At 45.7% G+C, this 144,179-nt stretch overlaps 2 protein-coding genes across 4 annotated transcripts in view; both read left to right on the top strand.

Annotated features, from left to right (window-relative positions):
* PRKAG3 (protein kinase AMP-activated non-catalytic subunit gamma 3) overlaps positions 1-32,981 on the top strand; it is a 90,351-nt gene extending 57,370 nt beyond the window's left edge. For 2 of the 3 annotated variants that reach the window (XM_082261958.1, XM_082261960.1), the window contains 4 exons: positions 10,621-10,658; positions 11,686-11,832; positions 17,719-17,812; positions 32,895-32,981. In XM_082261958.1, coding sequence (XP_082118084.1) covers positions 10,621-10,658; positions 11,686-11,832; positions 17,719-17,812; positions 32,895-32,917 — 302 coding nt within the window. In that variant the 3' untranslated portion in view covers positions 32,918-32,981. Of the gene's footprint in view, positions 1-10,620; positions 10,659-11,685; positions 11,833-17,718; positions 17,879-32,894 lie in introns of those variants that run through there. The other variant, XM_082261959.1, reaches the window with a different exon arrangement.
* A 32,125-nt stretch (positions 32,982-65,106) lies between these two features.
* On the top strand, positions 65,107-133,926 carry SLC23A3 (solute carrier family 23 member 3). Its single transcript, XM_082262108.1, has 12 exons — positions 65,107-65,273; positions 73,868-74,019; positions 92,847-92,941; positions 96,896-96,969; positions 99,830-100,011; positions 113,707-113,827; positions 113,919-114,111; positions 117,611-117,864; positions 121,675-121,780; positions 124,806-124,973; positions 127,240-127,335; positions 133,477-133,926. The coding sequence occupies exons 1-12, from the start codon at positions 65,175-65,177 to the stop codon at positions 133,779-133,781; spliced, it is 1,845 nt and encodes a 614-aa protein (XP_082118234.1). The 5' UTR covers positions 65,107-65,174; the 3' UTR covers positions 133,782-133,926.
* Positions 133,927-144,179: the final 10,253 nt, after the last annotated feature.

Here is a 144,179-nt window from a genome sequence, read left to right as displayed (position 1 = left end):
ATGTAAAAATCTAAATTTTTTATCATTTTAGGCCACTTTGTTTTCTGCTACATATTTTTGGTAAAAAAAATCGCAATAAGTGTATTTTGATTGGTTTGCGCAAAAGTTATCGCGTTTACTAACTAAGGGAAAGATTTCTGTCATTTTTGGTGTTTTTTTTTTTTTAACGAGTAATGGCGGCGATCTGCGATTTTTTTTTTGCGGGACTGCGACATTTCGGTGGACAGATCGGACCCCTGACTGACATTTTTGACACTTTTGGGGGTACCAGTGACATTACTACAGTAATCAGTGCTATATATATGCACTGTTACTGTAAAAATGACACTGGCAGGGAAGGGGTTAATTTTTATTGGTGATCAAGCGGTTAATGTATGCCTGGTGCTTACTGACGTGTGTGGGGGGAGGTGACTGAGTGACACAGGGACAGATCGGATGTTCAGCTATGCTGAACCCTGCAATCTGACCCTGCCTGTCACTTAGGAGATCCCCCCGCTTTGTTTACACAAGCGGGCGGATCTCCAAACTCGATTCCCCGACGATCGGGGAAGAGCAGCGATGATCGCCGCCGCTCCTCCCCTGGCCCGACTCCCGCTGTGACTGAATGCAGCGGGAGCAAGCCACCGGCGGCGCATGCGCGCCGCCGAGAGAGGGGAATGTCTGGCCATGTAGGTCTACGTCGCCAGACATTATCGAGCCACTTTGCCGCAGTAGAGCTCTAGTGAGCAGTGGCAAATTGGTTAAACGGGAGAACTTCTATTGTACTCTAAATGGAGTGCCATCATAAATGATCTGTGATGCATTACATAGAACAGGGGTGTCAAACTCAATTTTATTGTGGCCTGCATCAGCATTATTGTTGTCCCCAAAGGGCCGGTTGTATCTGTAAGACTATATAAATTTATCACATTAACCCTTCGTCACTGACCTAATGCAAATATGCAGCCTACAAGAGGGTTGTAGTGGGATGATATGCAGCTGCAGGCATCACCCCGGTACAGTTTTTTAGAGCCGATGGTCTGCTTTCTTGTAATAACAACCAATGAGGCTAATCAACCACTCGACTGTTATTAAAAGCAGTGGAAGGGGACGTTCCTTCCCCTCCTGCTGCCTTTCACAGTTTGCCCGGGCTCTCCCATCCCACCAGGAGGCCTGGCTGGCTGGAGACCCGAACGAAGCTGGAATTGGCTTTGATCGGGTCTCGGATCTAGTAATCTGGAAGCATAGTCATGAGATCACTTTCGGTTAACTGAAGCCTTAAAGCGGAGTTCCACCCTCATTTCTTCTTTTCGGATTCCTGTAGGGAAAGGCATGTTAAAAAAGAATTGGACATTTTTTTTTTGGGGTCACTTACCTTATTTTAGGGGAATCCTTGTCCGACTTCCTCCTTCTGTGTCCGTGGCCCTGGACGTCACTTCCGGTTTCGCATTGCGTCCTGGGAGATGTGTGTCATCCATCCCAGGATGCAATGGGAATGGCCGGCCGCTACTCTGATTGCCGATCGCAATCTACAGCGCATGCGCAAGATTACGATTGGCATTCTGGGTAGACAGAAACCAGGAAGAGGGACACAGCGGGGGACACAGCGGCTTTAGACGCCCACACCGGAGATGGCCGTGCTCTGCAACCAATTTTAAAGGTAAGAATTTATCTATATTCAATTACTGTACTGTACTGTAATGTGGGGTTAGGGTAATTGGCGATAGCTTAGGATTAGGGGGGTATTTTTATCTCAAAAAATATTTTTGTGGCCGGAACTCCGCTTTAAATGCAGCAGATTTAAAAAAAAAAAAATAAAGTCAGTATTCAAAACAGCCGATCTTTTAACCACTTAAGCCCCGGAAGATTTTACCCCCATTCCGACCAGGGGGTATTTTGCGATTCGGCACTGCGTGAATTTAACGCACAATTGCGCGGTCGTGCGACGCTGTACCTAAACGAATTTGACGTCCTTTTTTTCCCACAAACAGAGCTTTCTTTTGGTGGTATTTGATCACCTGTGCGATTTTTTGATCACGCGCTATAAACAAAAAAAGAGCGTCAATTTTGCAAAAATAGCAATATTTTTCACATTTTTTTATATGAAATTCCCCCCAAAAAAAATGTAAAATTCAAAATTTTTAAAAATTTTCGGCCAATTTATTTTATGCTACCTATGTTTGGTAAAAAAAATCGCAAAAAGCGTATTTTGATTGGTTTGCGCAAAAGTTATCGCGTTTACTAACAAAGGGAAAGATTTTTGTCATTTTTGTTGTTTTTTTTTTTAACGCGTAATGGCGGCGATCTGCGATTTTTTTTGCGGTACTGCGACATTGCGGCGGACAGATCGGACCCTTGACTGACATTTTTGACACTTTTGGGGTTACCAGTGACATTTCTACAGTAATCAGTGCTATACATATGCACTGTTACTGTAAAAATACACTGGTAGTGAAGGGGTTAACTTTATTTGGAAGGGAGGGGCTGTGTGTGTCCCTAGGGGCGTGGTTTCTACTGTGATTGGCTGTGGCTCTAGCTGTAAGGACACTGATCAACGGATCTACATACTAGATCCGTTTTATCAGTGTCTTTGCAGCGAGGAGAATGACAGGTGGTTTGTTTACACAAGCTGCCTGACATTCTCCCTCTCCCCCGCCGATCGCCGAGTGACCGGCGGACATCGGGTCCGCTGGTCACACGCGCGGGGGGGTCCGTGACCACGCGGGAGCGGGAGCGCGCCCCGGGGGGCGCGCGCTCGCTCCCTAGACCCTCACAAGCAAGCAACGTAGCCCTACGTTAGTTTGCCTGTGAGGGGCTGACCGCCGACGTAGATAGTCGTGCGGCGGTCGGCAAGTGGTTAAGTGCAAAGGACTATAGACCTCAGATCCCTCCAAAAAACTACCGTATATACTCGAGTATAAGCTGAGATTTTCAGCATGTTTTTTCATGCTGAAAATGCCCCCCTCAGCTTATACTCGAGTCACTGTCTTTTTAAAAATGGCGCTGTTACGAACCTCAGCGTAAAAAGGAATGAAACCGCCGTTTAGTGGATGTACCACCTTTGCAGCATGTACGAATTACCCCTGTAGCACACCAGCATACGGATAATCATCCAAAGTGAGCCCCAAATAATCGAACGGCTTTCTGTATAATAATTTCCAAAAACACATGACTCACCAGACAGCAGCAGTCTGGGTCATTATATATATCACCTGAAGAGGCCCCTATCCTACATTTAAATCATTGGATATGGAAAGGTTGGGAGACAAGGATTTCGGGCACTAAATTTTCATAAAATTGCTTTTTATTAAACAAACACATTAAAAACATCTAGTGATACAAGCAGATGAGAAAAATCTACATTGAACATAAGACCAGAAAACGGTCGACAATATGAGATATAATATTACATGAGGTACTAGACCTTCATATAGTATGGGAACAGTTGTGTACAGAACAAGTTGTATTATGCATACATCCAATGTGATATACTTCAAAGCAGACAGAGCCTGCCGGCGGACACCTCGATGCTCAGGGTGCCAGTCAGCAGGGTCGGCTGAAGTTTACAGTAAACACATGGTATACATTACTCATGACAGTTTGCTCAACATGTTTCGCCTTCTCGGTGAAAGCTTCGTCTGGAGCTTAATAATTGTTTTGTCTGTATAAAAACATAAGTAATTTTGAGGAGACAAAATGTATTATTTAATACATATTCCATAAATGAGAATAATGCATTTTATATGTGATATACAATGTCAATGTAAAAGAAAACGCATTTAACACATATGATATTACTGTTCTAGCCAGCAGGGGGGGGGCCCGGTGGGAAGGCAAGAGGACAGCCATTGGGACACATGTGGGGACACACACCGTATGAAATAGGTAACACTATTTTTTAGGCATCAGTATATATAAATGATAAAGAAAACATATCTGTATAGGATATGAACATACCTGTACAGTGTATATTCTGAACTTTTTTGGTACTGTAACGAGGAGGACTAAAAGACGGTCACTGAGCTCATAAATGGGGGAGCCGATGTTCACAAGGAGTATAAATACAAACGTTCCTGTATGTTTGTATCTGGGTTGGATATAGAAAGTGCGCTAGTTATAATATGTCAAACCATTATCGGTAGGAAATAGCCACACCCGGTGCATGTTGATACACAGATAGGTGTTTGTTTAATAAAAAGCAATTTTATGAAAATTTAGTGCCCGAAATCCTTGTCTCCCAACCTTTCCATATCCAATTTCTGTATAATAAATCCCCCTCAAAAAACGAGACAAAGCTCCGAGTTGAGGGTAAAACAGGAACAACTTTTATTGGAAGAACACAGCACACTTTTATACAGAATTTGGAACATCCTTCCCCCAACAACCGCTTTCCCATTGGTCAATTGCACAGTACCTGCAGTTCCCCATAAGGTCCTCTCCAGCCATGCAAATGAGGGCTTGAAAATGAGTCAGCAGTGATTGGTCAGATAGCTTGACCAGAAGGACTGCCATGTGCAAGGAGACAGAAGCCCCCAGGGGGCAATCAATGTACACAACAGCCAGACACAGAACAATGGTTCCCTAACGAGCCCTCAATACACATTACTCTGAGTGTCAATACATCTCTTAGCAGACAGCAGGCAAGTTCATTAGCACACCCGACAATAGGTAAATGGAGAGCCACCTTAGACAGTCCGTCTCCTTATTTAACTTCCTGGAATGACCATATTAGGAGTGCACTTCCTGTGCCTTACAGTGTATAGGAATAAAATAGATCTCCATATTTCCTGAGAGATATTGGTAATGCATATACGGTCCCATTTTAAATAGTCCAAACCATATTCTCAGTGTACACCACCCTCCCGGTCACCCTGCATCCATAAAAGATGCAGGGTGACTTAAACATAAGAAAGCCACACAAGGCTGGACATGGGGCCTCCCAACCTCTTTAAAGGAATGTGGGGTCTACAACCCCCATGCCCAAAGTGACTGCTGTCACACCCAGTGGCGAGATTGGTCTCGTCACAGGCGCCACCCGGCGCCGACGTGTCACCGCGCATGTGCCGCATGCCCAGGAATAGCCGAACATGTACGGGCTTTCCCGAGCATCGGCGGCGCATTCGCGGTGACGTTTTGGCGCCGGGCGGCGCGATTTTTAAATCAAAGGCGCCTCACCGAAAGGTAAGTGAGACTCCTCCGCAGCCCCTGCATTTCCTCATGCAATACTGCAAGCATGGTACAGGACATTCTCCTGTACCATGCCCGCAGCACTGCATCTCCTGTGCCATGCCTGTACATACTGTGCCATGCCTATACCTACTGTGCCATGCCTGTACATACTGTGCCATGCTGGTACATACTGTGCCATGCCTATACCATCACCTGTGCTATGCCTATACCATCTCCTGTACCATGACCTGTGCCATGCCTGTACCATGACCTGTGCAATGCCTGTACCATGACCTGTACCGTGCCTGTACCATCACCTGTGCCATGCCTGTAGCATGACCTGTGCCATGCCTATACCATGACCTGCGCCATCTCCTGTACCATGCCCGCAGCCCCTGTTTTGTGTCTCGTGGACCAGTTGGGTCCAGTAGCTGCTGCATTTCCCACCCTAGGCTTATACTCGAGTCAATAAGTTTTCCCACTTTTTTGTGGTAAAATTAGGGGCCTCGGCTTATATTCGGGTCGACTTATACTCGAGTATATACGGTACCTGACACGTGACTATTGCTGTCACAAGGGATGTTTACATTCCTTGTGACAGCAATAAAAGTGATAAAAAAAAAATGAAAGGGACAGTGATAAAAGGAAAAAAAAAATATATAAGAAAAAAAAAAGTAAAGCGCCCCATCCCTCCGTGCTAGCACGCAGAAACAAACGTATACGTAAATCACGCCTGCAAATGTAAACCGTGTTCAAACCACACATGTGAGGTATTGCCGCAATGGTTAGAGCGAGAGCAATAATTCTAGCACTAGTCCTCCTCTGAAAGTCTAAGCTGGTAACCGTTAAAAATTTTTAAAGCGTCACCTATGAAGATTGTTTTGGTATCGTAGTTTGTCGCCATTTCACAAGTGTGCACAATTTTAAAGCATGACATAGAACAGGAAGCGGCCATCCCCAAACTGTTCCCACAAAGATGGGAGCATGAAATTGTCCAAAATATCTTGGTATGCTGACGCCTTAAGTGGAACTAAGGGGCCAAGCCCAACCCCTGAAAAAGAACCCCACACTATAATCCCCCTCCACCAAATGATTTGGACCAGTGCACAAAGCAAAGTCCATAAATACATGGATGAGTGAGTTTGGGGTGGAGGAGTCCTGACCTCAAGACGATAGAACACCTTTGCGATGAATTAGTGCAGAGACTGGGAGCCAAGCCTTCTCTCCAACATCAGTGCCTGACCTCACAAATGCACTTCTAAATTAGAAGAATGCCCAAACATTCCCATAGACACACTCCTAAACCTTGTGGACAGCCTTCCCAGAAGAGTTGAAGCTGTTATAGCTGCAAAGGGTGGGCCAACTCAATATTGAACCCTATGGACTATGACTGGGGTGCCATTAAAGTTCATAAGCACATAAAGGCAAGTGTCCCAATACTTTTGGCAAATACTTTTGTATATATTTATTTACATTTTTTTAAATTTTTTAGCTATCTTGGAGAAAGGAACAGGACCTGCTGGGACTTGTAGTTCCTTGTCAGCTGCAGGGGTGGTTTACAAAGTAAGGCAGCCTCATCTTGTGCCTTGTGTGGTTAAACATCGAAAGTCAAACGGAAAGCTAAATCATGACGGCAGCAAAAATGAGAAGAAGCCCTTTGTACTGTCTTCTTGGTAATCTTACTTAATACTGTGCCTTTAGTGCCGAGCCGGTGACCCTGGTCTGAGTCCAAACACCCTGTTTAGGGACCGGAGCAATGTCCACCTCTTCACTCCACGAGGACACAGCTGCTGCCTGGGAACGTGGCATTGCTGGATATTAATAGCTCTGCCTGTTCATAGTCAATGACAAACATGGCACATGGTAACCAGGATTTAGGCCCCTTTCACATCTGTGCGACCTGAAAGTCGCACGACTGACGTAACTTGCAGCAAAGCCTGTGTAATATTGAGGTCTATGGACCTCAAGTCGCATCAATGTTGGACCAAAGTAGTGCAGGGACTAGTTTGAAGTCACTGCGACTTGAAGTCGCACAGATATGAACGGTACTCATTGGAAATCATGGAGTACGACTTGTCATTCGACTTTACAATTTCAATTTGCAGGATAAGTGTGAAAGGGGCCTTAAAGCTATTATTATGATTATTATTAGTAAAGGATTTAAAGGCATTGTTTAACCTCCCTGGGGGTAATCCTAAGTGTGACTCGGGGGTTAATTTTCAGTGCCAAAAGCTGTAACCCACGAGCCACATTCGGGGTTACCCTGTAGTGAAACTTACCTTGTCCCTGCGATCCCCTGATGTCCTCCCGCTGTGTCCTCCGGTCGATGCCGTCATCCGTCTTCCAGGTCCCCTTCCCTGCGAGCACCTTTGGGGTGAATTAGAACAGAGACTGCAAGCCAGGCCTTCTCATCCAACATCAGCGCCTGACCTTACAAATGCACTTCTGGAAGAATGGTCAAACATTCCCATACATAGACACACTCCTAAACCTTGTGGACGGCCTTCCCAGAAGAGTTGAAGCTGTTATAGCTGCAAAGGGTGGGCCAACTCAATATTAAACCTTACAGACTAAGACTGGGATGCCATTAGGGTTCCGTTCACATGTCAGCGTAGAGATATCGTGGGCAGAATCACCGCGATTCTGCCCGCGATCCGGAAATCATTGCAAATCGCAGGACGTCTGTGCGTTGCCCATGATTTGCAATAGCACCCCAAACGCTGTGCGATGTTGCCGCGGTTTCCGCCTGCCAAATCACTGTAACATTGCGCAAAAAAAAAATCACGGGACGCATGACACCCAAAAAAGGTACAAGAGCTTCTTTGGGGTGCCATGCGCCCCGCGATTTTTTTTGCGCGATGGTACCGCGATTCGGCAGGCGGAAACCGCGGCAACATCGCATAGTGTTTGGGGTGCCATTGCAAATCACGGGCAACGCACAGGCGTCCCGCGATTTGCAATGATTTCCGGATCGTGGGCAGAACCGCGGTGATTCTGCCCGCGATATCTACGCTGACATGTGAACGGAGCCTAAAGTTCATGTGTGTGTAAAGGCAGGCGTCCCAATACTTTTTTAAGTAAAAAAAGGTGCCTGCTATCAAATTGTTGCCTTTGTAAGGTGTGACTCCATATAAAAAAGCTTTAACCACTTCTGGACCGGAAGGATTTTCCCCCTTAATGACCAGGTCCTATTTTGCAATTCTGCACTGTGTTACTTTAACGGACAATTGCGCGGTCATGCGACGCTGTACCCAAACAAAATTGACGTCCTTTTTTCCCCACAAATAGAGCTTTCTTTTGGTATTTGATCACCTGTGCGATTTTTATTTTATACGCTATAAACAAAAAAAGAAGAGCGTCAATTTTGAAACAAAAACAATATTTTTCACATTCTGCTATATAACATTCTCCCAAAAAAAATATTTAGAAATCAAAATTTTTTAACATTTTAGGCCAATTTGTTTTCTGCTACATATTTTTGATAAAATCGCAATTAGAGTATTTTAAATTGGTTTGCGCAAAAGTTATCGCGTCTACAAACTACGGGAAAGATTTATGTCATTTTTATTTTTTTTTACTAATAATGGTAGCGATCTGCGATTTTTTGCTGGACTGCGACATTGCGGTGGATAGATCGGACCCCTAACTGACATTTTTGACACTTTTGGGGGGACCAGTGACATTACTACAGTAATCAGTGCTAAAAATATGCACTGTTACTGTAATAATGACACTGGCAGGGAAGGGGTTAACCCTATGCGTGATTAATGGGTTAAATGTGAGCCTAGCGGAGTGATTCTAACTGTGGGGGGGCGTGGCTTGTGAAATGACCATAGAGACATGTGATCCTATATAGAAGAATCACATGAGCTCTGTGATCATTTCAGGGAGAATGACGGTCGGCTGTGTTTACAACAGCTGACCGTTCTTCTCTCTCAGCGGGGAACGATCGCGGGTGTCAGGCGGCACCCAGAGCCTCCTGACCCGTGCATTGGCCTCCCCGCTGCCGGGTGGGGGCGGGAGCGCGCCGCCGGTGGCGCACGCTCGCCCCCTAGCTTTCCATGCCTTTCCTACGTCGGTTTGCGCAGGAGAGCCACAATGCCGCGGTAAATGGGCGGCGGGTGGTCAGGAAGTGGTTAAAGATGAACTCCAGGCAAAACCGTTTTTTTTCTTATATTTAAACAGGGGGAAGGGTTTTTACTGCTAACTGCTCTTGCTCAGAGATTTCCCTGTTTCAGAGACAGAAGAGGAATAAAATCCCTGTCTGCTGAGAAATCACTTTGAAAAACACACCCCTAGCATTTCTGGCCCTGCCCATCTTGAGTAAGGGCAGATGATTCATGTAGCATTTACTTCCTGTAATCCATCTGCCCTTAGCTCAGGCATGCATGCAGGAGGGTGTGCTTGGCTGAGAAAACTCCTCCTGAGGACTCCTGGAATGTATGACATCATGTGCCTAGGCCTAGAAACCAGGAAATAACTGAAGTAATGTAAAAAAATAAAAAAAGTAAATATAAAATACCTTCCTATTTATTTATTAACATTAGCAGCATAACGATTAAAAATAGTCAATGTTGATTGAGTGAAGTTCCACTTTAAGGCCCCATTCACACAGGGGAGTGTGTCGGTGGACTCCATTTTTCTCAGCGGGGGATCAGTCCGCCAATCCCCGCTGAGCAGGCGGATGGCAGCTGTGTGCGTAGACGGAGCTGTCAGGTCCCCATTCTTCTCTATGGGGGAATCGGATGAGAACGGACCGTCTGTCCGTTCTCATCCGATCCGATCCGCCAGACGAATGGAAAATAGGGTTTCCATCCGTCCGGATTTGACGGATCGGATGTCACCAGACATGTTTCCGCTGGCATCCGATGCCCCATAGAAATGCATGGGGTGACCGTTCAGATCCGCCTGAAAAAAGGACAGGCAGATCTGAACGGTCCGCTTGTGTGAAAGGGGCATAAAATGGAAGTAATGTCTATTTTTGCACTTTTACCCACAGGTAAGCCTATAATAAGGCTTACCTGTAGGGACCCTGAATATCTCCTAAGCCTGCACTGTTTAGGAAATATTCACACTACATGCAGCCAGTGATGTCATCGGCGCAAGCGCTCTGAAGGGACGGCATACCCATGACATCCCGTCAAGGCCTCGTGCTGGGGTCCGCGACTCCCGGGCGCATGCGCAGGAGTGACGTCATTGCAGCACAGCCAGTCAGAGGGCCAGAGCACGTGAACCCGGATGAAGATGGAATCCCTGTCAGTGGTGACAGCGCTCTGCGGGAGAGCTTTGTTCTAAGGTTAGCATTTCATAATGTGCTAGTATGTGATGCATTTACCTTGCATGGTTAAAAAAAAAAGAAGAAGTGTAGTTTACTACGAATTTAAACTCTCAACTTTCTGTAATGTCCTTTTTATATTGTTTGTTTTCTCTGTGTTTCTTGGGTTTTTAACTCTTTTTTATTTTACTTTTCAGGGCAAGTCGTTGGTTTGTACTCCAGATTCGACGTCATAGTGAGTATTATAAATTCAGTAATTTAAAGTGTTTCACGAAAAAAGAGTGTGAGTTAAAGTGGTTGTAAAGCCCCACATATACCCAGTAAAGTGACTGTCCTCAGAAGATACACAGAGATAATACAAATCCTCCTACATACGTTGTACCTGTTTATCTGCAGTCTTCTCTTCTCTACATCCGTTCAAAGTACTGAATTTATAAAGCTTGTCTCAGAGTTCCGAAAAAAGGGGGAGGAGAGCTGAAGTTACACTCTGCAGAGCTTGGTGAGGAGTAGGGATGCACCGATCTGATATTCGGATCGGATATCGGCGCCGATATGGCCATTTTAGATGGATCGGGGGATCGGTAACATTGACCGATCCACGGGCCGATCCGGGTTTTGCTTAGTAACGGCTCAGCCATCCCTTACTAGGTGCAGTAGTAGTATGGGATGGGAGCCGCTACTTCCTGTATAGGTCCGGCTCACAGGCGGAGTGATATCAGATGCACTCCGCCTGTGAATGGAGGAGCCATACACATAAAGCAGCGGCTTTGCTCTGTACTGCAGCCGCTTTCTTTGTGTGTAAGTCCGGATCGGTTCCGGTATCGGTATCGGCGATTTCACAACGCCCGATATCGGGTCCAAAAAAGCCGGATTGGTGCATCCCTAGTGAGGAGAGCTCTGAGAGCTGATTGGAGGGAAGAGACCCCCCCCCCCCCCCCCAATCGGCAATCAGCCAGAGGTACCTCTCCTGTCACCTTTTTATCTCTTGGTGTCAGGAAAACTTGTGAGAAGCGATTCCTGTTTTTAGCAAAGGAACAAAGCAGCAGACAGAAATGACACTTTGTGCTCTGGATTGAGACAAGTACACAATGTAGAGGGATATGCTTTGTTCATATTCCATATCTGACTTTAAGTTAATGAAAACTGTAGCATATTCATCTCTGAGACAGATGTAGAGCTCTGCCGCCAGTGTTAACAATATCACCAAGCATTGGATGGTGATTGTTATTTTTTTTCAATCAATGATTTGTTTTATATTGCAGCACTTGGCAGCACAAAAGATCTATAACAACTTGGACATAACAGTGGGCGAGGCTTTACGGCGGCGTAGCTTGTGCCTGGAAGGTGTCCTGATGTGTTACCCCCATGAGTCCCTGGAGACAGTGATAGACCGCATAGTAAAGGAGCAGGTACTGAATGTAATCCTGAGTGGAATGTGGTTTCTCTGCAGACAATGCTTCTTCAGGGAATGTAGAGAGTGTATCTTTGGGAATTTATGTCTATTAAGCCCAAAAAATTATTGTATGGTCAGGTACTGACCTCACAAAGACACCTGGCTTGCCACCGGTGTTTCAGTTCATCCCGAAATGGATCCGTAGGGTTTTGGTCAGGGCTTTGTGCAGGCCACTCTAGTTCCTCCACACCAAACTCGTCAAACCATGTATTTATATAGATGATGGTTGAGAAGAAGTTGTTTGTTCCTTTTCTTCCCAAAGGTGTTTAGTAATGGCACTTTTCCACTGCAAGTACCGGCTCGGCTCTATTGGGCTCTACTCGGCTCTGCTCGGCCCTGCTTGGCCCGGTTTGCTTTTCCACTGCTGGTACCGCATGGTACGTTGTTGGAACGGTTCGGTACGGTATGGTTTGCTTTTCCACTAAAGTAGTACTAAAGTTAAGTGGGTGGGATGTGGGTGGGATAACAATGATTATCTGACCAATCAGTGGCTAGTAGTAACTGCATGCAAAGGATTGTGGGATATGGTACCGGGTATGGTACCTCTTGGAACCAAAATCGAGGTGGTACTGTTTTTGAGAGCCGTACCGTCCGGTTCCATGCAGTGGAAAAGCACCGCCGTACCGTACCGAACCGTTCCTACACCGTACCATGCGGTACCAGCAGTGGAAAAGCACAAAAGTGAGCCGAACCGTTTGGATCCATGCAGTGGAAAAGCGCCATAAGGTTAAGGTCAGTGCTTTGTGAAAGCCACTCAATTTCCTCTACACCAAACTCATCAAACCATGTTTTTATGGAGCTGGCCACTCGAGTTCCTCCACACCAAACTTGTTGGACATCCCAATTCAAAACCATGAGCATTCATTTAAGTTATCCACTCGGTTGCAGCTATAAGGCTCCATGTGCACGGGACGTTGTTAAAAGTCCCTTTGAATGCTGGAATTTTTAGGACGTTTGAAACGTCCGTTCGGTCGCGTTTGTACCCGCGTTTAGCGGGCGTTTAGCGGCGTTTGCGGGTGTTTGCGTTTAGAAGCGTTCCTAGAGGTCAAAAAAATTATTCCCCTTTAAAATGGAAAAACGTGAACGCTAAACGCGGGTCATCGCGTTCAGATGCGTTCGGACGTGTTCAGACGCGTTCAGACGCGTTTGTGCGTTTGAAACGCCGGGAAACACACGTTCGAACGCAAATAATTGCGTTCTAAAAACAGTCCCTGAACGCAACTGCCTGCAAATGACTGTAAACGACCTGGTGTACATGGACAGATAAGATAAAATGTAGATGGGTTCAGGGGCTTCTGAAAAAAACGCCCAACTGCTCCTAAACGGCCATTTCCAGCGTCCCGTGTACATGGAGCCTAACAGTCCCCACTCTTCTAGGAAGGCTTTCAACAAGATTTTGGAGTGTTTATAGGGGGATTTGTGCTCATTCTGCCAAAGGAGCATTTGTGAGGTCAGGTAGTGATGTTGGATTGGGACACAAGCAATGTTCCAGTTCACCCAAAGGTGTCCACTGTCCAGTAGAATTGAGGTCAGACCACTCAAGTTCCTCCGCACCAAACACGTCAAACCATGTCATTATGGAGTTGGCTTTGTACACTGGAGGCCCAGTCATGCTCAAACAGAAAAGAGCCTTCCCCAAACAATTCTGCACAATTTTGTAAAATGTCTTTGTATGCGGTTGCCTTACCTTTTAGGGTTGTCCACAAGCTTTTGACTATATAGTATAAGTTCTAAAGTGTTTTTTTTTTAATCCTTTTTTAATTTGCCTGGCTGGTGATCCTGCTATGAAGGTCATTGTTCAGGCTCCTCCTGACATGGGGTGACAACTGATTCCCAGTTGTGCTGTTGTTTTGCCCCACCCTGTTACATAGACCCCTAAAAGTTAAACCCCTGACAGGTTCTCTTTCCTCTCAGAGACTCATCACTCTCCAGTGTGCCTATTATAACCGGCTCCTACCAGAGGCTTAACTAGAACCTTCAGGGCCCCCGATGCAAGAAACCACGAAGGGCCCTCCAGACCCCTGGCCGGGGCCCTTCCCTTCAAGCCCGGGGCTCTTCCCACTAATCCTGGGGCTCTTTAATCTCATTGCATGGCCTTTTATTATGGTCCCGCATCAGGATCCTTTCACAAGTTCTGCAGTGGGCCCCCTTCCTGCAATCTTGGGGCCTCCCCACAGTGGTGAAATGCCAGGGCCCGGTCGCAAGTGTGACCTTTGAGATCCTAGAAGTTCACCCACTGGTTTGCTACCGGGCCCCCTGGAGCATGGGGCCCGGTAGCGATTGCAACCCCTGTAGTTACGCCCCTGGCTCCTACCATCCCTGATAAATGTGTATTTATTTTATATTACAGAAATTAGAACAGGAGGAACTGGAACACCTAAAGATTGTCAGGAACACCCAAAACACTTAGATGGACAGGAATCAGGAATTGTGTCAGGGAGTATTCAACCCACCATATAACTAAAAAAAAAAAAAAATATATATATATATATATATAAACATAAAATAGATCTAAATATAAAAATAAAAACATAAACCTGATAAATAGACCAAATAATAATTTGTGGGTTGCTGCATGCACAAAATTCACACAATTTATAAATTATAATAAAAGTGTTCCGCACTAATACCTTATAGTGCATTTGTGTAATTAAAAGGAATCTGCAGAACAAGGAGGGAACAATCTCAGCCACTACAAGCCCAGTGTGTAATAGGTGTAGCCTGGAGTTGGGCTGAGGCTGTTATCACCCATTACATGCTGGGCTTTTATATTGTGCGGTGGCTGAGATTTTTCCCTCCTTGTTCTGCGGATTACATGGAGTCAGTGGGGACTCCTAGCCTGACCTGCACCCTCAGTGGTATACACCAAATGGGGGCATAGGTGTGTGCAGCCTATTTCATTAGGGTGTGCACCCCAAAGCCCAAACACAAATCCGTGTGTGTCTATACTGATGGTGCCAGTAGGGTAGAGATTGGTGTCTGTAGTTTTATTGTTACTTTTTATTCTTTTTTCCAACTTTTTTTTGTTGTTAGCCTAGTTAGAGAGCTTTGGTGAAATATCAGGGGTCTAAACAGGGGGAATCTGCACCACAAGGGGTGATTAGGGTGTGCCCAGGCACACCTGGCACACCCTGTGCGCACGCCTATGAATGGGGGACATAGATGCCCGAGGGGAGACCATAAAGTCAGGACTTCTGCTAAATCAGAAGTAGTGTTATTTTTTTTATCTCGATAATTCCAGAAATAATCTCGCTCCAGGCAGACTTCTGGATATCTTCTACCAACCACAGAAAAAGGCTTCCCCAGAAGATCAATCAGTGCAAGACAGTGGCACATCCTGTTGTTTTTCTTTGCCAATCAACTTTTGGTGGCTGTACGATACATCAAGCATACTGCCTCACCACTGAACCCTTACTCCCTTTTTTGTTTTTTGCATATCACCACCAGCAGACCCTCACCACCAAAACCAAAACCCTACTAGTATCAGTATTGTACGGTTCTACATACACTCACCGGCCAAGGTACACCTGTTCAATCGCTTGGTAACACAAATTGCTAATTAGCCAATCACAACTCAATGCATTTAGGCATCTAGACATAGTGAAGACAACTTGCTGAAGTTCAAACCAAGCATCAGAATAGGGAAGAACAGGGGGGGGGGGGACTGGGCCAGGGAGCAGGGTGGCAATTGCCCTCCGGGCCACTCTGATGCTCTGTAAAAATGCTGCACCACTTCTGCCACAGACATGCCTAAAGGATTCCTTGTGAAGAGAAGTAAAAAGTCTCTGCCACTGACCTACTGAGTGTGGGATAAAGACAAGGACAGAGCGCAGGCCTCCCCCCAGCATGGATGGTGTAAGCTGTGTCTGAGCAGAGGCCGGTTCCATGCCCCACTGGAGACTCTCCTCTGGCCAGCCCCAACCGAGCTGCCCCAGCGACCCCCCCCCCAACCGCCCCTGCTGGCCAGGTCGGGAAACCGGATTTGGCCGGTGAGTAGAGAGTACCCGGAGCGGAGCTTCAGCCTGAATTGGGGGCTAGGAGGAGGCCTGGAAGAGAGAGAGTGGGAGGGGGACAGAGTCGCTGCATCATGGGCCTTTGGATTGTACTTGCCCCCTGGGTTGAAAGTTGCCAGTCTGCCCCTGGGGAAGAAAGGGGATTTAAGTGACTTTGAATGTGGCATGGTTGTTGGTGCCAAACGAGCTAGTGTGAGTATTTAAAAAACTGCTGCTCTACTGGTCATCTCTCGGGTTTACAGAGAACCGTCCAAAAAAGAGGAAATATTCGGTGAGCAATGGTTGTGTGAAGGAAAATTACTTGTTGATGTCAGAGGAGAATGGGCAGACAAGATGATAGAAGGGAAACGATAACTCAAATAACCACTTTTTACAACCAAGGTATGCAGAATACCATCTCTGAATGCACAACACATTGAACTTTGATGGGCTACAGCAGCAGAAGACCACACCGGGTGCCACTCCTGTCAGCTAAGAACAGGAAACTGAGGCTACAATTCACACAGGATCACCAAAATTGGACAAAAGGAGATTGGAAAACGTTGCCTAGTCTGATGAGTCTCGATTTCAGCTGCAACATTCAGATGGTAGGGTCAGAATTTGGCGTTAACAACATGAAAGCATGGATCCATCCTGCCTTGTATCAATGGTTCAGGCTGGTGGTGTAATTTTTTTTTTTTTACATAGTAGGTGAGGTTGAATAAAGACAATAGTTCATCCAGTTCAACCTGTGTAGGTGTGTGTGGCTGTAATCATCTCACATACCCCTGAATGTTCTGATCCTTGAGATGTAAGTCTAAGAGTCTTTTGAAAGCCACCATACTACCCGCAGAAACCACCTCTTGTGGTAGAGAATTCCACAATCTTGTTGCCCTAATAGTAAAGAACCCCCCGCGTTGCCTGAGGTTAAAAGGCTTCTCCTCTAATCGCATTGTATGCCCTCGAGTCCTCATGCAATCCCTTCGAATGAACAGCTTTTTTTCTAAGCTGGGATCCCCATTAAGATATTTATAAATTGCTATCATGTCTCCCCTCAGACGTCTCTTCTCCAGGGAGAATAAATCGAGCGATTGCAGACGCTCTTCATAGTCAAGGTCCTCCAATCCCCTAATTAGTTTAGTTGCCCTTCTCTGGACTCTCTCCAGCTCCAACACATCCCTCCTGAGGACTGGCGACAAGTAATGGTGTGGGGGATATTTTCTTGGCACACTTTGGGCCCCTTCGTACCAACTGAGCATCGTTTAAACACCACGGCCTACCTGAGTATTGTTGCTGACCATGTCCATCCCTTTATGACTACAGTGTCCCCATCTTCTGATGGCTCCTTCCAGCAGGATAATGCACCATGTCACAAAGCTCCAATCATCTCACCACTGGTTTCTTCAACATGACAATGAGGTCACTGTACTCTAATGGCCTCCACACTCACCAGATCTCAATCCAGGTCACTGTACTCCAATGGCTTCCACACTCACCAGATCTCAATCCGATAGAGCACCTTTGGAATGTGGTGGAGATTGGCATCATGGATGTGCAGCCGACAAATCTGCAGCAAATGCGTGATCCTATCATGTCACTATGGACCAAAATCTCTGAGGAATGTTTCCAGCAAAAGGGGGTCCAACCTGCTACTAGCAAGGTGTACCTAATAAAGTGGCCGGTGTGCATATACTGTATACCCATTTACTTTCCATGTACAGAGTTTTCTGTGGAGATGACGGTAGCTGTTCGGTGTCCACAGAATTTAGCTGAACGTTGTATCAGGTTGGGTGAGTTTAATAACCGTTTTCCATTTTACGTGTCTATCTAACTCTTGTATTTCCTTACAGGTTCATCGGTTTGTACTGGTGGATGAAGAACGCCGACCCCGTGGGATTGTGTCCCTGTCGGACATCCTTCAGGCCCTGGTTTTAACCCCCGCAGGTATTGATGCCCTTAATTCCTAACCCTGGGAAGGCTCTTTTCTACCTTCACCCTGCACCTCCTCCTCCTCTCTAAGGCTCAGGTATGCAGGAGAACAGTGTGAGAAATGTCTGCACAGCTGAAACCTGCACTTTGTACCCAGACCTTTTCTGCTGCCTCCGAGAGTTTTTTTGTGCCTTGCCTACGTTTTTGCTTTCCTCTGCTGCTCTCTGAGGTGCCCTGGGTTCAACTGCTCCCCTACCACAAACACGCAACTGTCTTGTTTTACTTTTCTGTCTATTGTAAACTTTATCTTACAAATAGACATTGGGCAGAATGTGTGAGTAATGCATGCCCTGTATTGTCTCCCTTTAAAGAAGTCTATATAAATGCCCAAGGCTTGACCGGGGAATAAAAGTAGCCTGGGCATATATAGAGAAGCCGCCATGTTTGTTCCCCCTGCCAGCTCAACATTGCAAAGTCAGCAAATATTTCAGCAGGACAGATTGTAACAATGTATCTCCATTGCTTCTGATAAATGATAGGCCAAGTGAAGGCTTTGCAGGACTAATACATACTAACATAGAAGCTCAAATAAGCTCCCGAAGCTCTGGTATGGTGGAAAGAAGAGAGTGCCAGTCTGTGACGATTGGTCCAGTTTTGGCACTTTTCCACTGCAAGTACCGGTTCGGCCCTGCTTGGCCCAGTTTGCTTTTCCACTGCTGGTACCGCATGGTACGGTGTTGGAACGGTTCGGTACGGTACGGTATGGTTTGCTTTTCCACTAAAGTAGTACTAAAGTTGAGTGGGTGGGATAACAACGGGGTGGGTGGGATTCTCTGACCAATCAGTGGCTAGTAGTGACTGCATGCAAATGCAGGGGATATGGTACCGGGTATGGTACCTCTTGGAACCACAATCGAGGTGGTACTGTTTTTGAGAGCTGTACCGTTCGGTTCCATGCAGTGGAAAAGCGCCGCCGTACCGTACCGAACCGAACCGTTCCTACACCATACCATGCGGTACCAGCAGTGGAAAAGCACAAAAGCGAGCCGAACCGTTCGGTTCCATGCAGTGGAAAAGCGCCATTAGATTTTTATTGGGGTTGCACAGATAATGATATTGGTATCTATCAGAATACCGCTATCAGATTCTGCAACCGGAAGTGACGTTCAAACGTTCCAATAGGTTTCCCAATGTGACAGAACACGAAGCAAAGGCGGACATCTTCTTACACCCACGCAAGTCTTGAATTTTACACAGCTGTCTTCCCCGCATTTCCAGCAGCTCTCTCCCCCTAGCCTCCAGCAGTTCATGCCATCCACTATTTGGTTGAACTAGATGGACTTGTGTCTTTTTTCAACCTGACTAACTATGAAACCAGCCAGTGCTTATGGACTCATCTGATCATGACATGCCTTTTGTAAGTGTAGTACTATTTGTATTAATAAACCGACTTACTACACTATATTGGGCTCCCTGGCACCTTTCTCCTCCTTTTCCATTTGTTTCAGATTGCGGTGTGGGAAAGCCAATGCAATTCGGACAGGAATCGCACCACATTCCTGTTCAAATAACATGCAATTTTTTTGCAGTGCAATTTGAGCCCATTCAATTTTGTATGGGCTGAAGTCGCTAATGCAAAGGTATCGATATTTGTTATTGGCGAGTACTTGACCAAAATTATTGGTACTCGTACTTGGCAGTAAAAAAAAAAAAAAAGTATCGGTGCAACCGTAATTTTTATTCGTCAACAGGATATAGAGCCATAGGCAACGCGTTTCAGTCTTTAAAGCCCCTCTTCTTCAAGGCTTTTAAGAGTTGACACTGGATAGGTGATTAGATGAAATGGTGGAACACAGAGGTTCTACTTGTAAACTTCAGAAACAATAAAGATCACCAATTTATGCGCTGATCCAAAATTCACATCACAGTGGGCTGATAATCCTATAAGGACAAAGCTACCACTGCCAGGACGTTGCAGCTCTCCTATATCTCCACATAGAGACATAGGAGAGCTGTGGACATAGGAGAGCCGTGGGAATAGGAGAGCTGTGGACATAAGAGAGTCACTGCTGGCAGGAGGGAGCAGGGGGAGCTAGGCTTCTGAGTACCTCTGCTGTGTCAGCATTGGTCATCAGATGATGGGAGTAAAACCCATTTTCGCTATTGGCATTTAGCATTTATTGATTGATTCATCATACCTGATAAAATGACTACATTCAGGGTAGTTTTGAATCAGACACAAAACTCAGAAACATTGTTATCTTTCGCTGCACTGCATGCAATGTTTAGTGTTGGCGCACTGTGTAAACTCTGCATCCCTCAGTGATGACATCACTTCTTTATGTCACACTGAAATGTCTTTGCTTTCTGGAATTACTTCCTGGCTTCTGAGAGTTTTTAATAGGAATGTATAGTTGTTGTGTATATATATATATATATATTTTTTTTTTTTCTTTCTTTATTATAGTTAGGACTGAAAAAAGCAAAAACATTTTTTAGTCACAAAAAAAATGTTAATTGTCACGTTAATATTACATAATCTTCTATTCATCCACCAGGTGGAGCTCTGGTCTTCTTTTCACACTATTATCATGATTACTTTTTTGCTGTGCTGAAGACCATAGTTTTCAGAACTTAATCCGAGCAGTGACTCTTCTCTTATCGAGGGCTCTGTTTGAGGGTTTAATCAGACAAAGGGAGCTGCAAAGCAAGCTTTATTACTGTACGATTTAGTTAACACATAATGGTATGGGAACCTTTTTCGACATACTGTGTGTTTTTTTTTTTTGCCACACAAAGATTGTACACAAAAAGTAAAAAAGATATAAAACGGCTTAAAACATACACACTTTAGGCTTCTTTCACACTGATCCGCGTTGCATATGCGCTTTTGCCGTGATTTTACAGCATTTGCAGTGCGGTTTTTAAAGTACATGTGACTCAAAAACTGCACCAAAAATGCATCGTGGGTGCAGTTTTTCATTGCTTTCAATTGGAAGGTGCGGTTTTCTTAACTCCCCAAAAATGCTGCAAGCACCGCCCCAGAGTGAACACATTTAATGATTTTAAAGCATTTTTCGTGAGCTTTTCAGGAGCTTTTTGTAATTGCAAAAGCGCTTGAAAAACTCAGTGTGAAAGCAGCCTAAGGGTCTTTTCACATGAGCAGTCGGCTCGGCGGACTCGCTCCGCTGATTCCCGCTGAGCAGGCGGATGACAGGTCACAGTCCTGCTCTCCCCTATGGGGAAATCGGGTGAAAACGGACCACCTGTCCGTTTTCGCCCGATCTTTCCGATCCGATCCTCCAGATGGATGAAAAATAGGGTCACCATCCGCCTGGATTTGGCGGACAGGATCGGATTGGATAGCAGCGGGTTTCAGTAGACATGTCTCCGCTGACATCCGCCGCTCCATAGGGCTGCATGGAGGGTCTGATCAGATCTGCCTGACAAACTGACAGGTGGACCTGATCGGAAAGCCCGTATGAAAGGGGCCTTAAGCCTCGTACACACGTACCGAATGTCGGCCGAACGATCGGCCGTCTTTTGTCCGGTGCTGTCCTGTCGGCTGAAAAGTGCTAAAGACTGCACACGAATTTTGTCGGCCAACAACAGCCGACTGCAGAAGTGATGTCATGTGATGGTTAACTTTCCGTGTGTTTTTTCTTCTCTGAGCATGCCCAGTCTTGCTCATCTGCTGTTTGTCGGGCGAATTCTGTACTGACTGGCGAACAATCGGCCGTTCTGGTGACGGCCAACAAAAATTTTAATGCCTGCACGATCGTACTAACAAGCCTACAATCGGCCGATCAGTCGGCGGCCGAATATTTACGGCCGACAATCGGTACGTGTGTACGGGGCTTTAAAGTAAACTTGTTAGTAACTTCACAGACAGGAATACATTCTTTACATATCACAATGTTCAGCATCAGTTTTTCAAAAAGTTCCACTTCATCATTAAAAAGCTGTCAGTGGGCTCCAATCCAGTGGTTTTCCTTGGGTTGAGATGTTCCCATCAATCTGCTGCAGGGGGGGGTTCCTCAGTCGCTCCTCCCCCAGTTATCTGACTGCAACATAGTAACATTGTTGCAAGTCACAAGCTGAGATGCTGCAGCAGGGGCTGATTTGTGTCAGACATTTATGAAGACAGACAAGCACTTTACAGGCACCAGCATTGACATAATTTTGTCAACTTAGTCCAGGAAGTAGATGGTGACCCTGGATGATGCCTAAACAAGGACGCCCTGTTCCTTCTGAAGAGAAAATGAGCTGAAGGTATTGTCGAGGGGGGGGGGGGGTGTTCTGTGATCTCTGTGAGAGGTAATTCATAATCGGAAGTGTTAGATTTACACATCAGTTTAGGGCGCTTACAAATTCGTTTTAACCCCTTGCCAAATGCATAACTTAGTTATATGGCGGCAGAGCGGCTCTCCTGTGCCAGATCATATACTGATTTGTCAAAGCAGGAGCCGATCAGCAGGTGCCGGTCAATGGATGTCCACCGGCACCCACCGGTCATCAGGAAGACACACAGGGCGGAGCTCTGTCTACGTAAACAAGGCAGAGCTCTATCCTGTCAGCAGGGATGTGATGGATTTTGTTTGTCTGCAAAGCAGGGAATAAAATCCATCACATCCCCCAGTAAAAGCAGCGCACACACAAACACAGGCTAAGCACACATTTAACCCTTTAACCCTTCCCAGCCAGTGTTATTAATACAGTGACAGTGCATGTTTTTAGCACTGGTCACTGTATTAGTGTCACTGGTTCCCACAAAGTGTTAGTGTCCGATTGTCCGCCGCAATATCGCAGTCCCGCTATAAGTCACTGATGTCTGCCATTACTAGTATTAAAAAAAAAACAGTTCCAGTATATATCCTAAAGTTTGTGAATGCTACAACTTTTGTGCATTACTTGTGAGGCGCAATTACAAACAATAGTGATCTCCAAATATACACAATTTTGAATTAAACACAATTTCAAATTAATATATTAACATTGTCCATATTTTCCTGTGTTCTTCCAATCGCCACGTGAAATAAGTGATCAAAATTCTTCCTAGTAGAAACAATAAGTGCTCATAAATAGCGTTCCGCCACCTAGGTGTGAATGGGCCACTCACCAGATAGCTACAGCCCACCAGGACCAAAATCGCTTAGAATAATTTTCCTTGTATCCCAAGTTTAATTCAAAGATCTTCCAATCTAGATCTGCAGAGACCATTGCAACAGCTCCCTGGGGGTAATATCAGTAAAAGGATATGGCGTAACGCATAGAGGTCCCAAGAGGTGGACAGGTTTGACGTTACAGTAAACCCCCCTCCATTGCGGGGGTTACGTTCCGGACCCAGCCGCGAAAAGTGAAATTCCGCTAAATAGAAAAACCCTATTAAAATGCATTGTAGGCATGTTTATTTTACTGTCACTGTACGTGTAGAAGCATTTTAAGGTCTTTAAACACACTTTTAAAACAATAGAAACTCATTTAAACACATAAAAGATACTGAGAGACATAGCAAGAGCTATGGAAAACACGAAAATATTTAATTTTTAATGATTTATATAGTAAAATAACATTACAAAAAAACTGCGAATTACTGGGACCGCAAAAACTGAACCGCGATGGAGCGGGGGTTTACTGTACATATGTGATCATCTTGGATTTGTAAATTTTAAGCAGTTTTTTAATATAATAAATGTGAGTTTAATATTTGAAGCTGGGGTATGTCTTATTGCTTCATAAACGTTTAGGTACTGCACCATTGGGGATTCTCTTTTCTTTATCTCTACATGTGTTTATTTGGAGCAACATCTAGTATTGTGGAGTGATTTAACCACTTAGCCTCGGTTTCCACTAGTGCGGCTACAAAGTCGTGCTACTTCTAGCACGACTTCGTAGCGAAAGTAAACTGCGGCTTCAGTGAGACTTGTCCCTCATATATATAGAGGGAAGTCACACTGAAGGCGGCTCAAAAGTAGTGCGCGATCTACTTTTGAAGTCGCCGCAACTGAAGCCGCGGCAGTGGAAACGGGCCCCATTGAAAACAATGGGTTTTGACTTGCTGTGCGACTTGACATGTGTCAAGTCGCACCGCAAGTCGCACTAGTGGAAACCGAGCCTTAAGCCCCGGAAGATTTTACCCCCTTCCTGACCAGGGGGGTTTTTGCGATTTTTTTTACTGCATGACTTTAACGGACAATTGCGCGGTTGTGCGACGCTGTACCTAAACAAATTTGACGTCCTTTTTTTTCCACAAACAGAGCTTTCTTTTGGTGGTATTTGATCACCTGTGCGATTTTTACTTTTTGCACTATAAAGAAAAAAAGCGCGTAAATTTTGCAAAAACAACAATATTTTCCCAATTTTTTTATATGAAATTCACCCCAAAAAAATGTAAAAATCAAAATTTTTTAACATTATTGGCCAATTTGTTTTCTGCTACCTATGTTTGGTAAAAAAAAAATCGCAAAAAGCGTATTTTGATTGGTTTGCGCAAACGTTATTGCGTTTAATAAGGGAAAGATTTCTGTCATTTTTGGTGTTTTTTTTTTAACGCGTAATGGCGGCGATCTGCGATTTTTTTGCGGTACTGCGACATTGCGGCGGACAGATCGAACCCTTGACTGACATTTTTGACACTTTTAAGGGGTACCAGTGACATTACTGCAGTAATCAGTGCTATATATATGCACTGTTACTGCAAAATGACACTGGTAGTGAAGGGGTTAACTTTATTTGAGAGGGAGGGGTTAAGTGTGTCCCTAGGGGCGTGATTCTAACTGTGATTGGCTGTGGCTTGAAGTGTAGGAACAGTGATCAACGGTCCTACATAGTAGAAACGTATGATCACTGTTTCTACACAGGGGAGAATGACAGGCGGCTTGTTTACATCAGCCACCTGACTTTCTCCCTCTGCACCGACGATCGGCGAGTGACCGGTGGACATCGGGTCCGCCGGTCACACGCACGGACTTGCTGGGGAGCGCTCGCCCGCTATTGGCTGTCAAGCAAGTGACAGGCTAGTGACATATATATACGCCACTTTGCCTGGCCGGGGCTGACTGCCGACGTATATCGTCGTGCGGCGGTCAGCAACCGGCTAGAGAGCGGACGTGTCTTATAATTGCCTGAGACCCCTAGTGGGTTAATCGGGGAGGTGAGCAGACACTTAAGCCTCGTACACACGCAACGAATTTCCGCTGACCGCTCGTCCGTCTTTTGTCCAGAGTGGTGTCTGTTGGTTGGAATGTGCTCTAGACTGCACACGAATTTTCCCGTACGACAGAATTCTTCTTCAGAAGTGATGTCATGTGTTGGATTGCTTTCTATGTGTTCTTTAATCTCTGAGCATGCCTAGTCTTGCTCATAAGATTTTTCCCCATCGAAATCCCCATGTACTAATAAGACGAAAATTGGATGGGTTTTGATGGTCGACAAAAATTTTATAGTCTGCACACCAGCATTTTTTTCGGCCGAAAAGTCGGAGTCGGTTGTCGGAAGCACCATACTAACAATCCGAAAATCGGCAGATCGGTCGTCGGACGAAAATTCCCGGACGAATTTCTTCTCGTGTGTACGGGGCTTTAACCTGGTGATTGCAGCACAAAATTTAAAGAGTGGACACATGGAGTGATTTACAGATTGCACTTCTAAGGCCCCTTTCACATGAACGGTTAGAATTCAGCTTTTAGCTGCAGAAAGAGGAACTTACAGTATTTACCTCTACGCGTTACGCCATATCCATCATGGCTTCTACTGATATTACACCCAGGGAGCTGGTGCAACGGTCTTTGCAGATCTAGATTGGAAAATCTTTGAATTAAACTTGGGAAACAAGGAAAATTATTCTAAGCGATTTTGGTCCTGGTGGGCTGTAGCTATCTGGTGAGTGGCCCATTCACACCTAGGTGGCGGAACGCTATTTATGAGCACTTATTGTTTCTACTAAGAAGAATTTTGATCATTTATTTCACGTGGTGATTGAAAGAACACAGGAAAATATGGACAATGTTAATATATCAATTTAAAATAGTGTTTGATTCAAAATTATGTTTCCTGACAGACTCCATGGCAGCACACGTATGGGTAGGCTCCGCCTCCTCTCCTACCCTATAGGACCCCACTCCCATAAATTTTTGCTCCAAGCCAGGAGCCGTGTTCCTTTTTTGTCCTCCTTCCGCAAGAGAAGTCTTACCTTATAGGATGCGTTTTCTTACATACCTGGTGGCGTGTGGCTTTCCTGGATGATGCCTTTCTACCTTAGTCCAGCAATCTCAGTACTACTGGGTGGACCCGGGCAATTTGAAATGATGCCGGAAGATGCCATAAATCCTGAATGAGAGGTGGGCTGCATCGCTTGGCCAAACGTCCTTGCTACTAGCGGGAGGCCCTTATGCCCTGACGCACACGCTAGTCTCCGGTTGAGGAGCGTTCCAGGTCCTTCTGTCGGTATTGGTGGTAATGTATTGCTTACTTTATACTTTATATCGTTTTGCTTCCTGGTTAGTATGGCGGCTGGAGCGCTCCTGCGTTCCAGGCCGTCGCTCTCGGCTCCTCCCCCTGCCTCCTGATTCCCAGTTGGGTGTTCATTGCGAGGCTTGGTTCCTAAGTGGTCTGCGCTTGTGCGCACGCCACTTCCGGTCCTCCATGACGCGGTGGCGTCGGGGGGGGCGTGGCTTTACGGCTCCCGGGAAATTTAAACAGCTGATGGAGCTGTCATTCTTGGGATGTCTGTGGGCTTTTGCGGCGGCCTCCCCACGCTGTGTCTCTGCCTGTGTTTGGTAAGTCCTGTGCTGGGTCAGTCCTGCTTGAATGGGGGAGGGGAAAGGCGGCTATGGGAAGGTAAGATTGAGTTCTTACATCCTTCCTATTGCAGGTTATCTCGCTGTGATTTGCAATGGATGCCTCACCGCCCCCCGGTGGCCAGTCCCTGCGCAACAGGTGAGCTTTAGCTTTTAACTCTCGCTTGTCTGCCAGCTGGCTTACTGTAGCCTGAGCTTTTCTTTCCTTTGTTTTCAGCCCTTTTAGGTCTGACCAACGTCCTGCATCGGGATCAAAGGATAGATCACCTTCAGGCCATCACCATGCATCATCCAAATCCAGGCACCATAGATCCAGATCTAGGTCTAGGCGCCATGATGATTGTCCAACCCGGTCTTCCCGACATGCTGACCGCCCCGCACACAAATCTTGCTGGGGTTGTAGGGCTGTAGTCCCTGAGGATAGATCCTTGTGTGATGCCTGCTATTCTCGGGCAATCAAGGAAAAACAAGTCCCAGATCCACCAGTGGAAACCCTGGTCAGGCGGATCGTGCAAGAATCCTTAAGGGATTGGGATTCCAACCGGCTGTCTGGGCATACAACTGATACTCCAGTTCTCCCTCAGAGGGAAGACGTAGAGCCAGGCACTTCCCAGCCGAGTCGCTTCTCGGATTCCTCTGAAAGTGAGGATGACCTAGAAGACCAAAGTTCAGGTTTTGATTTTGCCATGATCTCTCCGCTAGTAAGAGCGGTAAAAGAGGCGTTAAAATGGGAAGAGCCAGCAGACTCCCCAGCAAAACAGAAGAAATACTTTAAACATCTCAAGAAAGAACGGGATCATTTCCCTTTTCTGAATGAGCTGGGGGAAATCATTACAGACGAATGGCATGGAGTTGAAAGAAAGAATTCCTTATCGTCCAAATTTTCCAGGTTATATCCTTTTAAGACCGACAAAGTGAAGCATCTTGATTCTGCACCTACAATAGACGCAGCCTTGATGAGGCTAGTCAAACACGTTACCCTACCTTTGGAAGATTCCGTCTCATTTAAAGATGGTCTGGATAGACGAATTGATACGGATCTCAAAAAGATCTATCTGTTAGCTGGTATGACCTGCAAGCCAGCCCTAGCCCTTGCAGCCACATCCAAAGCTATGGAGGCTTGGGTAGATAACGTGGAGACCACACTGAAAGGTGTCTCAGAAGAAGCAGCCAGAAGCTCGGCTGTGTATGAACTAAGGTTAGCAACGGCCTTTTTGGGAGAGGCTTCCATTGATATCATTCGCCTGGTGGCGCGGGTCATGCTCTCTTCTGTCACGGCCAAACGTGCTTTATGGTTACGTCCCTGGCTGGCCGATCCTGCTTCCAAACAAGCCTGGTGCAGGATTCCGTTTGAGGGTGCGTCCCTTTTTGGCAACAAGCTGGACAGTGCCATTACCCGTGCCACTGGTGGTAAATCAGGTTTCCTCCCTCAGGATCGCCGTTTGTTTGACCGCAGAAGATTTCAGCACAAACCAAGTTCGGATCGATCCAGAGAAGCTCGATCTTACAGGCCTGGACGTGAGTTCAGAAAGAATTGGAAAAGATCTCAACCTACAGGTCAGAAGTTCAACAAGGGAACACCTTCTAGTGGTCGGGAGACCACAAAGTCTTTTTGATATCAGGCCTGCTCAAGCGTTGCGAGTAGGCGCTCGTCTACGTCAGTTTGCGCACGTTTGGGCAGCCTCGATTACGGACCAGTGGACCGTCAAGACTGTGTCTCATGGTCACGTTTGGTCTTTCAAAGAAACTCCAATTCTGCGGTTCATCCCTACGGCTCTACCTCGCGTGGAAGAAAAGAAGTCAATTCTTCTGTCATACGTAGATTCCCTGATCTCTCAAGGTGCTGTCATCCCAGTTCCGGCCGAAGAAAGGTTTCAAGGCCTTTATTCACCTCTATTCATGGTGCTAAAGAAAAACGGTTCTTGGAGACCGGTCATAGACCTGACTCATCTGAACTCTTTCATAAAGAAAGAGAGGTTCAGGATGGAGACACTCTTCACTATCCGCCAAGTGGTGCAACCAGAAGATTGGATGATCTCCATAGATCTAAAAGATGCCTATTTCCATGTCCCAGTGGCAGCAGAACTACAAAAGTTTCTTCGCTTTGCCGTGGGTCAAGTGCATCTCCAGTTTACCTGTCTCCCTTTCGGGCTTACCACCTCACCTCGAGTCTTTTCAAAGGTCTTACTGGCTATTGTAGCTCTGATCAGATCGAAAGGGATCCGACTGTTTCACTACTTAGACGATCTGCTTCTTCTTTCTCAAGACCAAGCACAGATTCTGCAACACAGATCTCAGGTAATCTCCACCCTTCAAGAATTCGGGTGGCTCTTGAATCTGGAGAAAAGCCATCTGGATCCGTCAAAATCCTTGATCTTCCTGGGGGCACTCTTCAACACCTCCAGAGGCACCATCTCTCTTCCAGTGGAGAAGATTCCGGTGATCCGCAGCAGAATACAACCGGCAATGTCAACTCCTTATCTTCGGGCATCACAGTGTCTGAAAATAATAGGGACCATGGTCTCCACGGCCCCCATGGTCAAGTGGGCACAGTGGAGGATGAGGCCCTTTCAAATCGGTTTCCTCCGCCAATGGAGCTCTGGGAATCCAGACACTCCTGTACGGATAACATCCTCTATGAGGGCGAGTCTGTCTTGGTGGCTACAACGGGAAAATCTCCTGAATTGTCATTCGATCGTTCCCGTTCCTTGGATCGTTGTGACATCGGATGCCAGCCAGACGGGCTGGGGTGCGCACTGCCTGTCAGAGGTGGCCCAGGGCAGGTGGGACTTTCCCACCCTCGGGTTGGTCTCAAATGTCCTGGAGCTTCGGGCAGCTTTTCGTGCCATCATGGCTTTCCGTCACTTGGTGAAAGGGTCCTCGGTCCTTCTACGGCTAGACAATACGACGGCAGTCGCATATATCAAGAGGCAAGGGGGCACCCGCAGTTCCTCCCTTCTGGAAGAAGTGAAACCGATCATGGCATGGGCCCAACGGAATCTTGCCAATCTATCAGCTGCTTATCTTCCAGGAGTCCAGAACGTTCAGGCAGATTTTCTGTCAAGAACCAATCTAGACAACAACGAATGGTCTCTTCATCCAGAAACCTTCAAGTGGGTCATCTCTCTGGGGATTCTTCCGGAAGTAGACCTGTTTGCCTCTCCAAACAATGCCAAACTGACGAAATTCTACTCGAGATGGCGTTACCCCCAAGCCTACGGGGTAGATGCTCTGACGGACCACTGGAAGTTCCACAAAGCATATGCTTTTCCCCCGGTCCCAGTGATATTCAAGTTCCTGCAGAGACTCAGGAGAGAGAGGGTAGAAATCATAGCAATTCTTCCGTTTTGGCCAAGGAGGCCCTGGTTTCCTCTGCTGCTCCAACTGAGCTTTCGGGATCCTGTTCCCCTGCCATTCAGGTCGGACCTTCTATCTCAGGGTCCAGTGCTGCATCCATGCCCAGCGCAGTTACATCTCATGGCATGGTCCTTGAGAGGGAAAGACTAAAAGCTCTTGGCTGTCCAAGTGCGGCAATGTCCACAATGATGAGTGCCAGGAGACCGGGCACCAACAAAGTCTACGAGAGGATCTGGTCTAAGTTTGAGGATTACATGTCTAATGAGTCCGATTTCATCACTAATCCTAAGATCCATCACATTCTGGGGTTCCTCCAGACAGGCTTAGACCTATCTCTGGCTGTTGGCTCTCTCAGAGTACAGATCTCAGCAATCTCTGCCTTCACGGGGACCTCATGGGCAAAACATCCTCTGGTCCGGCAGTTTTTCAGAGGTGCGTCAAGAATGAGACCTCCCAGGAAACCCAGGTTCCCCAAATGGGACCTTCCACTAGTCCTTGAGTTTCTCTCAACAACAGTTTTGGAACATGGAGATTCCTTCTTCCTTAAGAATCTGTCTATGAAGACGGCCTTTTTAGTAGCCATCACATCGGCTAAACGTGTCTCTGAAATTAGTGATCTAGGTTGCAAAGAACCTTTTCTGACATTTTTTCCTGATCGGGTTGTCCTGGTCCCTATGCTAGGGTCCAATCCGAAGGTAAATTCAGTTTTTCATGTCAACCAAGAGATTGTTTTACCTACATTCAAGTCTCAAGATGACCAGAGTACCCATCCGTTGGATGTGGGCGAAGTCCTTCAAACATACTTGAAGTTCACAGCTTCCTTTCGCAAGTCAGACTATCTATTTGTTCTCTTTTATGGAAAGAACAGAGGCAAGAGGGCTTCTTCCAGAACAATTTCTAGCTGGATAGTTCAGACCATCCAGTGGGCATATAGAGCCAAGGGACTGGCTCCTCCGGAAGTGGTGACGGCTCATTCCACCAGAGGGATTTCTACGTCTTGGGCGGCTTCCCTTCATGTTGCACCAGATGTCATTTGCAGAGCGGCCTCATGGTCCTCAATTAACACTTTCATGTCACACTATTGTGTTGAACCTGCTTCTTTATCCTCAGTTGATTTTGGTTTAAAGATTTTGTCTGTTGACGGTGCAAATTAAACCTATTTCTGTTTGACCAGCAGTTGCCCACCCGGGTGTGTATGGCTAGTTATTTCCCATACGTGTGCTGCCATGGAGTCTGTCAGGAAAACGGAAAATTTATATCAATACTTACCGTAATTTTCCTTTCCTGATAGAACTCCATGGCAGCAGGAGTTCCCTCCCATCTGCTGGAGTAGTCTATATATGGAACACGGCTCCTGGCTTGGAGCAAAAATTTATGGGAGTGGGGTCCTATAGGGTAGGAGAGGAGGCGGAGCCTACCCATACGTGTGCTGCCATGGAGTTCTATCAGGAAAGGAAAATTACGGTAAGTATTGAAATAAATTTTCCGTTATATTTGGATCACTATTGTTTGTAATAGCGCCTCACAAATAATGCGCATTTATTGTTTGGTAATCACCAAATTTGACGGCAGCCGTACTTATGGTTATATTTTACCTCACCATTTTTAAATAATTAGCCATAGCTATAGTTTTTCTGCAGACCAATTATTATACACTTTTTGGGATTTTTTTTAACCAAAAATTTGTAGCAGAGTAATTATCAGCCTAAATTTATGAATTTAATTTTTATATTTTTTTTTATTGGATATACATGCCGACATTTTCACGGCCATGCAACACTGTACATTTATGTCCCCCCCCCCCCCCCCCCCAAAAAAAAAATAGAGCTTTCTTTTGGTGGGATTTGATCATTGGATATACATACTGCAGAAAGTAAAAACGTTTTTTTTTCTTTTTAAATTGTTGGATATTTTTTTGTTTATAGCGCAAAAAAAAACCCAAAAAAAAAAACCGCAGAGGGGATCAAATAGCACCAAAAGAAAGCTCTATTTATGGGGGGAAAAAGGACATAAATGTACAGCATTGCATGGCTGTGCAAATGTCAGCTACTGTAGCGCAGTGCCGTATCACAAAAAATGGCCTGGTCATAAAAGGGGGGTAAACCTTCCGGAGGTCAAGAAGTTAATGAAACAATTTTCACATTTATCTGTTCACCAAAACTGATGGTACAGTAAACCCCCGTTATATAGCGGTTCAGTTTTCGCGGTCCCGGTATTTTGCGTTTTTTTTTTCTGTAAGACCTATTAATATTATTATATTAATTCATTATTAATTAAATATTTTTGTGTTTTCCATAGCTCTTGCTCTCTCTCTCAATATCTTCTATGTGTTTTTATGTGTTTCTATTGTTTTAAAGTGCGTTTAAAGACCTTAAAATGCTTTTAAAAGTACCGTAAAAGTTATAAAAACATGCCTAGGGTGTATTTATATAGGGTATTTCTATTTCGTGGATTTTCACTTATCGCGGGTGGGTCTGGAACGCGACCCCCCGCGATGGACGGGGGTTTACTGTATATCCTGCATTATGGCCACAAGGTGGAGCTAGGGGTTATAGGAAATAAATGTTATTATATGATATAATATATATAATATTATTTCCTATGATCTAGTGGCGATAATGCAGTATTTTCCCAAACTACTCTATTCCTATGAATAAATAACATTCGACCTGTAGAGGAAATAGCTTGAAATAGCTGGAAATAGCTTAAGAACTATTGATTTTGCCCCATTCGCACAGAACAAATTAAGTTTTGCTGGGCTAATAACAAATAGATATTTTTTTTAAATAAGTATGCATGCACTTAGCATAAAAATATGCAGTATGCGATGCTAATTCCACTTTAGGCAAAAAAAAAAAAAAAACCTAAAATGAAATTGGCCAAAAACAACACCAGGCTCCCATGACTGTGCATCACACTCCTTTTTTTTTTTTCTTTTCCAGGTTTAGACCGCAATACCTTGTGACAGATTGGCCAGAGCAGCGATCGGACATTTTTCTCTCGGCTAGTTTAATAGGATTTCTGTGGCTTCGGGGGAAATGTGAAATTCCCTGGAGAGGCTGAGGTGGTCAAGTCCCAAATCGGAAACACTTGGAAGGAAGATTTCAAGTTGATGGCCCTGAGATGCCTCCTTATTTATTTAAATCAAGGTTATTAACTTGAGCTTCTTCAAAACCATCAAGCCAATCCGTGACTTCGAACCAAGTTTTGGAACGTGGAGGAGATGGGATTATGATAAACACTGTGAACATTGAGAAATGGACTTTGGTAGTTATTTAAATCTAGGCCTTGTGGAGTGTTGTCCATACCCCTGTCCTGTGGATTATGTCCCCGGAGCGGGACTCGTCACTGTGAGAGAACTCTTCATGGATGTCTGTCTACAGATGCCGCATACGTTGTTTACATTGGGGGCACCCATGTGGCTTATTTACTGTTTTTAAGAATTTATATTTTGAAGGGGTTTTCACTTTCAGAAAACTTTTATGTTTAAAAAAGAAGCTGACCCTCATGCAGGTGACCATTTAGAAGTTTTAGAAGAGGGGGGAGCGGTAAACACAGGCCGCGTTTATACTGCCAACCGAAAGAGGGTGCACCAAGTTTTAAACACTATTTTTTGATTCATAAAAGTAATTATTTATTACAGGTTCTTGTATAGCGCCCTCAATTTACGCAGTACTTCACATATGTATTATACATTCACATCAGTTCCTGCCCTCAAGGAGCTTACAATGTAAGTTCCCGATTTCACATTGATACATATACATACAAGGACCAATTTACCTACCAGCATGTCTTTGGAGTGTGGGAGGAAACCGGAGTACCCGAAGGAAACCCACGCAGGCACAGGGAAAACATGCAAACTCCAGGCAGGAGAAATAAAGACCCTAGTGCTGCTAGGCAGAAGTGCTAACCACTTAGCCACTGGGCTGGTTGTTATATTCACAAACATGAGTTTACAAGCACATCAATATATCAATATATTTAAAGTCACAGAAGCCAAATCTGTAGCACTTGCTCGTCAGCATAGGAAGAAGCCATCCAGGTCCAATATGGCTGACATGTTTCAAGGAGTAACCTCTCTTCATCAGAGCCATCAGAGTGGCTCTGATGAAGAGGGGTTACCCTTCGAGATATGTCAGCCATATTGGACCTGGATCGCTTCTTCCCATGCTTTGGAGCAAGTGCTACAGATTTTGCTTTGGTGAAGCGGGGTTACCACTTGAAACATGTCAGCCATATTGGACCTGGATGGCTTCTTCCAATGCTGAGGAGCAAGTGCTAAAGATTTCAAGTGAGCAATCAGAGCCAAATCTGTAGCACTTGCTCCTCAGCATAGGAAGAAGCCATCCAGGTCCAATATGGCTGACGTTTTTCAAGGAGTAACCTCTCTTCATCAGAGCCATCAGATTGGCTCTGATGAAGAGGGGTTACCCTTCGAGATAAGTCAGCCATATTGGACCTGGATCGCTTCTTCCCATGCTTTGGAGCAAGTGTTACAGATTTGGCTCTGATGAAGAAGGGTTACTCCTTGAAACACGTCAGCCATATTGGAACTGGATGGCTTATTCCCATGAGGATGGGCAAGTGCTACAGATTTTGCTCTGGTGAAACGGGGGTTTACCCTTTGTAACATGTCAGCCATATTGGACCCAGATGGCTTCTTTCCATGCTGAGAAGCAAGTGCTAAAGATTTCAAGTGAGCAATCAGAGCCAAATCTGTAGTTCTTGCCCCTCAGCACAGGAAGAAGCCATCCAGGTCCAATATGGCTGACGTGTTTCAAGGAGTAACCTCTCTTCATCAGAGTGGCTCTGATGAAGAGGGGTTACCCCTCGAGATATGTCAGCCATATTGGATCTGAATGGCTTCTTTTCATGCTTCGGAGAAAGTGCTACAGATTTGGCTCTGATGAAGAAGGGTTACCCCTTGAAACGCATCAGAAATATTGGACCTGGATGGCTTATTCCCATGATGATCAGCAGGTGCTACAGATTCCGCTCTGCTGAAGCGGGGTTACCCCTTGTAACACGTCAGCCATATTGGACCTGGATGGCTTCTTCCCATGCTGAGAGGCAAATGCTACAGATTTGGCTCTGACGAAGAGGGGTTACCCCTTGAAACGCATCAGCCATATTGGACCTAGATGGCTTCTTCTCATGCTGAGAAGCAAGTGAGCAATCAGAGCCAAATCTGTAGCACTTGCTTCTTCACATAGGAAGAAGCCATCCAGGTCCAATATGGCTGACGTGTTTTAAGGAGTATTCTCTCTTCATCGGAATGGCTCTGATGAAGTGGGGATACCCCTTGAGATATGTCAGCCATATTGGAACTTGGTGACTTTTTCCCATGCTGAGGAGCAAGTGCTACAGATTTGGCTCTGACGAAGAGAGGTTAACCCTTTAAACATGCCACCCATATTGGATCTAGATGGATTCTTCCCATGCTGAGGAGCAAGTGAGCAATCAGAGCCAAATCTGTAGCACTTGCTTCTTTGCATAGGAAAAAGCCATCCAGGTCCAATAGGAGTAACCTCTCTTCATCAGAGCCGTTAGAGTGGCTCTGATAAGGAGGGGTTACCCCTCATGATATGTCAGCTATATTGAACCTAGATGGCTTCTTCCCATGCTTTGGAACCAGTGCTACAGATTTGGCTCTGATGAAGAGGGGTTACCCCTTGAAACACGTCAGCCATATTGGACCTGGATGGCTTCTTCCCATGCTTTGGAACCAGTGCTACAAATTTGGCTCTGATGAAGAGGGGTTACCCCTTGAAACACGTCAGCCATATTGGACCTAGATGGCTTCTTCCCATGCTGAGGAGCAAGTGAGCAAAATCTGTAGCACGTGCTCCTTAGTATAGAAAGGAGCCATCCAGGTCCAATATTGCTGACGTGTTGTAAGGAGTAATCTCTCTTCATCAGAGTGGCTCTGATGAAGAGGGGCTACCCCTGGAGATATTGGACCTAGGTGGCTTCTTCCCATGCTTCGGAGCAAGTGCTACAGATTTGGCTCTGAGGAAGAGGGGGTTACCCCTTGAAACACGTCAGCCATATTGGACCTGGATGGCTTCTTCCTATGCTGAGGAGTAAGTGTTACAGATTTGACGTCTGTGACTCTGAATATATTGATGCGCTTGTGAACTAATTTGCTTGTGAGTATAACTGCTTTAACCAGTTCTGGAGCAGAAGGATTTGCCCCCCTTAATGTCCCAATACTTTTGGTAATATAGTGTGTATACAGGCCAATGCAGTTATCTGAAGGTGGAAACCCCCTTTAACAGTTTACAGAGCTGGTGTTGTAGAATATATAGGAAGGTATATATAGAGAGATGATGTCATATCATAGTCTGTGGATAGCAATGCAGAGATTGTATTAGGATTTAGTCTTCCATTGTATAGATGTGTATATCCAGTGCTGAATAGATTAGGGGTTATGTGTATAACAATCAGTGCACTGATACCCTCCCCCGACCCTACAGACTGGGGGGGGGGGGGTGACTTTATTTTTTTAATCTCTGGATCATATTGCTGATATTTAGGTATTTTTTTTTCTTTTATTTCTTTTTTTTTGCCAACAGCGTGCCACCAGCAGAAGTAGAAGCTGTCTGTCATTTTGTTGTTATATACGGATCTATTTTTTTTTTTTAATGCTTGGAGAAGTATTAAACCCCAATCGTTACATGTGGTGGCTGCATTAGTTTTCTTTTTTCTTTTAACCACCGGAAGGATTTGCCCCCTTAATGACCAGGCGCTATTTTGCGATTTGGCACTGCGTTACTTTAACAGACAATTGCGCGGTCGTGCAACGCTGTACCCAAATAACATTGATGTCTTATTTTTCCCCACAAATATTGGACCTGGATGGCTTTTTCCTATGCTGTGGAGCAAGTGTTACAGATTTGGCTCTGATGAAGAGGGGTTACCCCTTGAAACACGTCAGCCATATTGGACCTGGATGGCTTCTTCCTATGCTGAGGAGTAAGTGTTACAGATTTGATCTCTGTGACTTTGAATATATTGATGCGCTTGTGAACTAATTTGCTTGTGAATATAACTGCTTTAACCACTTCTAGACCGGAAGGATTTGCCCCCTTAATGACCAGGCCCTATTTTGCGATTTTGCACTGCTTAAATTTAATGGACCATTGTGCGGTCGTACCCAAATAAAATAAAATGGTTGTCCTTTTTTTCCCACAAACAGAGCTTTCTTTTGGTGGTATTTGATCACCTGTGCGATTTTTATTTTTTGCACTATAAACAAAAAAAGAGCGACAATTTTGAAAAAAAATTAATATTTTTCACATTCTGCTATATAACATCCCCAAAAAAATTTTAAAATAAAAAAATCAACATTTTTTAACATTTTAGATCAATTTGTTTTCTGCTACATATTTTTGGTATAAAAAAAATCGCAATAAGCGTATTTTGATTGGTTTGCGCAAAAGTTATCGCGTCTACTAACTACGGGAAAGACTTATGTAATTTTTATTGGTTTTTTTTTTTACTAGTAATGGCGGCGATCTGCGATTTTTTTTTTGTGGGACTGCGACATTGAGGCGGACAGATCGGACCCCTAACTGTAATTTCTGACACTTTTGGGGGGGACCAGTGACATTACTACAGTAATCAGTGCTAAAAATATGCACTGTTACTGTAATAATGACACTGGCAGGGAAGGGGTTAACCCTATGGGTGATCAAAGGGTTAAATGTGAGCCTAGGGAAGTGATTCTAACTGTGGGGGGGGGGGGGCAACTGAAATTATCATAGAGACATGTGAATCCTATATAGAAGGATTGCATGATCTCTATGATCCTCCCAGAGAGAAGAACGGTCAGGTGTGTTTACAACAGCCGACCGTCCTCACTCAGCGGGGAACGATCGCGGGTGTCAGGCGGCAATCGGAGCCGTCTGACCAGTGCCTTAGCTTCCCCGCTGATGAGTGGCGGCGCTCGCCCCCTAGCTTCCCGCGCGCGACCGACGTAGATTTACGTTGGTTTTGCGCAGGAGAGCCACCCTGCCGCAGTAAATCTGCAGTGGGTGGTCAGGAAATGGTTAAAGCTTTTTTCCTGCTGTTTTCACCTGGTGATCTGACCAGTAAAAAATCTCCTGTATTAGAGCCCAGGGGGGGCACCTTTGGACAGTAGCATTGTCAGTCCTGGGGGAGGGGAGTGATAGATGTACTAGCACATTTTAGGCTCCATTCACACCTGAGCGTATCGTTTTCAGGCATTTTTTCTGGCTTTTTTCAGACGTTTTTCCGGGCGTTTGAAGGCAGGCATTAACATCTAACAAAAACACTTGTAACCTGCCAAAAAAGAAGCTTATGTACTTTTTTTTTGAGCTTCAGGTGACAAAACGTTCAGGCTTCATTCACACCTGAGCATATTGTTTTCAGGTGTTTTTTTTTGGGGCTTTTTACATGCGTTTTTTTTGGGGCTTTTTTCGGGCGTTTTTTGCAGGTGTTTGGAGGAACTCATTGATCTAACAAAAACGCTTGTAATCAGCCAAAAAAGGAGCTCATGTACTTTTTTGAGCTTCAGGCGTTTTTCTTCTGGAGACAAAACGCTCGTATGTGAACAGGGGCCATTGACATGAATGGGATTTTGCTTGTGGGGCGTTTTGAGACTTCAGAGATGAGCGTTTTACGAACTGAAATACACTCAGATGTGAACAGGGGCCATTGAAATGAATGGGATTTTGCTTGTTTTGAGACTTCAGAGATTAAAGCCCCGTACACATGTACCAATTGTCGGCCGTAAATATTCGGCCGACGACCGATCGGCCGATTGTAGGCTTGTTAGTATGATGCTTCCGACAGCGCATTTTCGGCCGAACAGAATCTGTCGTGCAGGCATTAAAATTTTTGTAGGCCATCACCAGAACGGCCGATTGTTCGCCAGTCAGTACAGATTTCGGCCGACAGACAGCAGATTAGCAAGACTGGGCATGCTCAGAAAAGAAAAAAGACAAGGAAAGTTAACCATCACATGACATCACTTCTGCAGTCGGCTGTTGTTGGCCGACAAAATTCGTGTGCAGTCTTTTGCAGTTTTCAACAGACACGACAGCCCTGGACAAAAGACAGCCGATCGTTCGGCCGATGATCGGTACGTGTGTACGGGGCTTAAGAATTTACGAGCTGAAAAATGCTCAGGTGTGAACAGGGCCTTAGGCTCCATTCACACCTGAGCATCTAGTTTTCAGGCTTTTTTTCCTTTTTTTTTTGTGCTTTTTGCAGGCTTTTTTTTTTTTGTGCTTTTTTCCGGGGTTTTTTTTTTTTTTTTGGGGGGGGGGGGCTTTTTCAGGCTTTTTTTTTTTTTTTTGCAGGTGTTTGGAGGCAGGCATTAAAATCTAACAAAAATGCTTGTAATCTGCCAAAAAAGAAGCTCATGTACTTAACAGGCCCTGTTCACATCTGAGCGTAGTTCAGCTCGTAAAACGCTCATCTCTGAAGTCTCATAACGCCCAACAAGCAAAATCCCATTCATTTTTAATGGCCCCCTGTTCACATCTGAGCGTTTTGTAGCCTGAAGCTCAAAAGAGTACATGAGCCTTTTTTGTTAGATGTCAATGCCTTCCTCCAAACACCTGCAAAAAACGCCCGAAAATGGCTGAAAGGCGCTCGAAAAAACGTCCAAATAAATGCCTGAAAGTGATACGCTCAGGTGTGAATGGAGCCTTAGAGCATTGAGAAAAGCCATTTAACACTGACAGAGGTGCTTACAATGATCAGCTATTAATCACTTACATTCTTTCACAAAAGTTGGAAAACTTCTTATTAAGAGTGAGCTGACGTTTGGCTTCAGTTTGTTAGGCCCTGTTCACACCTGAGCGTATTAGGTGTGAAAACCCATGTGATCTGATTCTGGTGCCGCAAAAAAAGGGTCCTGCCTGATATTGGTGCGGATGAGGTTCAGTTTAAACCATACAAACTGAATGGCTCAAATCGCACTGCTGCAGAATCGGATGTGATTTGAACAGATATGCGGTGTGATTCCTGTTCAAATCACATGCGTTTCCCGCACCGCATCCGGTGTGAACCGGCACTAAAAGAGAAAGTTAATGCAGCCATCAAGAATTAGTAAGCTGCAATATAATAAATGTTTTCTTACATAGGTGATAAGGTTGAATAAAGACACCAGTCTATCCAGTTCACCGGTGTGTGTGTGTGTTTATGTCAATACCAATTCCCATATCCCTGTATATTGCGCCTGCTAAGATGCCCATCTAAGAGTTTTTTTTTTTTTAAATAGTTCTTTAAACTATCGACCCTTCCCGCTGACACCATGATTGTGGAAGGGAGTTCCACATCCTTACCGCTCTGACAATAAAGAACCCCCTACTCTTTTGAGTTTAATACTGCTTTAAAGTGGAGTTCCACCCATTTTAATAAGTTTAGATGTATGTAATCCCCTTTAAAAATGTTTTACCAATGGAAACTATTTTTATTTTTTTTTGCAAGGAAATACCTTTTTTTCTTCTTTATTCATCCGCACTTCCGGGTCCGACCGCCTATAGGCGATTAGGTCACTCGGTGATTCGCAAGGGCTGCTGGGATGTATCCGAGCAGCCCTTGCGAATCGCCTAGTGACGAAATCTTGCATTATTACATCGGCACCAGCTGTACTCAGATGTATTGCATTGAGTCCGTGCTCTGCCCTGCCTCCACCCCGCCTCCTCTCAGTGAGTTCTACGGTATGTATTGCTTTGAGTGGGCACTCTGCTCCGCCCCGCCTCCTCTCAGTGAGCTCTACGGTATGTATTGCTTTGAGTGGGCACTCTGCTCCGCCCCGCCTCCTCTCAGTGAGCTCTACGGGATGTATTGCTTTGAGTGGGCACTCTGCTCCGCCTCCGCCTCCTCTCAGTGAGCTCTACGGGATGTATTGCTTTGAGTGGGCGCTCTGCTCCGCCTCCGCCCCGCCTCCTCTCAGGGAGCTCTACGGGATGTATTGCTTTGAGTGGGCACTCTGCTCCGCCCCGCCTCCTCTCAGTGAGCTCTACGGGATGTATTGCTTTGAGTGGGCACTCTGCTCCGCCCCGCCTCCTCTCAGTGAGCTCTACGGGATGTATTGCTTTGAGTGGGCGCTCCGCTCCACCCCGCCTCCTCTCAGGGAGCTCTACAGGATGTATTGCTTTGAGTGGGCACTCTGCTCTGCCCCGCCTCCTCTCAGTGAGCTCTACGGGATGTATTGCTTTGAGTGGGCGCTCCGCTCTGCCTCCGCCCCGCTCTCCTCTCAGTGAGCTCTACGGGATGTATTGCTTTGAGTGTGCACTCCACCCCGCCTCCTCTCAGTGAGCTCTATGGGATGTATTGCTTTGAGTGGGCACTCCGCTCCGCCTCCGCCCCGCCTCCTCTCAGTGAGCTCTACGGGATGTAATGCTTTCAGTCCGCGCTCACTGAGAGGAGGCGGGGCGGAGGTGGAGCGGAGTGCCCACTCAAAGCAATACATCCAATAGAGCTCACTGAGAGGAGGTGGGGTGGAGCACGGACTCAATGCAATACATCGCTGAGTACAGCTGGTGCCGCTGTAATAATGCGAGATTTCTTCACTAGGCGATTTGCAAGGGCTGCCTATGTAACGTAATCGCCTATAGGCAGCCGGACCTGGAAGTTCAGATGAATAAAGAAGAAAAAAAGGTATTTCCTTGCAAATAAAAATAGTTTCCATTGGTAAAAGTATTTTTAAAGGGGATTACGTTACGTACATCTAAACTTATTAAAATGGGTGGAACTCCGCTTAAAAGATAAACTCTAGCGTTGCTGTCACTTTAAACAGTTTGTTTGGACCAAGCTGGCCCAAGTGAACTAATTCCTTTACTATCAGATGCACCTGCCATTGGCGCTGTGTGAATTGTGTTAGCATCAGCCACATATGATATACAGCATTGTGTTCTGGCGACGGCACAGTGACTTCCCATTCTATTCACACAATAAAATTTGGTTGGGTTGAGCGCTTGCTCATTCATTCACAGGTAGCCTTCTATTCATTCATAAAATGGGAAATGCCTTGTACTGTAGCTGATACGCCGTACAGTTTATACAGCGCCCACAGCCAATACATCAGTTAGCAAAATAAAGTTTGTTTGGGCCAGCTTGGCCCAAACTATTTTATGTCATAGTATTCCTTGAGTTAGGCTTTAAAGAAGATCTATCATTATTAGTGGTGCACCGAAATGAAAATTTCAGTGCCGAAACTGAAAATTCAGGATGCACTTGGCCGAAATCGAAATGGACAGTTTTTTTTTTCTTTAAATTTAATTAATGTGGCTGGCATTTTTGCATTAAGGTCAAGGGGACGTAATTTTGCATTGAAGTCAATGGAACGCGATTTTGAATTGAAGTCACTAGGGGGCGATTTTGCATTGATGTCAATAGACGCGATTATGCATTGAAGCCAAAAGGACGAGTGAGGGTGCTCAGCGTCATATCCAGAGTTGTCTTTGGGAAATAGATGTATGAGTGCTGCCAGCATTGCTGCAGAGGTTGAAGGGGTGGGGGTAAGCCTGTCAGTGCTCAGACCATACACCGCACACTGCATCAAATTGGTCTGCATGGCTGTCGTCCCAGAAGGAAGCCTCTTCTAAAGATGATGCACAAGAAAGCCCGCAAACAGTTTGCTGAAGACAAGCAGACTAAGGACATGGATTACTGGAACCATGTCCTGTGATCTGATGAGACCAAGATAAACTTTTTTGGTTCAGATGGTGTCAAGCATGTGTGGTGGCATCCAGGTGAGGAGTACAAAGACAAAGACAAGTGTGTCTTGCCTACAGTCAAGCATGGTGGTGGCAGTGTCATGGTCTGTGGCTGCATGAGTGCTGCTGGCACTGGGGAGCTACAGTTCATTGAGGGAACCATGAATGCCAACATGTACTGTGACATACTGAAGCAGAGCATGATCCCCTCCCTTCAGAGACTGGGCCGCAGGGCAGTATTCCAACATGATAACGACCCCAAACACACCTCCAAGATGACCACTGCCTTGCTACAGAAGATGAGGGTATAGGTGATGGACTGGCCAAGCATGTCTCCAGAACTAAACCCTATTGAGCATCTGTGGGGCATCCTCAAACGCAAGGTGGAGGAGCGCAAGGTCTCTAACATCCACCAGCTCTGTGATGTCGTCATGGAGGAGTGGAAGAGGACTCCAGTGGCAACCACTGAAGCTCTGGTGAACTCCATACCCAAGAGGGTTAAGGCAGTGCTGGAAAATAATGGTGGCCACACAAAATATTGACACTTTGGGCCCAATGTGGACATTGTCACTTAGGGGTGTACTGAATTTTGTTGCCAGCGGTTTAGACATTAATGGCTGTGTGTTGAGTTATTTTGAGGGGACAGCAAATTTACACTGTGTGACAGGAAGTCAGGTAAATCTGTGGATGTAGTCACAGACAGGAGATACATTTCCACCTGATTTAGAAAGTTCACCTATTACTATAGGGTGTCAGCTGCAGAGATAGCCAGCAGGAAGTTGAAAACCATTCAGCTGTTCAGAATGAGGAAATGAAGGCCTCTATAATTTGTCCAAAGGAAGTCTAAGGATTGCTGCCTCCTGTCGCCGTGTGGGCTGGGAGAGGAGGACAGTCAGATGTGTGCCCCCTGAAAGCTGTGTGAGCATGGGGAAGACCTCCTGAAGCGATGTGAAGCTGAGGAGGGTAACAAGGGTGAAGACTACTCGAGGTGAGGTCTTGGATCGTTTCTGTGTGGAAAGAAACCAATGGACATTTCCTGTGTGAAGGGGAAATTAATTAAGAGTGAAGACTTCTCAAGGTGAGAAAATGAACTATTTCTATGTGGAAGAAATAAATGAACTGTTTGCTATGTGAAGAGACAAACAAAGGGACAGCTTAAATGAACATGTGCTGTGTGAAGAGATAAAACATGGACTATTGAGAGTCCGCTGTATGATCAGCCAAGTCTGCCCAACAGTAGGTTGGAGACAGAATTCATTAGATAGGTTCCAGTGTGTGTGAAGGTAGCCGCCCACAGTGGCAAGGATTTATTTTGTGTTTTATTTTATTTTGGCTGTTTTGAGGCTTGCAATTGTGTGAAGTAAACTGCAAGAATAAACCAAAGAGTTGTTTGCAACCACTTCTCGGTTGTCTCCCTGTGTAACGAACCCCCAAGGGGTCATCCACGCCCGCCACCGAGCTAATCAACCCCACAACTGTTATACAAGCTGTACACTCACTACTTTACATTGTAGCAAAGTGTCATTTCTTCAGTGTTGTCACATGAAAAGATAGAATAAAATATTTACAAAAATGTGAGGGATGTACTCACCTTTGTGATATACTATATATACTGTGTATTTATATATATATATATATATATATATATATATATATATATATATATATATATATATATATATATATATGCAGTGCAGGATCACCTATGTATACGTGAGTCTGCATTTCTGGGTATCGGGCGTGAGTGCGTGCCGCCGGAGGCTCGCTCCCACTGATCGTTCTGTACACAGGCAGATTGCAGTTCTGTCAGTAAGGAAGGCATGGATCCTGTGTTCCTGCAGGTACATGGATCTATGCCTTCCTCTAGTAAAAGTACCTCCCCCCACTACACTGAAACATCGGCTAGGCACACAGTTAACCCTTTGATCGCCCCTTATGTTAACCCCTTCCCAGCCAGTGTCATTAGTACAGTGACCGTGCATATTTTTAGCACTGATCACTGTAATAAGGTCACTGGTCCCCAAAAAAGTGTCAGTGAGTGTCCAATTTGTCCGCCGAAATATCACAGTCACTGATCGCCACTGTTACTAGTAAAAAAATAAAAATAAATTGTATAACAATATCCCATAGTTTGTAGATGCTATACACAAACCAATCAATATACGCTTATTGGGATTTTTTTTTTACCAAAAATATGTAGCAGAATACTTATTGGCATAAATTTTTGAAGCCATTTGATTTTTTTTTTAGTTTTTTTATTGGATGTGTTTTATAGTAGAAAGAAAAACATTTACACAGAGGTAATCAAATACCACCAAAAGAAAGCTCTATTTGTGGGAAAAAAAGACATAAATGTTATTTGGGTACAGCATCGCACAACCGCGCAATTGTCAATTAACCACTTAAGCCCCGGAAGATTTTACCCCCTTCCTGACCAGGCCCTATTTTGTGATTCGGCACTGCATGAATTTAACGGACAATTACGCGGACGTGCGACGCTGTACCTAAACGAATTTGACGTCCTTTTTTCCCACAAACAGAGCTTTTTTTTGGTGGTATTTGATCACCTGTGCGATTTTTTTTGATCATGCGCCATAAACAAAAAAAGAGCGACAATTTTGCAAAAATAACAATATTTTTCACATTTTTTTATATGAAATTCCCCCCAAAAAATGTAAAAATCTAAATTTTTTAACATTTTTTGCCCAATTTGTTTTCTGCTACATATGTTTGGTAAAAAAAAAATCACAATAAGCGTATTTTGATTGGTTTGCGCAAAAGTTATTGCGTTTACTAACTAAGGGAAAGATTTTTGTCATTTTTGTTGGTTTTTTTTTTTAACGAGTAATGGCGGGACTGCGACATTGCGGCGGACAGATCGGACCCTTGACTGACATTTTTGACACTTTTGGGGGTACCAGTGACATTACTACAGTAATCAGTGCTATACATATGCACTGTTACTGTAAAAATCACACTGGCAGGGAAGGGGTTAACTTTATTGGAGAGGGAGGGGTTAAATGTGTCCCTAGGGGTGTGCTTCTAACTGTGCAGGGATGTGGCCTATGTGTGTAACAGCACAGATCAATGGTCCTACATAGCAGGACCGTTAGATCAGTGCAGTTACACAGGGAAGAATGACAGGCGGCTTTGTTTACATCACCCGCCTGCCTTTCTCCCTTCACAGCGGATGATCGCGAGTGACCGGCGGACATCGGGTCCGCCGGTCACACGCACGGAGGTGTCCGTGAACGAGCTGGGGCGGGAGCCCGTCTCCGGCAGCGCGCGCTCGCCCCCTATTGGCTCAAAGGCTAGTGACGTACCCATACGTCACTTTGCCTGGCCGGGGATGACCGCCGCAGTATATGTACTTGCGGCGGTCGGCAAGCGGTTAAAGTAACGCAGTGCCGTATAGCAAACACTGGCCTGATCAAGGAGGGTAAATCTTCCAGAGGTCAAGTAGATAATCACAATTTCTATCATAATATAGGTGTTTATTATGTATTTTGGAGGAAAAGTTTACCTTGGAATATACAGTAAAGTAACTTATGTAACCAATGTATTCCCACTACTTGTTCAAATGGCATAGGCTGTTATGTATAAAACATTTGAAAGAAGGACTGTCTCTGTTCCTAAATGCAGTCGTCTGGTTGTTTTGTTCTTTCCTCAGCCTGCAGAAGGTTGTAGAGAAGACAGCGGGGCTGGTGGGGTGACTTTTTGGTTCCAGTGAGTGGCAGGAGACATGTGCTGCAATACTCCGCACCCCTCCCCCTTCTCTGACTCTACAGAAAATACAACAACCCATGCACTTTTAGAAATGCACTGCGATGCTTATTTTCCTGGTCTTCTCAGAAAACCTTTATTTACCAATGTGAATAAAATCAATGTGCCAACTGTAAAAGTACAACTAGAAAATTGCGAAAACACCACGCTAATCTAAGAATAAAATAATAAAAAAAAATATAAAAGTATACCTGTTGTTTCGGTTGAAATAGTAGACTGTGAGTCTAGAAGGAAGGTCTCCTCCTTTTCCCCTCTTACTGTTGTGAAGATAATTCGGGTATTGCATTAACGTGCATTTCTTGGCAAAACCTTTTTTGGCTGAGTTCACACGTATGCGATGTCTGTGCGATGCCAATTTAGCCATACAGATTGTATGGCTGAATTTGCATCGCATTCGGACCAAAATGGTGTAGGATCTTTTTTTGGTCCGCACTGGAATCGGATCGCATGGGTGTTCCCATCTATGTGATCTGATTCCTGCACCATTTCACAGTTCGCACTGCGATCTACAAACCAATCTGGGGGTGTCAGTAATTTTGTATTGACACCTGCAGCGGTTCACATAGGGCAGTGTGAACCGCCTGCGAGAGACATGCGATGCAGAAACCCGCACATGAATTGCACTGTGAACCCAGCCTTTTAGTTTTGAATAGAGTAGGGAAACAGTGTTGCTAACCTACCAGATTGAAATTTACTGACACGACAGCAAAAATTTATAGGCCAAGTTTTTACTGACATTTCCAGAAGTTGCAAAATTACAGATTTAAGTGCAAATTTCAGTTTTTAGGCTACAAATAAAGTACAATATGCAATTAGCAATGTGATTTGCGCATGGGCATCTGCAGGTAGGGGCAGGGGGGGGCAAATCCCCCCCCCCCTGGAATCTCAACCACGTGCCCGTGTATGTGTTTTTAAAAAATGAAGCCGTTCTTTACCAGTTTTCAGAGGACCGAGCACCGCTCACGTGACCCGTCCACTCTCTCCTCTCCCCGTCTGACAGCTGCCTGGTGGGGCAAAGGATTCCTCACTGATGTCACTCGGGAGGGGAGGAGGAGAGAGGCAGTGGGTCACGTGAGGGGCGAGTGGCGCTCTGAAAACTTGTAAAGAACAGCTTATTTTTATAAAACACAGACACAGGGGCACACAGGATTAATAAACAGATTGCAGACAGGATATGAAACTTTAAATAAAACTACAGCAGCAGGAGGGGAGGGGATGGTGGGCACTGACACAGGAGCAGAAAGGCAGGGAGGGAGGGGGGAGAGAGGACAGAGGAGGACAGGAGGGCTGCAGATGATGGAGGCACTTAAACTGACCACAGTGTCAGGGCTCAGCAGCCATGGTATACAGTGGTCAGTTTACAGAGGGGAGGACATAGCCAGGCAGGATCAGCCAGGTATTTTAGGTGATAGAAGGGACCAAATTACACAGCAAAGCACTGTGCTGTATAACATGCTTTAAGGGAACTGGATCAAATTTTTTTTTTTTTTTTAGGTTAACAAATGCTTTAAAAATAAATGCTGCTGTTTGATCTTTAAAATAAATACTCAAAATAAGTATAATGACTAAGCCCCTCCCCTTCATGACATTGTTGAAAAGGGACGTAGCACGGGTGATCTTAAAATGAAATTAGTTTTTGTAGGTTGGGATGTTTGGAAACAGGCCTTAAAATTTTGGCTGATTCATGCTGGCACGGCTCAGCTCAACCAACTTCAACTGAAAAATGGAAGAAACTGGGTGGACATTTTTTTGGCAGAGCAGTGACTCTAGCCAAGTAGCTGCATTCACTGTTTGGGCATTCTCAAAGCCGCAGCAGCTGATTTAGTGTGGATGGATCTACTGAAAATCCCTTAGAATCACTTTAACATCCAAAATGCCATTGTTTTCATTTATGCCTTTTCACACATGAGCGTAGTGTCCGCTTGTAGCTTGAAAAAAGTACATAAGCTTCTTTTTTTTTTAAATCAGAAAAAAAAAACTTTTTATTGAGAAATGGCATAGAACATAAAATACACCGTACAGAAGATAAAAAAGTCAGTGCAAATGTACATACAACCATAGGGGATCACAGAAGACAATGCTGTCCAGTTCAAAGAGCATAACCACAAGGGAAGAACAATGCCATGTCATATGCATTAAAGAGAAAGAAAACTAAAAAACAAAACAAAAGAAAAACAGTTTCATAACAACAAACCTAACATAATGTGCTGCAATCGTCTCAACTGCCAACAATTCTCCACCACCTACATAAGTAATCGGTTCAAGACGAGTTGAGGGGGAGCTACACCAGGAGAGGCTAACCAGGAACCCCATATGCTCTCGAATTTTGAAGGAGTTTTCCTATGGTAATTGGTGTGTTTCTCACGTGTCAAAATAGAGTTAACAGAATGGATCCACTGCGCACCAGTGGGGGGGCTAGAACACATCCACAATCTAGCAATAAGCTTCTTAGCCAAATATAACAGTCGAAGTAAAGCCACAAGTACATGTGGATGATAAAGCGTCTCATACAACCCCCCCAGTAGCCACACCAGCGGATCCAACCGAAGTTGAACCTGATAAACGTCATTGATAGTGGATATTACAAATCGCCAATAGCGTACCAATTTAGGGCATTTCCAGAGCATGTGGATAAAATCACTGGTGTGCAGTTTACATTTAGGACACAGCGGCGAAGAGCATCTGCCCCTTGCGTGAAGCTGTCTCGGGGTTCTATATATATACGATGTAGCACGAACAAGTGGGACAATTTATGGCTAGCAGAAACAGAAACCAGGGTGCCGCCTCAAGGATTTGTTCCCATTTATCACCATTAATGGGGCCCAGATCCCTTTCCCACTTAGCCCTACAGGGGAGCAGGGAAGAGTCCTGGAGGGTGGCCAGGAGAGTGGTATATATTCTAGAGATAATACCCTTTTTCTCACTATCCCGAAAGATGGATTCTAAAAATGGAGATTCAACCAGCCGTAGGGGCGTATGACGACTCTGGCTTCGAAGTGCATGAGACAAACGTAAATATTGGTAGCGGCAATTCCCAAGCTGCGTGTATTCCGCTTGCAATTGGGCCAGAGGCTTAAGAATACGGTCATACAGCTGGGAAAAATATTTAATCCCTGCCCAGACCCACCCAGGGAAGGCTCCCAAGCTAGCAATCTCCCCGTATAGACGGTTATTCCACAGGGGGGTACGAGCAAAGAAGCCAGAGAGACCCAAGTTTAATTTAACCGCCTTTCATAATCGAGTAAAAAGGTATGCGGTGGGGGAGTGCAGGGGCAGAGCAGGGAACCTCATCTCCATCAAAGAGAAGGAAGTAAAGAGAAGGAAGAAGGAAGACAGTGCAAGCAAAGCCCGGGAGGGGTCCCCGCAGTCAGGGAGGTCCCATCCCGTGAAGTGCTGCAAATGCGACGCACATAAGCTTCTTTTGATCTTAGGTTTGTGATTCCGGAGGCAAAAACCATGCATACACAGTGGGCTAAGAATTACCCTATCCCAGCAATGCTGAGCTCAGCCACTGCTGGGATATGGGGTGAGAGTACACACGAGCGGTATTTGAATCATAAAGCACATTAATCTCTGCAAAGCTGGTGAAGAGCGTTCAGCATCTGCCATATTCTGTGAATAAGCCAGGATGTGAACATGGGGAGCAGTTTAGCCAGGCTTCATATGTGATAGAAAAGTAGGGTGCCTGTGTGTCCCGGATTACCCGGGACTGTCCCGACACCTTCATCCTGGGACAATACAGTGTCCCAGAATTAAATATAGGACACAGCCACCCTACTAACTACATTGCTGGAACTGGTTGCTAGAGCTGCCTCTACCTGGTGCCTAGCAACCAGTGATGTCACAGACTTTCAGAGTGAGGTTGGGAGTGAGGCCTGCGCCTAGTGCTGCACTGCTGTTCCCACCCACCACCTCCTTCTCCGGGGCCCAATGGAAGATGAAGGGAGTGATTTGCACTTGTAGCAGTGACTGATGTGATGGTCTTCACTCTCGTCTCCACCCACTTCCTCCTTCCCTGGCACCCCCTGCCCAGCAGCATGCAGAGGCAGTGACTTGCAGCAGGGACTGGTGTAATCGTGTGCTGCTGCACTGCTGGTTTAGATAGATTTGACAACTGCCCAACTTCTCCACCTCCCGCCCCCGGCCTGACTGAGGGACCTCGCTTACCAGAGAAGAGCGAAGGTGACACAAGTGGGGGGCAGTAATGAAGGAGAAGGTGACACAAGTGGGGGACAGTAATGAAGGAGAAGGTGACACAAGTGGGGGACCGTAATGAAGGTGACAAGTGAGGCGATATGAAGGCGACACAGGGGAACAATGAAGGTGACACAGGGGAACAACTGAGGGAATAGTAATGAAGGTGACACAGGAAACTGGGGGACAGTAATGAAGGTGACACAGGAAACTGAGGGGACACTAATAAAGGAGACACACAGGGAACTGAGGGGACAGTAATGAAGGTTAGACAGTGTACTGAGGGGACACTAATAAAGAAGACACACAGGGAACTGAGAGGACAGTAATGAAGGTTACACAGAGTACTGCGGGGACACTATTAAAGGAGACACACAAGGAGCTAAGGGGACAGTAATGAAGGAGACACACAGGGAATTGAGAGGACATTATGAAAAGGTGACACAGGGAAGTGAGAGGACATATTAAGGTGAAACACAAGGAACTGAAGAGACACTAATGAAGGTGATACAGGGAACTGAGGGGGACGTTAATAAAGGTAACACACAGGGAATTGAGAGGACATTGATAAAGGAGACAGACAAAAATGCACATTGTATACCACCCGTCTAAACTGGTGACCACTGTTTGCTTTTGTTTTTCCAAAAAAAAAAAGGCATCAAAAATTGTGATGGTGTTCACCATCACTGGAATTTAAGGACAGATGGGTGATGGGTTGAATTGCTTCATATTTGTCAGCAAGGTCATTTGTTCCCTTTGCCATGAGGTCTCTGAGCAGGAAGTCCAACTCCTAATATGGTCATTCCAGGAAGTTCAATGTGGAGATGGGCTGTCTAAACAATGTTGCTTTTGGTCTGAGGTGGCTTTCCATTCACCTATTGTCAGGTGTGCTAATGACCTCACCTGCTGTCTGCTAAGGGACGTATTGACACTCAGAGTAATGTGTATTGAGGGCTCGTTAGGGAACCATTGTTCTGTGTCTGACTATTGTGTACATTAATTGCCCCCTGGGGCTTCTGTCTCCTTGCAAATGGCAGTCCTTCTGGTCAATTTATCTGACCAATCCCTGTTGACTCATTTTCAAGTCCTCATTTGCATGGCAGTCCTTCTGGTCAAGCTATCTGACCAATCACTGCTGACTCATTTTCAATTCCTCATTTGCATGGCTAAAGAGGACCTGAATGGGAACTGCAGGTACTTTGCAATTGACCAATGGGAGGGCGGTTGTTGAGGGCAGGGTGTTCCAAATTCTGTATAAAAGTGTGCTGTGTGCTTCCAATAAATGGTTTTCCTGTTTGAACTTACATACAGCCTTGCCTGGTGTTTGTTCTAATGGTGTCAGGATGGCAGGTTGAGCCTGACTAATAGAGAGAACTCTCACCTGATGAGAAGGCCGTGGTAGCAGAGCTGGATGCCGAATGGACACCAAGGTAAGTACTCTGATAAGGACACAGGTTCACCTGAGGTGCGGAGTCTAAGTGTTAGCTGGTTTTCACCAGGGCCCCTAATGGTGGGGTTGGACTACGCTGCAAGCTAACACCAGGTCGCGGTCCCCAGGATCACCCAGCCAGGCAGAGCGCAGGTTCTGGTCCAGAAGCAGAGAAGCAGACAAAGGTTAACCAAGAGAGTAGTCAGACGAGCCAAAGGTCAGGGCGGGCAGCAAGTAGCAAAGACAAGAGGAAGCCGGGTCAAATAATCAGGAACAACAGGAACACAGGATCACACGGAAGAGCTGAAGATAACACAGCAACTTCCTGTAGTGACAGCTGTGTTTAAATAGGCCAATTTGGTAGCCTCGAGCTATACTGAGGTAGCCTCGAACCACACTGAGGTAGCCTGTAGCTATACTGAGGTAGCCTGGAACCATACTGAGGTAGCCTCTAGCTATACTAAGGTAGCCTCTAGCTATTCAAGGCGCCTCTTCGTACACGCATGCGTATAGGCGTTTGCCGGTTTGCGGCACCAGTGCGCCTGTGTATAGCAGTGGATCCCTGACATTGCCCCCTCCTTATGGGCAACCTCCGGGTGCCCAAAAGATTCCTTTTCTGAGGATGGCTGCGGAAAAAAGCCCGAATTAATTCCTGGGCATGGACATCCTGTTCGGGCTCCCAGGAATTCTCCTCTGGGCCATAGCCCTTCCATTTAACCAGGAATTGTATCTGGTTCCTCCTTCTTCTGCAGTCCAAGATAGCTTCCACCTCGAATTCCTCATCACCGTCAATCACCACAGGGTCAGGAGGCCTAGAATTCCTACCCGGAAAAGGGTCAGGTAAGGCAGGCTTCAACAGCGAAGCGTGAAATACAGGGTGGATCTTAAGTGACTCTGGCAAGATTAGTTCGTAGGATACCTCGTTAAGTTTCCTCTTTACTGGAAATGGCCCAATAAATTTGGGTGCCAATTTTTTCGAGGGGCAGGCCAAGCGGAGGTTATTTGTTGATAGCCAAACCTTGTCCCCTGGTTGGAGGATCAGTTCACCTTTCCTCTTCTTGTCGAAGATCACCTTGACCATCGCTTCCTGTAGCAGTTTGCTGTTGAGATTGAGGAATTCAGCGACACTCCGAGCTGCAGGGACTGTGGACTCAGAGACAACACAAGGGAAAAATGATGGATGGAAGCCGTAGTTGGCAAAGAATGGTGACTGGCCTGTGACTGAGTGTTTGGCGTTGTTATAGGCAAATTCCGCTAAAGGTAATAATGACACCCAGTTATCCTGGACAAACGTGGTAAAGCACCGAATATACTGTTCGAGAGTTTGATTTGTCCTCTCTGTTTGTCCATTTGTCTGAGGGTGGTATGCTGATGACATGGATAGCTTGATCTTTAGGGTTTCACACAGGGATCTCCAGAACCGGGAGGTGAATTGGACCCCTCTATCGGAAACGATGTCCGTTGGGATCCCGTGAAGCCTGATTATCTCCTTGATAAATATTTGAGCAGTCTCTGAGGAGGAGGGGGTGTTCTTTAGTGGCAGAAAGTGAGCCATCTTTGATAGACGGTCAACCACTACATAAATGACAGAGCAACCTTCAGACGGAGGGAGTTCAACAATGAAATCCATGGAAATCATTTTCCATGGCCTATCTGGGACTGGCAGTGGTCTGAGTAACCCCCAGGCCTTGCTTCTAACCGTCTTGCTCCGGTTACAGATGGGGCATGCTCCTACATACTGTTTACAGTCCCTTTCTAAATCAGGCCACCAGAACGTGCGTTGTATCAGGTCCAGAGTCTTGTGAACCCCAAAGTGACCCGCCAAAGGGTGGTCATGGCAAAGGCCTAGGATCATCACTCGAGTGCTTTCAGGGACAAAAATCTTGTTACCCCGCCATAATAGTCAATCTCGGGAAGATGATGTAATTCCAGGGAGGCAGGGGACATCCCTCGAGGCTTGTTGCATAAGGGACAGCAGGTCAGGTTGAAGCAGCAGAAAGTGGTTTGGGGATAGGATGGTGTCTGGCACTGAAGTCTCCTTAGGGTCGTCAAACATCCGGGAGAGCGCATCAGGCTTAACGTTCTTTGATCCAGGCCGATGCGTAATGTGGAAAGAAAATCGGGAGAAAAATAATGCCCAACGAGCTTGGCGTGGCTTCAGGCGCTTGGCTGTCCTTAAATATTCAAGGTTTTTATGATCTGTATAGATCAGGATAGGGTGTGCTGCTCCTTCTAATAGATACCTCCATTCCTCCAGGGCGGCCTTGATGGCTAACAGCTCCCGATCACCCACATCATAATTTTTCTCTGCTGGTGAAAGCTTGCGGGAGAAAAAAGCCACAGGGTGGACTAAATCTTTAAGACCCTGACGTTGGGAAATGACCGCACCTACAGCCGTTTCTGAGGCATCCACTTCAAGTAGATAGGGCAAAGTGGGATCAGGGTGGCTCAGGATTGGTGCGGTGGTGAATAGTCCCTTCAAAGTACTGAAGGCGGCCTGTGCCTCAGAGGTCCATCAGAAACGATTGTTCTGCTTGGATAGCTGCGTAATAGGAGTAATGATGGCGGAGAATCCTTTAATAAACCTCCTTTAGAAATTGGCAAAACCAATAAAACGTTGTACCCCCTTTTTGTCTGAGGGTGCTGGCCAGTCCAGGATGGCAGAGACCTTTTGTGGGTCCATCTTGATGCCTGTGGAAGAAATTATGAGTCCCAAAAACTGAATACTCCGTTGTTCGAACTCACATTTTATTGGTTTGGCGTATAGCCTATGTTGCCGAAGAGGGTGGAGGACCTTCTTGACGTGTTCCCGGTGTTGGTCCAGGGAAGCAGAAAAGACTAGGATGTCGTCCAGGTAAACAATTACAAAGACATCTAGATAATCTCTGAAAATGTCGTTGACAAAATGTTGAAAAGTCGCCGGGGCATTACAAAGGCCGAAAGGCATCACCAGATATTCGTAATGGCCAAACCTGGTACGGAAGGCCATTTTCCACTCGTCCCCTTCACGAATGCGGACCAAATTGTAGGCTCCCCTCAGGTCCAGCTTAGTAAACAGAGAAGCGGACCTCAGTCTTTGAAAAAGTTCGGGGATCAGTGGAAGGGGGTAACGATTTTTAACTGTTATCTTGTTCAGTTCCCGGTAGTCAACACAGGGCCGAAGAGAATGGTCCTTCTTCTCTACAAAGAAGATTCCTGCCCCTGCCGGGGAGGTGGATGGGCGGATGAACCCTCTCTTCAGGTTTTCTTCCACGTACTCTTTAAGGGTTCCCAACTCACGTTCTGATAGAGGGAAGATCCGACCAAAGGGAATCTCAGCTCCTGGGAGTAACTCAATCGGGCAATCATAGGGACGGTGGGGCGGGAGAGTTTCAGCCCTTTGTTTGCTAAAAACATCCAGGTACTCGTGGTAGGGTTCAGGTACGAGAGATCGTGTCTCTTTATCAGAGTCCGTGCATAGTAAGATATTGGGGGAACTGAGGGGCATCGGCAAGCAGTGGTTCTGGCAGTAGGAAGACTGAAATTGGATGTCTCCGGAGGCCCAGTTGATCGATGGGTTATGTGCCTAAAGCAAAGGCAGCCCCAAAATTACTGGAAATAGGGGGGAAGCAATGGCGTCCAAGCTCAGGAGCTCCTTGTGATTTCCAACATCAGTTACAGGTAAAGGAGGGGTTTCTTGGGTCACCAATCCAGACTTGATGCGTGAACCATCTGCCAAAAATACGGAGAGTCCTTGTGACTTGGGTCGAAGGGGAATGTGCTGTTGTGCTGCAAATGACAAGTCAATAAAGCAGCTGCATGCTCCAGAGTCAATTATTGCGGTTACTGGAACCATACCTTCCGGAAGCTGAAAAAGAACAGACAGAGCCAGGTGAGTAGTGCTGGAAGAGGGTGCCGGATAGCTTGAGGGCGAGATGGAGAAGCACTTATGCAGCTTTGCAGACACAGATTGTTCTGTCTCCGGCGAAGACGTTCTTCTGCTGTCAGGGAAGGTCGCATGAGTCCAAGCTCCATGGGTTCCGAGGTGTCCGATACCGGTGTAGCAGGAGCCGGATCTGTAGGGACGAGACTGGTGGGAAAAGGACGTCCGGGAGTGGGTACTTGGGGCAACATCCAGACTGGGCGAGACTGCTGGGTATATCGCTCCGCTCTGCGTTCGCGGAGCCGACGATCAATCTGGATCGCCAGTGCGATCAATTCCTCCAAAGTCTCTGGTACACCCACATGGGCCAGCTCATCTTTCAGCCCCTCTGAAAGACCAAGACAGAACTGGTGACGTAAGGCCGCATCGTTCCAGTAGGTATCTGCGCTCCACCACCTGAAGTCGGTAACGTAGTCCTCCACAGCTCTTCGGCCTTGTTGGAGCATGTGGAGTGCGGTTTCTGCGGTGGAGGTCCGCTGTGGGTCATCGTAGAGCTGGGCCATCGCATTAAGAAAGGACGACAAGGAGTCAAGCTGCATGCTGCGTTCTTCTAACAGACGATGGGCCCAAGCCTGGGGTTCTCCCTGAAGGAGGGAGATGATGAAACCCACTTTTGTGGCTTCCAGCGAGAAGGTCCGGGGTTGTAAGGAAAAATATAATTCGCATGCATTGCGGAATGCACGGAACTTGCTGCGATCTCCACCGAATCTTTCTGGTGTAGGGACTCTCGGTTCCGGGGGCAACATGACCACCGTGGGTCCTGGCGTGGTCCCCGTGGGAGGTGTGGCGGATGAGGAAGCTGGATCTGCGGTAGGGTCAGCAGAAGAGACCAGGAACTGCACACGTCCTTCCAACTGGGTATACACCTCTTGAAGGGATTTCACGGCCTGAGTAAGACCCGCCAGATGCTGACATATCTCATCCATCGGAGAGATCCCTCGTGCAGGCTCGGTCATGGCTGCGTTATACTGTCAGGATGGCAGGTGGAGCCTGACTAATAGAGAGAACTCTCACCTGATGAGAAGGCCGTGGTAGCAGAGCTGGATGCCGTATGGACACCAAGGTAAGTACTCTGATAAGGACACAGGTTCACCTGAGGTGCGGAGTCTAAGTGTTAGCTGGTTTTCACCAGGGCCCCTAATGGTGGGGTTGAACTACGCTGCAAGCTAGCAGCAGGTCGCGGTCCCCAGGATCACCCAGCCAGGCAGAGCGTAGGTTCTGGTCCAGAAGCAGAGAAGCAGACAAGGGTTAACCAAGAGAGTAGTCAGACGAGCCAAAGGTCAGGGCGGGCAGCAAGTAGCAAAGACAAGAGGAAGCCGGGTCAAATAATCAGGAACAACAGGTCCACAGGAACACAGGATCACAAGGAAGAGCTGAAGATAACACAGCAACTTCCTGTAGTGACAGCTGTGTTTAAATAGGCCAATTTGGTAGCCTCGAGCTATACTGAGGTAGCCTCGAACCACACTGAGGTAGCCTCTAGCTATACTGAGGTAGCCTGGAACCATACTGAGGTAGCCTCTAGCTATACTAAGGTAGCCTCTAGCTATTCAAGGCGCCTCTTCGTACACGCATGCGTATAGGCGTTTGCCGGTTTGTGGCACCAGTGCGCCTGTGTATAGCAGTGGATGCCTGACAAATGGATTCCGAACGGCACATAGCTGTAGTTCGGATCCCGGATCCTTGGTTGACCGAACCTTCAGAAGCTGATCTGCAGGCTGACTCACTAGAAACAGAGGAGTGTCGGGAGAGCGGACAGAGTGAGCAAGGGTCTCGTCACATTGGTTGGCAGCGGTGGGATTTGCTCTCCAATTACCAGGACACTCCAAACCACCAGAGTCTGCTGGAAGACTTACTTGAGAGCCGCGGAGGGACCGGTGGGACAAAGAACAAGGCCACCCTGATCAGAGAGCTATCCGAGATGGATAAGAGGGATAGTGATGCAGGACCCCGGTCAGTTGAAGACTTGTTTCAGCAACGAGTTTGAGAACGGTTGTCATTATATGGTGCTAACCCATCAGAGACCGCCATACAGAATGCCATTAGAGACATCCAGCTGCAGGATGAGCGACAAGAGAAAGAACGAGAACGGCAAGAGAGGGAACGAGAGCGGCAACATGAGCAGAAAATGGCAGAAATACGGCAATCAGAGAAAATACCTAAAGATGCAGCGACTGTCCGTAAGTTGCCCTTTCGGGCGTTCAAACTATTTAAGGAAGGAGAGGAGGAAATTGACGCATTCCTGCAGGACTTTGAGAGACTATGCCAGATACATGAAGTACTGTCCAAAGATTGGGTCGCCTTACTGGCGAGTAATTTAACTGGCAGAGCGGCGGATGCATATCGGGCCCTGGAGGACGAAGACGCTAAAGACTACGACCGGGTAAAAGAAGCTTTGCTAGCCCAATTTGCCATTACACCCGAAGCCAGCCGGATTAAGTGTCGAGAATCCCAGAAACAAACCAACACAACATACGTGGAGTGGGCACATCGTCTGCAGCGGAACCTTAAGAGCTGGTTCCAGGGAAGCCAAGCTCATACCATAGAGGACATCACCCAGCTAGTACTATTAGAACAGTTCTTTAACCACACCCCTCCGATAGTTCGGGATTGGGTGCGAGATAAACAACCACAGACGGTACAGCAAGCGGCTACTCTGGCCGTTGAATATCTGGACTCTCGAAGGTCAGGCGAAAACGAGCGCTATCCACTATCTCGGCCCAGTTTACCAGCCTCTAAGCCGACTTCAGTACCTCCGTGGTCTGCCTCTAGACCCCCAGCCCGACCCAACCCTCCTACCGGACCTAAGTGCTATACCTGTAACCGAACTGGTCATCTGCAACGACATTGCCCTAGCCAATCCATGAGGTATCGAGAGACTAATCATCCATCCAGACCAGCAGCTCATGGCTACCAGAATGAGCCCAACCATCGAGATGTTCAGGAAGAGTGCGGCAAACTTTTCGAAGCGGATCCTGTCCAAGCTGCTGCCGGAGAGCAGCACCATCGCCAGGCAGTATGGGTTAATGGGCAGCCGGCTCAGGGACTCCGCGATTCCGGGGCTACGATTACCCTCATCCAGCCTCACATGATTCCCCAGTCAGCCCGGACCGGCCAGACTGTTGCAGTCAGGGTAGCAGGGGGACAGGTGCTACGTTTATCTACCGCCCAAGTCCTCTTGGATTGGGGCTCAGGGGAGCGACATGTGCGAGTGGGATTACTACGCGAGTTACCCGCAGAAGTACTTTTGGGGAACGATTTGGGCCATTTAACTTCCTCTTATGCCCCAGAGGCCGCCATGGCCGGGACCACCAGACGTCACAGCCACAGGCGGCATATAGGAAGTAGAGTAAGTCCGGCAAATCCTGAACCTAACTGCTGTTTGGGCGTGTTTGGCCTAAGTCTTTACACAACGGAGCGAGATCTAAGAGAAGTATTTTCAAAATATGGTCCAATGGCTGATGTATCCAATGTGTATGATCGGCAGTCTCGACGTTCCAGGGGTTTCGCGTTTGTCTGCTTTGAAAACGTTGAAGACGCAAAGGAGGCAAAAGAACGTGCAAATGGAATGGAACTTGATGGAAGACACATACGTGTAGATTTCTCAATTACACAAAGGCCCCACACCCTACACCAGGAATATACATGGGAAAGCGGAGGGGTTATCCCGACAGACAGACCTAGAACCTTAAGACTACTTTTCCAACATCCTCGAGTTGACTCGTTCGGGGTCCCACTGTGGCTGTTGGACTGTTTCCCCAGGGGAAGATATTTGATGGTGTTCACCATCACTGGAATTTAAGGACAGATGGGTGATGGGTTGAATTGCTTCATATTTGTCAGCAAGGTCATTTGTTCCCTTTGCCATGAGGTCTCTGAGCAGGAAGTCCAACTCCTAATATGGTCATTCCAGGAAGTTCAATGTGGAGATGGGCTGTCTAAACAATGTTGCTTTTGGTCTGAGGTGGCTTTCCATTCACCTATTGTCAGGTGTGCTAATGACCTCACCTGCTGTCTGCTAAGGGATGTATTCACACTCAGAGTAATGTGTATTGAGGGCTCGTTAGGGAACCATTGTTCTGTGTCTGACTATTGTGTACATTGATTGCCCCCCTGGGGCTTCTGTCTCCTTGCAAATGGCAGTCCTTCTGGTCAAGCTATCTGACCAATCCCTGTTGACTCATTTTCAAGTCCTCATTTGCATGGCAGTCCTTCTGGTCAAGCTATCTGACCAATCACTGCTGACTCATTTTCAATTCCTCATTTGCATGGCTAAAGAGGACCTGAATGGGAACTGCAGGTACTTTGCAATTGACCAATGGGAGGGCGGTTGTTGGGGGCAGGATGTTCCAAATTCTGTATAAAAGTGTGCTGTGTTCTTCCAATAAATGGTCTTCCTGTTTGAACTTACATACAGCCTTGCCTGGTGTTTGTTCTAATGGATTCCGAACAGCACATAGCTGTAGTTCGGATCCCGGATCCTTGGTTGACCGAACCTTCAGACGTTGCGATCTGCAGGCTGACTCACTAGAAACAGAGGAGTGTCGGGAGAGCGGACAGAGCGAGCAAGGGTCTCGTCACAAAAATCATCTTTTATTTTGGGCAGGCGGGAGAGAAGGGGGGTGTTGTCTGGGGTTGTCCTTAAATGGCAGTTTGGAAATGTGGTCACCCTACAAAAAAAGGCCTAGGCCCACTGTGCAAATTAAACTATAGGATCCCTTTGCATGAGCCAGTTTATGTAAATAGTGATCTGCGTGGCGTCCATGCTGCTCGGAAGCCTTTTGCAGACAACATCACACCCAGTGAGCAGAATTCTCATACAGGAGATACAGGAAAGGTCCTGGCACTTCTCCTCCCCCATTCTCCCAGAAAATATCATAGCAAAATGTCTCTGATTAGAAAGCACTAGTAATGAGTGCATGCCGCTGGCGCTGTCACAAGTTCATAGTCTCAGCTACAGAAAAGATAACATTCAGATTTCAGAAGTGTCTCTAAGAAATCACAGAGCTGACAGTAGAGACTCTTCCGGATGCTCTTCTCCTTTCTGTGACAAAAACTATGAACCTGTGCATTCATTAAGGACTTGTTCGCATGTGTGGCTAAAGTAGCCGCTTTTCTAAAGGCATTCTTTTTCGGATCCCTTTTCAGAGGGTATTTAATAAACGGGGAGGAAGTGATATATTGCCTCCTCACTGCCTGTTTTAACCCTCAAAATTGTGCACCAATGTGCTACAGCTGCGTGCATTGCAGCGCAACCTGATGTTAAATGTTGGCATCTGTACAGCCCTGCACAGCTGCATGCCCTTGTTCAGGTGGACCCCTGGTGCCCAACCTGTGGTTTGAAGTGACCCAGCAGTCAGTAGGGGGAGCATTGATTTGTAAATGGTCCCTTAGTCCCCGGTTCACACCGGTGCGATTTGTCATGCAATTTGACAGTTCCAAATCGCATGACAAGTCGCACCCCATTGTTGGCAATAGAACATTTCAAATAAATGAATGTGTATGGGTTCGCTTAACTAAAGAAAAAAAGGGGGGTGAGGGGTGGCTGCACCTGAACTCTAAGAACAATAGAGTGAAGAAATTAATAAATTAAATGAAAGTGCGCTTTCATTTAGAACATTTGAAACTGCAGCGACTTTTGAAAAAGGTTCCTGCACTCAGTGGCTGCCCGTCCATTAGGAGCGAAGGAGCACAGCCTCCCTAATCTATGCGCCCGGCCCCTAATCTACATGAAGGGCACCAGACGCATGGATTCCAATGGGATTTCTTTTTTTTTTTTTTTTATTAGAAGCATATGATTGGAGCCAGAGGTTCTAATTGGCTTAAAAAAGGGTGGGCTCGGGGGTCAGAACACTGTGCCCAAAGCCCACCTAGCTGTGTGATATTAGCAAATTAACATTGGCTGATGTCTTCCTGTTTCTCCTCACAGCCAATCAGGAAGTGGGTCTTGAGTCCTGATTGGCTGGGAGTCTCAGGACCTGATTGGCTGCGAGTCCTAACTCCTAATTGGCCAGGAGGAGACACAGCGGGAGAAGCTGCCACCCGAATGAGGAAAGTGCAGGGGCTGACGGGGGGCTTGACGGGCGATCGCTCCATTGACGGGGGGGTGTTTTATGTGGTAGGCTGGCTGGGGGGACCGTGGGCTGCCCCCCCCCCCAAGAAAACGAATTACCAGCCGCCACTGCCTACACTACTTTTTGCTGACTTCATTGTGACTTGCAAAGACTTCTGTTAAACGAAGTCGCAAGCTGCAATGAAATCGGGGGTGCAAATCGCACTGATCTGCAGCTTTGAAATCACGCTGAAGTAGCGTGATATCAAAGCCACACCAGTGTGAACCAGGGCTCAATTTTAGTAACGTCTAGTGGTTTCATGAGGGCTAAGGGCTCATTCACATGGGTGGCTGGGTGGTAGTAAAAGCAGGCGGTTGAGCCACGGTTTTACCACCCACTTAAACATAGCAATACAGCTGTTCAGGCTTATACCCATGCCTTGATGTGTTGCTTCCCAGCTTTGGCAAGAACTAAATGGCATGTCTAATTCGGCAGGCAGCACCAGTGAACCTGACCCTTTCAAGTGAATTGGGCCATGGCATGGTGAGCCTGAATTTTGGGGGTTAAAACAGGTGGTGAGGAAGCAACATATCGCCTCCTCACTGCCTGTAAAATGCCTCTGAAAAGCAATCCACCACATGTGTGAATGAGCCCCAACAGTGCTGTGCTCTCAGGGCTGGCTAAAGGGTTGGCAGAAGATTGGCTGCCTTGGGAGCTTCAGCAGTAGAGGGTGCAAAAAGGGCAGGACCTGCAACCTACGCTGCTGAACTATTTTTTAGCTCATGAAGTGGAGGGGCGCACTTGTGCATTACAGGACATATTTGCTGTCTATAGAACCTTTTATCAGACATTTTGCTATTATATCATCTAGGTGAGGAGAAATATAATCTTCTTCTTGTATGTTGTGCTGTTACACCAATATGTAAGATATAATATAATGTATAGTTATGGTAATGTCTAAAGATTTGGTCATTATACTGCCATCTTGAGGTTATTTCAGTTGTTGCACTATTCTTTTTCTTCTGTGTTCCTTCCTGTCCCCTCCCATTTATGATGTATTTCCTGTTCCTGCTTCTTTATGCTTGTGGGGATAGAGATGGCCTCATCTGTCAAGGCCTTTATACAATCTGCACGCATCCGGGAACACATTACCATGTTTTGACCTGCAGATACCATCTTCAATCATCTGCCACATTTTGTTGTCTACTATAACTACTGCTTGCAATAAAACCTATGTGGATGGAAAGAAACGGTGTCTGGTGAGTTCAGCTATCTGATAATGATTGTCTGCGGTGATTGCATCTGCTTATACAGGCCAGGAATAGGTCTCAGCAAGGAATAAGTCACTATTACAACAATTGGAGTCAGAATATATGTTGTTGATTATGCACACAAATGCTCCTCCATATCCAAAAGCATCAGATATTTGCTTCACCCCAGAGGCTGAATAGGTTGGTAAAGGAGAGGTGCACATGTTTTGCTGGGAAGGTTGCCCTGCTTAGGTCAAAGACAGGTTTACCTTACGGCCTGCTGAACCTGCCATTTCTTTCCTCCTGTGTTATGTCTCCTCCACTTTGCATATGGCACCTGAATGTTGGTGAGCCCATTGGAAGACATTGGTGGTGCACTGATGTTTTGAGGTACGTTATGACAGTTTACAGTCAATCCTAATCCTTTTACAGGAAAATTACAAAGAACCAAAGCCAGCAGTACAGATGAACTGGAACCTCAGGTCTATAATGGCGCTTTTCCACTGCATGGAACCGAACGGTTCGGCTCGCTTTTGTGCTTTTCCACTGCTGGTACCGCATGGTATAGTGTAGGAACGGTTCGGTATGGTACGGCGGCGCTTTTCCACTGCATGGAACCGAACGGTACGGCTCTCAAAAACAGGACCTACTCGATTGTGGTTCCAAGAGTTCCATACCCGGTACCATATACCACAATCCTTTGCATGCAGTCACTACTAGCCACTGATTGGTCAGAGAATCCCACCACCCCGTTGTTATCCCACCCACTTAACTTTAGTACTACTTTAGTGGAAAAGCAAACCATACCGTACCGTACCGAACCGTTCCAACACCGTACCGTGCGGTACCAGCAGTGGAAAAGCAAACCGGGCCAAGCAGGGCCGAGTAGAGCCGAGCCGGTACTTGCAGTGGAAAAGTGCCATAAGAATGTATATGGAGAAGGTCTCAGGTGGTGTTCCTCTTCTATTTCGCCAGACCAAGAAAAAAAAATGACCCTGAGTAACTCAACAAAGCTTGGGCCTTGCTGCCCTTTTCAGACTGGGGAATCCTTAGACCACCAACTACAACAAAGGTAAAAAGGAGAGGGCACTCCAACCTAGTGCATAAACATGACACCATTTATTGTGCAAAGTATAAAAACCAATATACTCACAAAGATAAACAACTGCAAGCATAAATCAACCCAGGCCCAAAGTAGAAACGATGTCCATCAGAAAGGGCATTGCTTACGAGTTTTAGGGGCAGTGTCCCCTTTCTCAGAGAGAGCTCTGAGAAAGAGGGCACTGCCCTTGAAACATGCAAGCTACACCTTTTTTGAGGGGAATTGTTTCTACATTAGGACTGGATTGATTTAATATTATCATGTCTTCATGATAACAGGCAAACATCATGAAGGCACACTGGATTAGAGTAGACCTCATGTACACTTCTCCTTTATTATGTTTATTACCCAAATACTTACATGCTATAAACTTCATTATGTAATACAGATTACCACAGCTCAATTTACTACATTATGAGGGCTAGTTTACACTTGTGGTTAGGAGGTGGTAAAACCCCAAGTTTGCGCTGTGCTTTTACTTCCGCTCAACTTCTCTCCCCCAGCGCCTGGGTGGTATACACATGCAGCGGCCACGGTGCTTTAATTCGCAGCCACTGCAGGAATTATCCCCCCTATTCCTGGAAACAGTATTTCCTACATATGATCTCCGCACGAGAGCTTCAGGTTACTGGAAAACCCCTGTGCATGCAAGCATGACACCAAAGTAAATGACTGACCAGAAATGGGCCTACAGGAATCAGACAAAAGTTGTCAGTTCAGCTGGTGATGGGTCCTTTGGCAGCGAGATCCTTCTCGCCTTTTTACTCCATCCGCCATTGCTATTGCGGAAAGAGATGTCTATAATCTGTTGTGGAACCAAAGCTTCTCGGATCTCGACCTACAGACCTCACCATACTCCACCCTGGCTACTGAGCTTCTTCTTTGCTATTCAGGTAAGTGACAGCCTACCTCTACCTGGGGGTACACCACAGTAATGATAGCAATTATGGAACCTGGAAAAATAGATGCATCTTAATGCATAGCAAAATTGCAGAAAGGATAGTCTAGGCCAGTGGATCTCAACTTTTTTGAGACCAGGGCTTAGTAAGTTCTACTAAAACCTTCCATGCCCCAACGTTAAGAATAAAGTTTATGCTACACAATAAATGTATGGGAATGCAAGGCATGTATTGATTTGCTTAAAACCTCTGGATGGGGCTGGTGTCACTGTGGGGTGGAGGTTGTGGAGTCAGTTAGGTGTCTCTGCAGCAGGTGTTGTGGACCTGTAGGAGATGAGGTTTCTGGAGGGGTCTGAGGAGTAGGGATGTTGGAGGGCTCTGTGGGACAGTGTTGAAGGTTGGAGCCACTATAGAGGACTTGAGGTTCTGCATGGTTGGGAGGTTGGGGGTTTGTGGGGGAGGGGGGGATGCTGAGGGCTCTCAGGGGTCTTGGGGGCACTGTGGGCTTCTATGTGAGGTTGGGGGCAATATGGAAGCTGGGAGGCACAGTGGGAGGTTAAGCTGTCTGGAGGCCTGGGGGAGCTGAGGATGCAGCCTGGCCGTTGGTTGAGGACCACTGGTCTAAAGCTGGATACACACTATCCAACTTTTGTGGTTAGATTTCCTCCAGATTTACCTTTTCTATGTAGTGCAAGGGCCTGCCAGATTGCATACAAATTGAAAGTGTTTAGGTTTGACCTCATATTATATGGTTTTGGTAAGTCTAAAGGAAAAAGTCTTCAGAAAATTGTAGTGTGTATGGCCCATAAGGCTCCATTCACATTTGCATGTCTTTGATCCAACTTTGCATTCTCCGGACCAAAGTCGCACCAAAGTAGTGCAGGTGACTTTTCAAAATCGCTGCGAATTAAAGTCCCATTGAACTTCTAGGGTGCCAGTGCAAATAATGGGCTGTGACTTGTCATGTCCAAAGCCGCATGACAAGTTGCACAAAAGTGAATGGACCCTAAGCCATTCTTTAACCGCTTCCATACAGAGCAGTTAGACCCCCTTCCTGCCCAGACCAATTTTCAGCTTTCAGCACCCTCACACTTTGAATGACAATTGCTCAGTCATGCTACACTGTAACCAAACAAAATTTTTATCATTTTTTTTCACACAAATAGAGCTTTCTTTTGGTGGTATTTGATCACAACTGGGGTTTTTTTTTTTCGTGATATAAGCAAAAAAAGAGCAAAAATTTTGCAAAAAAAACACTTTTTTTAGTTTCTTTTATAAAATTTTGCAAAAAATTAATTTTTCTTCATACATTTGGGCCAAAATTTATACTGCTACATATCTCTGGTAAAATTAACCCAAATTAGTGTATATTATTTAGTCTGTGTGAATGTTATTGAGTCTAGAAGCTATGGTACCAATTACTGAAAATTGATCACACCAGATTTACTGACGGCCTATCTCCTTTCTTCAGACACTAAAAAGTCAGGACAGTACAAATACCCCCCAAATTACCCCTTTTTGTAAAGTAGACAGTCCAAGGTATTTAGTAAGAGGCATGGTGAGTTTTTTGAAGTTATAATTTTTTCCCACAATTCTTGGGAAAATGAAGAAAAAATTTTTTTTTCTTTTTTTCCCAAAATGTTGTCAATTTATAAGCTATTTCTAACACATAGCATGTACACAGCAAAAATGACACCCCAAAATTAATTCCGCTACTCCTTCGGAGTATGGTGATACCACATGTGTGAGACTTTTACACAGCTTGGCCACAAAAAGAGACTCCACGTCCAAGTAGCACCATAAGGCGTTTTAGGAGCATAAATACACATAAAACTTTCTTACTACCTATCACACTTTTCAAGGCCCTAGAGCACCAATACAATGGAAAAGTCCACAAAATGACCCCATTTTGGAAAGCAAACACTCCAACGTATATTCTATGAGGCATTATGGGTCCTTTGAACAAGTCATTTTTTTTCCACAAGTTTTTGGAAAATGTGGGAAAAAAATAAAAACTTTTTTTTTTTTACACAAAGTTGTCAATTTATAGGATATTCCTAACACATAGCATGTACATAGCAAAAATGACACCCCAAAATACATTCTGCCACTCCTCCTGAGTATGGCAATACCACATGTGTGAAACTTTTTCACAGCCTAGCCATATAGAGGGGCCCAACATCCAAGGAGCATCATCATGCATCCTAGCCACTTGCCTAGGCCTATTTTTGACATTTGGTGTTTACAAGCTAAAATCAGTTGTTTTTGCTAGAAAACTACTTAGAACCCCCAAACATTATATATTTTTTTTTAGCAGAGACCCTAGAGAATAAAATGGAGATTATTGCAATATTTTTTATCACACCTTATTTGCGCAGCGGTCTTCCAAACGCAATTTTTTGGGAAAAAATTCACTTTTTTGAATTAAAAAATAAGAAACCAGTAAAGTTAGCCCAATTGTTTTCCATAATGTGAAAGATAATGTTACGCCGAGTAAATAGATACCCAACATGTCATGCTTCAAAATTGCGCACACTCACAGAATGGTGACAAACTTTGGTACTTAAAAATCCCCATAGGCGACAATTTAAAAATTTCTACAGGTTGCTATTTTAGAGTTACAGAGGAGGTCTAGGGCTCAAATTATTGCTCTTGCTCTAACGATTGCGACGATACCTCACATGTGTAGTTTGAACACTGTTTACATATGTGGGCGGGGTTTCCGTATGCGTTCGCTTCTGTGCGCGAGCTCGCGGGGACAGGGCGCTTACATTTTTTTTTTTTTACTATTTATTTTATTTATTATTTTTTTTTTTTACACTGTTTTTTTTTTTAAAAAAAAATTGATCATTTTTATTTCTATTACAAGAAATGTAAACATTACTTGTAATAGAAAAAGGCACGACAGGACCTCTTTTTTGTGAGATCTGGGGTCAAAAAGTCCTCAGATCTCACAAGTACACTAAAAGATAGAAAAAATAAAAAAAAAAAAAATAAAAAAAAAATTAAATAAAAAAAAAAAAAAAAAAAAAGGGACCTTTAAACTGGTTGCTAGGCAACGACGTTTGCCGTAGCTCCGGTCCTCCAAGACCATAGAGTCGAGTGAGGGCAAGCTTGCCCTCACTCGACATCCTGTCTGTGAGGATCCGGGACCGGATCGCTTTCCCCGCTGCCGGCGGGTCCGGTAAGCTGGGAAAAGGACCAGAATGCGGCGGAAGGGGGGGCACCTCTTCCGCCACCCCTGAAGGGTGATCCTGCGGCGAATCTGCCGCTGGGACCACCCTTATCGGAAAGCCAACCGTCCACCGTTTAAAGAAATACCAGGGTTATGGCAACTATCTGCTGCCATAACACCGATATTTAGGTTTAAACGGAGGACGTATATAAACCTTTTTGGACTTAGACATGGTGGCTGTATGAAGGGTGACAGGTACTCGGGTACTTTGCTGGGCAGGTGACAGGTACTCTGGTACTGATGAGCAAGTGGCAGGTACTCGAGTACTCCGATAGGCAGGTGACAGGTACTCGGGTACTCTTATGGGCAGGTGATAGGTACTGATGAGTAGTACTGATACTGATAGGTGATACTGATACTGTACTGATGGGTACGGATGATCAGTACTGATACTGATAGGTGATAGGTACTGATGGGTACTGATGAGTACTGATGAGTAGTGATGGGTACTGATGAGCAGGTGGCAAGTACTCGGGTACTTCAGGTGTCAGGTACTCTGATGAGCAGGTGGAAGGTACTCGGGTACTCTGATGGGTAGGTGACAGGTACTCGGGTACTCTGATGGGTAGGTGACAGGTACTCGGGTACTCGGGTACTCCGGTGACGGGTACTCAAAGTACCAGAGTACCTGTCAGAGTAGCCGAGTACCTGTCATCAGAGTACCCGAGTACCCGAGTACCTGTCATCAGAGTACCCGAGTACCTGTCATCAGAGTACCCGAGTACCCATCATCAGAATACCCGAGTACCTGTCATCAGCCCATCAGAGTACCCGAGTACCTGTCATCAGAGTACCTGATGGGCTGGTGACAGGTACTCGGGTACTTTGATGGGCTAGTGACAGGTGCTTTTTATTGGGGGGGGGGGAAATCAGTGTGGTTGGGGTGCACTGTACTTGGTAACTAGCTGTTACCACAATCTCCTCCTTACACAGGATCAGTGTGTGAGGAGGAGAACACGGTGACAGCTAGTTACCGTGTTCTCTGATGACATTTGTGACCGGCTGTGATTGCACACAGCCGGTCACGTGGTAAAGAGCCATTTTCATTGGCTCTTTACCTAGATCGGGGATGGGCTCTGTCCGAGGGACGAGCCTCGTCCCCGATCGCCGCGCATTAAGGAAGGAACGAGCAGCTCGCGCTGGAGCCGCTCATGGGATCGGCTGTGATTGACACAGCCGATCACGTGGTAAACAGCCAATTTCTATTGGCTGTTTACCTTGATCAGGGATGGGCTATTTCCAAGGAACGAGCCTCATCCCTGATCGCGCCGCTGCGCGTACTGGCAGCTAGAACGGGCCGACGTCATATGACGGCGGCCCGGATCGATAAAGGAATGTTGCCGACGTCATTTTACGACTTGGTATTGAAGGGGTTAAAGTATATTTGAAGGTCAAATTTTTAGGTACCACTGACAGTTTTTGTTAGCTCTCTGGGTCTCATTGGGGCAAAGTTGCCTTCACTTCCTATCCTGTATATACAACATGTGTCAACGATTGAGAGGAAATCCCTTCAAAGTGGGAGAAACCCCCTCTTGGACATTTGTCACAGGAACACGTGTCCTCATTGGATAATCAGAACAAATAGAGAGAACGAATCTCCTCATCAGGGACACAGATGGCAATCAAAACCTGATGGAGGTTCTAACCCCCTGTCCATCTGTCTAAAACCAAACTTTATTTATCTATTCACTTTGGATGGTATGGAATAATGCTCTGCTTAGATAGCCCCTGGAAGTTTTTGTTAGCTATCTGATTCTTACTTGGGAGATGTCTAATCATTTCATGTCATAGAGACACAGGAAGTGAGAATAAATCTCTCCAAAGTTAGGGGAAATTCTCTCTCAGGTCCGGTTCACACTGATGCGATGCGGGAAGGCTGCGAACTCGCAGCCTGTTCCCGCATCGCACACGCACCTCCGGCAGTTCACACTGCCATATGCGATACGCTGGGGGTGTCAATGTAATCTTAACGACACCCCCAGTTTGATCGCATATCGCAGTGCGATCGTGCAGTTCGCACAGGATCGGATCGCACAAGTGTAAACCGCTGTGCGATCCGATCCTGATGCGGCTGCAAAAATGCCTCCTGTGCGTGTTTGCTGCGGGAGCGATGCGAATTTAGCCATACAGTTTGTATGGCTAAACTCGCACCGCACAGCTGATCGCATGTAATGTCGGAGCAGTGCGCTCCGACATTACATGCGAACCCCGCACACGCACAAGTGTGAACCGGGGCTCAACTGTCAGTGGAACAAGTGTCTCCTTTGACAAGTTTCCATTATGTACCCCATACCTATTCACATAGGGGGGGTTGGGTTCTGGGGACCCACTTTAACCAGATTGCGATAAGCCCCCTGCCTGTAGACCCCAACAACTACCAGCCAGGGTTGTGGGGAAGAGACCCTTGTCCCCATCTACATGGCCTGCCGGATCCGTCTATATGGCCTGACCCCCCTTTCCTGGCCTGCCGGGCTGCTTGCTTGGAAAAGGGTCTAGTAAGAATTTTAGGGGGGACATCACGCTGTTTTCTTTTTTAATTTTAGCGCGGGGTTCCCCTTAAAATCTATGCTAGACCCGAAGGGCCTGGTATGGTTAGGGGGGGGGGGCAGTAGGGAAGCCGGCTGACAGCTGATGAGTCTTCGGTTGTGAAGGACGCGTTTCACCCACTCCTTAACAACCAGCTAGTCGCTGCTAAACGCCGGCACAGAAGGTGCTAAACACTGGAACAAAAACGCTCAATATGAAACTTTTTGTTCTGGCAATTTTCTGGCGTTTTTATGAAGCTCCTAGTTTAAATGAAGCCTGAGACTGCCAGACCTATATCTTACTGTATCTGGGATGCTGCAGCTCTCATCTTCCTCCTGACAATACCCCACAGATTCTCTATGGGGTTTAGGTCATGACATGACTCTCCAAATCATCACTGACTGTGGAAACTTCACACTGGACCTCATGCAACTTTGGATTCTGTGCCTCTCCACTCTTCTTCCAGACTCCGGACCTTGATTTCCAAATTAAATAAAACATTTTCCACAGTCTGTATGGAGCTGTTTGGGGAGCCATGTCATCTCCTGGTGTTGGTCTACTGTGTTTTATCAAGTCCAAAGTCAGCACAGCCCTCTACTAAGAAATTCTAGAGCACTTCATGCTTCCCTCTGCTGACCAGCTTTATGGAGATGCTGATTTCATTTTCCAGCAGGACTTGGCACCGCCCACACTGCCAAAATTACCAATACCTGGTCACATGATCATGGTATCACTGTGCTTGATTGGCCATCAAACTTGTCTGACCTAAATCCCATAGAGAATCTGTGGGGTATTGTCAAAAGGAAGATGAGAGACATCAGACCCAATAATGCAGACGAGCTGAAGGCTGCTATTAAAGCAACCTGGGCTTCCATAACACCCCAGTAGTGCCACAGGCTGATCGCCTCCATGCCACTCCGCATTGATGTAGTAAATTAAGCCTCGACCAAATATTGAGTGCATAGTATACTGTACATGGACATACTTTTCAGTAAGTCAACATTTCTGTATTAAAAATCCTTTTTTTTTTTTTTTGGATACGGGTGTACAATTTTATATACACCCTTAGGCAAATTACTGAAATAAATTAACTTTTTGATGATTTTCTAATTTTATGAGATGCACCTGTATATACCTTAGTTTGTAGGTGATATAACTTTCACACAAACCAATTTTATATACACTTATTTGGATTTTATTTATTTATTTATTTTTTTACCAAAAACATGTAGCAGAATATATTTTGGCCTAAATTTATGAAGAAATTCGATTTTTTTTTGTTGGATATGTTTTAAAATAGAATGTAGAAAATATAGATTTTTAATCAAAATTTTCTGTCTTTTTTTTTTTTTGTTAATATAATAAAAAATTAAAAAAACAGTGTGAAAAAAATAAATACATTTAGTTAGTGTACAGCGTTGCATGACCTCACAGGTGCCGTATCGTATTGCAAGTAGCGCAGGTGCCGTATCGCAAAAAAATGGCCTGGTCATGAAGGGGGGGTAAATCTTCCATAGGCCCAGTGCATAATAGAGCAATACAGCCGTTCAAGCTTGTACCCATGCCTTGGTGTATTGCTTTATGTCTGTGGCAAAAACTAAACGGCATGTCTGATTCGGCAGGCAGCACCAGTCTATGTCTGAATTTTGGGGGTTAAAACAGGTGGTGAGGGAGCAACATATCAAATGCCACTTAAAAGCAATCCACCACATGTGTGAACGAACTTAGTACAGCGTTGCATGGCCGCGCAATTGCCAGTAGCGCAGTGCTGAATAGCAAAAAAATGGCCTGGTCATGAAGGGTGGTCAAATCTTCAGGAGCTTAAGTGGTTATATTGGATTATGTAAAGGGGTATTGCTGCGCTAAATGTAAACTAACAAAAACAATGATTAAAATATATAGCGAAAAGCAGCTGACACAGATCCTGAATAGAAAAGTAGATCAAGGATAGATATGCATTAAAGGTGTAGTGCTATTCTGATTAATAAGTGACAGATACACAAGTCCATAGCATGAAGGAAAGTCCACAATAAATTGGTGTCCACTCCACAGCAAGGGTATATTAAGGTGCACACCAAAAGAACCACCACCGAGCCGAAGACCACACTGCCTCTTACCAAATAGCCAGGACCTTCACTACAAAGGTCATGGAAAGTAGAAATAGAAGGACCGGTGATCAAACAGCTTCTCCAATGTTGTATCCCAGGGTAACAGATATATTCCCCTCTGGAACTAGTTGGCTCAGGTGGAAACAAAAAAATAGCATTCCTCATAGCGTAATATGTCTAAAAGACTATTTGCACACACCCAAGTAAAACTGCTTACATGATAGTAGAGTAGGAACAGCCTTGAACGATTCCTCCGTATGTGGTCGGCATCTGTGTATTCCCCACCGAAAAGATGGCCGCCGTGTCTCCTCCTCGTGGTAGCGTCAGCCACCGTAGGCTCCTCCCAACGCGTTTCGTCATACGCTGACTTCGTCAGGGGTCTTTTGGTCTGCACCTTAATATACCCTTGCTGTGGAGTGGACACCCATTTATTGTGGATTTTCCTTCATGCTATGGATTTGTGCATTTGTCACTTATTAATCAGAATAGCGCTACACCTTTAATGCATATGGTTATATTGGATTGTCAGATGTAACTATTGTTTTTAATGGTATTACAATGCTGATGTTAAGTAATGAAAGTGTGTGCTGTGACCGTAGACAGTTCCTCATTATAAAACAATATCATGCTTTTGTGTTAGACTGAGAAAAAGAAGGTAGAACAATAAAGGGATTTGTATATGTTGGTTTTTGGTACATTTATGCTCCATCTGTTTCCAGCACCTCTTGGTCCAGGCTTCCCTGCTGTGCACCTGCCATAGCCTTCTCTACCAGAACTTGCGCTTGTCACCCCCAGACCAGAGCCGTCTATTGGCCAGTAGCCTCTTTGCCTGCGGAATAGCCACCAGCCTACAAAGTGGTCTTGGAACAAGGTAAGGTGCTAAAAACGAATTTCTCATCGGTTGTTCAACCTAAGATCTGACACTGATTGGGCCAGTATCTTTGCATATGCACACATAAAATACAGTCTGTGGTATTGATTAATATTTAAAGATTTTCCACCTTCAAAGCTGACCATACATGTTACAATCTGATTGTACAATCTTTAGATCTACCAACTGTGGAGTGCAATTTCCTGCCTAATTGTATACAAACTGAGTTGATTGCTTGGGTATTTGCTCACATGACATACATTTTGGTAAATCCTTGTCAGAGTGTATAGAGATTGTACCAGGGGTGTAACTACAGGGGTTGCAGGGGTTGTAATTGCAGCCTGGCCCCATGCTCCAGCGGGCCTGTGCGGCTCCCCTGTACACCTGAATAGGATAGGGGAGGGATGGGCAGGGGCAACGGCAGCATGTAGAGAAATCACCGTCCTCCTTTTTCCTCCTGTAGCTGCAGGAGGAAAATGGAGGAGATTGGTTCCTCTGTATGCTGCCTCCGCCATTCCTCCTATCCAGTTCACTTGTGTTCTGCTGTCTCTGGGCCCCTGTGTGATCCCCTGGTCCCCCCCCCCCCCCACTGTGCTGCCCCCCCCCCCCACACTGTGCTCCCTTCCCTCTCCTGCCGGCTGCTGCAGGGGATATGCCCCATATTTAGAGCCAGGAAGGGGTCGGTAAATTATGTAATTTACCAGCTCCTTCCTTTTCTGAATGGACAGAGTCATAGTCAGTGACATTGTAAAAAAATAAAATGATAAAAAAATAATACAATTAAAATACCAAAAAATAAAAACTACTGACACCAGTGGGTGAACTTCCAGGATCGCAAAGGTCACACTTGCGACTGGGCCCCAGCATTTCACCACCGTGGGGAGGCCCCAAGATGGCAGGAAGGGGGCCCACTGCAGAACTTGTGAAATGGTCCCGCTGCGGGATCATAATAAAGGGCCCCACAACGAGAGTAAAGGGCCCCAGGATCAGTGGGAAGAGCCCCAGGCTTGAAGGGAAGGGCCCCGGCCAGGGGTCCGGGGGGGCACTTCATGGTTTCTTGCACCGGGGCCCTGAAGGTTCTAGTTATGCCTCTGGATTGTACAATCAGTTTATGAAATGTATGGCCACTTTTATTTGGGTCATATTGTTGGTTGCCATGGTTTCCTTTCACCAATGTTCATGCTTCACCTCGCATGTATAAAAGCATCTGTAAGAAAAGTATCTCTGTTGCATGTTGCAACTTGTCAGATCTCAGGTTACATTGTCCAATTAAAACTAACTTTTCCCCCTGACAACAGCACTGTTTATTTTATTGTTAAAGTGTTACTAAACTCACAACAGTAAAATCAGAGTGTATACGCTGTAAAGCAGCCTTTTTCAATCAGGGTGCTCAGGCACCCTGGGGTGTTGAGGCTTCTTCAGGGGTGTTGAGGCTTCTTCAGGGTTATCTTTCAACCAGTGTGCTCAGCCTTTTTCAACCAGGGTGCTCAGGCACCCTGAGGTGTTGAGGCTTCTTCAGGGGTGTTGAGGCTTCTTCAGGGTTATCTTGGCAAAATGCTGAAAATTGTATACAAGCCAGCAGTTGGATGAAGCCTGCCTTTGAGTTACACAAAGCCACAGGTTTTCATTATGCACCATTACAACCTTCTAGACACTGGCATCCTAACAACCAATGATCAGTTGATGAGGAGGATGTCTGTTGCCTCCACAGCATCCTTGTTTGACCCTCCTCTGCCCCTCTCCCTCAGGACTGGGAGTGCATTAGCTGACTGATGGAGAGAAATTTAGGGAGAAGAGAAAGATTGGGATTACTAGTCAGTACCAGTGTGCAAACATGCATTTGCTTTGGAAGAATAAATCACCTCTAATGTTGGGCGTCCTACGTGTATCAATGTTGCTGCATTATGTAAAGCTATTAGAATAGATTTTTACATTTTAGAATGGGGTGCCTCGAGGGTGCCTTGACTGATAAAAGGCTGAGAAACACTGCTGTAAAGCATGCTTGTTATGCTCACTGTGGAACCTAAAGGGTTAATCCTCTGCATTGTGTAAAAAAGCTGTTTGATCCTGTCTTCTCTGATCCCCCCTTCTTCCACTGTCAGCAATTCATGGTGAGCCGACCTGCCACAGTATAAGTATGGCGGCTGGTCGGCAAGAGGTTAAAAAATAATTGTATTAAAAAAAAAAAAAAAAAAAAAAAAAAAGATTGGTTCACCACTACTACGCCTTTCTATTGGCTTTTGAAATTGACAAATGTAGCCATTTAGAAATTGGGTGAAAGGTTTAGAATTGGGAAGCACTTTTTGATAGATAAATAGTGCATTTTATATACAGCTATGTAGCAGTGGGTCTGCCATTGTTACCGGTGACACCTCCAACACATTTGAGTTGTGAACCCAAGTGTGAGAACTGAGACAATGACCATTCCGGCATCTTTGGTTTGTTTGTTTTATTTAGGGGATGGGAGAAGGGAATGAGTGGGATACACCTTTGGCTCAACTAGTCACACTTTGGGACGTTTGAAGAAAAATGCCTGTTGGCGCTGTCTTGACGCCAGCTGAATGCCAACCAGCGCTTCCTGACGCTTTCAAGATACTGTAATACTGAAACTGTGCTGTGCCTCGACTTTAATTCAGAAGATCCAGGACTTTGAAATACTTGACTCCTGACACTGCTTTAGCTTAAAAGCCACTGAACAGCTCCCTCCAGCCCTGTACTGGCTGAGGTAGCTCCGTGTAGCTACTTGTGCTGCTGCAAACCTTAACTTGTTCACTCCACACTGTACACTGACTCTTCAGGGCCCAAACTGCAGGCGCCCCTTTTACACTTCAGGGTCCTCTACCTAGGTACCCCCCCTACTAATTCAGGGTCCTTTACCTAGGTACCCCTCCCCCCCCCCCCAGTGCTGTATCTTGGCCTAGGCCAACAAGGCCCAGGCCTAGGGCAGCACTTTGCAGGGGGTGGGGCAGCAAAAAAGCTGCACCACGCACAAGAAAAAAACAGCCGCCTCCCCCACTAAAAAGAGTCCCTGGCGGCTTGAGCTACACACTTTTAGTATAATGCCAGTCTTATAGGATGAGTTGGGCTGGAGGGCAGGGTCCAGGAAGCAAATCAGTCTGGCACCCCCCTAAAGCGGTCACACTGCTACCTCCTGGTATGATATGGTATGATGGGCACCCCTGAGGCTGACCTTATGGGAACTGATGAGGCTACACTGATACACTGTGGTTGTGGTCTGTGGTTTACAGATGACAGGGTGGGTCATAAACAGGAAGAGGTGTGGCCTTTACAGGAAGGGGGTGCATCATATTTAAATTAGGGGGTGCACAAGTTTAGTCAGGCCTAGGGCAGCACAAAACCTAAATACACCACTGCCCCCCCCCCCAATACTTCAGGGTCCTCTGACTAGGCACCCCCTTTACAGCTAGCTGACTTCTGGATCCCTAAAACCTTCTTCAGAGAGGTCCCCTCCGACACTAGGCAGACCCCCAGGGGTAGTCCTCAGTACTCACGACCTTTGTAGGTTTCCCTGGAACTCGACCCCTCTCTCGCTCTCCGCTGGTTCTCAGCTCACCGGATCCCCTTCAGCTCAACTCAGCACTCTCTGGACTCTCAGGCAGCACCCGAGACATTCGCTTCCTATGACAGGAGGGAAGACAGACGTCCTCTACCTCCCAGGACTCTGCTTCCCGCCAAGTCATGCGCCCCCCTCAGACTTATACCCACTTCCAGAATCCTCTGCGGCAGAATCTGTCTTCTGGGGTAGTTACAAGCCTGAATGTGTCCCTGATTGGGTTTCCTCCACTGCCCAATGAGAAACCTCTCACAGAGCCTGTGGGGAGACTCCCCTCTCAGCAGACACACCTGGAAGCCATGACACCCTGACTGACAAAAATAAATCATGGCCCTGCTGTTAGGCAGACAAGGCACACTATACTTTACCTAGCATAGCACCTACCTGTAGGGTGCCACAGCTATAAAGAGATCAAAAATGAGGAGAAAAGAGGGACTTTGTTCCAAATGAGGGACAGTCCCTGGAAATCAGGGACAGTTGGGAGCTATGTATTTACTTGCTTTAAACTTTTTACTTCCTGGTTACTTGCCTAGCCAAATGCTGTCATACATCCCAGGGGTCTTCAGGAGAGGGGGGGGGGGGGGGTTCTCAGCTAAGCACACCCTCTTGCATGACTGAGCTAAGGGCAGATGGATTTCAGGAATAAAAAGCTATATGAATTGTAGCGGAGCCCCAATACCCAGCCTAGGTATCTCCGCTGTATAATCCTTTGTAACGCTCCTGCGTTTTATGTATGATGTGGATTTACAGCTGCAGAAATATTCCACTTCAGTAGTCATGTAGAGAAACGCTGAGACACCAATCCCAACTCCCAAGACTCATCATGTGTGGATGATCTCAATTCAGCAAGTAAATACACACACTCAATAAGATGTTCCTAGAGTGACTTATGTATATAGTAACACAGTGATGATAGGCTGAAGAGACAGGTTGGGTAGAGATGGTAGATGACAGACACTTGAAAGGAAATGTTCTTGAAAGTAAGATAGTAGCAGATGGGATGCAGATAGGTTAGCAATCATGTATGGTAGCAGATGATAGAGTAGCAGGTGAACATACAGGAGAGACCAACCCAGTGCAAGAGCAGATGGTAGTAGGCTCAAGAGCTAGCAATCTTAGATAATGCAGATGTAATAATAGTCCTTAGTATGCAGAGCTAGATAGTGTAAGCTTTAGTATGAAGGTTATAGAGGTTTCCCCTGTGGGGTACTTATCACTAGTAGCAATGTAGCAGAGGAGAGGTTCGACAAGAGCGGATGATCCAGTAGCGGGATACAGGGATCAGCGCAGCGTGGTTCCGACAGCGAGGTATGCTTGCAAGCATGAGAGCTTCAAGACAGGTTAGCATCAAGGCACAAAGCAGGTTGAACGAACACATGTGAGTGAAAGCTGGTGATTTAAATAGCTGTTCAGTCCGGCGCTCAGTGATGACAGCATCAGTCTTAAAGGTGTATGCGCACCTTACCAAAAGAGAATGGTGGGGCGCATACACTTAGGAAAAGAGTAATTAGGGTACCCAAAGGTACCAGAACATTACAGTACCCCCCCCTTAAGGCCGGCTCCTGAAGGCCTCTGGAGCTGGTTTGTCTGGGTACTTCGCATGAAAATTGCGGATTAATCTAGGGGCATGTATGTCAGAGGTGTTTAGCCAGGTGTCGTCTTGGGGCCCATAGTTCTTCCATCGAACTAAGTATTGAAGTCTTCTTCTGTGGATACGAGAATCCAGAATCTCTTTTATCTCATATTCTTCTCCACCTTCAACTTGTACAGGAGGAGGAGGTGGGATAGTAGGCCTTATTCCTTGGTCAGGAACATGGGGCTTCAGTAGCGACACATGGAAAATGGGATGTATTTTGAGGTCTATTGGCAATGTAAGCTGTACTGCAGCTTTTCCAATAAGTTTCTTGATTGGGAAAGGTCCCAAGAACAGAGGTCCAAGCTTTTTGCTAGGGATTTTCAGTCTTAAATTTTTTGTTGAGAGCCAAACGAGGTCCCCGATAGCATACTGAGGAGAAGGTCTTCTGCGAAGATCATAGTACTTCTTTTGTTGACTATGAGCGTGTGCAATGGTAGTATTAAGCAAACCCAGAGAGTCCTTTATTTGGGTAAGATAGTCTGAGGCTACTGGGTTATTTGAAGGAAGGATGCGTGGTGGAAGAATAGAGGGATGAAACCCATAGTTCAAGTAGAACGGACTCTGCTTGGTCGTACTGTGGGTTGCGTTGCTGTAGGCAAATTCTGCCAGAGGGAGAAGATCCACCCAATCATCCTGTTGGTAAGAAGTGTAACAACGTAAATATTGCTCGATGCATTGGTTGACTCTTTCAGTCTGTCCGTTGGTCTGCGGATGGTAAGGAGAAGTGAGCTTCCGCTCAATTCGTAGTATGTGACATAGTTCTTGCCAGAACTTGGAAATAAATTGTGATCCACGGTCAGACAGAAGAGTTTTTGGGATACCATTTAACTTAAAGACATGTTTCATCAGGAGTTCTGCCGTTTGTTTGGACGAAGGTAGTCTGCGAATAGCAATGAAATGTGCCATTTTTGTCAGATGGTCCACTGACACTAAGATGGTATTAAATCCTTTGGAAGGAGGTAGTTCTACTATAAAGTCCAAGGACACAACTTCCCATGGAGTTTGGGGTATTGGTAGACTGCATAGTAGACCGGATGGTCTCGTAGTGTCAATTTTGGACTTGGCACAGACATTGCATGAAGAGACGAATTTTTGTATAGATGTTTTCATGTCAGGCCACCAGAATTGCCTGGTAATCAGATTAAGAGTCTTTGTCATACCCATATGTCCTGCCATAGGCACATCATGCGATAATTCCAAGATCTTGGTGCACATGGTAGGTGGTATGTAAAGTTTGTCGTTGTAGTAGAGGAAGCCTTCTGCATCAGTATTTAGTTGTGGTGGGGGTGAATCCAAACTTATACCATGCAAAACCTCTTCCTTCAAGGAACGGACAACTCCAATAATGCGTTTGTGAGGTATTATAGGAACGGAAGGGATTTCGAAGTAGTTTTCTTCAGTTAGTCGTGATAGTGCATCCGCCTTTTTGTTCTTATCTGCAGGTGTGTAGGTCACTAGGAAGTTAAACCTTAGAAAGAATAGTGACCATCGTACCTGTCGGTGAGAGAGAGTTTTGTTAGTCTGAAGATATTGAAGATTTTTATGGTCCGTGTATATAAGTATTGGTAATTGGGTGCCTTCGAGTAAATGTCGCCAATTCTCCAGAGCCAATTTTATAGCAAGCAGTTCCTTTTCACCCACGGGGTAATTTACCTCTGGACTGCTTAAGGATTTAGAAAAGAAGGCGACTGGATGAAGTGGTGAAGTGTGAGTTGGTCGTTGGGAGAGTATTGCTCCTACTGCCATGTTTGACGCATCTACTTCCAGAATGTATTGGAGGGATGGGTCTGGATGGCGTAGTATGGGAGCAGAAGTAAACCTTGTCTTTAACAGGTGAAAAGCTTTATTTGCTTCATCTGACCATTTGAATGGTCTTTTAATGCTAGTGAGCTGTGTGAGGGGTCTCACAATGGCAGAGAAGTTTCTGATGAACTTCCTGTAGAAATTCGAAAATCCAAGGAATCGCTGTAGCGCCTTGCGTGTGGTTGGTGTAGGCCAATCCTGAATGCAGGATATCTTACTCATGTCCATCTTGATTCCTGTTTAGGATATGATGTAGCCTAGAAACAGTACTTCTTCTTTATGAAACAAGCATTTTTTCAGTTTCACATAAAGGTTGTGTGCAAGCAATCTCGATAATACTAGTCTTACATGTCTTATGTGTTCAGACAGGGATCGTGAATATATAAGTATATCGTCCAGATATACCACAACACAGACATCTAGTAAGTCTCTGAAAATATCGTTTAGAAATCGTTGAAAGGCTGCAGGGGCGTTGCATAGCCCGAATGGCATTACAAGATATTCGAACAATCCGTATCTGGTTCTGAATGCAGTCTTCCACTCGTGTCCATCACGGATTCGAATGAGATTGTATGCTCCTTTCAGGTCCAATTTTGAAAAATAGGTAGCTCCATGCACCTGCTCAATGAGCTCAGGGATGAGCGGTAGAGGATAGCGATCTTTTATTGTAATAGCATTCAATTGCCTATAGTCGATGATAGGCCTGAGACTTGAGTCCTTATTGCGGACAAAAAAGAGTCCTGCTGCTGTGGAAGAAGTGGAAGGTCTAATAAAACCTTTTTTCAAATTCTCATCCAAATAGTCTTTGAGATGGGAAAGTTCATCCTGCGAAAGAGGATAAACATGACCGAACGGCAATTTGCTATTTGGGAGTAGATCAATACTACAATCATAGTCTCGATGGGGATGTAGTGCTTGAGCATTTTTCTCAAGAAAAACCTCAGAGAGATTCTGATAACATAGTGGTGCAATCTCATCTGTCACCACAGACAGGATCTTCCCGAAAGACGGGAGGTTACACCTACCCTCGCAATAGCAAGAGAGGAAGGCCAGGGTCTGTTCCTTCCAATCTATGGTTGGTTGATGTGTGTGTAACCAGGGAAGTCCCAAAACAATGGGAAAGTGGGGTGAAGGTATTAGATCGAAGGTAGTGGTCTCCATATGAGACCCGTTAGTAGTGACTAGGAGTGCCTGTGTCTGATCAGTGATCGGACCAGAGGATAAAGGAACACAGTTAATAAGACTCACTGAGACAGGTTTAGGTTTAGAAATAATAGGAACTTTATTTAAAGCAGCAAAACGTATGTCAATATAATTTCCACAAGATCCTGTGTCAATCATGGCCTTAGTAGTAATCCTGTTCTGGTCCCACTGTAATGTTAAGCAAACAAAAAGGTAAGGGTTAGTAATTGAAGTTGTCAATCCCCCTAGGAGGACATGTGAACACTCACCCTTCTTTTTGTAGACTAGGGGACAGACGTTTATCTTGTGATCCGGGGATGCACAGTACAAGCAGAGATTACCAGATCGTCTTCTGGCTCTTTCCATAGTTGATAGAGGTGGGCGTATGGTTCCTACCTCCATAGGAATGGGGGTCAACGGCCGAAATCCGAGAAGAACTGGATAATGGCATTCCCATTTTCTCAGCCTTTCTTTCTCGTAGTCTTCTATCTATGGTGATACTGAGTTGTATCAATGCATCCAGGGTTTTTGGCAGATCCGCTCGGGCGAGCTCGTCTTTAACGGCCTCTGATAGGCCAAGCCTAAATTGGGTTTTCAGAGATGCATCATTCCATTCTGAATCAAGGGTCCATCTCTTGAATTCTGCGACAAAGTCTTCCACAGGTCTCCTACCTTGTTTCAAGGATCTTAATTGAAGATCGGCAGTACTCTGCCTATTGGGATCATCATATAGGCTAGTAAGTTCTGCTAGGAACAAGGCATAGGAGTTGAGAAGCTGATCGCTTTTCTCAAAAAGAGAGTCTGCCCAGGCCCGAGGATCGCCTGTTAGGTAAGAAATAATAGTACAAACCTTAATGTGATCAGTAAGGTAGGTACGGGGTTTTAGCAAGAAAAGTAACTCACCTTTTTTTTTAAATTCGCGAAATTTTTTGCGATCGCCTGTAAATACCAAAGGAGGATTTATTTTGGGTTCAGGGGACTGAGCAGTGGTAAGTTGTGTCAGTCTAATTATCTGCTGCGACTGAGCCTGATTGTCTTCTTTTAATTCAGCAAGTGCGTGTATTAACGCAGTTACTTGCTGTTTTAATTGTGTCACCTGAGTGGTTATTTCTGCTGAATCCATTTGAGGTTCGTTCAATCTGTAACGCTCCTGCGTTTTATGTATGATGTGGATTTACAGCTGCAGAAATATTTCACTTCAGTAGTCATGTAGAGAAACGCTGAGACACCAATCCCAACTCCCAAGACTCATCATGTGTGGATGATCTCAATTCAGCAAGTAAATACACACACTCAATAAGATGTTCCTAGAGTGACTTATGTATATAGTAACACAGTGATGATAGGCTGAAGAGACAGGTTGGGTAGAGATGGTAGATGACAGACACTTGAAAGGAAATGTTCTTGAAAGTAGGATAGTAGCAGATGGGATGCAGATAGGTTAGCAATCATGTATGGTAGCAGATGATAGAGTAGCAGGTGAACATACAGGAGAGACCAACCCAGTGCAAGAGCAGATGGTAGTAGGCTCAAGAGCTAGCAATCTTAGATAATGCAGATGTAATAATAGTCCTTAGTATGCAGAGCTAGATAGTGTAAGCTTTAGTATGAAGGTTATAGAGGTTTCCCCTGTGGGGTACTTATCACTAGTAGCAATGGAGCAGAGGAGAGGTTCGACAAGAGCGGATGATCCAGGAGCGGGATACAGGGATCAGCGCAGCGTGGTTCCGACAGCGAGGTATGCTTGCAAGCATGAGAGCTTCAAGACAGGTTAGCATCAAGGCACAAAGCAGGTTGAACGAACACATGTGAGTGAAAGCTGGTGATTTAAATAGCTGTTCAGTCCGGCGCTCAGTGATGACAGCATCAGTCTTAAAGGTGTATGCGCACCTTACCAAAAGAGAATGGTGGGGCGCATACACTTAGGAAAAGAGTAATTAGGGTACCCAAAGGTACCAGAACATTACATCCTTGAAGCTAAGGAAATACTAAAATATCCAAGGCAAACCCCCCCCCCCCCCCAGTAACTGGACGACACTCAGTTCTGGGAGTCAACTGGTTTATTGAACACTCTCACACAATATATACAGCACAGGGAAGCATCCCCATCCCAGTCAGATTACCCCATCAGGTCAGGGGTTGCCTGTTTACATTATCCTATGCAGATGAAACTGTATACAGAAATAGAATTAACCTATCTAAAGAACAACCAATACAAACAGTATTATTTCCACTCAGCAACTAACAGATGACAATTATTCAATCAACCTGAGCCAATTAGGTAGCAGACGGCCGTCCTCGAGCTCCTGGAATACAATACACATTATCTCAATACACATCTAAGCATTGCTTTGAATATTTAGGAGTCACAGACTGCATGGCAACAGGCTATAGGTCTCACAGTGTAAGGCTCCATGTACACGGGACGTTAGAAAAACGTGCTTCAAAGCTAGTTCTGACGCCGGGAAAAAGCAGCTGTAAAATGTGCTTTCAGTAGCTTTTTCCATTTGCGTTATTGCACGTTTGGCCACGTCTCTTTTAACAGCGTTTTTTCTGCCTCCATTTAAAATCAATGGTTCCCTATGGGAGCCTATTGATTTGAATGGAAGGCGCACCGCAAGTCGGATGAGGATGATCCGACTTGCGCTGTGAGAATCTTGAGGGGGAACTCCACGCCAAAATGGGAATAAAAACGGCGTGGGGGTCCCCCCCAGGTTCCAAACCAGGCCCTTTGGGTCCGGTATGGAATTTGAGGGTAGCCCCACGCCGAAAAAACGGCGTGGAGTCCCCCCCAAAATCCATACCAGACCCTTATCCGAGCATGCAGCCCGGTAGGGCAGGAAGGGGGACGAGCGAGCGGCCCCATCCCCCCTGGATCATACCAGGCCACATGCCCTCAATATGGGGGGGTGTTGGTGCTTTGGGGCAGGGGGAGCTCTGCACCCCCCCCCAAAGCACCTTGCCCCCATGTTGATGAGGACAAGGGCCTCATCCCCACAACCCTGGCCGGTGGTTGTGGGGGTCTGCGTGCAGGGGGCTCATCGGAATCTGGAAGCCCCCTTTAACAAGGGGGGCACCCCCAGATCCCGGACCCCCCCAGATCCCGGACCCCCTCCCTATGTGAATGGGTATGGGGTACACTGTACCCCTACCCATTCACCCCATAAAAGGCAGTGTGTGTAAATGGAGACAGGAGACATTTTGGAAAGCTTATTAAAAATCTTCATCCGATCTTCTCCGCTCTGTTCTTCTCCCCCTCCGCTCTTCTCCCCCTCCGCTCTTCTGGTCTTCTGCTCCTTTGCTGTCAGCTCTTCTGCCTTTGGCTCTTCTTCTTCCTCCAGTCCTCCTCCTCCGATGTCTCTGGTGATTATGCCGGTCTCCGGTCTCTGCAGCTTGTTATATAGCCATTGTGGGCATGGCCCCCGGTGACGTCATCGGGAGGCACCGCCCCCTCATGTCACAGATGACGTCATGTCACGTCAATTCCACCCCGAGCCACTCTCAGGAATACAGCCAAGGAGGTTAAAAATTAATTTGTGTTTTTGGTTTGTGGTGATCAGGCGCAAGTGAAGATCTGTTTTAATAATGGGCAGAACTCGCTGATTCCTCTACCAAATTGTATTGTAACTAATGCCTGCCTTCATTTTGTAAAGTGCTGCGCAAACTGTTGGCCTTAAGCTGGATACACACTATACAACTTTAGATTTTTTCCTTTAGATTTACCAAAACCATATAATGAGGTCAGACGCAAACACTTTCAATGTGTTTACAGTCAGGCAGGACCTTACACTACATAGTTGAAGGTAAATCTAAAGGAAATCTACCAATAAAAGTTGTATAGTGTGTATCCAGCTTTATATAAATCCTGTATGATAATAACAATTATTGTCTATAGTGAACACAACTGCTGAAGGACAATATTCTGGATAGAGACTCTGCTCATTCAGTAGCAAAGGTTCCCTGAGGATTTGTTATTATTGGCAACATTTTGTTTTTTGTTTCTTTACGCAACATTAGTTAATAAAAATATGCCAAGAATGTACAACCAGTTCATTGTTGTATTAACTTTTGTGTTTTATGGATAAACAGGTGATCATGTAACCAACACACAATGTTATGTAATTCTTAGATAAGCACTGAAATAATAAATAATGGAAACATCCACCGTATAGTTTATAGATATACATACAGTACACTCACCGGACACTTTATTAGGTACATCCGTTCAATTGTATGGTAACACAAATTGTTAATCATCCAATCACATGGCAGCAACTTAATGCATTTAGGCATCTAGACGTGGTGAAAGCGACTTGCTGAAGTTCAAACCGAGCATCCGAATGGCGAAGAAAGGGGATTTAACCAGTTCTGGACCGGAAGGATTTGCCCCCTTAATGACCAGGCCATTTTTTGTGATTCGGCACTGTGTTAATTTAATGGAAAATTGCGCGGTTGTGCGACGTTGTACCCAAATAAAATTGATGTCCTTTTCCCCCACAAATAGAGCTTTCTTTTGTTGGTATTTGATCCACCTGTGCAATTTTTATTATATTGCGCTATAAACAAAAAATGAGCGACAATTATGAAAATAAAACAATATTTTTTACATTCTGCTATATAACATTCCCAAAAAAAAAAAATTAAAAATCAAAATGTTTCATCCTTTTAGGCCAATTTGTATTCTGCTACATATTTTTGGTAAAAAAAATCCCAATAAGCATCCTTTTTTTTCCAAGCAAACAGAGTTTATTTTGGTGGTATTTGATCATCTCTGCGATTTTTTATTTTTTGCACTTTAAACAAAAAAAAAAACGTCAATTCTGAAAAAAATAAAAAAAATACAATATTTTCCATTTTCTGCAATACAACATTCCCAAAAAAAAAAAAAAAAATTAACATTGTTCATCATTTTAGGCCAATTTGTATTCTGCTACATATTTGTAGTAAAAAAAAAAAAATTGCAATAAGCATAATTTGATTGGTTCACACAAAAGTTTATCGAATCTACAAACTAGGGGAAAGATTTATGTCATTGTTATTTATTTTAATTTTTTTTACTAGTAATGGCGGCAATCTGCGATTTTTAGCGGGACTGATCGGACACCTAACTGACATTTTTGACACTTTTGGGGGGACCAGTGACATTACTACAGTAATCAGTGCTAAAAATATTCACTGTTACTGTAATAATGACATTGGCAAGGAAGGGGGTAACCTAGGGGTGATCAAAGGGTTAAGCGTGAGCCTAGGGGAGTGTTTTCTAACTGTGGGTGGATGGGCTTGTTAAATGATCATAGAGACATGTGATCCTATATAGAAGGATCACAGGCGCTCTGTGATCATTTCAGAGAGAAGAACGATCAGCTGTGTTTACAACAGCTGACCGTTCTTCTCTCCAGAGGGGAGCGATCGCGGGTGCCCGGCGGCAATCGCTGCCTCCAGCACCGTGCATCGGCTTCCCCGCTGCCTAGTAGAGGCGGGAGCGTGTCGCCAGCGGCGGGTGCTCGCCCCCCCAGCACCACATGCGCGACTGACCTAGGGCTACATTGGTTCGCGCAGGAGATGCTGACTGTCGCAGTAAATCCGCGGTGGGCGGGCGGTCTTAATGTGGTTAAGTGACTTTGAACATGGCATGGTTGTTGGTGCCAGACGAACTGGTCTGAGTATTTTAAAAACTGCTGATCTAGTGGGATTTTCACACACTACCATCTTTCGGGATTACAGAGAATGGTGGGAAAAAGAGAAAATATCCAGTGAGCGGCAGTTGTGTGGAGGAAAATGCCTTGTTGATCTCAGAGGTCAGAGCAGAATGGGCAGACTGGTGCCCAGGTGCTCTGAAGCGCTCCTTTCCAAGGAGGCAGAATGTAAATTGCTCCAGGGAAGCGCGCAGCTACAGACCGGGCAAGAGCTACGGGAGAGGTTGGAAGTCAAGACAATCTATCTTCCAGAAAGGATCAAAAGGCACTTCATCTGGTGACCGGGAGGCCACTAAATCCTTTTGAGCTTGGGCCCGCCCAGACATCCCCGGTAGGAGCCAGGTTGCTCCGATTTCGGGATATTTGGGCGGCCTCAATCCAGGATCCCTGGGTTCTAGACATCATGTCCCAGGGGCACTCTTGGGTGTTCAACGACATTCCCAAGCCCAGGTTCATCACTACATCTCTTTCTCCTTCATCAGAAAAAAAGAAGGTCCTTCTTTCTTATCTAGACACCTTACTGGCTCAGCAAGCCGTAGTTCCAGTTCCCAAAGCGGAAAGAGGTCGGGGAGTCTTTTCACCCCTCTTCCTCGTCCAGAAGAAAAATGGCACCTCAACAGATCTATCCGTCTGGAGAAGTTCAAGATGGAGTCCCTAGTCACAATCCAGCAATCTGTTCTTCCAGGAGACTGGCTGGCATCCATAGATCTGAAAGATGCATACTTTCATGTGCCAGTGGCCAGAGAGTGTCAACAGTTTCTCTGATTTGCCATCGGTCATGCTCACATGCAGTTCACATGTCTCCCCTTCGGGCTTTCAACATCGCCTCGCATGTTTTCCGAGACCTTATTGGCAGTTGTAGCCCTCAACAGGATCAGAGGTATCAGGTTACACCATTATCTGGACGACCTGCTTCTCCTGTCTCAGGACAGATCTCAGCTGCTTCTACACCTAGAGCAAGTGACCTAGATTCTCCAAGAGTTTGGGTGGATCCTGAACCTCGAGAAGACCATCTGGTTCCAACACAGTCGCTTGTGTTCCTAAGGGCATTGTTCAACACAGTAAAATGCACCATCTCTCTGCCCGAGGAAAAAATCCTGGTGGTTCAAGGCAAGGTGTCTCTCGCCCTAGCTGCCTCCCATCTCACTGCCCGCCAGTGTCTGAAGGTTGTGGGGACTCTTGTGGCCACAGCCCCCATGGTGAAGTGGGCTCTGTGGAAGCTGAGACCTTTCCAGAGGGGTTTTCTCCAGCAATGGACGTCAGAGAACATGGCACAGGTTATTCACCTAACCCCATTCATGAAGGGATGCCTTCCTTGGTGGCTACATTGAGTGAATCTCACAAATTGCCATTCGATCACCCCAATCACTTGGGTCATGGTAACCTCCAATGCCAGCAGTACCGGTTGGGGAGCCCACTGTCTATCAGAAGTGGCACAAGGCAGGTGGAATTTTCCTGCTCGTGGAGTAGTGTCCAATATTCTGAAACTGCGAGCTGCCTTCAAAGCCCTTCAGGCTTTCCGCCATCTGACCCAGGGAGCTTCAGTGTTACTCAGAATGGACAACACTACAGTAGTGGCATGTGTCAAAAGGCAGGGAGGAACACGCAGCATGACTCTTCTCCAAGAAACGGAACCGATCGTGTCCTGGGCCCAGCAACATCTGGCCAACCTCTCGGCAGTCTTCGTTCCAGGAGTACTGAATGTGGAAGCAGACCTTCTGTACAGATACAAACTCGACAACAACGAGTGGTCTCTCCATCAGGAAGTGTTCAATTGGGTTTTGTCTCTGGGGATATCTCCAGAAGTGGATCTTTTTGCGGCCCCCCGCAACAAAAAACTCTGGAAATACTATACAAGGTTCCGGGATCCTCACACCTTCGGGGTGGACGCTCTCACGGACAGCTGGAATTTTGAAACTGCCTATGCCTTCCCACCAGTGCCAATAATACTCCAATTTCTTCGGAGACTGAAAATGGAAGAGGTGGAAGTGCTAGCGATAATTCCCTTCTGGCCCAACAGGCCCTGGTTTCCCCTGCTGTCTCTACTCAGCTTCAGGGATCCAATCTCTCTACCCCTCAGACTGGATCTCCTATCACAGGGTCCCACTATGCATCCATGCCCTGCACGCCTGCACCTCAAGGCTTGGTTCTTGAGAGGGGGAGGTTGGAGGCCCTCGGATGTCCAGAAGAAGTAATTCCTACTCTTATGAATTCAAGAAGAGGTAGCACCAACAGGGTCTATGAGAGGATCTGGTCTAAATTCATTAGTCGTCATGTCCCGGGGTCTGGTCCAGTGGACACACCTACAATCCAACATGTCCTGAGTTTCTTGCAGTCCAGTCTGGATCTCTCCCTATCGATCAGTTCTCTCCGGGTGCAAGTTTCGGCCATTTCGGCCTTCACCGGAATTTCATGGGCAAAACATCAACTAGTCCAACAATTTTTTAAGGGAGCGGTCAGGTTCAGGCCTCAGAGAAAACCAAGATTCCCAAAATGGGATCTCCCGCTAGTCTTGGACTTCTTTTCTTCTGTGGATATGGCTTTAATATCAATCAAGGAGCTTACGCTGAAGACAGTGTTTTTGGTGGCTATTACCTCCTCCAAAAGAGTCTCTGAAGTGCATCATCTAGGTTCCAAAGAGCCTTTTCTGACCTTCTTCCAGGACATAGTGGTTCTAATACCTATGTTAGGGTCAAATCCTAAAGTGACCTTGGTCTTCCATGAGAAATCGGAAATAGTCCTTTCCACTTTTAGAACCGATGATGGTTCCCCAGTTCATCCTCTAGATGTGGGCAACACTCTGAAACAATACTTGGAGGCTACATCCTCCTTCCGTCAGTCGGATTTTCTTTTTGCCCTTCTCCATGGGAAGAAAAGAGGAATGCGTGCTTCTTCTAGAGCAGTGGCTGCGTCGATTGTCCAGGCTATCCAATGGGCATACAGAGCAAAGGGCTTGGCTCCTCCGGAGGCGGTTACGGCTCATTCAACTAGAAGTATTTCCACGTCTTGGGCAGTCTCTAAGCATGTAGCGCCCGATGTGATCTGCAGGGCAGCCTCCTGGTCTTCTATCAACACTTTTCTTTCCCATTATTGTGTTGAACCTGCCGCATTATCTTCTGTTAATTTTGGTGTTCAAGTCCTGTCAGTTGACGGTACCAATTAAAGATTTTTGTTCAGCATCTTCCCACCCGGGAGAGTATAGCGAGTTATTTCCCGAACTTATGCTTCCATGGAGTCTGTCAGGAAATCGGAAAATTGATATCAAATTCTTACCGTAATTTTCCTTTCCTGATGGACTCCATTGCAGCAGGAGTCCCCTCCCAATTCCTGAGTAGGCTAGTTACAGAACACGGATGCTGAAAGGAAGCAAAGATTTATGGGAGTGGGAGAGGAGGCGGGGCCTACCCGAACGTATGCTGCCATGGAGTCCATCAGGAAAGGAAAATTACGGTAAGTATTTGATATCAATTTTCCGTTTTTTCCACCAGTGGGTCATATGCTAATCCATGTAAAAAATGGAGGAGAATCTGCGCTCGGACAGCAAAATCACAATCAGGATCAATGAAGATCAAATAAACAAATATGTGAAGGCAGCCAACTAAGTAGTGGATTACAGACTAAGTAAGCATATAAAAGGATGTAGTAGCGCCAAACACTAAATGAAAAAACCAATATGTTATCAATGTGGAGTGTCCACAGAAAGTCCGAATAGTCCAAAAGATGGAGAGATAGTGGAGACCAATTCCCAACTTCCGACTGTGTAGATGAAAGAGCCAACACCCATACGTGGAGTAACACCAACTGCTTACCAGATGTTAATGGATATAGGGCGGTGAAACAGACTCAGATAGGCCATCAATCATAGGATAGATCAAACCATGTAGTCTCATCAACTCCAATATATCAAAAGATCATGGGTACAGGGCGGTGAAATAAGCTCAGGTCAAACCACCAGGCAAAACGTTTGGTCTCAACAACTCCAATTCACCTCGATAGAAAAGGCAGGACAATAGTGCAGACTGTACGAACACTCATTTATTGCATATGCAAAAACATACTCACACATAGGTGGATACATAAAAGCATCATCAAAGGATAAAAACCGCGGTATGTGGTGGCGTGCTGCTCGTTTCCAGGTCGCCTGACGCGTGTCGTCAAAGTAGTGACATCATCAGAGGCGGACCTGACTCAAAACGGCAGCACGCTTAAAACGAATTTTCCGGTTGAGTTCGTTTTAAGCGTGCTGCCGTTTTGAGTCAGGTCCGCCTCTGATGATGTCACTACTTTGACGACACGCGTCAGGCGACCTGGAAACGAGCAGCACGCCACCACATACCGCGGTTTTTATCCTTTGATGATGCTTTTATGTATCCACCTATGTGTGAGTATGTTTTTGCATATGCAATAAATGAGTGTTCGTACAGTCTGCACTATTGTCCTGCCTTTTCTATCGAGGTGAATTGGAGTTGTTGAGACCAAACGTTTTGCCTGGTGGTTTGACCTGAGCTTATTTCACCGCCCTGTACCCATGATCTTTTGATATATTGGAGTTGATGAGACTACATGGTTTGATCTATCCTATGATTGATGGCCTATCTGAGTCTGTTTCACCGCCCTATATCCATTAACATCTGGTAAGCAGTTGGTGTTACTCCACGTATGAGTGTTGGCTCTTTCATCTACAAAGTCGGAAGTTGGGAATTGGTCTCCACTATCTCTCCATCTTTTGGACTATTGGGACTTTCTGTGGACACTCCACATTGATAACATATTGGTTTTATCACTTAGTGTTTGGCGCTACTACATCCTTTTATATGCTTATCCATACTAATTGATAATTGTAATAATATTACTATGATATGCACATCAATGAACATGCCAAGATTACCGTTAATTATATAAGTTTGTTCCCTCACGTTCTTTTTTCCTTATCCAGGCTTCCCTTGGTGCAATCTCCGACCTTCGAGCTGCTTATCCCAGCTGTAATCCTAAGCAGGCACTCCGCTGCCAATAGAACCAACATTGGACTGGGTGAGTCCCAAAACTAGCACGTCAATAGACCCTACTGACTGTAAAAATATTCTTAGGATTCTCATTAAGAAACCTAATCCTCTTACAGATAAATAAAACCTTTTTTCCAAGTAATTGTAAAATGCTATAACTGTTAGATCAATATGAAGTTTTAAAGCTGAATCTCAGGTATTGCAAATTTTTGTAGCTTAGACCAATGTGAATATCCATACCTGTGTGATCACTGTGGAAATGAATGGTGCTTTTCATATATATTTGTTGCTGCACAGCAACTAGGCTGTGCGCTGCTTACAAATGTCAGCTCCAACAACTGTTCAGCAACAAGTGTACACTGCATACCCCAAACAAAAAAAAACAAAAAAAAAAAACAAAAAAAAACAAACAAAAAAAAATAACAAAAAACAAAAAAAAAAAAAAATATATATATATATATATATATATATATATATATATATATATATATATATATATATACCATTTATATACTGTATATCTTAAAAACTAACCAAACTAACAACACAAAACAAAAATTAATAAATGAAAAAAAAAAATAGACCCTAACTAAAGGAAAAAAAAACTGCAAAGAGGTGGCACAGAGGCTGGCAAGCATGCACACTTGCTGCTGATACAAAAAAAAGTGTCCTAGAAAGGGCAGTTAGGTCTGTGGCACAGAGGGGGACACAAGGGTAGCTCACCAAACTGCACAGTATAGCACTATGTAGTACAGTATAGCACAGTATAGCACTTTAAAGAAAAGTATTTCTCCCCACACAGATTCTTCAGTGTTCTCTAACTAGCTGTGACACACCCTGACATCACCATCCCCACTCAGTTCCTATGTCTCTGCTTTCCTTCACCATCCCCACTAAGTTCCCAGGTCTCTGTTCTTCATCACCGTTCCCACCAAATTCCTTTGTCTCTACTTTCTATTACTGTCCCCACTCAGTTCCTATGTCTCTGGACTTTATCACTTTCCTTACTCAGTTCCTATGTCTCTGCTCTTTATCACTTTCCCTACTCAGTTCCTATGTCTCTGCTCTTTATCACTGTCCCCACTCAGTTCCTATGTCTCTGCACTTCTTCACTGCTCCCACTAAGCTCCTTTGTCTCTGCTCTTCTTCACCGTCCCCACTCAAATCCTATGTCTCTGCTCTTCTTCACCGTCCCCACTGAGTTCCGATGTCTCTGCTCTTCTTCACCGTCCCCACTCAAATCCTATGTCTCTGCTCTTCTTCACCGTCCCCACTCAATTCCTATGTCTCTGCTCTTTATCACCGTCTCCACTCAGTTCCTATGACTCTGCACATTTTCACCATCCCCACTAAGCTCCTGTGTCTCTGCTCCTCTTCACCATCCCCACTTAATTCCTATGTCTCTGCTCTTCTTCACTGTCTGTACTCAGTTCCTATGTCTCCGCTGTTCTTAACCGTCCCTACTCAGTTCCTCTGTCTCCGCTCTTCTTCACCGTCCCCACTCAGTTCCTATGTCTCTGCTCTTCTTCACCATCCCCACTCAATTCCTATGTCTCTGCTCTTTATCACCGTCTCCACTCAGTTCCTATGACTCTGCACATTTTCACCATCCCCACTAAGCTCCTGTGTCTCTGCTCCTCTTCACCATCCCCACTTAATTCCTATGTCTCTGCTCTTCTTCACTGTCTGTACTCAGTTCCTATGTCTCCGCTGTTCTTAACCGTCCCTACTCAGTTCCTCTGTCTCCGCTCTTCTTCACCGTCCCCACTCAGTTCCTATGTCTCTGCACTTCTTCACTGCTCCCACTAAGCTCCTTTGTCTCTGCTCTTCTTCACCGTCCCCACTCAAATCCTATGTCTCTGCTCTTCTTCACCGTCCCCACTGAGTTCCGATGTCTCTGCTCTTCTTCACCGTCCCCACTCAAATCCTATGTCTCTGCTCTTCTTCACCGTCCCCACTCAATTCCTATGTCTCTGCTCTTTATCACCGTCTCCACTCAGTTCCTATGACTCTGCACATTTTCACCATCCCCACTAAGCTCCTGTGTCTCTGCTCCTCTTCACCATCCCCACTTAATTCCTATGTCTCTGCTCTTCTTCACTGTCTGTACTCAGTTCCTATGTCTCCGCTGTTCTTAATCGTCCCTACTCAGTTCCTCTGTCTCCGCTCTTCTTCACCGTCCCCACTCAGTTCCTATGTCTCTGCTCTTCTTCACCATCCCCACTCAATTCCTATGTCTCTGCTCTTTATCACCGTCTCCACTCAGTTCCTATGACTCTGCACATTTTCACCATCCCCACTAAGCTCCTGTGTCTCTGCTCCTCTTCACCATCCCCACTTAATTCCTATGTCTCTGCTCTTCTTCACTGTCTGTACTCAGTTCCTATGTCTCCGCTGTTCTTAACCGTCCCTACTCAGTTCCTCTGTCTCCGCTCTTCTTCACCGTCCCCACTCAGTTCCTATGTCTCTGCTCTTCTTCACCATCCCCACTCAATTCCTATGTCTCTGCTCTTTATCACCGTCTTCACTCAGTTCCTATGACTCTGCACATTTTCACCATCCCCACTAAGCTTCTGTGTCTCTGCTCCTCTTCACCATCCCCACTTAATTCCTATGTCTCTGCTCTTCTTAACAGCCCCTACTCAGTTCCTATGTCTCCGCTCTTCTTCACCGTCCCCACTCAAATCCTATGTCTCTGCTCTTCTTCACCGTCCCCACTCAGTTTCGATGTCTCTGCTCTTCTTCAACATCCCCACTCAATTCCTATGTCTCTGCTCTTTATCACCGTCTCCACTCAGTTCCTATGACTCTGCACATTTTCACCATCCCCACTAAGCTCCTGTGTCTCTGCTCCTCTTCACCATCCCCACTTAATTCCTATGTCTCTGCTCTTCTTCACTGTCTGTACTCAGTTCCTATGTCTCCGCTGTTCTTAACCGTCCCTACTCAGTTCCTCTGTCTCCGCTCTTCTTCACCGTCCCCACTCAGTTCCTATGTCTCTGCTCTTCTTAACCGCCCCTACTCAGTTCCTATGTCTCCGCTCTTCTTCACCGTCCCCACTCAATTTCTATGTCTCTGCTCTTCTTCACCATCCCCAGACTCCCCACTCAGTTCCTATGTCACTGCTCTTCTTTACCGTCCCCACTCAGTTCTTATGTCACTGCTCTTCTTCACTGTCCCCACTCAGTTCCTATGTCACTGCTCTTCTTCACCGTCCCCAGGCTCCCCATTCCATTCCTATGTCACTGCTCTTCTTTACCGTCCCCACTCAGTTCTTATGTCACTGCTCTTCTTCACCGTCCCCACTCAGTTCTTATGTCACTGCTCTTCTTCACCGTCCCCACTCAGTTCTTATGTCTCTGCTCTTCTTCACCGTCCCCACTCAGTTCTTATGTCTCTGCTCTTCTTCACCGTCCCCACTCAGTTCTTATGTCACTGCTCTTCTTCACCGTCCCCATTCAGTTCTTATGTCACTGCTCTTCTTCACCGTCCCCAGGCTCCCCATTCCATTCCTTTGTCACTGCTCTTCTTCAACATCTCAATTCAGCTTCTTAATGGAGGCGGTGAAGAAGATAAGAGACGCAGGAGATGAGTGGGTCTGAAGGTAAGTGGAATATCTGAAAAGGTCATTTTTCCAGTGCTGACATGTATCTTGTGGATTTATGTGAAGAATGAATGATAAAAATGGGTCTGGTATATCCGTAAAATATTTCCAAAGAGCTTTTTATAGCTACAGGAACATGAGTAGGACCCAATACAAGAATAAACAAAGACTTAACTTAATCCTTTTAATGAAAACATGCCTGAAGCTGATGTTCTGGTTCCATTGTGAGAAATATGTGTCTTGGCTGTTCCCTTGAGTAAAAAGATGGTAATAGAATTATAGAATGTTCCAGCAGAAAATTAGAACAGAGAAAAATTGGATTGTACAAAGTTTTTTTTATTTTTCATGAAATTACTTTGTTTAACTCTTTCCATCAAGTATCCCAGGGCCAAGAAAACTGTACAGGAATTGAATGTGGACATCTGCAGCCTGACTTCCAGCCAATCAGAGAGGTCAGTAAGACATTGTAAGTGGTATGTGCTATGTATTCCTGTTCTAGGGTGCCAATTCTAACCCTCAGACAGGAAGTTTGTTACTAGCAGGAGAGAGAGTTTTTTTTTTTTGGGAGGGTGCATGTGATCAGCACTGTCCAGACAGAGGGTCAGGGGTTCTGCAGCTTCATAGGACAGTCAGAGGAGAATGTAAACACCTCCTATAAGCTTTAGCCAGTGCTTGGCCGGACACTGATAGAAGTCACAAGACTGCTATATACTGCTGATGAGAAAGGGTATTTAGCAGTTTATATTTACTAACATAATTGCATTTCCATGTTCTGTGTACTGTGGGAGACCAGATATAGTGACTGCAGGCTCCTGGGGAGACCAGATATAGTGACTGCAGGCTCCTGGGGAGACCAGATATAGTGACTGCAGGCTACTGGGGAGACCAGATATAGTGACTGCAGGCTCCTGGGGAGACCAGATATAGTGAATTCAGGCTCCTGGGGAGACCATATATAGTGACTGCGGGCTCCTGGGGAGACCAGATATAGTGACTGCAGGCTCCTGGGGAGACCAGATATAGTGACTGCAGGCTAATGGGGAGACCAGATATAGTGACTGCAGACTCCTGGGAAGACCAGATATAGTGAATGCAGGCTCCTAAGGAGACCAGATATAGTGACTGCAGACTCCTGGGAAGACCAGATATAGTGAATGCAGGCTTCTGGGGAGACCAGGTATAGTGAATGCAGGCTCCTGGGGAGACCAGATATAGTGAATGCAGGCTTCTGGGGAGACCAGATATAGTGACTGCAGGCTCCTGGGTAGACCAGATATAGTGACTGCAGGCTCCTGGGGAGACCAGATACAGTGAATGCAGGCTCCTGGGGAGACCAGATATAGTGAATGCAGGCTCCTGGGGAGACCAGATATAGTGAATGCACGCTCCTGGGTTTAGTAACACTTTAGTGACACCCCAAGGGCAGGTCGTAAACACAATGAGTTTGCCCGCTGTGGCCTGCAGCAGATCACATGGGTGCGGTTGCCGTGCATTTAAAAAAGTATTGCATGCACTACTTTTGATGAGGTGCGAATTCAGCCTATTCAAAGTGAATGAGCTGAAACCGCACAGAACCGCATCTGAATCGCACAGGAACTGCAGTTTCTAGTGTGAATGGGCTCTAAAGTAAACCTGCATTGAGGCAAACATGTAGGCTGCCATTGTTTACCTCCAAATAAAGATGCTAATTGCCTGGCAGTCTGTAACTTCCATACTTTCAGAGTCAATAACCGTTATATAGCAGGTGAAGTCAGAGCGAAGTAAGAGCTCCAGATTTCATTATGGCTCCTGGTCAACAATGCAAAAAGTATTAAAGCCATCAGAACAACATTGAAAGTATGCAATAAGTATTTTTAGTGGGAGAGGTTACTGGTGGGGAGTGGGAGTGGTTGAATAATTTAGCAAAAGACACTAGCCAGGGCTGACACCACTCACTGCCTAGAAATACTGTGGGGGAGATTCACTAAAACTGGTGCACCCAGAATCTGGTGCAGCTCTTCATAGTAGCCAATCAGCATCTAACTTCAGCTTGTTCAATTACGTTTTGACAAAAAAATCCTGGAAGCTGATTTCTGTGCACAGTTGCACCAGATTTTGCACTCTAGTTTTAGTCACTAAACCCCCATGGGTTTTTAGCCCACACAGGACTTAGGAGCTGAGTGCATTTCTGTTAGATCATCAGGCCTTCTTCTGTACTTCCAGGGCTGTTTATCCACTTATCTACCACCATACGTCTTTAAACATAGTGGTGGACGTTTATCTCTGCAGTGCCTTTTCTAAACTGCACGGCACAAATCACCCTAGGGCAGCTGCTATGTCCGTTTACCAGCTGTGAACTGAGCTGTCCAATTACAGACACAGTGTAGAGAGCCAATCTGAGCTGCTCTGTTCCATGTGAATGCTGTGATTCTCAAATGTGAACAATATAGTGTTGACATTGGTAAGCTCACCCCTTCCTAACAAATGAATCAATAAATTAAAGCAGCAGCAGTTGTAGGTTTGTTTTTAACCCTTTTATCCTTCATCTCATGTGTATTAACCCCTTCACCTCTCTTATCCTTCACATCTGTACATTAACCCCTTCACCTCTCTTATCCTGCACATCTGTACATTAACCTCTTCACCTCTCTTATACCGCACATCTGTACATTAACCCCTTCACCTCTCTTATACCGCACATCTGTACATTAACCCCTTCACCTCTCTTATCCTTCACATCTGTACATTAACCCCTTCACCTTTCCTCCCTCTGTGTATGACATATGCAATTATTGTAACTAGAGCACTATTACCAAGCTCCTTGGTTTAACCCTCTCAATACCAGCCTGGTATATTATTATTATTATTATTATACAGGATTTATATAGTGCCAACAGATTGGTATAAGATTCAGTTGGGTCCATGGTGGAGTTATTGTCTGTCAAACTATCACAGCACTGAAAAATGTAAAATGGAGGGTAATGGAGGTGTATTACAGGCTGGTAGTCCAGTGTTTACATGGATAAAACATAGAGAAATGTGCATGAGTGGCAGAGATATGTCACATATGTTGTTTTTTTTTCGGCCTCTACAAATGCTCCAATCCATCTCTGCATTTGGACTATTGATGGAGACCAATATACACAAACGGAGTGAACCTACAGACTTTGTGCAGATTGAGCCTTGGCTGGATATAGGTTGCTATCCACCTCTCCACAGTGCAGCCCACTACTCACACTATCATCAATGTTGCCATCCAGATTTTACACCGGCCAGTTGGACATTTTGTAATCGTGTATAATACCTACTACTGTATTTTTTTTTTTTTTTCAGGTTTCAGGGGCACTACTAGTTTCAGGAGTTCTCCAGGTTCTTACAGGAATCTTTGGGCTCTGGGGATGGATTCTTCAGTTTTGTGGCCCAATGGTCATTGCCCCGGCGCTGTCCATCATTGGCCTCTCCTACTACAAGCCAGCAGCCCAGCTCTGTTCCTTCAACTGGAGCATCTCCTTGAGGTAAGCCTAATCCAATCCTAAAAATGGGGCATCCAATCGTTTCTAGAGGGTTCGCTAAATGTAGATATTTGTTGTTGCAATAAAGCTTATGCACTTGCCGCCCAACGATGTACCCATACATCCTCAGGTTTGAGTGATTATTACGGGGCCATGGCTGCAGCTGCAGTCATGACCATGGTATACATTTCTTTTTTTTTTTCAGCCGGTGATGCTGTACAATGTAAAAGCGATTTGAGCAGTTAATTAGCTGCTGGATCACTTCTGGTCTCTCCTGTTCCACTGGGAAACCTAGGACTTAAGCCGGCAGTTCCGCTGGCTTACCATGGTTCGCTAAATGTAGATATTTATTGTTGCAATAAACCTTATGCACTTGCCGCCCAACGATGTACCCGTACATCCTCAGGTTTGAGTGGTTATTCCGGGGTCATGGCTGCAGCTACAGTCATGACCACGGTATAAAATTTTTTTTTTTTTTCAGCCGGTGATGCTGTACAATGTAAAAGCGATTCGAGCAGTTAATTAGCTGCTGGATCACTTGTGGTCTCTCCTGTTCCACTGGGAAACCTGGGACTTAAGCCGGCGGTTCTGCTGGCTTACCATGGAGATGATCAAGGATGATCATCTCTATGCTATATGAAACCGGAAGTGATGAGTATTTTGTCACTCCACGTTTCACCGGGATGTAAACAAGCCATTACTGGCTTGTGAAAGTATCCAATCAAACTGATCTTGGTGTGATCAGATGCTTTTAAGGGCAGAGGAGAGATCTAGGGTTTAGGACCTGTTACTGCTGCAGCTATCACAAGGGATGTTGTTCATTGTGATAGCAATACAAGTAATAAAAAATAAAAATTTACAGTGTAAAAAAAAAATCAAATCAAATGAATATTAGAATAAATTTTTTTTAAAAGCATCTCCATCGCACCATGCTTATGCGCAAAGGCGAAAGCATGCCTTGGTCCCATGCGCATACGTAAGCAGCGATCGCATCGCACATGGGAGGTATTGCTGCAAAGAGCGAGAGCAATAATTCTAGCACCAGACCTCCTTTGTAACTCTAAACTGTGAAGGCTTTTGAAGCATCACTTATGGGGTTTATTTGGTAACGTAGTTTGTCGCCGTTCCGTAAGCGTGCACAGTTTTAAAGCGTAACATGTTGGGTATCTATTTACTCAGTGTAACATCATCTTTTAGGCTAGGTGCGGGTGGTTCCACTGTGGGACCCGCACAAATACAGGCAGCCGCAACCACCCACACAGAAAAATGTAGGACCTGCGGACGGGTGCTGTTAATCCTAATGGGACGTCGCCCGCATTGGGCATCGGTTCTCTTGCAGGCTGTGATTTGAAAAATAGTGCAGGGACTTCTTTCCTGCATGTCCCGGAGAACAGCAGCCCATTCAAATGAATGAAACAGCATCAAGAAAAACTCTATGAGAGCACTTAGAACTCTATTATATGTCCATGAATAGATTGTGTATTACAGTACTAATTCCATGAAAATATATAGATTCCACTGGAGTTATTGTTGTAAGCATCATTCAAATGAATGGACTCTCGTGCCTGCGCAAACCTCGGCCCGCACGGCCGCAGGTGTGTGAACCTAGCCTAATGTTTTACAAACAATTGGGTATTGTATTGAGTTTTTGTGCATTAATATTCATTAAAGTGTATTTTTTTCCCAAAAAATTGCATGTGCAAAAACAGCTGCGCAAATACCGTGTGACATAAAAAATTGCAACAGCCACTATTTTATTCCCTAGGGCCTCCGATTAAAAATATATTTATTGTTTGGGGGTTCTAAGTGATTTTCTTGCCAAAAAATTAAATTTTTTACATGTAGGAGAGGAATGTCAGAATTGGCCAAGGCCCAGGGTCAAGTGGTTAAAACACCTAAATGTTCCACCACCATCAGCTGTGGTTCTGTAGCAGTACGAGAAAGTAAAAAACGAAGGAGCGGATGGCCTATGTTAGTGACAGTTTTAGGACAATGTTGTAGAAGTACAAACTTTACTTGTGGTGCCATCTTGGGATGTTATTTAGTATTGCAGCACATACTGTATGTTTTAGCTAGAACTCAATGGCAAAACTCTGATAGGAGCCCTTAATGTCACTAAGTACAAGGAGAGGCCAAAGTGTCTTTTTATATTTAATCTTATTTTATTCATTACAAAGAATAAAAAATACAATCCACAGTATATCAAAACATCCAGGACTTATCAAAGAACTCCGAAACATTAGGAAGTACACATTTCATGTAGCAAAGTATTAGTTGTCATACATATTGTAACTAGTGTTGAGCGAACACGGACTGTATTATTCGTGTTCGTACCGAATAATTGGATTTTTGTTACCCGAACACGAACACGGACACTTTACTGTATATTCGGGTAAAAATCCGTGTTCGGTCGTTTTATTTCCGGGTTTTGCATGCTTTGGCGCTCTTTTCATGGCGGGCTTTCAACAGCCAATCAACAATCGTTTAACTGGTGTGCCTTAAGCCATCCCAGCCATGCCTGCAAATGTCTCAGTAGCTGTGATTGGCCGTCTGAAGCATGTGACCAAGTCTTTATAAGTTCGAGGCAGCCGCAGCGGCGTCATTATGCTGCTTAGATCAGGGACAGAGCACACATCAACGTGCTGGCTGCTGATTAGGGAAAGATAGGCAGGAAAAAACCATTTGTGTCCGGATAGAATTGAGGGACAGGTCGGAGTGTTTAGGCAGGGCGAGTTGTAGGCATTTTAGGGATAGAGTCTGCTGAATTATAGGGTCAGTGTGTTCTACAAACTACAATCGATATTGCTGTGTGGGGTGGGGTCTGCACTTAGTTCTCCTGATCTACGATCTCTTCTCAATCCTGTTAGGGACAGAGTCTGCTGAATTTTAGGGAAAGTGTGTTCTACAAACTACAATCGATATTGCTGTGTGGTGTGGGATAGGAGATAGGCAGGTGTCAGTGATCCACATCCATTTTTCTGTGTGTGGGCTGCAGTGAACACAATCTTTTTGGGGTGCAGTGAACACAATCCTTTTGGAGTGCAGTGAACAAAATCTTTGTGGGGTGCAGTGAACAAAACCTTTGTGGGGGTACAGTGAACACAATCTTTGTGGGGTGCAGTGAAGACAATCCTTGTGGGGTTCAGTGAAGACAATCCTTGTGGGGTGCAGTGAACAAAATCTTTGGGGGGTACAGTGAACACAATCTTTGTGGGGTGCAGAGAAGACAATCCTTGTGGGATGCAGTGAACAAAATCTTTGGGGGGGTACAGTGAACACAATCTTTGTGGGGTGCAGTGAACAAAACCTTTGTGGGGTGCAGTGAACACAATCTTTGTGGGGTGCAGTGAAGACAATCCTTGTGGGGTGCAGTGAAGACAATCTTTGTGGGGTGCAGTGAAGACAATCCTTGTGGGGTGCAGTGAACAAAATCTTTGGGGGGTACAGTGAACACAATCTTTGTGGGGTGCAGTGAACAAAACCTTTGTGGGGTACAGTGAACACAATCTTTGTGGGGTGCAGTGAACAAAACCTTTGTGGGGTACAGTGAACACAATCTTTGTGGGGTGCAGTGAAGACAATCCTTTTGGAGTGCAGTGAACACAATCTTTGTGGGGTACAGTGAACACAATCTTTGTGGGGTGCAGTGAACAAAACCTTTGTGGGGTACAGTGAACACAATCTTTGTGGGGTGCAGTGAACACAATCTTTGTGGGGTGCAGTGAACAAAACCTTTGTGGGGTGCAGTGAACACAAACTTTGTGGGGTACAGTGAACACAATCTTTGTGGGGTGCAGTGAACAAAACCTTTGTGGGGTACAGTGAACACAATCTTTGTGGGGTGCAGTGAAGACAATCCTTTTGGAGTGCAGTGAACACAATCTTTGTGGGGTACAGTGAACACAATCTTTGTGGGGTGCAGTGAACAAAACCTTTGTGGGGTGCAGTGAACAAAACCTTTGTGGGGTACAGTGAACACAATCTTTGCGGGGTGCAGTGAACACAATCTTTGTGGGGTGCAGTGAACACAACCTTTGTGGGGTACAGTGAACACAATCTTTGTGGGGTGCAGTGAACAAAACCTTTGTGGGGTACAGTGAACACAATCTTTGTGGGGTACAGTGAACACAATCTTTGTGGGGTGCAGTGAACAAAACCTTTGTGGGGTACAGTAAACACAATCTTTGTGGGGTGCAGTGAACAAAACCTTTGTGGGGTACAGTGAACACAATCTTTGTGGGGTGCAGAGAAGACAATCCTTTTGGGGTGCAGTGAACACAATCTTTGTGGGGTACAGTGAACACAATCTTTGTGGGGTGCAGTGAACACAATCTTTGTGGGGTGCAGTGAACAAAACCTTTGTGGGGTGCAGTGAAGACAATCTTTGTGGGGTGCAGTGAAGACAATCCTTGTGGGGTGCAGTGAAGACAATCCTTGTGGGGTGCAGTGAAGACAAACAATCCTTGTGGGGTGCAGTGAACAAAATCTTTGGGGGGTACAGTGAACACAATCTTTGTGGGGTGAAGTGAACAAAACCTTTGTGGGGTACAGTGAACACAATCTTTGTGGGGTGCAGTGAACAAAACCTTTGTGGGGTACAGTGAACACAATCTTTGTGGGGTGCAGTGAAGACAATCCTTTTGGAGTGCAGTGAACACAATCTTTGTGGGGTGCAGTGAACAAAACCTTTGTGGGGTACAGTGAACACAATCTTTGTGGGGTGCAGAGAAGACAATCCTTTTGGGGTGCAGTGAACACAATCTTTGTGGGGTACAGTGAACACAATCTTTGTGGGGTGCAGTGAACAAAACATTTGTGGGGTACAGTGAACACAATCTTTGTGGGGTGCAGTGAACAAAACCTTTGTGGGGTACAGTGAACACAATCTTTGTGGGGTACAGTGAACACAATCTTTGTGGGGTACAGTGAACACAATCTCATACTTCTGAAGCTTTGAGGGTGCTGCCTGTTCTATACTCCTCCTCCTCCTCCTCCTCATCCATCCTTTTAGGGGTACAAACAATAGTAATTGGGGCCTAGTGTGCTTCTGTACGTGTGAAAAACATACACTTTTTTTTGATCATATTTCCTATTCCGTTATTCAATAAAAACCTTTGGGGCTCAATTAAATTGCGGAATAGTCTGTGTCGGTACGTGTGAGATCCACCTTTCCAAGTTTTTGGGGTTCATCTCATACTTCTGAAGCTTTGAGGGTGCTGCCTGTTCTATACGCCTCCTCCTCCTCTTCCTCATCCATCCTTTTAGGTGTACAAACAATAGTAATTGGGGCCTAGTGTGCTTCTGTACGTGTGAAAAACATACACTTTTTTTTGATCATATTTCCTATTCCGCTATTCAATAAAAACCTTTGGGGCTCAATTAAATTGCGGAATAGTCTGTGTCGGTACGTGTGAGATCCACCTTTCCAAGTTTTTGGGGTTCATCTCATACTTCTGAAGCTTTGAGGGTGCTGCCTGTTCTATACTCCTCCTCCTCCTCATCCATCCTTTTAGGTGTACAAACAATAGTAATTGGGGCCTAGTGTGCTTCTGTACGTGTGAAAAACATACACTTTTTTTTGATCATATTTCCTATTCCGCTATTCAATAAAAACCTTTGTGGCTCAATTAAATTGCGGAATAGTCTATGTCGGTACGTATGAGATCCACCTTTCCAAGTTTTTGGGGTTCATCTCATACTTCTGAAGCTTTGAGGGTGCTGCCTGTTCCATACTCCTCTTCCTCATCCTCCCTTTAGGGTAGGAAAAAATTTAATCGGGCCTAGTCTGTGTTTGTACGTGTGAGATACACAGTTTTTTATCCTATTCCGCTATTCAATACACACCCTTTTGGTGTAAAAAACATTAAATTGCGGCATAGTTTGCATATTTGACTGTGAGATACACCCGTGCGATACTGTTGTTCTTTTGTTCCGCTATTCAATAAAGACCTTTCTAGGGCAAGATCTTAAATTTCAGAAATATGAGGAGAGCGTCAAATAGGGGCCGTGGCCTGGGTCGTGGTGGTGCTGCTGCTAGAGCTCCTGTTGCAAGGAGAGGACGTGGTCGATCTGTGCCAGCTACACGCACAAGTGAAACACCTTCCTCAAGTGTGAGTAGGCGACAGAACCTGCATCAGTATTTGGTAGGGCATCATACGCCCCTAGAAGTGATGAGGCCAGAACAAGTGGAGGCGATAGTAGATTGGTTTGCTGCTGACAGTGCCTCCAGGTCCTTCACATTGTCTCCCACCCAGTCTACTGCAGAAAGGTCACAGTTGGCACCTGCAGCCGATGTCCAACCGTCTTTCACCTCACCCACTTGCAAATCAGGCAAGCAGTCTGAGCCCCAAGCCATACAGCAGTCTCTTCTTCTTTTTGATGACTCTGTCAGCAGGGTTTCCCAGGGCCATCCACCTAGCCCTGCCCCAGAAGTGGAAGAGATTGAGTGCAGCGATGCCCAACCACTTATTTCTCAAGATGAGTACATGCAAGGATCATCGCAGCACGTCTCCGATGATGACGAAACGCAGGTGCCAACTGCTGCGGCGTTCAGCATTGTGGAGACCGACAAGGAGGGCAGGGGTGAAGACTGGGTGGAAGATGATGTGGAGGACGATGAGGTCCTTGACCCCACATGGAATGAACGTCATGCAGGTGACCTGAGTAGTTTGGAGGAAGAGGCGGTGGTCGCACAGAGCCACCAGCACAGCAGAAGAGGGAGCAGGGTGCAGAAGCGGAGCGGCCGTGCCCTAGACACTACGCCCGCTACTGCCCAACGCAGCAAGGGAACGAGCGCACCAAAGTCAGCTCAAAGGAGTTCTCTAGCGTGGAAGTTCTTTAGAAAATGTGCTGATGACAGGACACGAGTGGTTTGCACCCTGTGCAATCAGAGCTTGAAGCGAGGCATAAACCTTCTCAACCTGAGCACAACCTGCATGATCAGGCATCTAAGTGCAAAGCACGAGCTGCAGTGGAGTACACACCTTCAAAACCAAGAAACGTCTCTGGCTCATCCTGCTTCCTCTTCTGCTGCAGTCTCGGCCGCTCCAGCCACATCTGTAGTGATACCGGCACCTGCCACCCCGCAAACAGACGATCTGTCAGCAACACCACCACCTGGGTCACCAACAACCATCTCCACAATGTCCCGTGGAAGCGTTCAGCTTTCCATCTCCCAAACACTTGAGAGGAAGAGGAAGTACCCCCCTACCCACCCGCGATCCCTGGCCCTGAATGCCAGCATTTCAAAATTATTGGCCTTTGAAATGCTGTCATTCCGTCTGGTGGAGACGCACAGTTTTAAAAACCTTATGTCGGTGGCTGTCCCACAGTACGTCGTGCCCAGCCGCCACTACTTTTCCAGGCAAGCCATCCCTTCCCTGCACAACCAAGTGGGGGAAAAAATCAGGTGTGCACTGCGCAACGCCATCTGTGCCAAGGTCCACCTAACTACCGATACGTGGACCAGTAAGCACGGTCAGGGGCGTTATATCTCCCTAACGGCACACTGGGTAAATGCAGTGGCGGATGGGCCTGAGGCGGATAGCAATTTGGCGCATGTCCTTCCACCACCGAGGATTGCAGGGCGCTTCAGTTTGCCTCCTGTTCCTAACTCCTCCTACTTCGCTTCCTCATCCTCTACCGCCTCCTCATCCGGACAGCGTAACACCTTCACCACCAACTTCAGCACGGCCAGGGGTAAACGACAGCAGGCAGTTTTACAACTTGCCTGTTTGGGGGACAAACCACACACCGCGCAGGAGTTGTGGAGGAGCATGGAACAGCAGACAAATGAGTGGTTGCTGCCAGCGAGCCTCAAGCCCGGCCTGGTGGTGTGCGATAACGGGAGAAATCTCATAGCAGCTCTGGGCCTAGCCGGTTTGACGCACATCCCTTGCCTGGCGCATGTGCTGAATTTGGTGGTGCAGAGGTTCCTTAAAAACTACCCCGATATGTCAGAGCTGCTGCAGAAAGTGCGGGCCGTTTGTGCGCACTTTCGGCGTTCTCACCCTGCTGCTGCTCGCCTGGCAGCGCTGCAGCGTAACTTCGGCCTTCCCGCTCACCGCCTCATATGTGACGTGCCCACAGGGTGGAACTCCACCTTGCACATGCTGGAAAGACTGTGCGAGCAGCAGCAGGCCATAGTGGAGTTTCAGCTGCAGCACGCACGCGTGAGTCGCTCTGCGGAACAGCACCACTTCACCACCAATAACTGGGCCTCCATGCGAGACCTGTGTGCCTTGTTGCGCTGTTTTGAGTACTCCACCAACATGGCCAGTGGCAATGACGCCGTTCTCAGCTTAACTATCCCACTTCTATGCCTCCTTGAAAAAACAATTCGGGCGATGATGGAAGAGGATGTGGCACAGGATGAGGAGGAGGATGAAGAGGTAACATTTCCAAGGCTTTCAGGGCAGTCATTCGCAAGGGGCTCAGAGGGTGGGTTCCTGCACACACAAACGCCAGGGACACAATTGTCCAGCAGGGGCACAGTTCTGGAGGATGAGGAGGATGAGGAGGAGGAGGAGCTGGAGGAGGAGATGGAACCATGTTCACAGCAGGGTGGCACCCAGGCCAGCTCATGGCCATCACTGGTGCATGGCTGGGGGGATACAGAGGACACGGACGATACACCTCCCACAGAGGACAGCCTTTTGTTGCCTCTGGTCAGCCTGGCACACATGAGCGATTACATGCTGCAGTGTCTCCACAACAACCGCCGAGTTGCCCACATTCTAACTTGTGCTGATTACTGGGTGGCCACGCTGCTGGATCCCCGTTACAAGGACAACGTACCGTCCTTAATTCACTCACTGGAGCGCGATCGCAAGATGCGCGAGTACAAGCGCACGCTGGTAGACGCCATGCTGCTGGCATTCCCATCTGACAGCGGGGCCGCAGTGGAAGCACAAGGCAGAGGAGGAGGAGGAGGAGGAGGAGGAGGTCGCCAACGCAACCAGGGCACCGCCAGCACCTCAGAAGGCAGGGTTAGCATGGCCGAAATGTGGAAAAGCTTTGTCAGCACGCCACAACAAACAGCAGCACCAGCAGCTCAGATGGAACGTCTTAGCAGGAGGCAGCATTTTACCAACATGGTGGAGCAGTATGTGTGCACACGCCTACATGTAGTGAATGAGGGGTCTGCCCCCTTCAACTTCTGGGTCTCCAAATTGGGCACATGGCCTGAGCTTGCCCTTTACGCCTTGGAGGTGCTGGCGTGCCCTGCAGCCAGTGTATTATCTGAACGGGTATTTAGCACGGCTGGGGGTGTTATAACAGACAAGCGCAGCCGCCTGTCCAGAGACAATGTGGACAAGCTCACGTTCATTAAAATGAACCAGGCATGGATCCCACGGGACTTTTCCGTACCTTGTGCAGAATAGCAATGGATACCGACCTTACCCAGCCATTGTTCCATTTTTGCTCTTTCTCACTCTTTTGGGGTGTACCCTCATTTAAAATTTGTGAAAAGAAGCAGTGTTGGCTACCTCGTCCTCCTCCTCAGGGCCAGATTAACGTAGGGGCTATTGGAGCTGCAGCTCCATGCAGGCCCCTACCTTTTATATAGGCCCCGGGTTGGCCATATTCACTGTGACCGCTCTTCTGTCACTTGTAAACACAGAAGTCTGGCTTCTATGCTCGCTTCCCCAGGCAGCACCCTCAGAACCTCCCCACACAGCGCGAAGGCCGGACAAGGAGGGACAGTTGCCGATGCATGGATGTGTTTATGGGCTTCAGAGACAGCATCCCATGTTGAATTAGGCATGCATGGCTGCACCCTTCCTCCTCTGGGTGCATGCCAAGGCACGGCCCTTAAGGCCCTTCAAAATCCTCAGCACCAAGACCATGATGCTCTTAATCCGGCCCTGGTCCTCCTCCACCGCCGCTTCCACCTACACCGCCCATAGGTGTGCGCAGCCTATTGCATTAGGGTGTGCACCCCAAAGTTGAAATACACATGCATGTGTTTGCCTACATGTACATGGCCCCGATACATTACTCTCCCTGCTGGCAAAGAGAAATAGAGCAGAGCAGGTGCGAGGGAGATCTTTCCCATCTCCTCACTGGCAAACAGAGCGATAATGCTATGTGCCCTAGGTGATTAGGGTGTGCCCAGGTACACCAGGCACACCCTGTGCGCACGCCTATGACACCGCCACATCCACCACCACCTCAACCTCCCTCCTACTCCATATGGGCCTCATCCTTCAGAGATGAAGAACATTGTTTTATTTTTCTGTTTTTTTTTTGTTGTTTTAAGTTATTTCCCTATCCACATTTGTTTGCAGAGCACTTGCCATGCTCTTAACTACGTTTTGCTGCCATTTGCAGCACTCTAGCCCTTTCCATTGGTGTTTTAGAGCCATTTTAGTGCCTTAAAGTTAGGGTCCCCATTGACTTCAATGGGGTTCGGTGTCCGGGAAAAGTTCGGTAAAAGTCCGGGACACGGACCCGGACTTTTTTTTAAAGTTCGGCCGAACCCGTCGAACACGGACATCTAGGTGTCCGCTCAACCCTAATTGTAACTCATGTTTATCACTATTTTGTAATAACAACATCTCAAATGGTACAAACAATGAATCTGGAGAGAAGCTGTCCTTTTAATGGGAAACTAATATCGTTTTGGGTTTGTGATATTTTACTTTTTTTTTTTTTTTTTTTAGTAGATCCTTTTTTTAAAGTGTTAGATCTATTTTTGTACTTTTATTATACAATATTTATTTTATAACTACACATTTAGTACATGTTACACCCAGGATGCAAGATGCAAAGATAATTATTGGTTTTCTAAAGCTGATTGCTTTCAGGCTCTCTCTTTCTGATTAATACTTTAAATTAAGGTCTCCTTAGCCTGCAGAAGGTGGAAAGGGGGTTATTCCTCTGGATCAATTATACCGGTGGCCTCCAAACTGTGGCTCGGGGGCCAGATGCAGCCCTTTGCTTCCCTTTTCTGGCCCTTAAGATACTATTGCTCCCCCAAAAACAAGGCACACTATTCCTCAGACTGACACCAACAATTGGGCACAATTTCTTGCGTTGACACCAATGATTGGGCATTATTCCTTCTCATGATAACAATTGGGACGATTCCTCCCACAGACACCAATGAGGGGGCACCATTCCTCCTGCAGACACCAATGAGGGGAGCACTGATAGGAATGATGAAGCATTGTTTACTCACCAGGGCCACAGTGCAGCCCCCAGAAAGCCTGAAGGGTAGTAAAATGGCCCTTTCGTTAGAAAGTTTGGAGACCCATGAATTAGACCTTCATTTAGGCAAATACAAGGCATGTTTAAGTCTGTTAAAGCAATAGTAAACTAGTGTTTTTTTTTTTCAACCTGCAAGGCAATGACATATTGTGCCAGTATGCATCATATACAAGCACGTTTTTTGAAACTTACCTTCGCCGCGCTGTCAATGCTGAAGGTGCTTCCAGTTTCTCACCTGGTCTTCCTTCTGGGTTTGCAGACTCCGGCTGTGTGAGTGGCCAAAGCCGCGATGACGTCACTCCTGTGCATGCGCACAGGTAGCCGCTCCTTCAGAGCGAATGCATCAGTGACGTCACCGGCTGTATATATATAATATCTTCTAAAGGGTGTATGTTTAGGAGATATTTACAGTACTTATAGGTAGGTATAGGCTTACCTACAAGTACAAATTATGCATGGGAGTTTATTCCCACATTAAAGAGTCCTAAGCTCCATCCATTAGCTGTAAATAAAATAAAAAAAATACACATATGTAAAATTTGTATTTACTCAGCGAAATATAAAGAAAAGCTTTCTTTAACACATTTGTATTTCTTAGGTAACAAGGTCTTTACGTCTGGTGGCTGGAAGAAAACAATATTAAATAGGAGAACCAGTGGTCAAATGGAATTCTTACCAAAAGGTTGGGAACTTCCAAATACCTTCCCACTCACTCTGAGTGGGTCTCAATGGCCAATAAAGCACATAACAAAAAGAAAAGTCTGCGAGGAGAACACTGCCCGGCGGCTCATATGTATATATTTATATCTATATATATATATATATATATATATATGGTCCTTTGGGGCAGTGTTTTTATCGCAGCCTTCTCTTTTTGTCTGGTGGCTAGAAGTCTTGCCTGATCACGTGATCACTGTTAATGGCTATCACAATTGTCACATGATCAGGAGCTGGTTCCGCTGGCTTCCAGTCTATGACAGCTCAGTGACTGTGCTGGAAACCCACAGCGATCGCCCTCTCAGCACAAAAACCTTGGCCGCCCATGGATGTATGTGGAATGTGGGCATTAAAGTCCAGCCTCTTTACCGCCATACAAATTAGTTTTCTGGGTGGCAAGAGGTGGCAAAGAGCACTCAATAAATCAAAACTAGTAGGTTATATTGCCTCCTCCAGGAGTAGGACTAGGCAGAAAAAAAAAACACCTGGCTTCACCCATGGGCCATCCTCAGCTAGTATAAAACCCCTCTCTCAGCACTAGGTAATCAGTTTTAATCTGTCTAGTCAGGAGTAAGGACCTAGGCTCCCGGCTGGGATCTCTGGTCCTAGCAATTTTCTCCTTCCTTAAATCTTTTTTGTTTTCTCTTGGGAGATCTACAATCAACTGCCGGACTGGGCGACTGGCTGGATAATCTAGATCCAGTGGTCTCCCAGCCCAGCCAGCGAGCGTGTGCAGACCGCAGGTACACGCGTCGGCTGTGACATAGCCTCAGGGACAGAGGCTGGCCCGAGAGTTAAATGTCTTGCACGGTTGCATACGAGCGGGCTTCCCCCACTCCCATTCCCCACTGTCTGGACCTAGAGTCTGGTGGGGGTCCCAGGGCAGAGAATTCAGCAGAGACCCCCAGGGTCTCCGCTGCTATCCCCACTCTGTATGGGTCGTATGGGTCCTGGGATAGTGTGTATCCCGCCCTGGTAGTCGGTTTTGCCGCAATTTACATTTTTTAATCTGCCCTACAACAAATTGGCCCCTAAAAAAAGCTTAAAAAAATGCAAAAACAAGACAAAACCGCAGTAAAATTGTGTGCAAAAATGCAAGACACACAGCAAAATGCACTGTAGAACACACCAAGAGCAAACTGCATGGATGTGAACCGAGCCGAGCCTTATGCAGGCCATACATGGGTTGAATTCCAAACAAACTTTCTTTCGAAAATCAGAAATTTTGTGTGTTTTCTGTTTAAATGGTGCTACCATTGATTTTGAAATTCAACCAACCAAGCCTTCATGCTACCAACATGTCACCTCATGTTGCTACAATAAATTATTTTTGTGGCCGGGAATCTTCTTTTCTTTCTGGGAATCTTCTTTTCTTGCGCTCATGCACATTTGTTTTTCCGTTATATTTCTCACACAATTCTTCAATCATTGATTAGAAATTTGTTAGTTTTTCCTAAAATTTCCAACATGCCAATCACTCAAATTCGATGGCAGCACAAAAATCGGTCATTGCTATGGCCCACTAATGGTATGAATTTCGAAAGAAAATTCTTAGTTACGATTTTCATAAGAAAATTCTTTCAGAATTCGACCCACGTATGGCCTTCTTTAGACTTGAAGACAATTTGCTTTTTTTGTCTTTATATGTACTGAAATTCCCAGCATTCCCTAGTTCCTTTAGATGCAACTTGACTGTTAGTCATAGCCCCTGTGTAGTCGTATGGCTCTTGAGGCTGACCATTAAATACCTCTAATGTTTGTCCTTTACAGCTTCATCGCAGTGATCACATTTTTGTCACAAACCCTGCGATCTCTTCACTTCCCCGTGTACATCTGGAATAAGAAGGGAGATGAAGGGAAGAAGTTTGCGCCGGTCTTTCGTATGTTGTCTGTAAGTCCAGGGTCCTTGTGTCACAGTTATTCATATAGATGAGCGCAGTGCGGTGATTTACCTTTATCACTAATTATGGTCATTGTGACAGATGTTCCTCTGCATTTCTTGTGTCTGGATGGTGCACACATTCTGGGTTCCACATGAACAGATCAAGTTTCCGAGCGAATTCCGTCTGGCACAGAACACATCTGGATCCTTCACCAACAGAACGCGCATGTTTGCAGCTAATCATGGAGGGAACACTACAGAGCCGGCCCCATGGTTTCAGGTTCCATCTATAGGTATGAAATTATAAAGTGAGCAAAGGTATGGTAAAGGCCCATCGGTAAAGTGCAGTATTTAACTTCAGCAGGTTCTCATTAAAAAAAAAAAAAAATAAAAAATATATATATATATATATATATATATATATATATATATATATATTTTTTTTTTTAACAGAAAAATTCTTATTTTTTATATCAGAGGTCTCCAAACGAATGGCCAGTTTACTGTCCTTTAAACTTTGGGGGCCAGACTGTGGTCAATGGGAGGAAACAGTGCCTCGGGCTTGGCAGCCAGGGGAAGTTAATAAGATTACATAGCACCTGTGGTCAGTACAAGAAATAATGCCCCATCATTGCTATTAGTGAGAGATATAGTGCCCCGTCATTGGTATTGGTGGAAGGAATAGTGCCCCATCGTTGGTATCAGTGGGAGGAAAAGTGCCCCATCATTGGTATTAGTGAGGGGAATAATGCTCCATCATTGGTATCAGTGGAAGGAATAGTGCCCCATCATTGGTATTAGTGAGAGGAATAATGCCCCATCATTGGTTTCAGTGGGAGGAATAGTGCCCCTTCATTATCAGTGGGAGAAATAGTGCCCCTTAGTTAATGTCAGTATGAGGAAAAGGGTCCTATCATTGGTATTAGTGGGAGGAATAGTGCCCAATATTTACCCATTGAGGTTTAACACAGATCTCTGAGCTACTCTGTGCCTCTTCTTCTAGGGTTGCCATCTTCTTCATTAGGTAGGGCACATAACAGGATAGGGGGGGTTTGGAAGGGAAGGGTGGCTCTGAGCTAGCTGAGGGCTGTTGGTATTGGGAAGCGGGCAGTGGGCCTGGGTGCAGGGGGTGCTTGGGGGTCTGGGGGGGGGGGTCAAAGAAGGCCAGGAGAGGCACTGGTTGTAATGTGATGATACTGTTTTTGTAATACATTTGTAATAAAGTATTTGGTGGAAGCCGGTTTGGTGTCTGTGCCTTTGTATTTTAGTGACACCTACCCATTTGCTGTAACTGAGAAGCATGCTATTTCTCTAACATTTAGGGGATTCCCAGGACCTATGTTTTTTGTTTTTCCTTAGTGCCCCATCATTGGTATTAGTGGGAGGAATAGTGTTCCATCTTTTATATCAGTGGGAGGAATTACAGTATGCCCCATTGTTGGTGTCGGTGGGAGGAAAAGTGCCCCATTGTTGGTGTCAGTCTGAGAAATAGCGCCCCATTGTTGATGTCAGTGGAAGGAATAGCGCCCCATTGTTGATGTCAGTGGAAGGAATAGTGCCCCACTGTTGGTGTTGGTGGATGGAATAGTGTCCCATTGATTTCGGTGGGAGGAAAAGTACCCCATTGTTGGTGTCAGTCGGAGAAATAGCGCCCCATTGTTGATGTCAGTGGAAGGAATAGTGCCCCGCTGTTGGTGTCGGTGGATGGAATAGTGTCCCATTGTTGGTGTCGGTGAATGGAATAGTGTCCCATTGTTGGTTTTGGTGGATGGAATAGTGTCCCATTGTTGGTTTCGGTGGATGGAATAGTGTCCCATTGTTGGTTTCGGTGGATGGAATAGTGTCCCATTGTTGGTTTCGGTGGATGGAATAGTGTCCCATTGTTGGTGTCGGTGAATGGAATAGTGTCCCATTGTTGGTTTTGGTGGATGGAATAGTGTCCCATTGTTGGTTTCGGTGGATGGAATAGTGTCCCATTGTTGGTTTCGGTGGATGGAATAGTGTCCCATTGTTGGTTTCGGTGGATGGAATAGTGTCCCATTGTTGGTGTCGGTGGATGGAATAGTGTCCCATTGTTGGTGTCGGTGGATGGAATAGTGTCCCATTGTTGGTTTTGGTGGATGGAATAGTGTCCCATTGTTGGTTTCGGTGGATGGAATAGTGTCCCATTGTTGGTTTCGGTGGATGGATTAGTATCCCATTGTTGGTTTCGGTGGAGTGAATAGTGTCCCATTGTTGGTGTCGGTGGATGGAATAGTGTCCCATTGTTGGTGTCTGTGGATGGAATAGTGTCCCATTGTTGGTGTCAGTGGATGGAATAATGTCCCATTGTTGGTGTCGGTGGGTGGAATAATGTCCCATTGTTGGTTTTGGTGGATGGAATAGTGTCCCATTGTTGGTGTCGGTGAATGGAATAGTGTCCCATTGTTGGTTTTGGTGGACGGAATAGTGTCCCATTGTTGGTTTCGGTGGATGGAATAGTGTCCCATTGTTGGTTTCGGTGGATGGAATAGTGTCCCATTGTTGGTTTCGGTGGATGGAATAGTGTCCCATTGTTGGTGTCGGTGGATGGAATAGTGTCCCATTGTTGGTGTCGGTGAATGGAATAGTGTCCCATTGTTGGTTTTGGTGGATGGAATAGTGTGCCATTGTTGGTTTCGGTGGATGGAATAGTGTCCCATTGTTGGTGTCGGTGAATGGAATAGTGTCCCATTGTTGGTTTTGGTGGATGGAATAGTGTCCCATTGTTGGTTTCGGTGGATGGAATAGTGTCCCATTGTTGGTTTTGGTGGATGGAATAGTGTGCCATTGTTGGTTTCGGTGGATGGAATAGTGTCCCATTGTTGGTTTCGGTGGAGTGAATAGTGTCCCATTGTTGGTGTCGGTGGATGGAATAGTGTCCCATTGTTGGTGTCAGTGGATGGAATAATGTCCCATTGTTGGTGTCGGTGGGTGGAATAATGTCCCATTGTTGGTGTCAGTGGGAGAAATAATGCTTAATTGATGGTGTCAGTGGGATAAATGCTGGTTTCAATGGAAGGAATGGCTCCTTGTTGTTGGTGTCTGTTAGAGGAATAGTGTCCTGTATTAGTGGGAGGAATAGCTACGGAATAGGCATAGATAAATGCAAACAAAGGGCCACAGTTTGGAGACCACCGCTTTAAAAGGTTATATATTGATTTTACGTATATATATTTATTTTCTTTATTATGATTAGGACTTAAAAAATATTTTAAAAGCATTTTTCCTTTTCTTTTTGAGGTATGTATGAAATAGTGCCTGTACAATTTATGTTGTTTTCTATTCAGCCAGGAAGTGAAGCTCTTGGCTAATTTCAGTGGTCTCTACCCCTACCAAATTTATTTATTTAAAAAAAAAGCTTGGCGGTTACAGAGATTGATAGATCAGGGTGAAAAGTTTACATCAAACTGGATGAGTCAGAGTAATGGCTCCCTTTAGAGACAGCTCAATACAGAGAGTCAGTATGAGGGTATGAGACAGCTGTATCTGAAAGGGAGCTACTTCTGCTGCTCTGTCTCTTTAACTAAGCCATAGTGCTTTAGGAATCCTTTATTATGAGATAAATTATCATTTGTGATATATACGTACAGTATATATCTATACCGTATCTATATATTGATAATATTTTATTGTATAAAATATGAGTTTAATAACATTTTATAAACATTAAAAATAAAACAAAACAATTATACTTTCCCATGTCTGTGTGACTCATACTTTTACTATTTTCATGGATTCCTGATTTACCTTTCTTATCTTCTGTTCACACAGGGGCCTGGGGATGGCCACAGCTCAGTCTGGAGACTCTCAGTGTGGGAACTGCCATTACCCTGACCTCCTGCCTGTCTTCCCTTGGGTGTTATATCTTATGTGCCCGGATGCTGAGCTGCCCACCTCTTCCGTTTCACTCCTGTAACCGTGGCATATGCATGGAGGGGGTTGGAAATATCCTCTCTGGAATGTTGGGGGGAGTGTGTGGTGCTGGATCTAACGTCCAAAGTGCTGGCGTTACTGGAATCACTCAGGTATTTAAAACGTTTTGTGACACCTGTAACTTAAAAACTCAATAAGGAAAGAGGCCAAACATCTGAGAAATCCTATGGAGGTGAACAGAGTGGCAACCTCAGCCTGGACTCTGACCAGGCCATGCCCCCAATGCATTTGCTCGCCCCCCTCGAGCTTAGTCATAGGGCTGGAGATCAAATGCGTTGTGGAGTATTTAAGCATCATCAGTAGTCACTCAACCTATGTAAAGGGCTGGCATTTGTGTGTAATTTTCATGTCTTGCTATTACCTTGGAAAATGAATCTATTAGCACGATGAGGGCAAAAAACTCACACACACACGAGAACCTAACAATTCAACCAGTTTTGTGGTTTTGCAAAGCATGACAGTAAATAAACCAATTCCTTTTGAAAAGCCTTTATATCATGAATAATCCTTCCATTGATCATGAATATTCCATCCATTCGACATCTCCTGTACCATGTCCGCACAGCCTCTGACATCTCCTGTACCATGTCGGCACACAGCCTATGACGTCTCTTGTACCATGTCCACACAGCCCCTGACATCACCTGTATCATGTCCGCACAGCCTAAGACATCTCCTGTACCATGTCTGCACAGCCTAAGACGTCTCCTGTACCATGTTCGCACAGCCTCTGACATCTCCTGTACCATGTCCGCACAGCCTCTGACTTCTCCTGTACCATGTCCGCACATCCTAAGACGTCTCCGGTACCATGTCCGCACAGCCTAAGACGTCTCCTGTACCATGTCCGCACAGCCTCTGACATCTCCTGTACCATGTCCGCACAGCCTATGACATCTCCTGTACCATGTCTGCACAGCCTATGACATCTCCTGTACCATGTCCGCACAGCCTATGACATCTCCTGTACCATGTCTGCACAGCCTATGACATCTCCTGTACCATGTCCGCAAAGCCGATGACATCTCCTGTACCATGTCCGCACAGCCTCTGACATCTCCTGTACCATGTCCGCACAGCCTATGACATCTCCTGTACCATGTCTGCACAGCCTATGACATCTCCTGTACCATGTCCGCACAGCCTATGACATCTCCTGTACCATGTCCGCACAGCCTATGACATCTCCTGTACCATGTCCGCACAGCCTCTGACTTCTCCTGTACCATGTCCGCACAGCCTATGACATCTCCTGTACCATGTCCGCACAACCTCTGACTTCTCCTGTACCATGTACGCACAGCCCCTGACATCTCCTGTACCATGTCTGCACAGCTTCTGACATCTCCTGTACCATGTGCGCACAGCCTAAGATGTCTCCTGTTCCATCCAATAAGCAGCCTCTTACCACCTGTCCTGTGTTGCTATCCTGTAGCATATATTGCTAGAACATATCTGTCTTATCTCTATACAATACACTTTTCAAATGTGCTTTAAAATGCATAATTTTCCCTTTTATGAACAAGAAAATAATGACGTTATGCTGTTGGGCCAGTATATTAATACTATGGGGCTGGTTTTTATTCCCAGTCCGGCCCTGCCTAGTATACTAATGTTTCTCCATCACTCAGCTAATGTGACCCCACTGCTGATAGAGAGGGGCAGGGCAGGATCAAAAAAGAATTCTATGCAGGCGACTAACATCCTCCTTATCAATAGATGATGCCATTGGTCGTTAGAACGCCAGCAGCTAGAAGGTTGAAATGGTGCACAATGAAATCCTGTGACTTAGTGTAACTAAAAGGAAGCCTTCATCTACACCAGTGTTGCCAACCGCCCGTAGATTTACGGGCAGCCCGTGAATTTTAGCCCATTTTCGGGCTGCCCGTAAATGCCCGTTACGGGCAGCGGCGCCCGTAATAAAGATGGCAGAACGGGCCGACACGCAACTGCGCATGCGCCGTTCCGAAGCCTGTCTGGCTCGGAAAAGCTCGCCTATTTCCGGCTGGACGGGCGCATGCGCAGTAAAGAACTGGCGACGGTTGGCGCCATTTTTAAAAGACAGTGAGTGACACTGTCTTGCTGACTGCGGCTAGAGAAGAAGAAGAGGACGGGGCTCTCCGCCGCCCTCTGGGAGAACCCTCCGCCGCCCCTCCCGGTCGGTCCCCCCTCCTCCAATGGCGGGACACGAGTGGGATCGGTTCCAGAGAGAGGAGCTCATCGGGCAAATCACCGACATGAGAGTGCAGAACATGCAAGGTAGGAGCAACCCCCTCCCATCTACTACATAGCGGGGGGGGGGGGGGGGGGTGGAGACGCACACTGCTATGTTAATGGGGGTTTAAGCATTATGGGGGATCCTAAAATCCTGGAGGTTTCGTCATTATGGGGGAGTGATCATTATGGGGGAGTAATTAATATGGGGGAGTCATTATTAGGGTGGAGTTATCATTATGGGGGTCATATCATCCGGGGGTGTCATTGTAATGGGGGAGTCATCAGTTTGGGGATCAAATCATCCTGGGGTTCTTATTATTTTGGGGGTCTAATTGTTATGGGGGTCATATCATCCTGGAGGTCCCATCAATATGGGGATTATATCATGAGGGGGGTCTCATCATCCTGGGGGTCCCATCATCCTGGGGGTCCCATCATCGTGGGGGTCCCATCATCGTGGGGGTCCCATTATCATGGGGGTCCCATCATCGTGGGGGTCCCATCATCGTGGGGGTCCCATCATCCTGGGGGAGTAATCATTCTGGGGTTTTATCATTTTGGGGGAGTTATGATGGTGGGGGAGTAATTATAATGGGGCTTTGATCATTCTGGGGTCTCATGATCTTGGGGGAGTTATCATGCTGGGGGTCCCATCATTCTGGGGTCTAATCATCTTGGGGGAGTTATTATTTTGGAGGCAGAGAAGGACACTGTGCTATGGGGGCTACAGGCAGGAGGCGGAGGACGACAGTGCTGTGGGGGGCTAAAGGAAGGTGGCAGAGAAGGACACTGTGCTGTGGGGGGCTAAAGGCAGGGGGCGGAGGACGACAGTGCTGTGGGGGGCTAAAGGCAGGGGGCAGGGAAGGACATGTAAATAGAGAAATATGGTTTATGACTTTTGTTTAACTTAAACACATTGCTAATAGCACTATCTACATGTTTATAGCTTAATTATTCACATTTGCACGGTTTAGCACTGAAAACGGCTATTTTATGTACATTTTTGCAGTGCCAGTAAAAAATTGGTGCCGTCCGTAAATTTTGGCATTCTGCCAGTAAATTTTAGTCCGGGGGGTTTGCAACACTGATCTACACACCGGCTTGAATAGAATTTTTGGGCATTTTGCCTAGGCACCCCAGTCATTTTCAAACTTGCAGCACAATTGCTTGCTATCTGGGAACTTTAACTTCAAACTTTAAATTTTTTAAGTTAGCCTTGCCCTTCAGCCACTATTCTTGCCTAGGCAAGAATGACGTCGTCTATGCACGTCACATATTCCAGCATGCTTCAGGCTCCATTTGTGCAGCTGGAGGTGCGTGAATCCGGCATGTCATCAGGAGACTGAGGTGTCTGAATTTGGCAGGCACCCGGCATCCAAAGATGGCAGAATGGGACATGGCCTCTGACAGCAGGGCAGAGCATCACAGCAAGACAACGCTGGATCTGCTGGGCAGGTAAGTATGCGATGTGGACACAATGCTGCATGACAGGTAGGGGGAAGAGGGAGGGGCAGACAATGTTCTTGCTATGCATTACATTTCTTATTTCAAGTCTAGTAGTCACAAATGTTTTTGGAATACAGTATATGATGGCTGAGCTTTGTCTTTTTACCTTCTGTATACCAGGGCAAGTTTGCATGCCACAGTGACAGGCAAGTGACGTTGATAGATGTTTTTCATTTCAGGTGGGTTCCCGTCACTCAGTCCAGTTGAGTGCTTTGCTGTTCCTTCTCTTGGGCTGCTCCCCCCGGCTGTCCCAGGTGCTGATGACAATCCCTTTTGCTGTCCATGGTAGGTACATTTTTCTCATGCATCTTGCGCTGATAATTGCTATTTGACAACCTGCTAAAGTATTAGTTATAGTGGGAGTTAAAACTGATAATTCTGAATTTTTCAGGATCAAGTCAACTGCTTTTTGTAAGGAAGGTTTACAATACTACTCTGAACAGTTTATAAGCATTTCCCATAAGGCAAAAATTGTCTAGTGAGATCTGCTTTGCAGAGAGCAGAAAAAAAAACTGGAACCCACATGTGCAGCTTGGTCGCCAGCACCATAGCACCCAACAGCCTCACGACTGCATCCTAGCAACAAATGATGCTGGATCACCGGCTAAAGGATTTAGCAGTCGCTGCTGGAGTTACGTTCAAATCAGGGACTGCATTCTTAAAAACCATATACAAACAGAAAACTGCCCCGCTAAAATGACAAAGAAATAAAGTCCCATAAATATTACAGTCCAATTAGAAATTATAAAGAAGAAATAACTGCGCTAAGGTGAACAAAACAATCAAAAAGCAGCGACTTCAAGTGCGACCACACCCTAAAATAACATATAGAAAAATAAGTCGCGCTGCGTGATATGGGTAAACAAATAAATGTCCAAACAAGTGAGTGTCCCAAATATCAAATTGAACGACGTTGGAAACAGTGAGCAACTCCACAGTCTCTTTAGGAAATGCGCTTACCAAATAGCCACTAAAAATCAGCAAGATTCATGAGCCGAGGTGTACTCACAAATCTGGGAGATTGGAGTGATCAGAGTCCTCAACGAATGGTGTTAGTAGTAAACATAAAAAAGAAGAAAGAACTTGCATAGTGTGATACCGTACAAATAATGATCAAATCATAGGTTCCACCACCAAGGGAAATCCCTTAATAATTGTGCAGCAGCTCACCAAATGGAAATAGTGATCAGTGAAACCGAATATCAGGAAGCGAAAAATAGAAGAAGGGACCACCACCAATTGTAAAGCCTCTTACCAGAGTTAAATTAAATTTGTGCAGACAAGGTCAATCAAAAGAGAACCAAGAAGCCAAAAGAGTCACTCAGATGGCACTGCGAGCCTCTTACCGGAAGAAAGAACAATCTGTTCAGTATGATCTCTTATCGCATTCCCTTCACAGGTGTAGCTTCATGACCAACGGCATCAGTAATAATTGCTCCATACATTGCTACATGCTATATACACAGCCAGACAGGAGATCTCCAGGAGATTGGTAAGGTGGATGAGTCTGGCAGCAGCGTTCATGATGGATTGAAGGGGGGATAGCCTGTGTAGTGGTAAGCCAATGAGAAGGGAATTGCAGTAGTCGACGCGCGAGATGACCAGGGAGTGAACTAGGAGCTTTGTTGTGTCATTGGTTAGAAAGGTGGCGTATTTTGGAGATGTTGCAGAGGTTGAGGCGGCAAGATTTGGACAGTGATTGAATGTGGGGCTTGAAGGAGAGTTCAGAGTCCAGGACAACACCTAGGACCTTGGCATGCGGGGATGGGCTGATAGTTGTGCCATCAATATTGATAGGGAGATCGGGGGAAGGGGCACGTGATGGAGGAAAACTTATAAGTTCGGTTTTGGATAGATTGAGTTTTAGGAAGTGGTGTGACATCCAGACAGATATATATCGGATAGTAAATTACTGATATGCGAGGAGACTGAGGGAGAGAGCTGAGGGGTGGATAAATAGATTTGGGTATCGTCAGCCTAGAGATGGTATTGGAAGCCGTGGGAGGCTATCAGCTGACCCAGAGAGGAGGTGTAGATTGAAAATAGGAGGGGTCCAAGAACAGAGCCTTGGGGGACCCCGACAGAGAAAGGAAGAGGAGAGGAGGAAGTAGAATTGTAAGTAACGCTAAAGGTGCAGTTGGATAAGTAGGGAAGAGAACCAATGAAGAGTACAGTCACGGAGACCAAAGGCGTGGAGTTTTTTGAGGAGGAGGGGGTGGTCAACCGTATCAAGGGCAGCAGAAAGGTCCAGGAGTAGTGTGACGAGATGCTTGCTCGCTTGCTTCCGCTCTCCCGACACCCCTCTGTTTCTAGTGAGTCAGCTTGCAGATTGCAACATCTGATGGTTCGGTCAACCAAGGCTCCGGGATCCGAACTACAGCTATGTGCCGTTCGGAATCCATTAGAACAAACACCAGGCAGGCTGTATGTAAGTTCAAACAGGAAGACAATTTATTGGAAGTACACAGCACACTTTTATACAGAATTTGGAACATCCTGCCCCCAACAATCGCTTTCCCATTGGTCAATTGCACAGTACATGCCGTTCTCCTTCAGGTCCTCCTTAACCATGCAAATGAGGACTTGAAAATGAGTCAGCAGGGATTGGTCAGATAGCTTGATTAGAAGGACTGTTATGTGTAATGAGACAGAAACCCCCAGGGGACAATCAATGTACACAATAGTCAGACACAGAACAATGGTTCCATAACAAGCCCCAAATACACATTACTCTGAGTGTCAATACATCCCTTAGCAGACAACAGGTGAGTTCATTAGCACACCCGACAATGGGTGAATGGAAAGCCACCTCCGACAAAAGCAACATTGTTAGACAGTCAGTCTCCTCATTGAACTTCCTGGAATGACCATATTAGGAGTGGTACTTCCTGGTCAGAGACCTCATGGCAAATGGGAACAAATCTCAATATTTCTACATGGAGACCTTGCTGACAAATATGAAGCAATCCAAACCATCACCCATCTGTCCCTAAATTCCAGTGACGGTGAACACCGTCACAAGTAGGAGTACAGAATAGTGTCCATTGGTTTTGGCTGTTAGTAGATGGTTTGTTAGTTTTAGGAGAGCAGTTTCAGTGGAGGGTTGAGGCCAAAATCCAGACTGAAGGGGATCAAGAAGGCTATTATCCAGATGTGAAGTTTAGCTGCATTCCAGCTGCTCGTCTGAATGAGCCCCAAAGCTCACACTCCATTAGCTTGTTTGGGGTCCTTCAAAGGATGTCCAGGTAATTGCAGCTTTTGTAGCCTTTTTGATTATAGTAACCAATTCTGCTTCTGCTTCTTCATTTAGGCGGCACGCTGTGTCTGACATTCTCCATGGCGGTGGGTGGAGGGGTTTCCTTCTTTCAATATGCAGATATTGACTCAGGAAGAAACATGTTCAATGTCGGCTTTACAATGTTCATGGCACTGCTGGTGCCTCGCTGGCTGGAAGCAATGCCAACCAAACTGGACACAGGTGAGAAAAATATCTGCAGTAGAGAAAATACTAATTACATCATGTCGAGTCCCAACTAGCATACCTTTTATACATGGCACTACAAATCACATCTTTGAGACTGCATATCCAAGCAAAAACTACAGATGGGAATTGCCCATAGTTCGCATTCATTCTCGTCATTCTGGTTATACAACCCCTCTGCCTTGGGCACTAATCTTGGTCAAGTTTTAGTAGGAACCTGCAACCAAAGTATGCAGCATAGTGTTGCTCTATAAGTCTTGGCGTGCTTTGCCAATATGAGAAAACAGGTTGTAAAAAAGACACATGTTCATCTAGTCCAAGGTTTCTCAACCAGGATTCCTCCAGAGGTTGCTAGGGCTTCCTTGAGCAAATTCTGCCTGCAAGATACGTTCCTACTGACACCATTGATCTTTTTAGCTATCTGTAAGGGGGTCATTCTTCCCAATGGCTACAAGTATAAGGAGCATTCTTCCCACTGACCATTACACTAAAATATCATGAGTTGTAGATATAGTCATTTTTAGCAGGGGTTCCCTGAGACTAGTAAGTTATTCCAAGGGTTCCTCTGTGTTGAAAAGTTTGAGAAAGGCTGAACTAGTCAAACCAAAAAGCAAAAATGAATTAATAACCTGAATCCTTAGAGCCCTAAACCCTCAACTGATCCATTGGAAGGCAACAAACCCCTTATAAAGCATGACTGAATTTCTGTAGCAAGGAAAAATTCCTTCTGAATCCCTAAAGGCAATTATATTGTGGGCTGCATTAGCAGCACGGTTGCCCTCAAAAGGCAGGTTGTATCTGGGGTGCGCTACGTACAGAGTGTAGAGTTCTAGAGCGATTTACATACCGAGTGCAGGGTTCAGGAGTGATTTACATACAGGGTGCAGGGTTTAGGGGTGCGATACGTACAGAGTGCAGGATTCAGGAGTGATTTACATACAGAGTGCAGGGTTTAGGGGTGCGATACGTACAGAGTGCAGGGTTCAGGAGTGATTTACATACAGAGTGCAAGGTTTAGGGGTGCGCTAAGTGCAGGGTTCAGGAGTGATTTACATACATAGTGCAGGGTTTAGGGGTACCCTACGTACAGAGTACAGGGTCCAGGAGTGATTTACATACATAGTGCAGGGTTCAGGAGTGATTTACATACATAGTGCAGGGTTCAGGAGTGATTTACATACAGAGTGCAGGGTTTAGGGGTGCGCTACATACAGAGCGCAGGGTTCAGGAGTGATTTACATAGTGTGTACGGGCCTTTAGGCATTAAGATTTGTTTTACCCTTAGGCGCGAAGGGATTAACAAATTCCTTAGACTTAAATGAGCAATTTACTCTTGCATCATAGCCACAGCCCAACTGCAAAGGATAATTTTTAAGCTTCCTGGAGGTGGGCTTTCAGACAGCCTATTCATTTGAATGTGCCACCAATGTACCACAAAATTAGATCTGCACCAATTTAGCAGATGCAGCGCACCACAACATGCAGTCGTTTGGTGAAACATGGGTGCCTAGATGTAAAGGTCCTTTTCCTTATGCCGGTGTTAAACCCTGTGGTTGGTAATTCCACATTGCAGCTCAGATTTGATTCCATAATCTGCTTCAAACTTGCCTCCTGTTTGTGTGGTTTTGCTCTAGGATCTCCAGGTTCTTCCCACAGCCCCCAAAATAATAAGTTTTGGTAAGTTAAAGTCCAACTGAACTTTCAGAATAAATCAACTAAATACATTCCAGGTGTATGTTGAGAGAGATCCATGCCCTCTGTGTTGAAGCAGTGGTCTCCCTGCAGAGGTCCAACACACTCAGTGTGATTTGGAGCAAGCACTTTCCAATCAGGACAGAGCATGAGTTTTGCTGATTGCAGAGTTAAAGCTCGGACTCATCAGGGGGTGTTTCCGACCTCTGAAGAGAGGCTACTGAGAGCAAGGGTCCATCTCTCCAGCAGGGGGCAGTGCTTGCTACTCATGTTTGGTCGCTTTATAAAGAAAACAAACTATGTGACTTTGGGCATCTTTTTATTTTTATGCACCTGGAATTTATTTGGCTGAATGAAACTTAGAAGTTTATTTTGGCTTTAATTTACCCAGAATGGGCTCCAGGGTTTGTATCACAGTAGCAGGGACATGAGCCTGACCAAAGCCAGAGACTGATAGGAATGGTTCCCTGCACTCTGTATTATGTTGGTGTTATAATTATATTGTGAATTACTATTCTTCCACTTATAATCAGGAATTATTCTAATCATCTGTCACTGTGTCTCTATCCAGGCTGGCCTGCAGTGGATATGCTCCTGCTCTCTCTTCTCACCACCCCCATTTTTCTAGGAGGATTATTCTCATTTATTCTGGATAATACAGTGGAAGGTGAGAGATAAACCCACCACAGTAAATATACAGTAATTATATAGTATGTTCTATACACAGGGGTTTTATTCAGTGAGAATGTGGGGGGAACGGGAGTTTCGGCACCTCCCGATCTGAATGTATGTAATGGCAAGAGGTGCTGGGGTGTGCTGGAGGGTCTATTGCTGCTGGAGGGGATCTATTTTTTTCAGAGGAGGGTCTATTATTGATGGGAAGATCTTCTGTTGCTTGTGGGGGATCTATTGTTGCTGGGGTATCAATCATTACTAGGAGCGATTAACTGTTGAGGGAGAGGTTTATTGTTGCTGGCTTCTGGTGGGTCTATTGCTGCTGGAGGGGATCTATTTTTTCAGGGGCATGTATTGTTGCTGGGGAAGTCTGTTGTTGCTGGTGCGGGATCTCTTGTTGCTGGGGGTGCATCTTATGTTGCTGGGGGGGGGGTCTACTGTTGACAAAGGGGTCTATTGTTTCTGGCTACTGGAGAGTCTATTAATGCTGGCTGCTGGGGGGCTGTTGTTGCTGGGGTGGATCTATTGTCACTGGGGGTCCATTTTTGCTAGATCTATTTTTACTGTTTTTCTTGTTGTTATTATTAACAAATTCACTACAAATTACTTAGCAACATAAAATGATACATGTCTCTGTATTCTGTAAAAGGGGTGGTAATGGGTGGAACCAAGGAATGGTGCTCAGAGGTGGCAAGGGACAGAGACAAGAGGTGACTCAAAAGGTGGGAGTTCCTGCACCTATTCTCTGAGAAAAAAAACCCATGGCTATAAACCTTATGATTCTACCTTAACCGCTTGCGGCCCGCGCTATAGCCCAAAGAAGGCTACAGCTTGGGCTTCCAATGCCGGGAGGGCGTACATGGACATCCTCCCACGATCACGCTGCCCTTGCATTCCCTGCAGTGTGCGGGCGGTGCGCTCTATGATTGCGAATCCTTCGGACTCCGCTGGTCACAGATTGGGGTAAAGGGCCAATCACAGCGGTCCTTTACCACATGATCAGCTGTCAGTCAATGTCAACTAATTACAGGATGTAAACACAAGTCGGTTATCAGATTTTCTTTCTTCACGCTTAGAGCGTGAGGAGGGAAGAAAGCTGGTAACCGGCTTGTGTTAGGGACATGTGCACTGATTATTGGTGTCCTGATTATCAGTGCAGTCCCAACAGTGCACACTAGTGCCATCTATCAGTGCCTATTAGTGTTGTCAATCAGTGTCCCTCAGTGCCATCTATCAGAGCCCATCAGTGTCCTTCAGTGCCTTTGGGATGAATTTAATCGCAGACTGTGAGCCAGGCCTTCACGTCCAACATCAGTGCCTAACCTCACCAATGCGCTTTTGGAAGAATGGTCAAACATTCCCATAGACACACTCCTAAACCTTGTGGACAGCCTTCCCAGAAGAGTTGAAGCTGTTATAGCTGCAAAGGGTGGGCCAACTCAATATTGAACCCTACGGACTAAGACTGGGATGCCATTAAAGTTCATGTGCGTGTAAAGGAAGGCGTCCCAATACTTTTGGTAAAATAGTGTATGTGAGTTACAAGCGGAATATGTGTAGCACCCTTGTCTTAAACAGGGGCTACTGGTAATTTAAGCTGTGCTAGGTGGTAACTAACCTGGCTGATTTTGTAGTCTTAGGGCTCATTTACACCATGCGTGCATGAAAACGTATGGGAAAAGTGCGCTGATTTCACTTGCAGAGACATGAGTTTCACATCAGGTTTTATGTGCGTTTCAGGGAGTTTTTATGCATGCTGACTCCAGTTTTCATGCGCATTAGTTATGTGCCCTGTATGTTCATTTCATGTCGGTTTTTTCTCTGTGCAGAAAACTGCATACATGTTGCAGATTCCCGCACAGAAAAAAATCAGCACCTTGTAGTGTGAACAGGGCACATAGAGAACCATTGTTTTCTTTGAGCCCTTGCAAAACACATGCAGAAAAACTGGTGTCTCTGCACCATGGTGTGAATGAGGCCTAGGGTGTAGTGTAGAGGCGTCAGTTTTTCTGCACGCATTCTGCAAGGGCACCAAAAAACAATTGTTCTCTATGTGCTGAATCTGCAAAGTGTATGGAGTTTTCTGTATCTGAAAAAAACTGAAATGAAGACAACATTGGTGTGAACAGGGCACATAACTGGCGTGCACATAGGTGTCCTTTTTTCCCCACAAATACAGCTTTCTTTTGGTGGTAGTTGATCACCTCTATATGCACTAGAAACAAAAAAGACCGACACTTTTGAAAAAACAAAATTTTTCACTTTCTGCTGTAAAACACATCTAATAAAAAAAAATTGTAAAAAAATCAAATTTCTTCATCAATTTAGACCACTATGTATTTTGCTACATATTTTTGGTAAAAAAAATCCCAATAAGCGTATATTGATTGGTTATAGTGTCTACAAACTATTGGATATATTTATGTAATTTTTATTTATTTATTTATTTTTACTAGTAATGGCATCAATCAGCGACTTTTAGCGGGAATGCGATATTGTGGCAGACAAATTAGACACTAACTGACACCTTTGACACTTTTGGGGGGACCAGTGACACTAATACAGTGCTAAAAATATGCACTGTTACTGTACTAATGACACTGGCGAGGAATTGGTTAACATTAAGGGGTTAACTATGTTCCTAGCAAGTGTTTTTTCACTGTGTGGAAGGTGCTTTTACTAGGGGAAGGCATGGACCCATGTCTCTGCTTTGCAGAAACAGACCCGCTGATCTGCTCCTGCTGTGCATAATCACAGTGGGAGCGAGCTGCCGGTGGCGTGCATTACCGCATGATACCCAGAAGTGCAGGATCACGTATATATATCACGTAAAGCTGCTATAGATCGGTCATCAACTGGTTTCATTGAGGGGTCCTCTTCTCACCACCAGGAGAATAGACCTCTTCCCACTAACCATCACCACCATCACCAGCTCCCAACCTGACCAGGTTTACCCTTGTAACTTGTTATTCAGGATCCCATTCACCCACACCAGTTACTGCCTGATCAGCTGCCTGTGGCCTATCCATTCACAGACCTACTTCACATGCTGTCTTCAAGGTCCAAAGACATCCATCTTGGGTAATGACACATCCAGCCAAAAGCCAAAGTCTCCTTTACTTTACATTAAAACAGTACACTCCCAAATCATGGCAATAAAGTGGGGCACGTTACAACAATCGAGATACTTAACACAGTCCAGAAACCCATATTTGTTGGCATAACATAGGATAACTACTCCAATTAGATCAGGTACAGGAAAGCCCATTATATGGGAAGTCCACACTGGGGAACTAAGGATTTCACTGCCCCTCTGCACAATGCTGCTTGTCTGGTTTGCCCACCACCAACCTCCTACGTTACACCCACCCTATTTAAGGGAAATCTGCTAGAAGGGGCAGAGGCATTACTTCCTTAGAGGGACAAGGAGGGGCCCAGAATAAAGCAGATTTGGATAACCCCCCTTCTTACGACTATACTGAACCAATGGCAGACTCTGCTCCACCTGTTGTGAGGTACCAATAGGACTCTTAGAAGCTCTTACTGATTGGGAAGCTACTGCCTAAAGGCCCGTACACATGATAAGAAAATCTGTAGGGAAAATTCGTCCGACGACCGATCTGCCGATTTTCGGATTGTTAGTATGGTGCTTTCGACAGCCAACTCCGACTTTTCGGCTGACAAAATCCTGATGTGCAGGCTATATAATTTTTGTTGTCCGTAATACAACGTCCGATTTTCGTCTGACTAGTACAGATTTCGACGGAAAAAAATCTTAAGAGCAAGACTAGGCATGCTCAGAGATGAAAGAACACATACAAAGCAATCCAACACATGACATCACTTCTGAAGTAGAATTCTGTCGTATGGGAAAATTCGTATGAAAATAACCTCTTCACTTTCCACATCAGACTAGCATGCCACAAAAAACGGACGACAGATCGTTCGATAATCCGATCGTGTGTATGGGGCTTTACAATTAGTTGTTTAGTTGGCCATTGATTTGCCTATCTGATATACTTGATAGGCAGGCCAAAAACCAACTGAAAGTACACAACAGGTGGAGAGCGCTGCTAATAATTGCAAGGCAGTGACTTAGACTCGGTTCACACTGGGGCGGCACGACTCTGTACTACTTCAGGGGCGACTTGTGCATTCCCATGCACCACGACTTCGGAGCGACTTGCATGGACTTCACATAATGGAAGTCCTGTCTACCCGAAGTAGTACAGGACCCTTTTTCTAAGTCGGAGCGACTTGTGTCGCTCCTATTAGAACGGGTCCTGTAGCAGTCAATGGACCGCGAGGGACCGCGACTTGTCAGGCTGTCAAGTCGCCTGACAAGTCGTGCTAGTGTGAATCGAGTCTTAACCCCCGTACACACGTACCGAATGTCGGCTGAACGATCGGCCGTCTTTTGTCTGAGAGTGCACATGAATTTTTTTCGGCCAACAACAGCCGACTGCAGAAGTGATGTCATGTGATGGTTAACTTTCCGTGTGTTTTTTCTTTTCTGAGCATGCCCAGTCTTGCTAATCTGCTGTTTGTCGGCCGAATTCTGTACTGACTGGCGAACAATCTGGTGACGGCCAACAACAATTTTAAAGTCTGCACGACAGATTTCTGTTCGGCCGAAAATGCGCTGTCAGCTGTCGGAAGCATCATACTAACAAGCCTACAATCGGCCGATCGGTCGTCGGCCGAATATTTACGGCCGACAATCGGTACGTGTGTATGGGGCTTTAATGTTTTCATCCTTCCAAGAGGAAGTGCTGTTACTTGTAGGAAATAAACTTTACAATAGGTCCCCAGAAAATGATTTGCCTAAAAAAAAAAATCTTTCTTTGTATAGTTTTTACAAGGTAAAGCATGGTAACATATGGGCCTATCAGTATGGTCAGAAAACCCATATAAGCACAGATAAAGCTTTCAAACTGGTGTAAATTAACCTGGTCCCCAGTGTTTATATAGATCCTTTTTTTTTTTTACATATTCCTTAACCACTTAAGCCCCGGAAGATTTTACCCCCTTCCTGACCATGGCCTATTTTGCGATTCGGCACTGCGTGACTTTAATGGACAATTGCGCGGTCGTGCGACGCTGTACCTAAAGGAATTTGACGTCCTTTTTTTCCCACAAACAGAGCTTTCTTTTGGTGGTATTTGATCACCTCTGCGATTTTTAGATCATGAGCTATAAACAAAAAAAGAGTGTCAATTTTGCAAAAATAACAATATTTTTCAAATTTTTTATATGAAATTCCCAAAAAAATGTAAAAATCAAAATTTTTTAAGATTTTAGGCCAATTTGTTTTATGCTACATATGTTTGGTAAAAAAAATTGCAAAAAGCGTATTTTGATTGGTTTGCACAAAAGTTATTGCGTTTACTAACTAAGGGAAAGATTTTTGTCATTTTTGTTGTTTTTTTTTTTTAACGAGTAAGTAATGGCGGCGATCTGCGATTTTTTTTTTTTTTTTGCGGGACTGCGACATTGCGGCGGACAGATCGGACCCTTGACTGACATTGTTGACACTTTTGGGGTTACCAGTGACATTACTACAGTAATCAGTGCTATACATATGCACCGTTACTGTAAAAATGACACTGGCAGTGAAGGGGTTAACTTTTTTTGAGAGGGGGGGTTAAGTGTGTCCCTAGGGGCTTGTTTCTTACTGTGATTGGATGTGGCTACTGGTGTAAGAACAGAGATCAACGGTCCTAAATAGCAGAACCGTATGATCTCCATTCTTACACAGGGAAGAATGACAGACGGCTTTGTTTACATCAGCCGCCTGCCTTTCTCCTGCTGTAACGGACGATCGCGAGTGCCCGGCGGACATCGGGTCCACCGGGCACACGCGCGGAGGGGTCCGTGACCGAGCAGGAGCGCGCCTCGCTCCCTAGAGCCTCACAGGCTAGCGACGTAGACCTATGTCGCTTTGCCTGTGAGGGGCTGACCGCCGCCGTAAATAGTCGTGCGGCAGTCGGCAAGTGGACATAAAACTTTTTCAGTCAGTCTCCGTTTTATTGAACCTGCTTAGCTCACCTTTCTGTCACCAATTTACCAAGTGCTTTTGCTGGGTGTTTTTCTTTTATTCTGATTTTTTTTTTTGTACCTTTTCTGCATACAGGATCTCTGGAGGAACGGGGTCTACATAAAAGCATCTCTCTCTGGCCATCTACCTTCGGTGACAACACACTCAGGAGTCAGGAAGAGCAGCTGGCACACACTTACGGCCTTCCTGCAGTTGTGGCTCGGTTCTTCCCCACCGTGTACCCATTTACCCAACTGTGCCCCCCTCCATCAGAGACGGTGGTAATAACAGAGGGGGAGGATCACAAACTGTTACCAGTAAGAGCACCAGTGACTGATGGTGAGCCGGCATTGCTACCAAGCACAGAAAACTGTGATCCTGGAGCTGGAGGATCTGTATAATGGATTATATTTATAACTTGTGTAATTGGAAATGGTACTGATATTAAACTGGTCTTTGGAGTTGAATGAAAAGCCAAAGAAAATTGTTTGACCCAAGAACATTTGCAAAGATTACCCAATAATGCCAAGTCTATCAGACTGCATGTCTAACAACCTTCAAATTACCTCTATAGCATCTTTGAAAGTTGTCTACATATAGCTGAGCAGTCTAATGGGTGCCAAGGTTAGACCCAGTACTGATCACTCAGTAACCGGTTAGGCACACCCCCTTTCTATCTCTACAATACAACTCTGTGTGAGGACACTTGTGATGAGGGGTGTGGCTGATACTCAGCTCTATCAGCATAGAGCACTGCACTGTGAGAGAATGGAGCTGCATTTTCACTGATAGAAGACATTTCTAAGAAAAATACAGTCACAAATCAGAATGTGCTGGAGTACAAGACAGGTAACTTCAATTGGACTTAAGAGTTATTTTTTAACCAATGAATTTTAAACACAGGAAAAACAAGAACAAAGGGTGCCCCAGCATTGCACATACCTTAAAAACTCCTAAATTGAAGAAATAAAACAGATGTCTACTCAATAACAGCTCATCAATATCCACAGTGACCCTAGTCACACCCTAGTCCACTGCCCTAATCCCAATGTAGGGAAGATACTTTACATGGCTGATGTGTTTTGAGGGTAGGTACCCTCTTCTTCAGAGCCAAAACTCTGGCTCTGAAGAAGAGGGCACCTACTCTGGAAACACGTCAGCCATTTTAAGTGTCTTCCCTACGTTGGGATGGGAGCAATGGACCAGTATGTGCAAGTCACTGTGGATTCTGATGAGCTTGATCCCATGTGCTGTTTGTGAGTAGACATCTGTTTTATTTCTTCAATAAAAGAGTTTTTAGGTAATGAACAAGGCTGGTGTGCCCTTTGTTCTTGTTTTTTCAGTGTTCTTTTTGGGCTACCCCAGTCTTCAGGGGGCTGCAAAGTAGGGATCGACCGATTTTCGGCAAAGCCGATATATCGAGGGCCGATATGCACTTTCCCCGATATATCGGAATCGGCCACTAAGGTGGCCGATATTACAGATATTTCAGAAAGTGCTTGTACCGGAGTGATGCCTGCAGCTAGAGGCATCACCCCGGTACCGGTGTCCATAGCCAGCGGTCAGCTGTCTTGTAATGACAACCGATGCGGCTGAGAAGCCGCTCCGCTGTCATTACTAGGAGCGGGAGGGGACGCCTCCCGTCGCCTTCCGTGGCTCGCGTGGGTCTCCCGTCCCACCGGGAGACCCGGGCAACCAGCCTGCATGGCTGCTGAAGACCCGATCAAAGCCGCATTCGGCTCAGATTGGGTCTCCATGCAAAAACCCGTAAGTTATGTCATGACATCACTTCCGGGTACTGGCGACAGATTAAAAAAAATTACAGCATTCAAAACAGCCAAACTTGACGTTTTGAATGCTTTTAAGTGCAGAGGAGGGGTTTGGGGACCCCCAGATCCCTCCACAAGAGTACCTGTCAAGTAAAAAAAAAAAATTTGTTTTAAATGTACGAAAATATCGGCCGATACCGATACACGATGACCAAAATATCAGTATCGGCAATGAAAAACGATAATGGTCGATCCCTACTGCAAAGTTTTGCTCAGTTTCAAGTTGTTGAACACCTAAAGTCCTTCATTGCCAGAACATCCACCTTGAGTCCAGGAGGTTATTCATTTTGCTTATATATATTTTTAAACAGGGATCTGAGCCTACCATCAGTGACAGCATAAAGGCTCATCTTTGATATTGATGCTGTTTGGTGACATATGTTTGTTAATAATGATCGGTAAAATGTGTGTAACCATTAAACAGTGTATTGTATGTGAATCTTCTATTGCACCACATTTGGGTTTCTAATGATAACATATCCTAGCTGTACCTGTTTCTTGCATGGTTCAGTAAAAGACTGTGTTCTCTGAAACAGTGGTTCCTAACTACCATGACAGGCCCCACTGCCGTACCATGGCCACTCCTCTCACCAGTCTCCACCCGGCTGCAGATCTCTTACCCTTCCACAGTGTCTCCCAGCTTCCTTAGTGCCCCTCAACCTCTTATAGTGGCCCACAGTGCTTTCAGGCCTTCAGCCTCCACAGTGCGCCCTTTCATATTGCCCTCAATCTCCACCACCTTTTACAGTGCTCCCAAGCCCCCTGCAGAAACCCCATTCCCTACAGAGCCACCGCCTCTGCTGCAGTGTCCCCTAATGCTCTAACCACTCAACCCCCCCTCCCCTCCATAGTGACACCCACCCCCATCTAGAGCTTTCCAGCATTTCCATACTTTTACTGTGCGAGTATAAACTTTATTCTTACCTGTTGAGGCATGGAAGCTTATGGAAGGAATTACCGTGCCCTGGTCTCAAAAAGGTTAAGAACCAATGTTCTAGAACGGGGGTCAGCAACCAATCGATCGCGGTCTACCTGAAGACCGCGGGCAGGTGACAAGTAGACCACGAAAAGGTCTGCGCAGCTGACCCCCGCCAAGGTGCCAGTCCTCTCTCTCCGCCTTCAGCCTTTCTCCGCCATGCCTTCAGTCCTTCTCTCTCCCACTCCCCCAGCCTCCTCCGCTGCTGTCATCAGTGAACAGCAGAGACCAAGAGGCAGCACACCTCAGGGTGGGAGGAGGAGCTGTCCACATTAACTTTTAAAGTTAATTCACATGTGATTGGTTGCTAGGTCCTAAGCAACCAGTCACCATCTTGTAAATATGAAGTCACTATCGGCTCCCGCCCTCTGGACTAATGAATCAAAATGTAAAATATTTGGCTGTAGCAGGAGGCAGTTTGTTGGTTGAAGGGCTGGAGAGCGGTAAAATAATGAGTGTCTGCAGGCAACTGTGAAGCATGGTGGAGATTTCTTGCAGGCTTGGGGCTGCATTTCTGCAAAAAAAGTTGGAGATTTGGTAAGGATTAATGGGGGAGTCAGCCACCCTCTCTATTTTTATGGACTGATTTATCCCATCTAATGGACATTTACAGAAGGGAGAAATCAGGATCTTTTTACAAATTATAGGTAAATTTACTGACGGTGGGCAACACTGAATGACAGGAGAAGAAATCAGCTCTGGGCAACCAGCTACATACCTGAACTATATAGACCAGAGGTAGGCAACCTTAGAGAGGTGGAGATCTATCTGAACAACACAGGAGAAGTCAAAGATCATTGAGCACTGTATCGCCCGATTACCGTCTAATTTAAACCTATAAATTGCCCTACTACTGCACAACAATCGTATGCATTGCATGGCAATTATAGGTTTAACCGCTTGCTGCCAAATCAGTACGTCATTTGGCTTCAAGTGGTTGTACTGGAGTGATCACCCCGATGCCTGCATCACCCCGGTACCGTTTTTTAGAGCCGACGGTCCAACTAGTACCATAGTGTTCTATTGCTTTTGATTCTCAGTTATTATTATACCGTTGACTGTTTTGAGAGATATTTGTCTACTGTTCAGCTATATTGCTATTGTTTGTTACCTCAAAGAAATTTCACAATAAAATACTTTTTCTGTGTTTTACTATAACGTGTGTCTTTCATTGGTGGTGTTTGTGCTAACATTTTTGTCAGGTGTACCAGAGGGGCTGAGACTGTTCTTGGGGTTAAGAAGGAGAGTACAGAACCAAATATACTTAGCAGCTCCTCCGGGAGGAGCGCTACAGGTAAACTGGGAATGTACAGTGCTGTGTGTACAGCAGTGGGTAGTGTGTACAGGAGAGGAGTGCGGAGTGTATGGAGGTGGGTAGTATGTACAGGAGAGAAAAAGAACAAGGGGCCAGAGGAGCATACAGGAAGGGCGGAGGAGGAGAACAGGGCCAAAGGACAAGGAGGACACCGGGAACAGCCGGGGATGATCAGTGTGGCAAGAGGGACAGCTGTAAACACTGATTTCCCTGTATAGCTTTTCAGCTGACCGCCTGACCGAGGAGTGAGAGGAAGAGAAGCGGCTGAATAGCTATACAGGGAAATTAGTGTTTACCAGAGTCTACCAGATGAAAAGGCAGCAGTTGTAGTGCTAGCAACTTGGCCAAGCTAGCATTTAGACGCTGACTCGCTGAGCATGTGGATGGCTGGGACAGAATTTATTTTTTTTACGGTTCAGCAACTGGGGTAGCAATAGTTGCCTGCTGGTCAAATCAACAGGTGGTGTTCTGCTAGCAGATTGGGTGCAAGTACCTGTGGCACCCATTGGTCTCGTGCATGTGTTGAAAAAAGCCCACGCCAATGAACTTTTGGAAGTCAGCGGGGAGTTAGCAGCGCCGTGCACCTGTGGAGCTCTGTGGTGTGATGCAATAGGGTGGCTGCCTTAAGCCAGCCCCTGGAGATCATCCTGCCTCGTTGGAGTTGTTCCGCCGCCTCCTCCTCCTCACTTTCCTCCTCTATTCTCTCAGGCACCCATGTATGGTCAGTTACCTTATCATCCCCTTCCTGCTTGTCACTGGACCAAACTTGGCAGTATGCTGCAGCTGTGGGGACATGACTGCTAGTTTCTTTTCCACAATTGTCACCCCCTCTCTCTAGGCTCACGTTATTCTCTTCCTCAACCTGGGAACTGACATGGGATCATTCAAATTGCTGGCAACCTGTGAAGCTCTGGTGAACTCCATGCCAAAGAGGGTTAAAGAGGTTGTAAACCGAGAAAAAAATTTTTTCTCTTCTTTACATCCTGAAAGAGAAACCCATAATGAGCTAGTATGCATCGCATAGTAGCTCATTATGAAATACTTACCTTAGAACGAGCCCCCGCCGTGCCGTCCGCTTACCTGTATGACGGGCGACATGTATAGTCGCCCGTCTTCCGGGATCGCGGCATCCGGCCATCTGATTGGCCGGAGCCGCGGTGACGTCACTCCCGCGCACGCGCGCGGGAGCCGACGGTCACGGCACGGGGCTCTGAAGGAACGGCACGATCTGCCGTTCCTTCAGAGTGCATGCGCCAGTGACGTCACTGGCTGCATTAAAGGTAAATATCTCCTAAACGGTGCATGTTTAGGAGATATTTACAGTACCTATAGGTAAGCCTTAATATAGGCTTACCTATAGGTACAACTTCCTGAGGAGGGTTTACTTCCTCTTTAAGGCAGAGCTGGAAAATAATGGTGGCCACACAAAATATTAACACTTTGGGCCCAATTTGAAAATTTTGACTTAGGGGTGTACTAACTTTTGTTGCCAGCGGTTTAGACATTAACCACTTAACCACCGGAGGATTTTGCTGTCTTACGTCCAGGCCAGTTTTTGCGATTCGGCACTCTGCGACCTTAACTGACAATTGCGCGGTCGTGCGACGCCGTACCCAAACAAAATTAACGTCCTTTTTTTCCCCACAAACAGAGCTTTCTTTTGGTGGTATTTGATCACCTGTGCGATTTTTACTTTTTGCGCTATAAACAAAAAAAGAGCGTAAATTTGGAAAAAATAACAATATTTTTCACATTTTTTTTATATGAAATCCCCCCCCCCCCCCAAAAAAAATGTAAAAATCAAAATTTTTTTACATTTTTGGCCAATTTGTTTTCTGCTACCTATGTTTGGTAAAAAAAAAATCACAATAGGTGTATTTTGATTGGTTTGCGCAAAAGTTATTGCGTTTACTAACTAAGGGAAAGATTTCTGTCATTTTTTTTTTTTTAAACACGTAATGGCGGCGATCTGCGATTTTTTTTGCGGGACTGCGACATTGCGGCGGACAGATCGGACCCCTGACTGACATTTTTGACACTTTTGGGGGTACCAGTGACATTACTGCAGTAATCAGTGCTATAAATATGCACTGTTACTGTAAAAATTACACTGGCAGGGAAGGGGTTAATTTTATTGGAGAGGGAGGGGTTAATGTATGCCTGGTGCTTACTAACGTGTGTGGGGGGAAGTGACTGAGTGACACAGGGACAGATCGCATGTTCAGCTATGCTGAACCCTGCAATCTGTCACTGTTTGTCACTTAGGAGATCCGCCCTCTCTGTTTACACAAGCAGGCGGATCTCCAGACTCGATTCCCCGACGATCGGGGAAGAGCGGCGGTGATCGCCGCTGCTCCTTCCCTGGACCGACTCCCGCTGTGACTGAAAACAGCGGGAGCGAGCCCCCGGCGGCGCGCAAGGGGAGGAGTCCAGCGACGTAGGTCTACGTTGCTGGACGGAATCGAGCCACTTTGCCGCAGTACAGTCCAAATGACTGGTCGGCAAGTGGTTAATGGCTGTGTGTTGAGTTATTTTGAGGGGACAGCAAATTTACACTGTTAGGCTCCATTCACACTACCGCGACTTGTCAGGCGACTTGTCAGCCTGACAAGTTGCGGTCCGTCGCGGTCCATGCAGTGCTACAGGACCCGTTCTAATAGGAGCGACACAAGTCGCTCCGACTTAGAAAAAGGGTCCTGTACTACTTCGGGGCGACCTGGAGGCGACTTGCATTGATTTCCATTATGTGAAGTCCGTGCAAGTCGCGCCGAAGTCATGCAGAAGTTGTGCCGCTGCAGTGTGAATGCGGTCTTATACAAGCTGTACACTCACTACTTTACATTGTAGCAAAGTGTCATTTCTTCAGTGTTGTCACATGAAAAGATAGAATAAAATATTTACAAAAATGTGAGGGGTGTACTCATTTTTGTGAGATACTGCACACACACACAGTACATATATAGACAGATGGGGCAAGGACTGATCAGAAAGCCCATGAAGGGCAGGGAATGGCACCCACCTCCCACGGAGATCCGCATACAGCTCCAACTGGTACTCAGCAGCTGGCCACACTGTCATCGCTGGGCCCCATCCTCTCCCCCTGATCCCCCTCCATACCCTCTGCATGCATCTCTTCCTCCTCCCATCTGCCCAGGGATCTTAACCATAGGTCTTAAATAAAAAGGAAATTAAAGAACACACACACAAATATCTGAAGCTTTTTAAATATTTTGTATTTATTAGTGTCAGTGCATATTAAATAATATATTGTCAGTGTTCTTGTCCACAAAAAGAGAATGCAGGGTCTCAGATAAAACATCAAAATAAATTTGGATGATCTGGAATATTTGAATGGTTTTAAAATGCATGGAGTCCATAACAAACAGATTAAAGCAACTAATCCTTTGCTAAGGAGAACACATACAGTACACCATTACGCAATTCACTGTTTTCCATGAGGCTCACTGTTCAATAAAATAGAATTATGTCCCTATTCAAAGCACCCGTATCATTATACAAATCCTGAATTTAAAAAAAGAGCGAGCTAAAATCTTGAACCCTGAGGTCACAGAGGCTTTTGCACACAGACACCCATGTAAGGGCTCATGCAGAGGGAGTTGGTATCTTGTGTTTGAAATGCACGTCTAATTCAAAGAGTGGGTTGAGCGCAAACTTTGCTGAGTTTTGCACTCAAACTCTCACATTTGAGCAACGTCACACTCTATTGCAACAGCATTGGGCAGCAACAGCCATCTACATGAGCCCCAAAACTAGCAGCTCACAGGCAGATTCTGTATCAGATATGTAGTGTGGAGGCCTGCCAACACAATCCATTCAAATATATCTAATCAGGTGTGCCCTCACCATACACAGGTGTTTTTAAATTTTGCTAATCTGACAGATCAAATCTAAGCAAAATCTAACTGAGCATCCTGCAGAAAAGTTGTGTCAGGACCTGCGCCTTATAGCCACCTTTCATCATCTTAACATGAAAGAATGTCTAAAAATATTTTTTTAGTTTTGTGTGGTTCCTGGCTGAGAGTCGATTCACACTAGCGCGACTTGTCAGCCTGACAAGTCGCGCTCCCTCGCGGTCCATTGACCGCTACAGGAGCCGTTCTAATAGGAGCGACACAAGTCGCTCTGACTTAGAAAAAGGGTCCTGTACTACTTCGGGGTGACCTCGGAGCGGCTTGCATAGACTTCCATTATGTGAACTCCCTGCAAGTCGCTCCGAAGTCGTTGTGCACGGGACTGCACAAGTCGCCCCCGAAGTAGTAAGGAGTCGCGTCGCCTCAGTGTGAACCGACTCTGAATCATATTTTTATAGACTGTACAGATTCCAGTGGTAAGGCTTCGCCACCATGATTTCCTGTACGGTGCAGAGCCCATATACACTATATTGCGCAAAGTTTGTAGACACCTAATTATCGCACCTTAATGACATTTTTGGACATTTGGACATTCCAAAACCAGGGGCTACAATAAAGAGTCTACCTCCTCCAGCTCTTCTGGGAAAGCTTTCAACAACATTTTGGAGGATGTTTGGGGAATTTGCACCCATTCAGTCACAGGACTCTGTGGAGGCCACTTCAGTCTCTCCATTCAAACTCATCAAACAATGTCTTTATGCAGATGCTGGTGCATTATAATGCTGCTCATTCCTATTCTTTCCAAAGGTGTTCAGTAAGGTCATGTGCAAGCCATTTGAGTTCATCCACATCAAAATATATCTCTATGCAGATCTTGGCTGAGAAGACCTTACTCATTCCAATTCATCCCAAAGGTGTTCAGTTGGGTTGAGCTCCTCCACACCAAACTCCTCAAACCATGTCTTTATGGAGATGTTGGTTGAGAAGACTTGGCTCATTCCAATTCATCCCAAATCTATTCATTGGGGTTGAGGTCTGGGCTCTGTGAAGGCCACTTGAGTTCCTCCACACCAAACTCATCAAACCATGTCTTTATGGAGATGTTGGTTGAGAAGACTTGGCTTATTCCAATTCATCCCAAATCTATTCATTGGGGTTGAGGCCAGGGCTCTGAAGACCACTTGAGTTCCTCCACACCAAACTCATCAAACCATGTCTTTATGGAGATGTTGGTTGAGAAGACTTGGCTCATTCCAATTCATCCCAAATCTATTTGTTAGGGTTGAAGTCAGGGCTCTGTGAAGACCACTTGAGTTCCTCCACACCAAACTCATCACACCGGGTCTTAACGGAGCTGACTTTGTACACAATGTCTTCCTGGAACAGGCAAGGACCTTCACACAATTGTGCAGCTTTTCTCAACCTTTATCACATGGAGGAGCCCCTGAAGTAATGTTCAGTTCTCAGGGAACTCCTGTCGATAATTATTATATCTACCACTCACTGGACATTAACATGAGAAGTACATTGAGGATGTAAGAAAAACAAGAATGTGGTGCGTTTTGCATACTTGAAACTCAGGGCTGCTCTGAACATCAAAATTATTTTTGGTAATAATAATGAAATAAACATTCATAGTAATGGCCAGAAAACAAAACGCAGACTGTGAAAACTGTAGTACTCCCTTACATTAGTGATCTGTTAAGTGTTCCATTCCATTGATGGTCAGTGGAGAAGGGCCCCTTACACTGGGGGTCAGTGGGAAGAGGTAGAAATTGTTCATTGATTTGGGAACCCCTAGCAACCTCTGGAGGAACCCTAGGGTTCCAGGAAGCCATGCTTCAGAAAGGCTTGTCTAAAATCTCTTTGTATTCTGTAGCATCAACAATACCCTTTACTGGAAATATCTGAAAGCAATCATTTTGAGGGATGTCCACATACATTTGGCCATAAATTAGTAGTGACACCGAGGTATCCACAAACTTTGGCCATTTAGAATACATTATACAAAAAAAGGAACATGTGCTTTGAATATACAAAGTAACAGGTCTACCTAAATGCCAACTCTCTCACTCTCTCTCTCTCTCACCTTTTCTATAAAAAAAATTTGCCTTCCCTTCGCAATCCTGCAACTTTGCTAAGTTACCTGGAGTAAAAAGAAATTTCAGTACTGCTGAGCTTTATAGAGCATGTGACTCACCCATTCCTCCCCTGATGTAGTGGTGGCTGTATGGGGGTGGGTACAGAGTCCTCAGGGGCAGGAAGAGAGTCTTCAGCACTGTGTAAGCTACAACTAGATTGACATAAAAGAGAAGCATGGTCAAAGCTATTGCCTGCTAACAGAGCAGAGTTGATTCAGGCTCTGGAAGAATCCCGACAATCTCCACCTAGCTGCCTTAGGGACACGTGGCTGGGAACCAGTCAGCTGCTCCCACAACCTTCACAGCCCAGTACTCCAGTGCAATCAGAGGCCGTGTGATCACTGGAGGAGGAGAGCAGTGACTAACAGTCACTGCTCACTGCTTGAGCAGACTAAAATCTGAGCAATCAGAGGCTGTGTGATCACTGGAGGAGGAGAGCGGTGACTAACAGTCACTGCTCACAGCTTGAGCAGGCTATGAGCTGAGCAATCAGAGGCCGTGTGATCACTGGAGGAGGAGAGCAGTGACTAACAGTCACTGCTCACTGCTTGAGCAGACTAAAATCTGAGCAATCAGAGGCCGTGTGATCGCTGGAGGAGGAGAGCGGTGACTAACAGTCACTGCTCACTGCTTGAGCAGACTAAAATCTGAGCAATCAGAGGCCGT

Source organism: Pelophylax lessonae (genome assembly GCF_965119305.1).
Source record: "Pelophylax lessonae genome assembly, chromosome: 6".
Taxonomy (NCBI): Eukaryota; Metazoa; Chordata; class Amphibia; order Anura; family Ranidae; genus Pelophylax; species Pelophylax lessonae.
The sequence above is the reverse complement of the archived record's forward strand: the minus strand, read 5'-3'. Positions and strand labels throughout refer to the sequence as shown.

Bases quoted from the DNA above. Each gene is read 5' to 3' on its own strand.
- SLC23A3 (XM_082262108.1), top strand. From the start codon at position 65,175: ATGTCTATAATCTGTTGTGGAACCAAAGCTTCTCGGATCTCGACCTAC. The intron at 113,828-113,918 runs GTAAGTCCAGGG...TCATTGTGACAG, and splicing joins CGGTCTTTCGTATGTTGTCT to ATGTTCCTCTGCATTTCTTG. The intron at 124,974-127,239 runs GTGAGAAAAATA...GTCTCTATCCAG, and splicing joins GCCAACCAAACTGGACACAG to GCTGGCCTGCAGTGGATATG.